Source organism: Perca flavescens, chromosome 5 (genome assembly GCF_004354835.1).
Source record: "Perca flavescens isolate YP-PL-M2 chromosome 5, PFLA_1.0, whole genome shotgun sequence".
Classification (NCBI taxonomy): Eukaryota; Metazoa; Chordata; class Actinopteri; order Perciformes; family Percidae; genus Perca; species Perca flavescens.
The window spans coordinates 22,065,661-22,209,839 of NC_041335.1; the positions used below are offsets into that span (position 1 = coordinate 22,065,661).

The 144,179-nt window shown below is 42.0% G+C and overlaps 2 protein-coding genes and 1 long non-coding RNA gene across 7 annotated transcripts; 2 read left to right on the plus strand and 1 right to left on the minus strand.

Annotated features, from left to right (window-relative positions):
* Positions 1-3,307: 3,307 nt before the first annotated feature.
* ptch1 (patched 1) lies at positions 3,308-71,132 on the minus strand. 3 transcript variants are annotated; one of them, XR_003692612.1, is made up of 25 exons: positions 68,824-69,346; positions 67,108-67,300; positions 51,853-52,042; positions 51,362-51,431; positions 51,099-51,190; positions 49,254-49,452; positions 48,985-49,106; positions 46,839-46,986; positions 45,185-45,316; positions 44,820-44,975; positions 44,612-44,710; positions 43,508-43,633; positions 39,160-39,278; positions 37,829-38,510; positions 36,781-37,090; positions 35,288-35,430; positions 30,295-30,478; positions 28,217-28,497; positions 25,830-25,967; positions 25,481-25,623; positions 21,270-21,369; positions 20,814-21,167; positions 20,171-20,714; positions 19,731-20,066; positions 3,308-3,330 (listed from the first exon to the last, which is right to left on the minus strand). XR_003692612.1 is itself a non-coding variant. In XM_028578731.1 (24 exons), the coding sequence occupies exons 1-23, from the start codon at positions 70,959-70,961 to the stop codon at positions 20,172-20,174; spliced, it is 4,527 nt and encodes a 1,508-aa protein (XP_028434532.1). In that variant the 5' UTR covers positions 70,962-71,132; the 3' UTR covers positions 17,449-20,066; position 20,171. The 3 variants fall into 3 exon arrangements, 2 of the variants coding, with proteins under 2 accessions (XP_028434532.1, XP_028434531.1); XM_028578731.1 differs by lacking the exons at positions 3,308-3,330; positions 68,824-69,346 and adding an exon at positions 70,959-71,132 and having other exon boundaries at positions 17,449-20,066; XM_028578730.1 differs by lacking the exon at positions 3,308-3,330 and having other exon boundaries at positions 17,449-20,066.
* A 666-nt stretch (positions 71,133-71,798) lies between these two features.
* Positions 71,799-73,542, plus strand: LOC114555962 (uncharacterized). Its single transcript, XR_003692614.1, has 3 exons — positions 71,799-71,879; positions 72,716-72,810; positions 73,361-73,542. It is a non-coding gene; the product is annotated as an uncharacterized LOC114555962 (long non-coding RNA).
* A 33,246-nt stretch (positions 73,543-106,788) lies between these two features.
* ercc6l2 (excision repair cross-complementation group 6-like 2) lies at positions 106,789-122,981 on the plus strand. 3 transcript variants are annotated; one of them, XM_028578581.1, is made up of 20 exons: positions 106,789-107,034; positions 107,448-107,866; positions 107,981-108,097; positions 108,249-108,442; positions 108,598-108,691; positions 108,899-108,966; positions 109,131-109,338; positions 109,494-109,634; positions 110,445-110,561; positions 110,694-110,813; positions 110,896-110,967; positions 112,668-112,813; positions 112,970-113,065; positions 113,217-113,316; positions 113,489-113,641; positions 114,053-114,136; positions 117,025-118,099; positions 118,186-118,340; positions 118,897-119,054; positions 120,815-122,981. In XM_028578581.1, the coding sequence occupies exons 1-20, from the start codon at positions 107,004-107,006 to the stop codon at positions 122,103-122,105; spliced, it is 4,839 nt and encodes a 1,612-aa protein (XP_028434382.1). In that variant the 5' UTR covers positions 106,789-107,003; the 3' UTR covers positions 122,106-122,981. The 3 variants fall into 3 exon arrangements, with proteins under 3 accessions (XP_028434382.1, XP_028434383.1, XP_028434384.1); XM_028578582.1 differs by lacking the exons at positions 106,789-107,034; positions 107,981-108,097; positions 108,249-108,442 and having other exon boundaries at positions 107,750-107,866; XM_028578583.1 differs by lacking the exons at positions 106,789-107,034; positions 107,448-107,866; positions 107,981-108,097; positions 108,249-108,442 and having other exon boundaries at positions 108,677-108,686.
* The last annotated feature ends 21,198 nt before the right edge of the window (positions 122,982-144,179 follow it).

Consider the following 144,179-nt stretch of genomic DNA (forward strand, 5'->3'; position numbering starts at 1 on the left):
ACCTACTGCATCTTGAACTGTTCTGTGCACCATCTGCTCATACCTGTTACACGTTGTGAAACTTGTTTTGTATGTTTGAAGGTGCCAATAAAAAAGTTGTTCAAAGTTCTTCAAATAAAGAAATTTGTTTCAGCGAAAGTCATAGGTATTACATTACCCCCAAACAGCACAGGACTTCAGTCTGTAATTTAGTGCATTACGATAAAAAATACTAACCACAAAATTGGAAACAGACTTAGCAAGTTTAGTGTTAAAGTGCCTGGTGGCTTCAGTACATGTACTGTCTGCTTCTTGTACCTCCTGCCTGATCAGAGATGATGAAACAGTAAACTGGAGCTACAGTAATGCCACCATCTTAAAGGGAGTGTGATTGGATTGGTAGTTCCCTTTTACGAACAAAGCAGCTGACACACTCCTATTTGCCTGAGCAAGAAAGGTTGGGTTTGTCACATCTAACTTGGCCTGTGATCCCCCTGTTTTTCAAAATTGTTCTGATGCCAAACAATTGTTCAAGTATAAAAAAACAAGGGACTTGTTGAGTATCATAAATGCTTAGATAACAAGTGTTCTGAATTCTGACACAGGCTCCTAAATGCTGCCTTTTGAAACTTCTTTTGTAGTTGAATGTGTCTTTCTGTCTGAAACATTTCATCATCACAGTGTTCTCTTTGCTCAAACAAAATGCTTGACTCTCCATTTTGCTACCTGTCATCTGTCATCCCTTTACCAGTGTTGTTTCTCTTTTCTCCTTTTTCTAATGAAAGTTGTTCTTCCCTACCTCTCCACAAAAGCTATCAAACACTTCTCCAGCCTATAGAAACAGTATCACCTTTTAAAACATTTGTGCATTTGTTTGTCTGAGTGTACATGTCAATTCTGGTCTTTTTAGAGATGGAATAGCTGTACCTCGGTATGAGGACAGTTGAAGCAATTTGGAGGCGTTTTGGAGAAAGCAGACATTCAAATTAAAGTAGAGGAATGTGCCGTTAAAAATCTTCAGATCCGTTTAGGCTTAACTCTAGATGTCTGGCTGTCAGGAGAGAGAGAGAGACGTGAACAGTGTGTGTGTGTGTGTGTGTGTGTGTGTGTGTGTGTGTGTGTGTGTGTGTGTGTGTGTGTGTGTGTGTGTGTCTGCTTGTATTATTATATCAGATGTATTTACTCCTTGTTGTTTATATGTATGTTTGTTCTTATGCTTTGGCAACACAGATGTATTTTTTTGTCATGCCAATAAAGCAACATGAAATTGAGAGAGAGAGCGAGAGAGAGAGAGCGAGAGGGAGAGAAGGGCACAGAGATGGAGAGGACAAAGGTCTTTCAGAAGATAAAGAAGAGCTGTCAGAGGTGCTTCCAGACAGGGGCCATCTCGCCCTCTTAAATGGATTGTGGAAGTTTAAAAGCCTAATAATGTGGCAGGTCCACCAGCTCCTTGAAGCTCCTGCTTCAGTGTGCTTTTGTGTACTTAGGTGTGTAGTAGAGCTCTTATTTACTTTCTATTATCTTTTCTTTTTCAAATTTCATCAATTGATTTGAATTAATTTTTAATCAGCATAAAGTAGAGAAGAAGGCAGGGTTGTACATTGTGGGCAAAGTTGTGGGAGTGAAAATCTTTTTTTCTCGCAAATAATGTCATCTAACTGGCTCATCCAACTAAATTACATCACAACAGCTTCCTTTGAAAAATAAATAAAAACATGTTTTTTTATTCTTTTATATATTTATCTTCTCTTTCTGTAGTTGTCTTTTTTTGTGGAGTGTTCTGACACATTTTAGTTGTCTCACTTTTGCTTTACTTGTATGTCACAACCTTTTCCCCTAGGGTTTCACTGGGGCTATCACGCCCAAAGAAAATGACACAAAAAAACACTTTCAAGTAGAAAATAAAAATGCAACACAGAGGAGCCTTAAAAGGAAATCAAGAGACCTACCCAGTCTCTACAGCCTTATTTATTATTTTATAACGTCTGATGTGAGCAGTCACAGAAGATGTGCGTAAAATCCTGCCTAGAGGAACAGATTTTACCTTACATAACCCCTTTTTACATCTTTCACATTTAAGGGAATCACTTATAGGTCTGGTAAGGTAAAATACATCGGACCAAACAACTTTACAATACAAAACACATATTTACTGCATCCTACTTTCTCTTTCATGCACAAACATGTATAGTCACAAGGACACACACTTTATGGCAATTCCAGGCATTTTTAAAGCATGCTTCTTTATTGCTTTGAGAGGAAGCTGAGGATTGGCTGAGAAAGGGAGAGAGGTTCTGTGACCAATGTGAAACAGCACTGCATGCATAAGCCTGTTCACACCGACACACACACACACACACACACACACACACACACACACACACACACACACACACACACACACACACACACACTGTTCACATCTTTACTTGGATTTAGGATATGTTTATTCTACATATGAAATAAATTACAGATGTACTGTATACTGTCCTTTCTAACTGCAAGTGTGTGTGTGTGTGTGTGTGTGTGTGTGTGTGTGTGTGTGTGTGTGTATGTGTGCATGTTTGTGTGTGTGTCTTCCACAGGTTAATGTGTTACTCCGTCTGGTTATAGATGGTTACATATAACACAGCTGCCTTCTACAGTCTGGTAATTAACCAGTAAGAAGGGAAGCAGCTGAGACTCTACATTTACAATCAGTCAGTAAGAAAATCATTGGCAATAAAACGCCAGCTGTTATAGATACCCTCTAACTTGTCATGTCCCTTACACTAGCGAATTAAACAAACTTCCTGGTAAAATTCGTAAACAAAAATTCATCTTTTACGGTAAGCCTAAACGTAAGTAAGCTTAAATCACACGTCAACCCTCTGTGATTTGGTTAACAATCAGTCTCAAGTATGACACCATCACAGGTGTCTGGAAAAATACACGAGTAATCAAACGCAAAATTGTACTGTACAAAATGTAACTTTTTACTTGCAGTGAACAAACTCATTGTTATCATTCTTATTATTATTAAAGACTACTACTTTAATAAAGATAAGACCAAAAAAGGGACACACTTTATTGTGTTTCAAATGCGAGAATCACTTCTGGCTATATTGGGCCCCGAGGAGTCCACTTGACCTGAAAATGGCAGTGAGTCGGCCTCCAGCACAACTTTATCCCTGTCCCTCATTCATCGTCCAAGTTCAACAACCCGCTACAAGAGCTGTGTGTCCGTTTTCACTGTGACATACTGTGTCACACACTCACATTTGGGTGTACTGTACACACACACACACACACGCACGTACGCACACACACACACACACACACACACACACACACACACACACACACACACACCTGTTTTCTATTAGTCCAGTAGATTGCAGGGAAATTGAGTGGGAGTGTTAAACACACACACATCCATCTATCTGCCCCTCTGTCCACGATAATTACACACTTCCTGCTCTAAAATCCTTCTCCAACAGCTTCCACTCCAATCATGTCTCTGTTTAAGTTTGACTTTTGCATGTGTGTGTGTGTGTGTGTGTGTGTGTGTGTGTGTGTGTGTGTGTGTGTGTAGGATCTAGTTTTGGCACTGCTCTGTCAAGAAATCAGGAATAATTAATTTCAAGAGTTTTTCTTACTTTACTGTTATCATTTTTCTCTACTCCTCTGTCTCAATAGCCCTCCATTACAGACCCATAAATGGAGTCTTGGGTAAAATACATCTAATTATGTTATTATTGCTGCATTTATATAGCACTTTTATCCAAAGAGCTTTACAATTTGCATCATTGACCCCTTCATGCAGACACTCACACACTGATGGAAGCGAGCTATCATGCAAGGTTTTGGGGTTCTTGTTCAAGGACACATCAATATCAAACTGCTAACCCTGTGATCAGCTGTGCTCCACCTGCTGAGCCACAGGAGCGTTTTTTTCTTTTATGGTTATCTTGTGTGCTGTATTTCACTCAATTTTCTTCTATTATACTCATGTCGATTTGTTTAGTCTTTTTGTCTGAGTGAACTCAACAAGACTTAGGTTCCCATTAACCAAGTTGATATAGCAATAAAGTATTGAATCTTGAATCCTCATTAAAGTCTCAAAAACGAACTTTGAGGAGCTCCAGGCAAACAGTGGAGGTCAGTGTTCTCAGGGACTGTGAATACTATAAAAGCTTGTGCATTAACAGCGGGCATGAATGTGTGTTCTCATATCTGTGTATTATTTCTGTGCATGTGTGCGCTGATTCAGACTAAGGCTCCCTCTGGGGTCCTCAGAGTTCTCCTCCAGCCCTGTTTCTCATTAGGCATCTGTCTTGGTGCCAGAATCAATAAGCACAGATGGAAGAAAAAAAAATGTCTCCTCTCCTCTTTATGAATGGGCAGATCATTAGAAAATACCAAAGTGTTTACCATCATCACCAAGGAAGACCCTCCTCAACTTTACTGTACTTTTAGTAATTTGTACCACTATTATTTCCTTTATGACCTACAGTCTAAAACCTTCCTCCTTAGTACAAAGTGTTAAAGGCATGTGAAATCATGTGCTCCACACTCCCAGACACAGATGAAAATATTTAGTTCGCCGGTTTCTTTCTGTCTTTCTCTTTCCCTCTTCTGACCCTCTGCATCTGTTTCCATACATTGTTGCATGTTTTCTGGCAAAGAGAAACAGCAGAGTTTAAACAAAGAGGTGGGTGGTGTGTGTTAATCTGGTGTGTGTGCGTGCGTGCGTGCGTGCGTGCGTGCGTGCGTGCGTGCGTGCGTGCGTGCATGCGTGCATGCGTGCATGCGTGCATAACATGCAAAAGGGAGAAAGGATGACAGCATCCAACCTCAGTTTGTCATCTTCAGTGTAAACGGCCGTACATCATGCTAACATCTTACATGTGCTCGACCCAATCACAGCAGTCACACACAGCCGTGTCAACACAGCACTAATGAAAACAAAGGAACGAAAAAGAGGGAGCTGGGAGTAAGACGTATAGGGACAAAGGCAGATGGAATGTAAAGAAACAGAAAAAGAGAGAAGTCCGATGGAAGCAGAATATAAGTGAAGGCGGGTGGAAAGAGGGAAGCCGAGGGCAGGATAAATGCTTCCAGTATTAGCGGAATAGAAGAGATTATGACATGGCTTGGCACCAGTCCGTAGCACTAGTTTGTAATGTAAAGAAAGAGTGGGTGAGTTTTCCACCTCCACAGAATAAATGATGCGAGGGGAAATGGGAGTAAACAACATCAGTCATTATAATTACTCTCATACGGCTACTCCCATCCACCATCAACCATCCTAACTTCCCCCCCTTCACTCTCTTCCTCCCGCCATTTTCCATCTGTCTTTACTTTTTTTTTCTGCCTCTTTTCTATGACTTAATTTCACTTTTTACTTTATTGTCTCTCACTCACTTTCTCTCTCTATCTGTCCTTGGCAAAGTACATTTCCAGTTTTCTGTCTATATCAAAATGAACCCACTTGTTTCAGGCCTTAGACCTCAAGCTTGAGTAGGGTGGTCTGAATCTGCACCACACAGAAGAAATATGAGGCTGTGAAAGTTGGAGAAAAACACTACAAATGACAGAACATCAGCATTTCATTAAGAATGTTGTCTGACTGCAGCGACAACAGCCAACAGTAATAACAATCTTGGCAAATTTCTTGAGCCTTTTACTGCAGACTTTGAGAGAGATACAATCTTTGGCTCTTGGAGCATAAGCCTTTGAACGCTGCTGAATGCATAGTGAATCATGTCATCTGTTTCTAAGAATTGGATGTGGTTCCTTTGCTGTCTTGGACCTCTACGCTGCTCTGTCTCACTCGCCTTATTTTCTCTCCCTCTTTATCTCGTAGGATTCCTGGAGAGCTGTAGTAGTGTGTAAGAAAATGTGTTTAACAAAAGCTTAATTAGAGAGATATGTCATGTATGAATACAGGAAAACTTGGCTATGAAAAAATACAATACAAGAGTAAGTCTGAGTCTACAACCATAGCGGCTCTATGGGACTGAAAGGAGAATTCCGGCCAATTTTTATGTTAATCTTGATCGCTATAAATATGCGTGCACTTTCAATTGAAAAAAAAAAAAAAAACGAATCGGTGCAGGCAACACAGAATAGCTGCTGCTATGTGTAATGAGCGTCCACTGAGCTAAAACGGCAGTTGTCGGAGCAAGTTTTAGAGTGCCTTTGTGCCTTTATGAGGTTTTTTAACATTAATATAAGTTCCCCCAGCCTGCCTATGGTCACCAATTGGCTTGAAATGGTCCATCCATCCATCTTCGTCCGCTTATCCGGTGTCGGGTCGCGGGGGGAGCAGCTCCAGCAGGGGACCCCAAACTTCCCTTTCCCGAGCAACATTAACCAGCTCCGACTGGGGGGATCGGCGTTCCCAGGCCAGGTTGGAGATATAATCCCTCCACCTAGTCCTGGGTCTTCCCCGAGGCCTCCTCCCAGCTGGATGTGCCTGGAACACCTCCCTAGGGAGGCGCCCAGGGGGCATCCTTACCAGATGCCCGAACCACCTCAACTGGCTCCTTTCGACGCAAAGGAGCAGCGGCTCTACTCCGAGCTCCTCACGGATGACTGAGCTTCTCACCCTATCTCTAAGGGAGACGCCAGCCACCCTCCTGAGGAAACCCATTTTGGCCGCTTGTACCCTGGATCTCGTTCTTTCGGTCATGACCCAGCCTTCATGACCATAGGTGAGGGTAGGAAGGAAAACTGACCGGTAGATCGAGAGCTTTGCCTTCTGGCTCAGCTCTCTTTTCGTCACAACGGTGCGATAGATTGAATGCAATACCGCACCCGCTGCGCCCGATTCTCCGACCAATCTCCCGCTCCATTGTCCCTCACTCGCGAACACAACCCCAAGGTACTTGAACTCCTTCACTTGGGGTAAGGACTCATTCCCTACCTGGAGAAGGCATTCCATCGGTTTCCTGCTGAGAACCATGGCCTCAGATTTAGAGGTGCTGATCCTCATCCCAACCGCTTCACACTCGGGTTGCGAACCGATCCAGTGAGTGCTGAAGGTCGCAGGCCGATGATGCCATCAGGACCACATCATCTGCAAAGAGCAGCGATGAGATCCCCAGCCCACCAAACTGCAACCCCTCCCCACCCCGACTACGCCTCGATATCCTGTCCATAAATATTACAAACAGGATTGATGACAAAGCGCAGCCCTGGCGGAGGCCAACCCTCACCTGAAACGAGTCCGACTTACTACCGAGAACCCGGACACAGCTCTCACTTTGGTCATACAGAGATTGGATGGCTCTGAGTAGAGACCCCCTCACCCCATACTCCCGCAGCACCTCCCACAGTATCTCCCGGGGGACCCGGTCATATGCCTTCTCCAAATCTACAAAACACATGTAGACCGGTTGGGCATACTCCCAGGCTCCCTCCAGGATCCTTGCGAGTGAAGAGCTGGTCCGTTGTTCCACGACCAGGACGGAACCGCATTGTTCCTCCTCAACCCGAGGTTCGACTATCGGCCGAACCCTCCTTTCCAGCACCTTGGAGTAGACTTTACCAGGGAGGCTGAGAAGTGTGATACCCCTATAATTGGCACACACCCTCTGGTCCCCCTTTTTAAAAAGGGGAACCACCACCCCAGTCTGCCACTCCTTTGGCACCGTCCCAGACTTCCACGCAATGTTGAAAAGGCGTGTCAACCAGGACAGCCCCTCCACACCCAGAGCCTTGAGCATTTCTGGACGGATCTCATCAATCCCGGGGCTTTGCCACTGTGTAGTTGTTTGACTACATCAGTGACTTCCGCCTGGGAAATCGGCGACAATCCCCCATTATCCTCCAGCTCTGCCTCTAAGATAGAGGGCGTATTAGTCGGATTGAGGAGTTCCTCAAAGTGCTCCTTCCACCGCCCTATTACCTCCTCAGTTGAGGTCAACAGTGTCCCATCCTTACTGTACACAGCTTGGATGGTCCCCCCCCCCTCCTGAGGTGGCGAACAGTTTTCCAGAAGCACTTTGGTGCTGACCGAAAGTCCTTCTCCATGTCTTCTCCAAACTTCTCCCACAACCGCTGCTTTGCCTCTTTCATGGCAGAGGCTGCAGCCCTTCGGGCCCTTCGGTACCCTGCAACTGCCTCCGAGTCCTCCGGGATAACATATCCCGGAAAGACTCCTTCTTCAGTCGGACGGCTTCCCTGACCACCGGTGTCCACCACGGTGTTCGTGGGTTACCGCCCCTTGAGGCACCTAAGACCCTAAGACCACAGCTCCTCGCCGCAGCTTCAGCAATGGAAACTTTGAACATTGTCCCTCGGGTTCAATGCCCCCAGCCTCCACAGGGATGCACGAAAAGCTCCGCCCGGAGGTGTGAGTTGAAAGTCTGTTGGACAGGGGCCTCCTCCAGACGTTCCCAATTTACCCGCACTACACGTTTGGGCTTACCAGGTCTGTCCAGAGTCTTCCCCACCCTCTGACCCAACTCACCACCAGATGGTGATCAGTTGACAGCTCTGCCCCTCTCTTCACCCAGTGTCCAAAACATACGGCCTCAGATCAGATGAAACAATTATGAAATCAATCATTGACCTTCGGCCTAGGGTGCTCTGGTACCAGGTACACTTATGAGCATCCCTATGTTTGAACATGGTGTTTGTTATAGACAATCCATGACTAGCACAGAAGTCCAACAACAAACAACCACTCTGGTTTAGATCAGGGAGGCCGTTCCTCCCAATCACGCCTCCAGGTGTCTCCATCATTGCCCACGTGTGCGTTGAAGTCCCCCAGCAGAACAATGGAGTCCCCCACTGGAGCCCCATGCAGGACTCCAGTCAAGGTCTCCAAGAAGGCCGAATACTCCGAACTCCTGTTTGGTGCATATGCACAAACAACAGTCAGAGTTTTCCCCCACAACCCGCAGGCGTAGGGAGGCGACCCTCTCGTCCACCGGGGTAAACTCCAACACAGCGGCGCTCAGCCGGGGGCTTGTGAGTATCCCCACACCCGCCCGGCGCCTCACACCCTGGAGAAGAAAAGAGTCCAACCCCTATCCAGGAGTATGGTTCCAGAACCAAGACTGTGCGTAGAGGTAAGCCCCACCAGATCTAACCGGTAGCGCTCCACCTCCCGCACCAGTTCCGGCTCCTTCCCCCACAGAGAGGTGACGTTCCACGTCCCCAGAGCCAGCATCTGCCGCCCGGGTCTGTTCCGTCGAGGCCCCTGACCTTCACTGCCACCCATGTGGCATTGCACCCGACCCCAACGGTTCCTCCCACAGGTGGTGGGCCCATGGGATGGAGAGGGAGTTGCCACGTAGCTTGTTCGGGCTGTGCCCGGCCAGGCTCCGTGGCAAACCCGGCCACCAGGCGCTCACCGACGAGCCCGCCGTCTGGGCCTGGCTCCAGACGGGGGCCCCGGGCTTCCTCCGGGCAGGGTCACTCCATCTCTGCTTAGCTTTTTCATTGGGTTATTTGAACCATTCTTTGTCTGGCCCCTCACCTGAGACCACTTTGCCTTGGGAGACCCTACCAGGAGCACAAAGCTCCAGACAACACAGCCCTCAGGTTCACAGAGACACACAAACCTCTCCACCACAATAAGGTGATGGTTCACGGAGAGGCCATAAGGAGCAAGGTTACCTCCCCTTTCTCTGCTTTGCCCACCCAGAGAATTTGGCCAACCTATGAGAGAGAGACATCATGGCTTTCAAATGAGCAAAGTGGCAGTTGGTCAAGGCCACACCCCCACTCTCCACCTTGCCCCTCCCTCTCTCCTTCTCAATAGCTACAAAGAAATGGCACATACTAAGGAAAGGCACGATCTGATATCACCAAGTAATTAACAGTCCAGGATCAATGACAAAGTTGTTTGCCCTGGATTAACATTTTAACCAACCAATCAGTGGCACGTTTTGCTTGTGATGTCATTAATAGTGCGACGTGATGGCAAATTCAAAAAAGAAAAAAAACGTCTGCCAGTTTCACTATCGTAACGGCCGCCCGTTCCAGAGCTGCCGCCGATGCTTCACTATCGTGCTTAAAAGGTAAGATTTAGCCTACTTCCAAGAGTTTGATCGTCTACAAAACATTATAGAGTTGATGTGTAGCTAGGCTAAACAAGTTAATAAGATAACTAGCATGACCAGCTAGTGTGCTAGCAGTAATTCAATTGGAAAGGGTTGAGCTACCAAATGTGATATTGATAAGAAATAAAATATCACGGTCCAGTTCTATCTCTTAACAAGATGGAATGTCAGTCATTAGGCTAACCACTTTAATCCTATGAAAAACAGGCTACCTAGCATGACCAGCTAGTGTGCTAGCAGACTTGTGGTGGTATTATCTAGCTCGCCTAAAGAGCTAACGTGTAGACTAAACAAGCTAATACAGATAACTAGCATGACCAGCTAGTGTGCTAGCAGTAATTCAATTGGAAAGGGTTGAGCTACCAAATGTGATATTAATAAGAAATAAAATATCACGGTCCAGTTCTATCTCTTAACAAGATGGAATGTCAGTCATTAGGCTAACCACTTTAATGCTATGAAAAACACGCTACCTAGCATGACCAGCTAGTGTGCTAGCAGTTATTAAATTGGAAAGGGCTGAGCTACCAAGTGTGATATTAATAAGAAATAAAATATCACTGTCCAGTTCTATCTCTTAACAAGATGGAATGTCCGTCATTAGCCTAACCACTTTAATCCTATGAAAACACGCTACCTAGCATGACCAGCTAGTGTGCTAGCAGACTTATGGTGGTATGAACTAGCCTAAAGGTAGCTTACTACTAAAATGTTCATGCTAAGCCTGTGTGAGTCTGTAGACGTTTTTTGCATAACTAACATTACAGACAAAACACCTTAGCAATGTGTGTTTTAATCAAAGTTGATAGCATTAGCAACTTATATGTGCTATGCTACAATTAGCGGCAAGTGATTAAGTGTTGATCCTGGACCACTACAACATCACATACATCCTGGACTGTTGTTTATTGTTTGTCCTGGACATCAGTTATTCTGTGCTGCCATTAAGTGTTGATCCAGGACCACCACAGAGTGACATTTATCCTGGACTGTTGTTAAGTGGTAGTCCAGGACAATCGCAGCATTACAGCCCCAGAGTAATTGTTATTAAATCATAACTCCGGCATTATGCGATCTATAGCCCTGTTATTCAAGGTCACCTAAGGCTAATCTATCAGGGCACTTGGCTTACATTTTGGTTTGGTTTCAAATGCCCAGTTAGGTTAACTTTAGCTGCTGAGTTATTTATTAACTCTATAATGGAAAGTATTGTAAGTAAAGTCTGTGGAGGTAAAACCATGTGCTCTTTTCTTTCAGAAATGGAGGATATTTAAAAAGCGGTCATCAATGAAGAAAAAAGAATGTGGATCCAAGAAAGCCAAACTTGATGTTTTTGTGATGCCACATCAGTAAGGTTCACAGTATTCAAATGGAAAAACTGCAAAACCTGGACTCTTATTTTAACCTGCTGCTGCATTTTACCTTGACCTCAATTGCTGTCTTCCAGGAACACCACCCTTTGGAGTACATGACAATAAAGTACTTGAACTTTATTAGACAGTCTTCTTGTGTGTATTAATTTGCACATACATAAAAATGGATACAATGATAAAAAAAAAACTCAGAATGTTTATTAAATGTTTATTTATAAACTAAAACTGTAATTGGTCCAATTTCCCGATTAGGCACTAAGTGTCCACAATCCACATCATAAACTGTTGTTCTCCAACATCTTCAACGGCGGTTGTGTGTGGAAAAAAACACAGCAAAATTAGTTGGAACCTCATCTGAAATTTACAAGTCCTCAAATAGAGTCTTGAGAGAGGAAAATTGTGTGAGGTCTGCACGTTCCCACAAGGTAATCTAATAATAAAAAAAAGTAAAAGGATATCTTTAAGGATATACTTTAAAATGCACTAATGGTTAATTACACTTTATTACGTAACCTTTCACACTTACCAGACAATCTGTTTTCTGAAACATAGATTTGAGTGATTACAATAAGGTGTGGTCAAGATTAGAAAGAATGTCAGTCCAGGATGAATGTGATGCTGTAGTGGTCCTGGATCAACACTTAATGACAGCACAGAATAACTGACTGATTGTCCAGGACAAACAATAAACAACAGTCCAGGATGTATGTGATGTTGTAGTGGTCCAGGATCAACACTTAATCACTTGCAGCTAATTGTAGCATAGCACATATAAGTTGCTAATGCTATCAACTTTGATTAAAACACACATTGCTAAGGTGTTTTGTCTGTAATGTTAGTTATGCAAAAAACGTCTACAGACTCACACAGGCTTAGCATGAACATTTTAGTAGTAAGCTACCTTTAGGCTAGTTCATACCACCATAAGTCTGCTAGCACACTAGCTGGTCATGCTAGGTAGCGTGTTTTCATAGGATTAAAGTGGTTAGCCTAATGACGGACATTCCATCTTGTTAAGAGATAGAACTGGACAGTGATATTTTATTTCTTATTAATATCACACTTGGTAGCTCAGCCCTTTCCAATTTAATAACTGCTAGCACACTAGCTGGTCATGCTAGGTAGCGTGTTTTTCATAGGATTAAAGTGGTTAGCCTAATGACTGACATTCCATCTTGTTAAGAGATAGAACTGGACCGTGATATTTTATTTCTTATTAATATCACATTTGGTAGCTCAACCCTTTCCAATTGAATTACTGCTAGCACACTAGCTGGTCATGCTAGTTATCTTATTAACTTGTTTAGCCTAGCTACACATCAACCTTATAATGTTTTGAAGACGTTCAAACTCTTGGAAGTAGGCTAAATCTTACCTTTTAAGCACGATAGTGAAGCATCGGCGGCAGCTCTGGAACGGGCGGCCGTTACGATAGTGAAACTGGCAGACGTTTTTTTTTCTTTTTTGAATTTGCCATCACGTCGCACTATTAATGACATCACAAGCAAAACGTGCCACTGATTGGTTGGTTAAAATGTTAATCCAGGGCAAACAACTTTGTCATTGATCCTGAACTGTTAATTACTTGGTGATATCAGATCGTGCCTAAGGAAAGCTCATTGTGGGACTGGCTCTAGTGGCTGTAATTCTGCACCAAGGCTGAATTTCGGGAAAGAGACTTCAGATACAGTATTAGGGGACCACTAAGGTCTATATAAAAGCATCCAAAGAGCACCATGTCATGGGACCTTTAAATTCTCCTACCCTGGCTCCTGTCTTGATTCTGCTGGTAGCTAGTAGCTAGTAGCTGGTATGCTGGTAGCTGCTAGCTGCTAGCTGCTAGCTGCTAGCTGCCGTCCGGTGAGTGTGTTCAGCCAGGCTTCTGTGATAATCATCCAGACAACAATCCACGGAGAGGCAGTGGTGTGGCTATGTCCTCCAGAGGACAGGTCATGCCTTCGCGACAAAAACTTGAAGTTTATTCCCCTCAAAATAGGTAATTGAGCACTGTAGTGGTTATGACCATATCAGTGACTATGTAACTACATTCCTTAAAACGTGCCCCGACAACTGCCGTTTTAGCTCAGTGGAAGCTCATACACGTAGCTGCAGCTACTCTGTGTAGCCTGCACCAATTTGAGTCGTTTTTTTTTCAATCGAAAATACACGCATATTTATAGCGATCAAGATTAACGTTAAAATTGGCCGGAATTCTCCTTTAATGCTAAGGCAGTATGCTAACCTGCTGAAGCTAAACATTATGTTTACCGTGTTCATCATCTTGGTGTACTTAGTGTTAGCATACAACACAAGTACAGCTGAGGCTGATGGTATTGTCATTAGTGTTGCAGGGTATTTGGCAGGGGCGTAGCACAAAATTCAGGGCCCTGTAGAAAGGCATTCTCTATGGGCTCCTCCCTGCATCCAGCTATTCATTCTAGCATGTTTTTGGGCACTCCTCACTTAACCATGTGTGTACAACATTTCATGGCAATCCATACAGTCAAAAGTTGTGGAGACATCCAACACCCACTTGTGAACCTCATGGTGGCACTAGAGTCAGAGGATCACCGTCACTAAAATCTCTAGGAACAATGAATGTCATGGCAATCCCTGTAACACATGCTGAGATATTTCAGTCTGGACCAAGTGACAGACCAACCAAGTGACCAACAGATTGATGTTGCCATCCATAGAGCCTAAAAATGTAGCTAAAATGTGGAGGATTCATTAAGTGTAACTGTTGTTTTGTCATGTAAATAGTTAAAAGATAAATTTATAAAAAGTGTACAAATGCACACTTACTGTATGTCAAAAACCACTTCCAGTCACACATTTGAAAACTTTAAATTAAACACCTCCTTGCCAATGATCATTTCTTTTACAATCCATCCACTAAATGCTCTAATCTTCTCTGATCACTAGAAATGACTTTAGAAAGCTGAATTCCAACTTGAATCACTCTCATACATACAAACTAAGAGAGACTAAGAGAAAGAGAAAAAACCAAAGACAGATGCTGAAGTCCCTCTTGCAACACTGAATTCCAGCACAGATATACTGTACGCTCAGAATTTGTATCCTGACAACCGTTCATCACTTCTCTTTAATGTTTGAAATGCCAAGCATATTTCTCACATGTCATTCTTATAAGGGCTATTTTCTTGGTATTTAACACTTCAGCCTGCAGAACTGCGCTTTCACTGAGTTTATATGGGTCTGGCCACTGGGGAACTGGACCTCACATTCTTCTGGATTGGTCTTGTAGGAAAAACGCACTCCCTCTGTGGGAGTTAAAGAAGCCAGCCAAGTCAAACTGGTCCCAGGGTGGGACTGAACGCCAGCACTAAAACCCGCCCAAAACCACCCACCTTGAGACTGCTGACAGAATAGAACAGAATAGAAAAGAAATGTTCTTTGTTACGATGTTAGAGCCTATGTAGAAACGTGCCAAATGCCATCATAGATGTTGTGCTTCAAATGACATTTTCTTTAAGGAATAGTTAAACAGTTTGGGGAATAAGATCACTTTGCTATAGATTAATTAAAAAAATCCAAACCACTCTTATTAAAACCGCCATAAATAAATGTGAAGCTAAAGCCAGCAGCAGATTAGCTTAGTTTAGCATGTCTCCTGTCAATTAATCAATACACAAACAAAGATTTAAAAAGGACAAGTTGTAGTTTTATGTGGAGTTGAAACAAAGTGCTGTAGGGCTTCCAGTCTTTATGCCAATGAACCACATACACACACACACACACACACACACACACACACACACACACACACACACACACACACACACACACACACACACACACACACACACACACACACAGATTGAGATTGAGTGTGAACATCTTTCAATTCTTGAGAAGCTTTTGTGTTTCAGCGTCTTACTGAAGCACACTTCCAAATATGAACAGATGGAGATCAAACCACCAACCTTGTGATTGTGACAATAAAACAGTAAACCCTCAATAAGAATCATGTATCAACACACCATGTGATGCTTCCTGCAGATTTATTCTTAAACTAAATGTGTAAATCTGGCCCTGGATCTGGCAGGAGTGCATGGGTGTGTTTGCGTGTGTCCTGTGCAGTCATGTCAACAGTCCAATCATTCATGTGTAGGAGAGTATACACTCAGAGGGTTTAGCTCTGCCGGCAGGTGATGATGGAGAAGCCTTTCAAGGAAGGAGTGAGGGATGGAAATAAGCAGAGGGAGGGACAGATGGACGGAAAAGAAGGACTGGAACAGCGGAATCAATAATTCCCTTTTGTAAATTTCCCTTTACACATGAAAAAAGCTTTGTTGTACAGTATGTATCCGCTCTATTGTCAACCAGTCTAGGCAGAGAGCCACGGCGGAACAGTCCATTAGTCCAGGAGAGAAGGAACTTCTTAATTACCTCCTCTCTCTTCCTCTTTTGTCCTCCTTCCATCTTTCTCCCCCTCCAACCCCCTTTCTGTTGGCTGAGAGGACAGGTACAGGAAACACTCATTCATTAACAACCTGGAGCTTGCACTCTTCACAAAATGTGCAGTTCCACCTCTGAGGGCAACTCTGAGTGTGTTTGTGAGAAGGGGTGAAGAGGTGAGGGGGGGTGACTCCAAGGTCCGCAAAAGAGAGTGCTGGTGAAGGCGTCTTAACTATATTAGAACTCAATTAACCACATCACCTTCAAACAACCATTGGGTGGTCACAGATATTTCATCTTTCAGCAATTTTTAACATCCATTAATGCATTAGATGAATGTCTTGACATTAATACACAAAGGTTGCATTTTCACTTTTGTCAGGATATAAGTGCTTGAAACACTAAAAACAGCATTTTTAAAAGTGTTTCTGCACCCAGAGATTGTTGAATAAAACTATAATGACACATTCTTCAAAATACTAAAACCTGAGTTTTGTTTTTGACTGCCACATTACGATACCACATTACATGGGCAGCACCTGCATGAGTCCCTTTGCTCTGCATTCTAATCGTGCAAAAGACTAAAAATGTCAAGCCCAGATAGAAAAGTTCAAAACATGACCGACAACATCCTGCCACCCAGCTTTCCAAACACACCCTGTCATTTGTTAAGATGTCAGCCTGTTTCTTTACACTGGTTGGACAGCACTCAGCAGACTAGTGTGCCTTTATTGGCTTTAAAAGATAATGACATGCCTACTGCTGAACCAGGGTCAATGAGTTCCTCAGCCTTCTTGAAGTTCAGGTTGAGTGTGGCTTGGGAAAACTGGTCATCTTTTTGTAGTTAGGGACAACAGAAAGACAACTGCTTGATATTTATATTTTGATCATAGCGATTTAGTTGCATGTTTCTTGCACAGTGGCAAGTCAAAAACCTTCTCTTACAACCCTTGACTTGAGAATAAATAGCTGCCACCCATGCAGTTGACAAGGCGCTTTCTCTCTCTCACCATCAGTGCAGCAAGCTCAAGGCTACATGCCCTTTTTCATTACTCCAAACAGGCCAGCTGTATTGTAACTACAACCAATTTCCTTGCAGTCTATAAAGCTGTCACTCAAAATCATACAGAACAGGGAGTGGAGGTGGTGGTGGGGGGGGGGGGAGGGGCGGAGCTGGGTGGGCTGTTTGGGAGGGCTGCAGGGCTTCAGACCAGATGTCAGTTTTATACTGCAGAACACGATGGAGGAAGGGAGAGAAGGTCATGTTTACCTGTAGTTATGCTTAATAGGAAATACCAAAAATATTTTGACTTGTGTGGAGGTGATATTTGAAGTGCCTGGCTGTCATTAAACAGCATAAAACTATTTCTTTAAATCAGAAATGAAACAAATGGTTTCATATTTTTGGGAAATACAGTACGTGTATTACCATTTTTGCAGTTAGATAAGAAGATAGTATGGTAAATATGAATACACTGCTAGCAGAGGGATGAAAAGTGCATTTCCCAAAATGTTGAAGTATAAGTACAAAACCCTTTTGAAACAATCAATTCACAGTCAGACCAAAGCAATCGTTTTAAGTTTCCATTTATTAAAGTTATGAACAAAGAGACAAATAAGTTATAATATTTTTATTTGTTAGAATTCTATCAGTGTTTGAACATTAATATTTAGAGAGCTAGTACAGTTTTCTACTTTCATGGCTAGCCTTTGACAAACCCATAGAAACAGCTGTCTCTCTCCAAGGATCGGAACATAATACTGAAGGGGAGGTGTCAATGTTGTCTCACAAGACAGTTAGCAGTGAAAGTGTGCACCTTAAGGTTTTTTTCTGTTATGGTATGATATTACATATAAACTCTTTAAAAATATACTTCTGTCAAATACCTTGACAACTACTATGTACACTACAAAAATAAATTTTCATATAAATAAATTATATGGCATACATTTATCTTTGTAACTGAAAACAGCATACATCCACGTCAACCGAGACCAAAATGGCAGTCTGGAAGAACCACTGATTTTTTTTTTTCCTTTTAAAATCCTCTAAGAGCTATGATGAGACCTGTAGTGTAAAATGTTATATACTCTTTTTTTTCTATTTAACATTAGTAAGCACTTTATACAGATCAAACTCAAATTAATGTAAAAACATTAAACTGTAATAGTGTTTTTTTCAATAGACATAAAAATCCCTGCATTTGTTATCAACTGGCATCATGACAATAATGAAAGAAAAAAAAATATTTTTGTATTACAAAAATATAAATATCGCAATTGAACATTAAAAAACAAACAAACAAACAAACAAACATTTAAAAATGAATAAAATAGTTGCCAGCTATGATTCTCTCCGCTACTGCCAATGTGACATTTGGGAGAAAACTAAACGAAAAACACACAGAACAACCTATTTCATGCAAGCAGCTGACATGGTGGACAGAAGGAAAACTGCAAAGACTTCTGGGAAGAGCTACAGGTGTTCAACAGGAAGTGAGAGTGTGAAAGTGGAGGCAAACTGAGGTGTGGATGCAGTAAGTGATGGTGTCAAAGGGGCCTGGGTCTGGAACTGAGTGTGTGTGTGTGGGGATGGGGGGGTGGCTTACGTATGCATGCATTGACACACATGTAGATATAAACTGGCCATTGCTGGTGGAGAGAGGGGCTGGCAGTGTACACTCTGACCCCTGGGGGCTCTGGGATGTGCCATTTGGCAGTTGAGGGGGGATGTCCAATTAGTGTCGTGGCCTTATGTTGTGGATTTGTATTAGCTGAGGTCAGTGGGGATGGCTGAGGCCAAATTGGGACCAGTTGTCTTTTTACTGTCACAAGGAGAGCTGAGACAGAGTGAGAAGATGGACCAACACACACATACAGTAAATGTTTATACATACATATACATTGAGACACGCATAGAGCACATTGTCAGGCCATATAAGGGTTATCCCTTAGCAGGATGTGTGGGCTAGCTTATTGGTTGGCCAGAAATAAAGAGCTACTTGAGGCAAGATATTCTTGTGAATTAAGTTTAAATGCAGTCAAGTGCCATGTTGAATCGGGTCGTACAGTATACAGTCTGAGTTTTAGCTTATCCACTAGACACAGAGTTAGTGCCCCGTGTTTGACCCTGTTCCAGAATCAGTAATGTGAATGTCCCTGTAATGGCAGAGTGAGTTTCTGAGGTGGGTTTACTGCTCGTATGTCAGTATACAAGACAGAACCTGTTTTGAGCCTGCTAGGGTTAAACAATACATAACCTCTTACAGTAAAATACAACCAGAGAACAGCCTAACAGACAGTGATACAAAGCTGAGAGCAGAAACAGGTTCCAATGCAGAGGCGATAACTAAAAGAGCACAACAACAAAAAAAACAGCTTTTAAAATTTCTTCATATCTGCTCTCTTAAATAGCACGCATAGCGTGTCAAGTTAAACAGTACTTGTTTCATAACTACCACAGGTTTGTGATAAAAAAAATTAATAGTTTAACATGCGTACCTTTATACAATAACAAACACACACACATAAACACGCACACACACATACCATAGCCCTGTTTGATAATTCTAACAATTCCCTCATGTTTTAAATGAGTGTAAATGTCATTCTGTTTTGAATATGTATCTGCTGAATAAGCCATGGGGGTGTTTTACATCATACAGCCCTACACACAACTACTAGTACACGTGCACACACACATACACACACACATAGACAGATCACTTCTTTTGTTTAAAGAGACATTTGCATAGAGTTATAAATGTATATTATTTAAAAAAAATATTTTGAGCAGCCACAGTGAATGCTGACAGGTATTTTTTGTCTAGATGAAGCTTCCTAATGGCACAGATCCACAGATGAGTGAACAGTAATCAGAGATCTATCTCTCTCTCACACACACACACACACACACACACACACACACACACACACCATATAAAATGGCAGCCCCAGTCTGTTAACATGAGGAGTTGTACAGCTCCTAAAATTATAGCTACTTTTTGTTCATATTTACATATGTATACATCTTTTAAATATAGATAAAAATATCTAAGACAATAGTCCACTGGGTTACAGTAAGAATGAGCACCATGATGGCAACACTGATGAGTTTTATTGCTGCTGGGCGAATCGGGCTGAGCCATGCTGGGCTGGACTGTGCCAGGCCAGGTCAGCTGCTTAGTAATACAGAGGAGTCCATCTTTGGCTGTTGTACTTCCGTTCACCACAACTGGAAACAAAAAAGGAGATTATACGGTCAGTACTTTACGATCAAACAGACTTAAAAGGACAGTTGTACTACATATGGATCTACTGAAGTAGGTAAAAGCTCACCTCAGCTTGCCCGTCTGCCACTGTTACTCTCAGCTGCCTCAAACTCCAAATCTTGAAGCTCCATAGCCTCTATGTTGACTCCTCTGGCCCCTGTGTCGGTATCCAGTGGCACATGTGGGTCCTGAAAGGCAGGCTCTGGCCCCTCCGCCCCTGATGGGCAGAAACTGTCTGTTGCAGTGTATCCTGGGTAAGAGGAAGCAGGGGGGCCCTGGTTGGACAAGGGGGCCGGGTGCACGGCGACAGTGACGGAGGCTGACGCTGTTACCGTGGTGATGGGTTGGCAATACGGGGTGGGGTTGGGGTGATGGCGCGGGACGTGGTGATTGGGTTGTGGGTTGTGGGAAGAGCGGGCTCTGTGGCCTGCTGAGTGTTCTCTATGGCCGTGTGAGCCATAACGGCCCCCAGCCTCAGTAGCAGTTTCAAAAGCGTCCATGCGCGGGCGGGCTGGGGGCAGGGCCTGCCAGTGCAGCTGGTTCTTGGGGTCCCTGCTGCTGTTACGCTGAGTAGCCCTGGGCTGGGGCCCAGAATCACAACCCTGAGAGGACTGTAGAGCAAGACAATGAGATATTTATTTCTATAATGTGACAAACGAGACAATCTACTACTAGAACTACATGCAAAACAATGGGGGATATTTTCTTACCGAAGACACAGAATAGGCCGGAGGGTCAGGCTGCCTAGCTGAGCGCCTATGCCCTGATCCTGCTCTCCTTTCCTCATCTGTCCTGGCTGCTCTGCCCCTGTTGGACTGGAGGTGGTACTGCTGCTCCTCGGCTCGAGTTTGTCCTCTTTGTGAGGGCAGGTTGTAGTTGTGCAGCTCCTGGCTAATACCGGACGCTGTGGTGTTAGAGCTGTACTCCGTGTCTGACGAGTCAGAAGCTGCACCAGAGGTGGTGGTGGCCACGGTGGTGTGGTGAGGACGAACTGAGAAGTGGACCACGTGAGGGGCTTCTGGGGACGGGGTGGGTAACCTGCTACGACCATCGACTGGAGACACCTGAGAGGTGAGAGGAGAGAAGGTAAAGAGGCAACAGTGAGTATTCCACACAAAATGCTACTTTTTCTAGTTTCTAGTTAATTAAGATTTCATTTTTTTTACCTCTGGATAGGGCCCAAAGTATGACAGTAATACTGGAAGAAGGACCAGTCCATTCAGTACTCCAAGAACTGTTAGGATGGCCAACACGGCAAAGAAATACCTGCAACACACAAAAGTAGTTGAGCATAGGGCATAAACTTTAATCCCAGGAATAATTAAACTAAACACAGCATGTAAGGATGAAACACCAAGCTCCGTAGCCACTTAAAAATGTCATTACTGGAACATAAAAAAATAGTTGCCCACGCTAACACAGAAAAAACCAGAACAAAAAGCGAAGAAAAAAAGAAAATACCTGTGCAAACCACAGAGTTTTAGACGTTGGGAGACGTGCAAAATCAACCATTACACACGTCCGAAATAATAATTCCACAAAGAGACACACACACACACACACACACACACACACACACACACACACACACACACACACACATATATATAAACCCCCCACAGACGGGCAGGCATGCACTGTGGTTTTGAGGAGCAAAACAGAAATGTACCTTGTGTGTTTCTAAGTCCTGCCAAACAGGGTTAGTCTTAAAGAAGCAACAGAGAGAAAAGAAAGGGGAAGCATAATTAGCCAGAGCTGGTTAATTCAAAGGCACGGGAGGAAGAAAAAAAGGGGGGGGAGTCGGGGGAGTGGGGGTTATTGGGGGCGAGGGTACTCGCTCTTGGGTGTGTGGTGTATAAGCAAACATGCAGAAAACAAAGCATTGAGGAATGTGAAGGGAGGCGGGAAGGGGTAAGGAAGGGTAAAGGGGGGTGGGGAGGGATGTTAGGGTGGGGGGCACTCTCTCTCTTCTTCGGCTCTAAAAAAAAGAGTGAGGGAGAAGCAAACAAATGAAGTGAAGGGTATAGAATTTAAACAATTTAGTCTAGGAAGAAGAGAAGGGGACCCTCAGCGCGCCACCCCTACCTGGACTCGCTCCCTCTCTTTTATTTCTTTCTCTCTCTTTTCTGCCTTGCTTCTCTCTCCCTTCTTTCCAGCTAAGCCCCTGTGAAATTCCCGGCCACTCCACAATCCCCTCCGTCTAATTAAATCTCCAATGTATCAGGTAAGACCCCCCGAACTCCACTCTAACCCCACCCCCCCGCTTTCTCTCTCTCGCCAATCCAGCTCCCTTCATTAGGGAAGGCTTTCCTCCTCCCTTGATTCTCCAGTGAGAGCTCTCAGGTTATCAGGGACACACTGATGAACCATGAACCCCTTCGCCTGACTCTTGACTATGACTTTGTGTGTGCGTGTGCATGCGTGTGCGGTTTAAGTGAGCTAACTGCGGTGTAGATGCGCCGGTATGCTATGCAGCTGGGCCTCAAACTAAACGCACATTCATAACTAATCCGTGTGTGTGTGTGTGTGTGTGTGTGTGTGTGTGTGTGTGTGTGTGTGCGTGTGTGTGTGCAGGAAGACAGACATTGTACAATTGTACAGAGGAGCCACAAGTGAGGAGAGCTGGTTCTTGTCTACCCAGCATGGGTGGCCTCAACTTCACATTACTGGTACACTGTGTCTGACTATGAAACAGGATGGAAGCTTACTAAATACGCAAAAATGCCTTCATGATAATTTGGGAGCGCTTATATGGACACACACTTCTGCTGATCCACACTAAACTATGCCATGTGAGTTATATTCCATAACATAATACAGCCAGTTTATAGAAATAATTTACCCTAAATGCAGCATTATATACAATTGATAAGATCTAGCCTGTGTTTTATATGAGCCTTGATATACTGTAAGTTGCCTCCCATTCTCGCATGCAGTTTCATACCACAGGCATCTGAATTCCCTCTCTCAGTACTTTCTCACTTCACTTTACTCTCAGAGGGTAACAGAGAAGCTGAGAGAGAGTCAAAAAATTAGAGCAGAGCCAGATCTATCCTGCAGACAGACCGATGAAGTAACTTGGTGAAACTTCCCATGAAGAACGATAAGACCAGCTAGAGTACTTTTACATTTCCTGCTGACCCACTAAAGCCACAGAAAGCACCTGATCTGTAGGTGTACTTAGCACTTTTCAGTATTGGTTGGTTTAAGGAGGAGGTATTGGTAATCAATAGAAACCTTTAATAATCAAGTTTGACCCAAATCAAGGCTGATATTTAAAATACTGAAAACAATAAAAAAGAAATTTGAAACGAAGGTCAGCACATGAGCCGACGCTGATGGGTGTCCTCTTAACATTAAACAAATGATTACATGAAGTACTCTTTTTTATGAAAAGTAGTTACTTGTTAAGGAAGGTCCAATTTCACCACTGGGGTTTATTTCCTGGATCATCTAATTCAAACTCTACCTTCTGGCATTCACAGAAAGTCATTCAATGTTTGCAGTGAACTTGTGCCCAAAGTTCATGTTCAAAAACATTTGAGAACATGCCAAATTCAATTTCAAACTTGGAGTCCTTCGTAGTATATTGGCACTGGAAGCAAGTTCCTATGATTTGACCTTTGACTTGGTCTCTGGTAAAGCTCTACCCACAAACATGATATGTATATATATATATATATATATATATATATATATATATATATATATACACATATACACACACACACACACACACACACACACACACACCCCATCCTTCATCTACTTTATTAGATTATCTGAACTGTTTCTGTAAGTGGAACTGAAATAACTGTGTCATCACTACAGTTAGCATATCCATAGGCACCATGAGGGGTAAATGCCACGTCACCTTCGGATACACACATTTGCACACACATCTACACATGCACGCGTGCAGCCCACATACCAGGCTGAGTGCCCTGCCGGGGTGTTTAGAGTGAAAACATTCACAGGGCTGACGGGGAAAGCCAGGGAAACATTTCTTTCAGCGCGAGCAAAAAAATACGAGCTGGGCCTGTTGTTATTGCACCGTCTTGGGGCGCTGCTTTGTTTGCTCAGACAACAGCAGAAACTTTAAATGGAGGCCCGGGACGGGGCCAGAAACCAGAGCACACCACTGGAGGTGAGGAGAGACGGTCTATAGGCCTCCCTGTGTTTGTGTGTCTCTCTGAGTGTGTATCTGTGTGTGCTCTCACTGGCAGGCACGCCATCATTGACCCCCATGATTACAAGGTCAGGGAGCAGGTGTGTGTGTGTGTGTGTGTGTGTGTGTGTGTGTGTGTGTGTGTGTGTGTGTGTGTGTGTGTGTGTGTGTGTGTGTGTGTGTGTGTGAGGGACCATGTGTGATTGTGTGGGTGTGCATGCATGAGTGCAGTGCTGTGAACATGACTGACTTTGCGTGCTGACAGATCACATGGACTTCTTTCTGCGCTCCCTTTTCTTAAAGGAGCAGGTCAACCAAATTATACAGCTACCTCAGCTACTTTAAATTATTCAGTGAGCTCACTGGAAACTTCTCATAATACTCCAGGCTCAAGAATGTACAGAATCATTAATTTTCCTCTCTTGTATGGCGGCTGGTCGATACCTTGCTGTCTGATGCTTACAAGAGCGCGCACACACAAGGAGCCACCGATGCAGAGCCCCCACAGTGTGTCGGTTTTAATTTCCACTTCTCCTGTCTTTCCACAAATGCCTTCTAGCCCCTCACCCCGTAACTCCTTCCCATGCTTATAAATGTCTAGCGAGGGCAGTTAAACTAGCTGAAGGAGATTACAAAAGCCAGAGGACTTTCCTGCTTTCTCGCTCCCCCTCACTCTCTTTTACTTTGTTTCCCTCTGCTTCTCCATCTACTCCCTCCGAGCCCCCGTCCTCCTCCTTCTGCTGACCTTCAACTCTCCATCCTTCCCCTGGTTTCCCCTAAAATGTCAGGCATGAGAGACACTAACGGGGAGAAGAGAAGGATTAAAGAAAAGACACAGGGGAGAGGAGGGTGAAGAAAGATAAAGGCCTTGTTTATGAAGTTTCTTGGAGAGCAAGCTCCCAGAAATTGACCAAAAAAGGTATGTCACTGATAGCTGGAAAAGGGATGAGGCTTACAGCAAGGGAATATGAAAGGGAGATGTGAGTGGAAGACAAGAAAGAGATTGAGGGAGGGAACAGAGGAAGAAAGCGAAGAGCCTTCATGCATGATTGGTGGCTCAGGTAGATTACTGTGTGACATACAGGTTGAGGCATGGTCTCAACGGTCTACTGATGCCACAGAGACACCATACGATAACCTTTGTACGTGCTTATATATTCCTCTCAATGAATGTAGCATTTTATCATAAGGTTTGGTTTTTGTACTCACCTGACGATAAAGTCAAACTCAGAGCCAGCGAGCATTAGGACACCTAATAAGGTGGAAAAGGCTCCATCGAGTACGGGAGCAAACATGTGCTCCAATGCCAGCACTGCCCGCTTATGACGATCCCCTATGGCTGTCAGGAACGCCTACAACACACACACACACACACACACACACACACACACACACACACACACACACACACATACACACACACACACAAACACATAAGCATAATTTATGTCTCGTTATCAAGGGTATCACTGAATCCAAAACCATTAAACAAAAAAAAAATCAATGTAGTTATTATTGACATAGTGACGACTGTTTGTTGCATTATATGTATGCCTACCAGGGCTACGTGGACGGTGAACTCCACTCCAATGCCTACAGAGGCGATGAGAATGACCACAGGGACAGCACTCAGCTTGATTTCCATCAGCCCCATGAAGCCAAACAGCTCCACAGTCATGAGAGAAAGAACCAACACCTGAAGGGGAGAAGAGGAGCTTCTGTTAAAAAGGAAGGTGCTTGATAAATATTTATGAAAAGTGACCAATGACTTTCTATACAGTATATTTAATTAAACACAGGACAGAAATTGGTTAGATTCAGGCTGAAAAAAAAAATAAAAATAAAAATAAAAATAATATATATATTTAAGGACAAATACCAACATTTCTTAAAAGACGTTGATCTGCATAAACCAATCTTTGCAAGGAGATACAATTCAAATAGTTGCTGCAGGGTTTTATGTCACAAATGTCTTTTTCTCTTCTGTGTGAGTCCATAAGATAATATAGAGATAATAATACCGTATATCCAAAATGGTAAAAGAATGCTAATCAATATATTATTATAATGCACATTTCCCAAGTGACAGAGCTAAAAAATATATGCAGGCATAGTGGATCAAATGATCAAAAAAACATAAACATTCTTCTACTTTATTGTTCTATAATAAACAAACTATTATTCACTGCATGTGATGTGTGAATTTACAGGCGACCTGGACTTTGAATGTAACCAAGACAGACAGGGGGCAACAATACACAAGGATGACATGTGAGTATCTATCTTATAGGTGTTAAGTAGTAAGCATACATGTGGGCAGAATATATGCGTGTGGGTGTGTATGCAGGCTTCAGTGCAAAGCGGGACAGGAGTTGGGAATAAATGCTATTATAAACTGACAGGTGTCAGGTTACATGGGGCCCGCATCCTTTGAAGAGGGCTGAGGAGGGCAGGGGAGGGAGCTGTGTGTATGTGCGCATACACTTAGCACAGAGTATGTGAATGTGTGTCCAGGAGGTGGTATTTGTGTGTGGTGTATGTGTGTGTCTGGCTCGGTTTTCAATTTAGACTGATCGTAAGTGGAAAGCTATATTGACTAAATATTGGTCATGATCACATTGAAAGACTTTCAGGGATTTAACTTGCAACTACTAGACTTAGTTAGACTTAGGCAAAATTATAAATTATCTACCTGTGTTTTTTTCTTTTAAGTCACAGTTTTCTCACAGATAAAATGTCAATTGAGAACAAAATCAGATCACAAGTGATCGCTTTAGATGCGGTTGAGACCTATTCTTTTTTTAAAGATAATTTTTCCGCCTTAAATTTTTGACCGGACAGCTAGGTGAGAAAGGGGGAAGACACGCAGGAAATTGTCACAGGTCGGATTCAAACCCTGAACCTCTGCGTCGAGGCATAAACATTTCAGTATATGTGCGCCTGCTCTACCACTGAACCAACCTGGCCACGAAACCTATTCTGATGCAAAGTATGAACAGCAATCAAAATCAAGCGCAAGGCAAATAGCTAAGAGGGGTTGAAAGGGCTTAAGGTTGAGTGTTTGATGTAGTAGGGCTGGCGGTGGTCTGGTCCTGGACAGAGCAAATGGTTAAGCTTGACGCCTCTCCATAACTTGTCTTTTGATCTTGCTAGTAAAGCCTGAAGGATGAGCATGAGGTCCCCTCCTCCCGTTTAAGGGCTCGGGTGGCCTCGCCACTGCCCGTCGTAAAATACAACCCACCAGAGAGAAAAACCAGGGCACTCTGTGTATGTGTTTCTTGCGTGAATTATGTACCTGTGTGTTTACACGGTTATACTGTATGTGCGCAAGTATATACATGTCTGCATGTGTGCTCAAAGTGTGTGTCTGTGTGCCTGTGTATGTGAATGTGTTTACGTGTATCATTGGAAACTCCTTTTGTGAGAGGAGGGGAAGAATAGGATGGAAATAAAATCTAACTTTTTATAGGTTTGGAGTGGGAGCAAGTTGTCTGAGCAACTTTGTGCTCCTCTACACATTTATTTCAGCGTTGGTGTCTGGGAGTGTTCGACTAGACTAAACAGACGGGCCATAACAAAACAGCACAAGATAAACAGTAGTGACTGGGCTACAATAACACACAGCACCCCTTCTCCTTTTTGACTCTGTTCTCTCTGAGATGCCTTCTGGACCACACATAAAAACCAGGAAATAAAGGGTGGAGAACAGGAAAAAAAGATTTTTTGGGGATTGGGGGGTTATGCCTCTTTATGTTAAGAAGTGGGCCTGTTTGTAACATTATCCTAACCAGTGACATATTATGCTTTTGAAAAGTAGGTAACATGAGTACATGGGTATTTTTTCTTAACAATTATCTGACATCTGCTGTAGTGTATCCGGCCATTATCAACCATGTATTACCATGTTATTGTGTCTATTGTCTATTTGTTTTCTCTAATACTTACTATGATGCCGGCGGTCCACGGGTTGAGCAGGAAGAGGGCACAGACCAGAAAGGTGCAGGCGAGCACGACACTGATGGACAGCAGGAGCCAGTGGCGCAGACTAACATACTGTTCCCAGAACAGGAAAGGGTAGCCGTTGGGGTAGGAGGGTAGGCCTTGTCGGCTATAGTTGCTGCAGATAGCCCGCACGCTCTCGATGGCCTCCACAAACTGTGGTGTCTCCCGGAGCCCGTTGAGGTAGAAGGGGAACTGTGCGTATTCGATGGGCTCAGCAGCTGGGACTGGATGGAGAGACAATGAGAGGAAGGTCAACTTGTTGGAAGTAAAAAAGGAGCAGAACTATATTTAGCTGTAATCACCACATCATTTTTGTAAGAACCCATACAGCAATTGATGATGCACTTTGGGGCCTTGGAAGCAGAGGCCACACAGCCTTGCAAGATGATGAAATTTTAATTCAGAGAAACAGATTACTGAGGAACATCAAGAAAGTGATCATATAAATCAACGATGGCAACGATGACATCTGCAGATGATATTTGTCTATTCTGATTAACTAGCATTAGCACTGATAATTTAGTGTAGATCTGCAGAAATAATTTAAGACTCTTCAGCCAAACCACCAATATCAAGACTTTCCCTCCCTAATCCAACCTTGTTCCAAGAGCAGCTACATCTGTGGGCAAGTGTGTGTGTGTGTGTGTGTGTGTGTGTGTGTGTGTGTGTGTGTGTGTGTGTGTGTTATGTGGTGGGGGTGGGTGGAGCAGCGTGAAACAGAGCTCCATTGACTCAAACCCAGCCAGTCTGTGGTCCAGCCTGGCTAATGAGGGCCTATCAGTTCCAGACACAGCAGAGTGTCAGAGCTAACGTTGATTCACGGTAATTACAATGTCAGAATCATGGCCATTACCACACCCTAAACTTAGCACCGCCACATAAAGTGTAATATAGATGCATAAACACGCATACCTGTCTGTCACCCTGCTATGAAGTCATATTTAGTGCTGTCAAAACAGTGTGTTCATTCAGATTTTTGCTTGCAGTGTAATTAACAACACATTGCTGCATTCGGCAGATCGAAAGATTTACTCTGCAACTATCAACCTTTTTTCTTATAAAAATACATGTTTTTGGACTGTCTTGTGTTGGTGTGAGTGGGTATATATTCCACAGTGCCTGCAGCGTCCGACAGGAGCACTTGCTAACATGATTTGGCCCGTTATAATCTCAACTATAAATTTCCATCTGGACACCAGTTGGCTTTTAGCCAACACAGATCTGCTCTGGGGGCTCCCGCATAGCCAAGCACTTCACGCTGCTTATCCAATCATATCCCCACCCTCCTAAAGGAGTTCCTGCTTGTTATCCAATTGTGCATCCCACTCAAACCAAGTCTCTCCTTGTTATCCAATCACTTTCCTCTCCCGTGGAGCACTTCCTGACTTGTACCAAATCACAGGCTAAAATCAAACAACAACATGACTATACTTTTTTTATGTGAGTTACAGTCTGTGTGTGTGGCAGGGAAATGAGAACAGGGTGTGTGTAGTGTTTGGGGTCACTGAGTTTTAATAATAGTTGTGTGTGTGTGTGTGTGTGTGTGTGTGTGTGTGTGTGTGTGTGTGTGTGTGTGTGTGTGTGTGTGTGTGTATAATGCTCAGGCCCCATGGTAGCCAGGATTATAGCATTTACCATAGGCACCATTCGAAGAACCACAGTTAGCTGTGTCTTGGTCCTGAGCCTTGCAACCTGAGCTCACACATACACAAACGTACACACACCGCATTGGTACAGTAAAGTCTACAACCTCACTTAATGCTAAGAGGCAGACAAGGAGCAATAACTCAAACCACAAGAGGTAAACACTGGTCACATGCAGCCGTGTCCAAAGAGCCCCACAAAAAAATGGCTTACATTTTCAGTAAATGCAATTTGTTCAACTGTACCATGTAGAAGGTATAAACTTTTTTATTTTAAATTAGCTTCATTTGTTGGAGCAAACATTATTATTGACATTTCTGTCCTTGTGTTGAAGCATGCTTTTACTTTTAGCATATTTTGTGGGCATGCTGACTTACTGCTGAGGCGTGTCTCAGGCATGGAGTCAGTACGGTCGTGGAGCCACTCAGGAGGGTGTGGGCGAATGTTGGCCTGCGAGGCGGCGTACGCCACAGGATCATTGCTGACCCAGGCGGTTAGGTAGATGTAGAAAGCCCCGGGGTTGATGATCCCATCTGCATCGACAAGCCTCTGACGAGTCAGCTACAAAACCCACAAAGGAGATAAATTAGTGATGGTATCAAGATTATTAATTAGGACAAATAAGTTGTGTTCTATTTTATTCTCTTAAAACATTCAGACACATACTCGCACGCATCTAAATGAAATTAGGTCCTTCACATTTACATTGGGCTAAGCCAAATTTTAAATATTAAATATGTAATAATTAGAAAATGGATAATATGCAATTAAGGTTTTAAAAAAATAGGTGGAGCTTGCATAGGAAATCATATTTGTGGCTGTTAAGTCTACAGTGGACACAAAAAGGTATTGTGGAAATAGGACATGTTTAACCAAAACATTCTACAGGTGAACTGACCACAGAAATGCTTACTTATACACATGCATGAGTGCAAGAGAACGGAGCAGCTTTCAAAATAGGAGTCAAATAGTAGTCCCGCTCTCTTTCCAACCAAAGAAAAATCAACAAGTCAAACACTGGTCGTCTTTCTGAAAATTCCCGTACTTCTCATCACAGCTTCCCAGAATTATCATGCCACATTAAAACATGGAAAATGTTGAATCAGCTTCTCCCTTTACAGTAGATATTGGCTGGCCAACCTCAGGCCCAATGTCCTGACCACTCTGAATACATTTCTGAAGGAAGCCTGAAGCGCTTTTCTGTCAAGAAGCAGCTGTCGGAGATAAGTGTACAACCAAGTCTTAATTCTAATAGTGAAAAATGTACCAGTATATTGATATGTGTTGTATGAGACAAGCTCTAATCTGGCAATATTATAGTATTATGATTTTGACTTTCGAACAGCTGAGTGAAATGGTATGTCAGTAGGTCGGTCCACCATTTTGGTCCAGACTGAATATTATACAACAACTATTGGATGGATTGCCCTGAAATTGGTACAGACATTAATGGTGGTCAGAGGAAGAATCCTAATGACTTTGGTGATCACCTGACTTTTCCTCTAGTGCCACCATGAGGTTGACTTTTTTTTTTTGTTTTGAGTGACTGACATGACATTGGTACAGAAATTCATGTCCCCCTAAGAATTAATTGTAATAACTTCAGTGATCCTTCAAGTTTCCTTCTACCACCAGCATCAGGTAAAAATATGTGCCCTATACTTTGGTTTGTAACCAAATGCCTGCAAAAAAAATATAATTTCTAACATATTGCTAATTAGCAACATATAAAATGATGAACATGGCACACATAATTGCTGCTTACTGTAACATCAGCATGTAAGCCTTGTCAATGTTAACATGTTGATGTTAGCTTAAAGCACTGCTGTGCCTAAGTACATCCTCACAGAACTACTAACATGGCTATAGATTTTGTTTATGCATGCCCAACATATCATAACATTAATACCAAGGTACTTTGTCAAAACTATATTAACTCCAGTAACATTGCTTAGCTCAGGTTACTTTACATTGTAGTTACTCTCAGTCTTAGAAACCAGAGCTAGATGATAAAAGATAAACAAAGTAACCATTAGCCTGTAGCTAACCTTCTGACATCCAGAATCAGACCAAACCCACACAGTGTTTCTGTCTGGTTGCAGACTGTTCCCAAGCTGTTTCAGTCGGTGTCATTTTCTGTGGCAGCTGTGGGCAGTAGGAAGACAAGAATGGCTGGTTTACTCAGAGCCATTACTTTCGCCCTCCCATGTGGTACCAGAGGAGTGTAGCCTAGCATTGCTACCTCCTCCTGAGAGGTTAAACCAATACTGCACTCCACTCTCCCTTCAAGGAACTATAAATCTCTGCTTCTGAGGCAGGGAGAGTTTTGGGGGTGAAGCTAGACTCATGGGGTTAGGTGGATGAGGAAAGAGTAGGGTTTTTTTGTGTTGGGGGGTGAGGAGAGAACAATTGCTTGAGTTAGCGTAACAATAAAAAAATTGGCTTGAGTCCCTGAGCACGTCTGTGTGCAGTTAACCTGGTTGTTAACACTAAAGGAAATGCCACCCAGCAAATGGAGTTGAGCTATAAAAATAACACAACATCTGTACAAATGTTGCTCGCACTTGCTTCTTCTGACCCCTACGGGTACCCAGAATGCCTGGCGCCACAGACCAACCCAGCCCTGAGAAGAAAAGAACTCTTGATAACATTAGCATGGCCTCCCTGAACACTTGTAAACTTTCCACCTCCTCCTTCTCTTCATACCCACCTCCTTATGTATCACTCTCCAAAGCTTTATCTTTCTATTGCCTTATTTTCAACACACACACACACACACACACACACACACACACACACACACACACACACACACACACACACACACACACACACACACACACACACACACACACACACACACACACACACACAGCTACCATATGACTCCCAGACAATGTTTGCAGCAGCAGATCAAAGCCAGAACACCTCTGCACAGATCCATGGAGTGGCATATCAAAATAAAACATCTAGCTTTGCAATTTGCCAGGGTTGGAAAAGATCTGGTCCTCATTTTGAGACACAAAAACAGCTACTGCCGTACATGCACACACAACAGACAAAAGCAGAACTCACACTCAAAATATACAAATGCGCACACACAGAGCTGCCTCAAAGAAACCACGTGTTTCAGCTCACCTCATTGAAAGAAGACACAGCAGTGGAGCACTGAGAGAGGGAAAGGGAGGGAGGAAGGGACGGAGAGAGAGAGAGAAAGAGCAAGAGTGGTAGTGTGAGCAGGAGTTGGTGGAGGAGCGTTGCAGAGAGAAAGGGGGCAAGAAAGAGAGCCGGATTCCAGAGGATCTGGATTGAATTTAAAAGCAGGATACACAACAACTGTATGTCTTTAAGCTGTCACGGGAAGCCCAGGCAAATACATTTCCCTCACAGGCACAGGAAGTGATGTCACAGGGCCGCACACCAGGCCTGCCTGTGCTTCCTGCAGGCTAGTGAAAGGGATGGGAAGAGTAGTATGCTGTTGCAATAAAGCTCAAGTAAGATAAAAAGACAAAAACAAACAGCTAAGAGTAGAGGGGGGAAAATGCTTTTTTTGGACATGCACAATATGAGCACAGACTCACTCACACACAAATCGTAAATATATAAATAAACACCAGACACAGCAGAGCTATATGTTAGTTAATTATCTCTAAGGGAAATTATCTCAGTGTTGAAAAGGACCTGGCTTTCAGAAGTTTTCAGAAATCCTGGCCAAGAATTTTCTCTTTATATTTCTCCAGTGCCTTATCTTCTGTTTTGCTGCCAAAGAATGTTGTTTTATGGAGGTGGCACTGAACTCAAAAACAGCGTGCGATGCCTAGTTGAAGCTGAGCAAGTTTCCTCTGGACATCCTTCTGAGACCTTAGCTGCTCATTAGCTTGACTTGTGTCATTGTTGGATGTCAAACACTTCTCCAGTTCCACACTGGAGACAGGGCTTCAGACACTTCAACCGCTGAACTGGAGCTTGTCAGAAGATTAAGTTGTATACTGGCATTTACAGCATTGTGTAGTGATGAGATCTGGGTGCTTTTTTACCCAAAAAGTCACGTGCTGCACTGAAAACACTGGACAGCAAAACAATGGTGTACAGTAGCCTCTCTACCAAACCAGGGTACACAGACTTACGATATGATACAACTTTATTGTCAGCCAGGGCTGAAATTCTTTTTGCAAGTCATAGTGAGCAAATGACACAAGCAAATACATTTTCAGGCAATTTCCGTGTATTTAATATAACAGTTTGTTGTAATATATCACATAATACACACATTTTGTATGATGTGTGGACTCCTGAATTGAGCAGAGGGACACAAGGAGCTTTTCCTCTGCATTTGGTGGATTATTTATTTGAAATTAAACCCCTTTTAAACTTTCTCATTGCCTTTTTCGTCTGTCATATTACTTTCATATTACTTTCAGCGGGCCCTGGTGTTTAAATGCAGCAAATAAGCATTTTCCGACACACTATTAAACCTAAAAAGTTTAACTAATTTAGCTGCATAGTGAGGTCAATTAGCTCAATTTATCATTTGTCAAAATATGCAACAAATATCCAAATATGTTGTTCTTTCTCTGTCAATTTCGTTCAGCCTTCCAACTTTTCATGCTATTTACTGTGGAATCACTAACAAAGTGTCAGGGCCTCACTCACTCACACACACACACACACACACACACACACACACACACACACACACACACACACACAACCAAGTGTGACAAATGGTTTAAATAAAGAGTTAATAGGTTTTTCAGAGGCAGGCTGCAGCCCCAGTGAGAGCTTTAAAAAAAAAAAGTCATCACAGAGAGAAGATGTTCCAAGCCTAATCACACATAGGGTTGGGTATCGTTTTGATTTTTTTTTACCAGTTACATACGGAGCCCCCCCCAAAAAAAAATCTAAAGTTTAGTTTCATGCGCTCACACAAAACTTTCATGTGCTCACACGAAACCTTCATGTGCAGAATTTTTTTCACGTGAGCACATGAAAGTTCCGCGTGAGCACATGAAACCAAACTTTAGATTTTTTTTGCTCATGTCCCCTTAAGGGCTCCGTAGTTACACTATTAACAAGTAACAACAAAATAAATGTTGAGTTGGTATGCTAACATGCTATCAGCAGTGATTGTAGAGTGCATGTCGGAGAATAGCGTGGACACACGCTTCACACCGCGAGCGGGCACCCGCGCCACTCGGCGGAAAAGGGAGAAAGAGCAAAAAATAGCTTTGACACTGGTGTCAGAATCTCTGTCGAGTCTATCCTCAGGTCCATGTAATATAGTCGTGTGTGTACACTTCCTCAGATCTTAACTTTGAATCACTTTTAATTGTGGGCTTTAACTAAAATGTTCTTAAATCCTGAACATACCAGGTTGAAGTTGATGGGTTTGTCCCTGCGTCCCGTTTGCACCAAAAGCTTGTATGCCAGGACGCCATCATCAGAGCCATTCCTGTAGCTGTTGAGGGTGATGCGGCCGGCCTCCCAATCCTTGTCAAAAGCCTGCTGGAGACCTGCAGGTAACCACAACAAGACACGTTGGTTAGATGTGGATGTTTGAAAAGGTTACATGCCCTGTTATCTTCATTCTTCCTCTGCAACACAATCACAAAGCAGAGTTCAAAAGAAAACACAACACATAACCCAGCACGGTACAAGACAATATAACACAACACTGCAACCTAACCCTAACTATATAATAAGCCTGATTGATTTAATATGATAACTCGGTTCCATTCTCAACCACCAAAGAAGACTTCAAAAGCCTATAATCTGCTGCTTTTGATTCAAAGCCATCATTAGGGAATATATCAGTAACATATGTCTCCTTTTCTGTATTACTCTCCAATCCATATGTGTATCACTCCCCTCCTCTCGGCTCTCCCCCCAAGACCCATGCTGTGGTCCGTCTGTGAGACATGTTGTTTTGGGTCTCGTTTTGGCCTGTCTGGCTCCAATTTGTCCCACCATTGCAGAGAGCAATATCAGACACAGTTCTCTCTCTCTCACCCACACACGCTCTGTGTGGTTTCTTGCCGGCTCACACACAGTCTCACAATGTGTTTTATCGTTACGGGCAAGTCAGTGAGTGTGCTTCCTCACTGAAAATGACCCATTTCCAGATTTGGGTTGATATATGAAAGATAATATTCTGGTTCAGTAGCACTTTACAATTCTTGAGAGCTATCAGTGCTGGGTATACAACCAGCAACCCATTCAAAAGTGAATCCTGCCATCATACAAAATTAATTCAAGGCCCCATAAAACTAAAGGTGTGGTTTTAGGTGCTTGTTAAATATGCCAAATATTTCAGGTAATCGAGTAATAGATTTTAATGAAAAATTACAAAACTAGCAGGAGCAGCAGTAATATGAGTTGGATGAGTGTATTTGTCAGTTTGCACTGGCATCATCATTTGCAACTTTCCTTACTGCCAAAGTATAAAAATATGGCCTACCACTTCGTACTCCTCCATCAACCCCACTTATGGTTGACACAAGTGATTTTAATCAGGCTACTGTCAGTGTCCATTTTGCAATCCCACCTACATCTGAACTCTTGCCCAACATCTTGTTTCTTGTAGATTCATGTCAAAACACAGAAGAAATATTATGATCTCAAAACGGTTTCATGAGAAAGTAAATTATTCCCATGCCTGAAGTATCTTGAATAGTGATGTTAAATGAAGCATTAATAAATAAAATCTGGAACATCAGTATTAGGGTAAAATTTAAGTGATCTAACACAGAGTATGAATCATACTGCTACATCGGACCTAAAGAAAGTTTTTTACTTGGTGTGACCCAATCCACTTTTGGTCTGGTTGAGATGGTAATTACTGTATATATCAAGCTTAAATTTACCTTGCAGCCAGTCCCTGAAGTAGTTAAGCCACATGCGGGGCAGCTGTCCATTGTCCTCCTTCAGCACGTAGCGAACAGTGTGGAACCTCTGGTGGAGCTGGTGCAGCAGAGGCTGTTTCTGGGCGTAATCAGCCCGCTGCGTCACTACATACATGTTGTAGAAGGAGAAGAACTTGAACTGGGCACCGATGAAGTCGTACTCGCTGGTGTCTCTGGGCACGATGTCTGTCAACTCCAGGCCATCCCTCACCTGGGTGGTCCCATACAGACTGACTCCCAGCAGGCAGAGGAACAGCACAATCACAACCACCTGGAAACAGAAGGACAAAGATGGAAGCTTTATCAATCAATTCACTGCACAGAGCAATGGCAAGACAGCTTCCGCTTGACCTAATTGCTGCCTAAACCATGTTGCATATTCTGAATGAGTGAGGAGCAAAAATGTGGATAAAAATACACAATCTAAGATGTATGTTAGCAACATATTCCAAAAGTTCACAGGAGGAATTGCTCGCAAAACTCGCCAGGACAAATGAAGTCTACATTTAAAATAGCACAAAGCACTGACTTTAAATGAACTACAACAGTAACATTGCTAAAAAAAAAAAAAAAAAAAAAAAAAGCTTGGACAAGAAACAGAAGCAGTCAGACTATTGTACAGATTTTGCCATACAGGTTAGCCATACTTATTTTGAAGAGAAAATAAGACGCAGGTTGTGATCAACCAGGTTTTTTCTTCAGGTCATTCAGCAATAAGGGGACTGTTGGATTAAGGCATCAGAGGAGTGCAATTTGGCAATATGGAAAAAAACATCTGACAGTGTGATGAAAAGACCAAGGGTACTGGATGATTTCAGTTCTGGAAGGCTTTTAGGACATGACCACAACCTCCACCCCAGATTTCCTCCTGCTATTCGCTCTAGTGACTAACCCTCTCTTTCAAATTATCACCACTATGAGTCAGCACAATCACAGTCTTACCTCACACAGAAGCCTCCCTTTCTCTACATCTCTTTTTTACAGAAACGCACAGAGAAACTAAACTCACCTTGGTGGTGGGCTGCAGAAGGAACGGAGCATAGTGCCTCTCAGCAAAAGAGGACAGGGTCCAGCGGGAGCAGGGAGGCTCGAGGCAGCGAAGGCCCAGTGAGCCTTCTCCGTACTGGGACAACAGGTCCCGTGTGGAGCTGTTGTTCTCCTGGCCCTGGCCAGTCGATGAGGCTGCATCACACTGAGGAACTGAGCTAGCACTTGAAGTCGGGGCAGCAGGAGGAGGTGCAGGATGATGATGGGAGAAGGTGGCAGAACCTCGAGATCCCCCATTGCTTCGGCTCCCACTGTTGTTGTTGTTGAGATTGCCATGACTGCTGCTGCTGCTCCTGCTACCGCTTGCGTTGCTGCTGTAATAGTCGTTGTTAGGGTTGCTCCTAGTTGGAGCTGGGTTCATGGGCTGCACAGAGATCTGAGATCTGGGCTCGGCAGTGGTGTAGAAGGCCTGAGTACGGGGGTCGTACTCTGTCCTGAGCTGCACCGTGGACTGCATGGTGATTTGGGTCTGTTGGGCAAAGCCATGGCTGCTGTAGGAAGGAGGGGGACTGCTGTAGTTCGGGGGAGGCGTGTGATATGAGGGTGGAGGGGTACGATAGGATGGTGGAGGGCTGTAACGACTTCCGTCCGCCCCATCCAGGTACGCATGAGGCTCGATCTGGATCACACGATTGGCACACGGACTGAAGAGATAAAAACAATGAAGACATGTCAGACTATGGACTGCTGGGAAAGAAAATATATGGAGGGACTAAACAGGGGAGATTCTGACATCATATTTTTTGTATTAGATCAGATTTTGTGAAAAGGTTTCTATCATTGAAACGTTCAAGGTTATGGTATTCTAGAAAAGTCTGCAGAAAAAAAAGTATTAATTTTATAAGATTAACTGCATTAAATCTGTTAAAAATCTTTTATCAGCCCATGTTATTATTGTTATTATGAATTATATTTCTCTTTGCCAACAGCATGAAATATAAAGCTGAGACCCAATGAGGGAATTTAATAGTGTGTGTGTGCACATCTGTATGATCGCTGGGCCAACAAGCATGTCCATACTGGCAGGCAGACTGGTTAAGTTTAATAAAGACTGTGACAGATAAACAGACAGTCAATCAGCACCCAGACAGAAACAGACAACTTAAGCAGTAATTAGGTTGTGACTAAGGGGGATTAAGGTGAAGAGATCTCAGAGATAACTGTGTGTTAAGGTTATTCATCGTCAGATCAGAGATCAGAGGAAAACATAAAAGGAAGAATGAATGAAAAAGAGAGCAATAACCTTCATCAGAAATGAAATAACTGTAGGTCTGTATGTGTGTGCACACACACCTGTAGAAGCAGCAGAAAATGTCGAAACGTCGGTCTTCTCGTCGGTAGAGGTCCATGCTGAGGATGGCGGGGAAGATGAGCAACACCATGGCAAAGTTAAACACCACCACCACTGCAGCCTGCAAGAAACACAGAAAACGTATCTATTTTATTTATTTATTTTGAGTTGAGAAGTGATGGAGGAGACAGAGTTGCCGACACAAAGTCTAAAACAACTGGGATTTCAAAAACGTGGATAAATAAGATTAAAATTCAATGGAAATAAAAAATAAACGGAAGGCTTTTTTTTCCAGACAAAGCCCTAAGGTAAAAATTTAATTGAGTGTAATAAAACTTATTTCATATTAAATATTCCTGCATCTCCATTCATGCACAAGTTCCAAATTGCAAAATGATTATGAAGATGTTGTCTCCGGCCTCAAAGGACTGCCTCTTAACACAAACACTGGGAAGCTTTAAATATCCCTTGAAATAACACAGTCTGAAGAAGCTGCCGTCAAGGCAAAAAATTGTCTTTCAACACATTTTCAATTCCTTTCAAGACAAAAACACTGACTTTGCAGAGAAAAAGCTAGGCTTGTGTATATGTGTGTGTGCATGTGTAATAGAAGCCAGTGCAGTGTTGTGGTTAAGTATTTGAAGGTGGTGCACTGCAGCAGAGGGTGGGGGTTGGGGTTAGGTTGGGGCCCTGCCCAGAGTACAATCTGGATCTTGCGTAGTTGCCAGATCACCACACACACACACACACACACACACACACACACACACACACACAAAATCCTGTGTGTGTGCCAGACCACCCAAGGAGCCAGAGTCCCGCGGGGCCTGAGGTGATGAGCAGGCGCTGCGGCTGTACAGACAACACACACCCCTTACACACTCACACAAAAAATGCACATACACACACACGTATCTACTGCCAGCTTAAAAAACTGCACAGCCTCCTACTTAAACCACACCTTAACACCAACCACACACACACACACACACACACACACACACACACACCCTCCCTCCCTCATTCCTCAGCTCACAATTCAGTCAACAAGAGAGAGAAATAATTTGAGAGAACGAGAGAGACGAAGCATCTGTAAGTAGAGTAGAACCCGGACTTCTCAGTTGGTCAACTAACATCCAGACAGATACAGTGTGACTCCACTCACAATCACACAAACACATAGTGACTGCTAGCTGACCCCAGAGTGGGGAGAATAATCATCACATCTGTCATCGGCGCAGGATTGTGTGTGTTCCTATGTGTGTTTTTGTGTTGTTATCTGGACAAGATTCCTGTTTTTTTTTGTTCATATTGATGAATGGAAGCAAGTGAGAGACACAAAGGAGGAGGAAAGAGAGAAAAAGATAAATGGAGGTTTTGACCACAGGAAGTGCTTAATGGTGATAAAGAGACACACATGCACATACTAACACACATCTTTACGAGGCTGAGAGATGAGTACCACTGATTGCGGTTGTGATTTGTGTGTGTGTTTGTGTTCCATAATAAAGATGGGTATCAGTATGATTGTCTGCCTCACTGCAAGTCTGCCCTCCACCAGTCACAAAACCACAAGTGTAAAGTATGCATGCTATGTACGTGTGTTATGCGTGTGTGTGTGTGTGTGTGTGTGTGTGTGTGTGTGTGTGTGCCTGTTTCCAAGTGTGGTTATTTGTGTGCATAAGACGAGGCTGCATGGATTAGACCCATGGGGTAAATGGATCATGTTTGACAGACTCGCTGTACTAAAGCCATCTATCCGCACATGTTAATATTGTACTCACTGTGGTGACATCTTGCAGCCCTCTGTGTGTGTGTGTGTGTGTGTGTGTGTGTGTGTGTGTGTGTGTGTGTGTGTGAGTGAGAGTGCGAGTAAGAAGAACAGGGGGTAGTGTATACAATTTTATATAACTGCAAATAATTGCATACATGTTATTGTGTTTGTTTAACTAATATGTTTCATAAAGTTCGATTTTGCATTTGCTGGAATCTGACAAACTTTGCAAGCTTTTAATGTTTTCCCCAGAAGGTAATTAACAAATCGCAAAAGAAAGCCTCTAAACTAGGACTAGTTTACATGATATGTTTAGGTGTTGCTTCATACTTCTCTGCGGTCTGGTAATTAGCAAGGGACAAATCCTATTTAACTTTCCCCAGTGTAATATATCGTGCCGGTCACACTGGCGCCGATTCTTTTTCGTAAGGCTACAGCTGCCCCCAAACAAGTGTACCTACTTTACACCTACTTTCCATACATAACAATTGATAGGACTGTGTTTCACCACACGCTGTGCATAGGCTGAGGAGGCAGAAAAAATCGAATGTGAAAAAAAGGCATAACACGGTTTAAGAAAAGTCTTTAGCATTTCACAAAAGCTATGACAAATTTAGTGAGAAACCCTGTTGGTGATGGCCCAATACTATAAGTCCAACGTTGACCCAATCACCAAGCTAATATGTCTGTCAAATCTCTTCTGTGCAACCCTTACTTGTTTATATTTTATAGTTTATATAGTTTTTTTCTTGTGCTATCCTTCTATTTCATTTGCTGCTGTAAAGACTCTTCACACAGGCTCAATCAAAAGTTTAATCTGATATTGTCTTATCCTTACAGTGTGTATCGCTGGAAAACAACAAAATAAGTTACCATAGTTATGCGGATGACACACAAATTTACATAACCTTATCGCCAGGGAACTATAGCCCAATACAACAATTAAATATGTGCATTGAACAGATTAATGATTGGATGTGCCAGAACTTTCTTAAATTAAATGAAGAAAAAACGGAGGTGGTTGTTTTTGGAGAAAAAGAGGAACGATTGAAAGTCAGCGCTCAGCTTCAAACGACAATGTTAAAAACAACAGACAAAGCAAGAAATCTTGGTGTAGTCATGGACTCAGACCTAAATTTTAAAAGCCACATTAACATAATTAAAAAATCAGCCTATTATCACCTTAAAAATATATCAAGGGTCAAAGGACTTATGTCTCAGCAGGATCTGGAAAAACTTGTCCATGTTTTTATCTTCAGTAGACTTGACTACTGCAACGGTGTCTTTACAGGTCTCCCTAAAAAATCAATCAGACAGCTGCAGCTGATTCAAAACGCTGCTGCTCGAGTACTCACTAAAACCAAGAAAGTGGATCACATCACTCCAGTACTGAAGTCTCTACACTGGCTTCCAATGCCTCAAAGAATTGATTTCAAAATACTTTTACTGGTTTATAAATCACTAAACGGTTTAGGGCCAAAATACATTTCTGATCTGTTACTACATTATGACTCACCCAGACCTCTCAGGTCGTCTGGGACAGGTCTACTTGTTGTCCCCAGAGTCAGAACTAAACAGGGGGAAGCAGCATTCAGTTTTTATGCTCCACATATCTGGAACAAACTCCCAGAAACCTGTAGGTCCGCTGCAACTCTCAGTTCTTTTAAATCTAAGCTAAAGACCTATCTTTTTGATGTTGCTTTTCTTTAAATAATCTATTTTATTAACTTTAATTTCTTATACTGCACTGTAACTTTTATTCTTATACTGCACTATCAATTTTATTCTTGTCTTTTAATGTTTTTAATTTGTTTATTATTGTTTTTTAATTGTTTTCTAACTGCTCTTTAATGTTTTATGTAAAGCACTTTGAATTGCCCTGTTGCTGAAATGTGATATATAAAAAAGCTGCCTTGCCTTGCCTTGCTGTGATTGAGTGAGCGTTTGTATAAATTAACAATTCAGTGATTATTAGAGGGATTTTGTCAGACGTCTCTTTCTGTCCCAGTTTTTACTGTTCTGGTGACGTCTATAATTACTGACAGATGTTAGAAAAGTCAGCTCCCCTCTGGATCCCCCCCACCTTTAAAACACACACACACACAGACACACACACGCACATAGCTAGACTATTGCTTTTCAAACCTCCCACACAGATACTACAACTACTACACTCACACATGTACATGAGCGTGAGGATATGGACGCACACACACACACACACACACACACACACACACACACACACACACACGCAGAAGGATTCAGTTACATGGACCTCAGCCACAATCTGGACAGACACAGGGCCCACCACTAAACAGCCTCAAAGATGGAGGGAGAGGGTTGGATGGATTTAACAAAACACATTCTCCTCCTCCTCCTCCTCCTCCTCCTCCTCCTCCTCCTCCTCCTCCTCCTCCTCCTCCACACACACACACACTTTCAGTTTGATGATAGAAATCAATAAAACAACTGTCTGGAGAAATGAGGACTGGAACAGGACTATTAGTAAGAGAGGGGCCCCACACGACTGAACTTACACACACACACACACACACACACACACACACACACACCTGTAGAGAAAAGGCTCTGAGTGCTGGGATGGGGATGAGGGCTGCCATGAAGAATGCTGTGACGTTACTGATGGAGGTGAGAGCCACGCTGGCCCCTGTCCTCTTCAGACACTCCCCCGTACGGTCCTGACAGAGACAGAGAGAGAGGTAGATGAAAGAAAAACCAATGCAACTCAACTCTTTTGATCAGAATGTAGCCAAAGGCAAATGTATAATACTTGAGATTACAATTATCGTATTACTGATATGACTGACAGTGATTGCAACGTTTCAGCCCCGAAGCACTCTTAAATAATCCACCTGGGCCTGTCTACTTCTGTTTGAACAATAAAGGTAAAAGTAGAAATACAGAACATGCTGCTCCTCTAAACAAATACATTCTTATTGTAATCATGACTGCTGCTTTTTTTTTTACCATTTAATGATAAACATGCCAGACCCTCGGAAGGTTTGGCGGTAATTGTGTGAAGATTTGAGGACGTGCAGGACCACACAGGGAGTGTTTGCAGGTGTGTGCATCTTTGTGTGTATCTGTGTGTGTGTTTTTCAGACAGGAGAGATCAGGTTCAGCTCTGTTTAGTTTTCAACTCAGCCACAAAAGGAAGTTGGGGGATGAGGGAGGCATAGCGACAAGGGCTAGAAGGGGAGGGAAAGAGGGGAAAACAAAAACAAGCAAATACATGCCTATGTTCCCCCCCCCTCTGGAGATGAAAAGTTATCCCGCTCCACAAAATGCACACACACACACACACACACACACACACACACACACACACACACACGGTTGCCGAAATACTTTATTTACACGTTTGGAAACTTTGGTTTCTGCCAGTTCTTTTCTTTTGGTAAGTTTTATTCTATACATGCCTTAATCAGCTCATAATGAATATTTTGGGTCATGATCTAATATAGACCGCAATGGTCGGCGTTCTGTTTTTAAAAAGGAACAGATTTAATATGGAGCATTGCTTAGATAAGCGGGCTGAGTGTGTGGCACATAGTTGTTAGATGCCACATCACAGGCACAGACAGGCTTTCATACATTCCTCTATGGATGAGATAAGTCAACAGAGGAGTAAGGAACATTGTGGATGTTTGCCTCACCTCGAATGGGATCCTCTTGTTCTGTCCGGTCTCACTGAAGGCATGAGCAAGGAGGAAGACGTCATCCACTCCAACACCCAGAGCTAAGAAGGGTAGCACCTGTGTGGAGCAGCCAAGTAGTCAAAGAATGACAATGATAAACATTTTATCTCATTGTTTTAATCATTTCAACATATCAATACGCGCCAGTGGCATGTGTGTGCGTTACCTGTGTGGTGGCAGCATTAAAGGAGATGCCCAGGAGAGAGCAGAGGCCCAGGCCAGCTGCCACAGACAGTGTCACCAGCAGGACACCCGCCAGCCCTACAGCCCCCTGAGACTTGGCACAGTCCCACCGTAGCATTGTCAGACACGCATAGGCCAGCTGGGCACAAACAGCAAACAATCCATTCATCAATTAACCTGTTGTGTGTGTAAGTCAAACATTAAATCTTTCCCCCCCTCTATTTACTTCCGTCTCCTTCAATCCAAGCCTAGACTTTGGTAGCATAAAGCAGTTTACAAAATGCATTTCCCAAATAAAAAAAATACTCAAAAAAATGTATTCAGTCTTTTTTCTGGCTCTGCTCTCACCATCAGCAGGTATCCACTGGCCACACGGATGACACTGATGTCTGAGAAAGACTTGAGAATATCTTCTAGAGTGGTGGTGGTAAAAGACAAGACCTTCTGAGACGAATTTGCTGCCACACTCTGCAGCACCGCCTACAGAGACAGAGAGGCAAACAAAAGCAGATAGATAGAGAGAAAAGGCAACATGAAAGAATTTCCCATAAAAATTGTAATTTCCGCAGGAGCATTTACTCTCCCACAGTGCAGCAGCTGCCCAGTCAGTCATTGCTACCTATTTTAAATGTTCAAATATTGTGTTAATTTATAATGAGCTACTGCTCTCTTGTACCTTCTAAAAGTTGTGTTTTTTTTGTGCAAGTCTCTCCAGAATAAAGGCCAATTAAATTTTCTTTTTTTCCACCACATTCCTACCTTAATATACCAGCATACATTTGCACCAATTTTCCACGCAATACTGACCCTTGCAAACTGCCTGAGTTCCAGTAGCAATTAACCCATTCTTAATATAACTTAAACGCGTATTGCTGAAGCAAAGAAGTGCATTTGACTGATTCAATAAAAGCTGCCCCTCTGATGACAGCCAAACTGTGTCTTTGAAAAACAAAAACAAATACAATTGCAGCCCTGAATAATGAGCTCTGCCTCTGTAGTAGGAGGTATTTGGAAGAATCTGCAGACAGTACCATGACCCATCCTCTCACTATCTCAGGGCAGACAGATGGCTTCAACATTGAACTGCAGTTACTGCTCAGTGGGGAGCAATGCTGGCTGACACACATTAGGAAACACGCACTAGATCACACACACACTCACAACCACGTGTGAACTCGCACATGTGTCAGGCAAATACCGACATGCATGCACATACTATTCTTGTAGACACGCCAAATCGTACATAATACACACCACGAAACACACACACACACACACACACACACACACACACACACACAGTAAGACTATTTGGCAACTTTTTTTCATGATTGCCATTGATAAAAACACTGTATTCGAATAAACAATCACAACTCTTTTTTATATATTAGTGATCTCTGGACCTGAAGATGAATGGCACACACACACACACACACACACACACACACACACACACACCAAGGTCACACCATGTCGAACAGAGGTTGGGGCCCCCAAAACAAAGAACAGATGATGTCACACATGAGCCACCAATGGGGCCACAGCTGGGAAAGCAATTGTGTGTGAACGTTTGAGTGTGTTTGTACGTGAGTTAAAAAAGAGAGAGAGAGAGAGAGAGAGAGAGAGGAGGGAGCAAGAGCGCGAGAGAGAAAGAGAGAGAGAGAGATATCCAGCACTCCCTTAATGTATTCCAGACATGCTCACCCTGTTGCTCTATTGCTCCTCTATACTGAGCAGTGAAAGGAAAGCTTTAGCCCTTTACCACACACCAACAGTGGTTCTAGTATCTATCAGGGGCACAGGCTTTGGATGGGGCCTTTCCATGTTCACCTGTATCCGGTCTGTGATTTACAATGTGGTTGTAGAGGATTTAGGGTCTCTCTCTCTCTCTCTCTCTCTCTCTCTCTCTCTCTCTCTCTCTCTCTCTCTCTCTCTCTCTCTCTCTCTCTCTCTCTCTCTCTCTGTCTCTCTCTCACACATTTCTGAGTGCTTTGGCCCTTACCTCAGAATATCTCCTCTGCCAGGCTTCCAGTATAGCTGCAGCCTTTTCTTCATTCCAGTTGATGTGGGAAACCTCGTCGTAGCCTCGAAAGTGCTCAAACATCTGCTTGGGAGTCATCAGCTGGAACATGGTCTGTAAGGCCTGGGCACTGGAAAGGAGGGAAGAAGGGAGGGTGGCAGAGTGAGAGGGAGGAAGAGATGGAAAGGACAAAAAGAGGGCGAACAAAAAGACGGAGGTCAATGAGGTGCAAGCATTCACTGACAACATCATGTTTATAAAAGAAGATCAACAAGGTGAGGAGCTGGCTTTCTGGATTGTGCAAATAATATCAAGGGTTAAAACTTGGATTTTGAAATGTACAAGACACACCAATCAGTATTTTGTTTGATTCCCACCAATGACTAGCATTAAAAGCTTTGGGGTTTTAGTCCATAGACAAGAAGAGCAAATACTGTATCTTAGGCAAGCTTTGAACCCAAGATACAGTATTTGCAGATTGGGTGACCACTTGCCAGCATATAGTTCACCTAGTATGTGGAGTTTGCATTTACCTATTTACTAATCTGATACTGAACAATCATCATTATCATCATCATAACAACAACAATCACATTTCTCATTATTCTACAACCGATTAAAAAAGACACTAACAATGACAAAATAAATGTGTTCTAACATATTTATTTGTCCAAAACAAACTATCCTACTCCAACCTGCTCTCCCTAAGATTCAAAGCTCTACTCCTGCAGCCAGCATCACTGCTAATATTCGTTGCGGTGATATGACATGGCAACGGAAGCCTTCTAAAGAAATATACAGTGACTTTTTTTTCTTTATGGACGACTGCAGTGCTGAACCAAGATGCCTCATAAATACTAGATAATAGGTCCATGTCTTTATTCCAAACCAAACAAAGAAGTTGGATGGCACAAAAGATTAGTATTTCAGAAAAGGTATAGACTGGATTTGATAGTGACAAAGGATGTGCCAGATCCCATAAAATGGGTATCTTATCCGAATCTGCAAGATTCCTGATCATGTTCTGACAAATTGTAAGAGGGCCCTGGTGCACATAGTAGAAGGGTTATAAAGAAATAAAATATATTAGTAATTAAAAAGTGACTTTGGGATAAATTTCAACTTCAGTCTATGTAATTTCAAATCGTCAAATTTTACGAACAATAGAAGCAGACATTAATTAGTCGTTCTGTTTATGAATGTTATCTTTGTAATATGGTGCTAACCAGGGTACTGGTGGCAGTTAGTAAACAAGGTGTAGAAATTGAGTGCCAGCAGTAACAGCCCATTGGAAAGAGCAACTAAAGCACGCGCACGCACACACACACACACACACACACACACACACACACACACACACACACACACACACACACACAAACCCTAATGACCCAATCTTGCCAGGAAAAAACATAACCACAAAACAAACAACGCACCCCACTGTACTCTGGGGCAGTATGCGTGTGAATGTGTGTAGGGGGGGGTTTGCCTTTGTGTCTACATGCATGTGCATGAACCATCCAAACTGCAATTTCACATTAAAATAAGTGGTCCATTAACAAAATGTGGATAATTTGTGTAGCTTTCCCCTGTTAAAAGGAAGCTATTGATAAAATGTGCATGTTTTTAATTCCTGTGTATGTTTTATATTTACATAAACATCATGTAAAACAGTAATTGACTATTATGGAGAGCATACAGCTTATTGCACTATAAAATGTGTGTATTATATATCCATATATACTACATAATCTTTAAGCTTTGTCATGGTCCTTGTGCTGGAATTAAGTCTGTGTACCCCAAATCACTGTATATTTGGATAAACTAGCCAGGTAATAGATCACTCTATGTGTGTGTGTGTGTGTGTGTGTGTGTGTGCGCGTGTGTATGAGTGGGAAGTGTCCAAGCAGAGCGGCCCGAGCTGAGCAGGAACAGCTGGAGCTCTAAGATTTCACTGGAATCTGCTAATGACTGCAAGATTTACAGCACACCGCGCACACGCATGCATGCATGCGCCATTTCGGAGAGCATAAAAGAACAAAAAAAACACACACTCACTCAGAATAAGCCCTGCAGTGATCACAGCAGTGTTTATGAGGGTGTGTATGTGTAAGTGTGGGTATGTTACCTGAGCAGGGGTCCGCTGCCGTTCTTGGTGGTCCCTCCTACGATCAGTTCCTCCTGCCAGTGCATGTACTTCCTGGACAGACCATGGCAGCCGCCACTCAGGGCCCGCGCCACGTCGATTTGCTGGTGCAATAAAATCAACAGGCGAGAAAATAACTGTCAGCAACTAGTCTCAAACCAAAGACTTTATGTTTTACCAACATACAAAAAAATGTTGCATGTGTACACATATTACAAGCTCAAAGCTTGATCCTAGGTGTGTGTGCCTACCTTAGTTGAGTTCTTATTAGGCGCAGTAAGGGGGCAGTCAGGGTCAGCGGGGTTCAGACAAGGTCTATCCATGTATCCGTGTCCAACATCTGCCTTTTCCAACATGTCCTCAAAGACTTCCACGGGAAAGTTTGCCCGTCGCAAGTCCTCAATGAACTCCTTAGGGTCAAAGTTGATCCACTGCAGTGGGTCTTTACCTCTGCAAAGTTAAAAATGTAAAGAAGAATACTGTTTAACCATGTTTTAAGTTGTTGTGTTTCTGGCCACTAACTAAATCTATTTATTATTATTATTTTACTGAAGCGTTTATTTGTATTTATTTGGCCATCCTTTCTATTGGCAATGAGACTTATTTGAAAGAGAAAACCAAAGCAAACTGAAAACCAACATCCTAGTTCCACTTTGACCTACCAAACTAACCACAGATTATTACCATTTTAGTTGCTCACTTTCAGTTTTTCCTCCAAATAAAGTGGTTAAGGTAATCTGGCTTAATTATGATTTGTTTACAACCTGTCTAATTGAACATTAGTGTTTCTAGTTAGTTAGTTAGTTAGTTAGTTATAAATAGATATTATAACTAATGGAAATGATGGCCAACATTTTCAAAATATGCTGGAGCAAACATGCAAGAACATCTACATCAAAGCTAATTAAATGTTCAATAGTTTTATATACAGTATATGTGGTGTACAATTCCTTGGCTGATTAGATTTTAGACACTTGACACCTTGATATAAGAATTGTAAAGGGAGACAGTGACAGTGAGAGGACAGTGTGAGGACATAACGTGTCCAAGGCTGGATTGCATTTGTCAGATGTTTGGGTGTAATTACCTCCAACTTTTACCTCACAAAACACATGTCACATGTCTGAGAGCAGAAAATAATCTCTTTCTTGCTAGGTGAGAAAAAACAATAAATGTAGTCTAATTTCCCATCATGCAATGGCACATTGCTGAATTCCTACTCTAAACCAGTCCTTGTCTCTCTATGCCTCACACATTCCTATCTCCCTTTCTCTGAATCTCTCTCGGTCATTCAGACTACATTGTATGTGCTTAACCAGGCTTGGGTAATTATTCCCAGCCTTCCAACCAGAACATAGTAAAAACCTTATTGACCATCTGAGACCAACAGGCAACACACATATTCCCATACTCTGATGACACAGACTTAAGCTGATACACTTTCACACGTCCACAAAACACACATATGCACTGATGGCAATGGCACACATTATGTGCATGCACAAACACATGCAGAAGGTCTGCTGAGTATTACTGTAGCAGCAGGCCATTAGCAACAGAAGGGGCAGACAATGGTGTGAGGCCCAGGGCTTGAGAGAAACTATCGGCAGCGATACGCATGCCAGCAACCACTACAATAGAGCCTTCAGAGGGAACGACAAACACACACAACACACACACACACAGACACACATACATTTGTTCCTCTGTTCTACTAAAGGGGTAAAAACAAGATCTAGAGATCCAGATCTCTCTCTCTCTCTCTCTCTCTCTCTCTCTCTGACTTGAAAACAATCTGAAAATACTGTTACCACATACATTATACATTAATTCCATAACCAGCACTCATGAGTTCAGCATTCAAGGCCTTTTTGTCCCCACACATCATTTTAATCAGTTTGCCAACTGGCCTCACAGCAAGGAAAGCCCTATGTGTGCCCAATTAGAATTCTTTAAAAATAGCTTTTGATCATTTGACCGTATGCTTGAAAGGGATCAGTCAATCTAATGATATGCTGTGTTGGCATGTTTCGATTGTGCTGACACATCATAAAATACAGATTCTGTCTAGTAAAAAAGGAGTTTTGCGTACTTACGGGAGATAGACCATTCCAGACTGAAGCTTGGCTCCCTCCCAGAAACAGTCCAAAGGGGTGATAATGAGGCAGGGATGTAGCTTTTCTATGATCTAATTGAACAAAGACATGCCCACACACAGTAGGTTTGACAGACATTGACAACAGGAAGTGTTTATAGGAAAAAGCATCAGAGATAATAATATATAGATTGTACTGGGCATGTTTCAATATGATCCAGAGAATAAAACTAATTGAACCATACTAAAGCATTTGCATCTTACCTGATCCATAAAATGAGTTTCTGTGACTAGTTCTCCTGATTTGTAGCATAGGTTTTCTAATTTCCATTGTCTGAAAAGGAGAATAAAAGAGTTTATGTTCAGTTTTTGTTATGGCCATATAACACCATGAGCCCTTAGGCTAGACTGATAAAAATAATGATAATAGATGATAATAAATCTTTCATCATTATGAGGTACTGCTAGCCAAATATGCTTAATATGCAGGTATGCTGCATACATGGACAACATATCAGAAAATATTATATAGAGCAATTTAATGCACCAGAAACTACTAATGTAACTTAAAGCGGCACATATTTGTTTCAGAGCTATTTTTATTTTATGGCATTAAATTGCCCTTCGAGACAACGTTTTGATTTATTATTTTGGGCAAATAAACTTTAATTGTCCAGAACTGGAAAATATGATGCTTAAAGCTGTACAGACAAGAGGCAAACTGGAACACAGGTAGACATGAAATAATTAGTTACCTGTTATAAAGGTAAACATGAACTCTGCTAGCACGGATAGCTGAGTCCAGGTGCTGCAGGAGCGCATCCACCGTTAAAACATTGGCTCCGTCCTCCCGTGGCGTCTGGATCATAAGCTGAGGGTTAAACATGGCCTCCTCACCTATATTCTGCCGCGTGTACTTCAGTTCCTGGTTGACACGCCCACCAACTGGACAAAGGAGAGATAAAACACGCATATTTAACACACTATATATATATATATATATATATATATATATATATATATATATATATATATATATATATAAATATGATTTGATTTGCAAAGACATCTCAGGCTGGCCAGGGCTTTATCACACTTAAAGTAAGCTTGTATCACTACAAAGCCAAACATCCTAACTCCTTTGAATCCAGAGGAGTAACATCACTCAAATCCACATTTTACAAAAAAAGCTCAATGTTTCTACTCAATTTGCTAACAAGTCAGCGGCGCCAGGCCACGTTGACTACAGTGTGTGACAGTACGTGTGTGTATGTGTTTGATAAAGAGAGAGAGAGAGGCTCTCTTCCAGGCTTTGCTCCCAGTATCGTGGTGGGACTAAGCCCTGTGCGTGCGCTCTGAGCTCTTAGCTAGATTGAGCTACAAAAGCAGCCTTTCAAGCCCTTTAGCTGCCCTGCTACACCCCAGTACAGCCAAGGCAAATCTGGCAAAGTCTCTCTCACAAACACACACACGAACAAATGCAGGCAATTGCAGTCATGAAAGATGGGCAGAGTCCCAGATTTTCAGTCAAATGCAAGATTAAACAAATGTATTTCACAAATTCATAAGCTATATAAAAAATGTTTATGTGCATTTTTCATACTCTATTCAGCCTGAGATTTGTGTGTGTGCCTGCGTGTGCATCCTTAAGTTCCGTGTATCTGTGTCTGATTTACGAGCAGAGGATTTCAGTGACCAAATGTTTAGTGAAAGCTCATGCAATTTGTAGTCATCTTTTTTCACTTGCACACACACACACACACACACACACACACACACACACACACACACACACACACACACACACACACACACACACAAACAAATGCTTAGTGAGAGAGCTGACTGTGTGAAAACTCTGTAACATTTTATTATGCCTTAATCCAATTTAACAATTCCGCTAGATTCGTGCAACAGCAGGCATAGATTGAATATTTTCAGCCCATTGTAATGGCATTAAAGTTGAACATAAGCACGCCTGTTCTGCTGAGCTGGACCACCCAGTCAGACCAATGGAACAGGCAGGGAGGGGGGCCATGTCTTGGGGCATTAGGAAAACACATTTGATTTCTTTTTTTCTGGACCCAAACAGCATTCCCATCTGATCCTGTCTGAAGGCATGTTTATAATACTCATCATTAATAGCAGGCCTAGGCTAACCGGAGCGACATGCTTTCCACTGCTAGGCCAGCTACACGGCTATGTTACACCAGCCTTCAGAAGAGCACGCATGGAACTCATTTAGACCCTACGCACACTGACAGTGCACTAACAAGTCGACTTGTCTGGTACACTCAACGCTTAAAGGCAAAGCTAGCCCGAGGCTTGGTTAAGGTGCACTGCCAAGTTGGAACATTGGAACACAGGTATGGAGAAAAGAGGTCCATCTGCATTCAGTTTCTACATATGCAAGGAGATGAGGAAATGTCTGATTTAAAAAGATTTGAGGGACGAGCTTAGAAAGAATTCACTGTCTGTTTTGAAGACATTTCATGTTGTGGACTGCCACCCAAAGACCTTGAGTTTACAGCAAGCAGCGAGGGACTGGACAAGTCAAAGGAATGTACTCTCTCTCTACAGGAAGCAGCACATCATGGCCTCGGGCTTAGAGAATTCCACACTTCATGAGGTTACAGCGTTTTGGGGTTAACACTCACACAGCCTTGGGGTGAAATTAACACCCCAGCTGGACCAAGAAAATGTATGAGTGTGTGAGTGTTCACTGACGTTCTGGCGAGCATGTGCGTGTGTGAGTGCGTGTACACACAGCTGTGTTTCTTCAATGACACATATTCCCATATTCATTCTCCTAAGAAAACTGGTTGACCCCGACGTGTTGATATCTTGAAGGTGTCCTGCTCCAGGCTCAGCTGCTGTGACCTAAAACAAAGTGTCACTGACTTTCAAATGCTTTCCAAACCAGCGCCGTTTCTCACTCACTTCCTTTCTCTTCCTTGTTCTATCCATCATTCGCTTTTCTTTCAACCAAATTTGCTTTAATTGTTGATTATTCTTTTGGTTATTCATTGAGATAATACCCATCTGATGTTACCACAGCCCAAAGTGAGGCCTTAAACATGCTCAACATAATAAATGATTTGAATGATATCAATCGATTATTCATTAATTACATTTTCAAACTTCAAACGTCATCAATTGACAAACTGATTTACAGCTAGAACATATGGTCTATTAACCGATAAGTCGATCAACAGCAAAGCACTCAGCATCAATTGAAGATAATTGGGAATTGTTGGAGTTGTTCTTTAACCGTAAATTAGAAAATGTCACTGGTTTCTCAAATGTTAACTTTTGCGGGTCTTCTTAAAGGTCCCATGGCATGAAAATGTCACTTTATGAGATTTTTTAACATTAATATGCGTTCCCTCAGCCTGCCTATGGTCCCCCAGTGGCTAGAAATGGCGATAGGTGTAAACCGAGCCCTGGGTATCCTTCTCTGCCTTTGAGAAAATGAAAGCTCAAATGGGCCAATCTGGAATCTTCTCCTTATGATGTCATAAGGAGCAAGGTTACCTCCCTTTCTCTGCTTTGCCCGCCCAGAGAATTTGGCCCAAACATCAGAGAGAGACATCATGGCTTTCAAACAAGCAAAGTTGACCAAGTTGGTCAAGGCCACACCTCCACCTTGCCCCCCCCCCCCCCCCCCCCCCCCCCCCCCCTCTCCTCCTCAATAGCTACAGACACAGAAATGGCACATACTAAGGAAAGCTCATTGTGGGACTGGCTATAGTGGCTGTAATTCTGCACCAAGGCTGAATTTTGGGAAAGAGACTTCAGATACAGTATTAGGGGACCACTAAGCTCTATATAAAAGCATCCAAAGAGCACCATGTCATGGGACCTTTAATCTTCTGTGATAATTAACTAGGTACCTTGGATTTTGGACAACAAGCAATTTCAATATGTCAAGTTGGACATTTTATAGACCAATGAATCTGCAGGTTAATCAATGATAAAACGTAAAAAAAAATGTAGTAGTTGCAGGCCTAAATAAATTATTTGACCAATCATGTCAGCACTACTCTCCACCTAATTCACACACCTGTGTTAGTGTGTACTGCCATCTGTTATATCTGCATATGTGCGTTGCCTGGTGAATGATCAAAAACACTCCTAAACTAAGCACTTCTCAACACAGAATCAAAGTGAGAAGAGAACAGAAGAGAACAGGAGAGGAGGGAAGAAGTAAAGGAGAGAAGAAGAAGAAGAAGAAGAAGAAGAAGAAGAAGAAGAAGAAGAAGAAGAAGAAGAAGAAGAGAAGCAGGCCTATGTGGGTCACTGTATTGGAGTACTCAGTGTGGGTATTCAGTGTGTTGCATAACATTAACCCCTGGTCCCCCCTATTCTCAAAGTAGGGGAACGGGGGGGCGGTGGGGACGAAGGGAGGGAAAGTAGGTTTCTAAAGAACTGACATCACCCCCTCCCTCCTTTCAGTTCTGAACTCCCCCTCATCTGTATACTCTCATTTTTTCTCTCTTTGCTCTATTCAGCTCTACTCCGTGATTGGCCAGATCATGGTGGCAATCAGCCCTGCCCCTCTGTCAAAGCCAGCCCACCCCCCTTTCCCCTTGCCAACTTTCTCTCTTTTCCATGCAACACACAACAGCATAGCCTCACTCCTTGCACACACTCTTACTCCTGACAACGGAAGCATCCCTCACTTTCAGGGAAAACATGCACCAGCGGCAAACAACTCCTACAACTGTGATGCTTGTATGAAAACACACACATACACACCTTGCTCATACTGTATATCCAAACATTTCACCTCCCACCAACAGAAACAGGAATGACCTTTCAGCAGATCTAGAACCTTTAGTTTGAAGCCCCTGTGACTCTTACCAGCACTTAACGGAGGTTATAATATCTGTCCGGGACCGCATACATGCATACATGTATATATACTGTATGTATGTGCTTGTGGCTAAACACATCTTTGTGTGTGTGCGTGTGTGTGCATAGAAAGGATTAGCTGGATTAGGCCCCCTCTCAGCAGGGACCCCCTGTGGTGAGGAGGAAGCCCACCAAAACCAGGTCATCTCTCTGACACCAAGTCTATAGCGACCTCCCATACCCTGAGCCCCCTATACCGCCAGAGGAAATGAAGAGGACTACACAGCTCTCTGCAGAACACCTACATGAGGGTGTGATCTGAAACCCATTCCCAAACACTGCAAAATAGCCAAAAGCTACTTGAAAAGATAGTTTAACAATGCTAATATGAAAATACATGTTCCTTTTATGCATATGTTTTTATACATTTATTATATGTTATAGACAAGAAAATTATACAAGAATGGATAAAAAAAACAAAAAAAAACTTTATTAATGTCTGTTTTCATGTGACCATTTTCAGATAAGGTAATTGTTTAGATAGAAATGTCATCATACAGGAAAAACTCAAACACAGGGCTTTCATTTGGAAAATCTGACACAATCGCTTATGCTAAGGCTGTTACTTAAGACATTTATCAATGAAAGACAAATGTACAGAATGGATAACATAAGTGCGTTTCCATCAACTGGTTTGGGAGTGAATAAACTTCGCTACAGCATAGTTCTGTCAGAAATTGGCGCTATATGCTACGCGTGGCTGTAATTTGCCAGTAAACAGAGCAGAAGAAGTATAGGTTGCTAACCAGAAACAAAACAAGTCACCTTGGCCATCTAATCCATCTATGAGAGAAAAATGGAGAGAGGTCTTCAGGAATTTGGTCAGTTGGGCAAGTTTTAATTGTTCATGTCAGCTAGTATTGGCCATGTTTAACGATGTCCGGAGATGAAGACGGCATTATGGGAATATCCGGAAAGACGCAGACAGCGGAAACAGCTGATCAATAATGTGAGTTAAATGTTCGCTAGGTCAGAACTTATTCGGCAAAGGCGTTTCCATATACCATTTAGTGCATCTACTCTTTTTCAACAAAAGCAAAAACCAACTCAAGCAAGTGTAAAAACCTATATGATGCAATTTAGAATGTTTTATCAAATTTTGTCGTTTCCATTCAGCTTTTCTATACGATACTTCAAAATATGCATTAAAATACGTGAATGTAGACACAGCTATAGATGCATTTGTTACAAACCGTTCCATAATTTTCTCAAATATCTCTCATTTGACCTTGCTTAGTCCCTGCTACAGGTCAGTCTGTTCAGGGAGAGTTTCTCACACCAACTCACGTCCCCACCTCCTCTTTTCTCCTCCTTCCTGTTTGTCTCCTTCTCAGCTGCTAATGCCAATCCCCTGACAGCGCTTTGATCACTGAGAGGAACCCACCTGTTGGCTTCCTCCACCATTCGTCTGCTTCTATCTTCTACCATCTGCTGTCACTCCTTCTGTCTCTCACTCAGTCTTTGTTTCTTGGATTTTTTGAGCAAGTAACTGCTGCTTCATATTATTGCTGCAACTGTACATCTTGATAGACCTGCTCAAAACTATTCTCTGCGGCCATGAGGCATGGCTGAAGATATCCTTATTATATTATGAAGATGAGATGTGCGAATTACTTCTAACAATGAAAATATGTAACAATAGCTAGTTAACAAAATTCAATGTGCCACAGTTATGTTTGCGGTATATTCTTGGGTTTTCTCTGGCCAAATCTTTACCGATATTGTAGTGTTGACTATTGGTGCTTTCACAAAATATTTACACAATGAGATTTTTGATAAATAATCATCAGTAATGTGGATATAATGACTAAGTGGGTAAAGGCAAATGATAGAACAGTTACAACAGTCTGATAAGTTCAGAAAATGACATCACTTTACTGTAATGCAGCCTTTAAAACCAGGAAAAGACAACACTTATGTCATATCAGGATATTACGATATCCAAAATTTAAGACGATATATAGTCTCATATCACAATATCGATATAATATCAATATATTGCCCAGCTCTAGACACAACCAAACGTTAGCGATTGGTTATGGCAGATCCAGAATGGCTCTGGGCAGATCCAATAGTTTTAAACTTCAACAGAGTACCCGTCTTCAAGGAAGTTAACACTTGTCAATGGAGAGTGGCCAGACTCTCTGTACAAATGAAAAGGTGCGAGAGTCTGGTAGGACCAGGCTAATGCTGGTGTGCACACAACTACAAATATGTGATGAAAGGCCTCACTGAGAGCAGAGACCCTATCTGACCCATGTTGAGCCCCCCTCTCTCCTGCTCACCCTCTCTCTCTTTCCCTCTCTCCTTTTAGCTTTCAAATAGGAGGGGGCACACAGAAGAGCGGTAAAACAAGCAAGGTAGAGGGACCACAAAAGAAGAGGAAAAAAGTGAGAGGATGACAGAGAACAGAGAGGAAGAGATGATGAGAAACAGAGAGTGCTCTGACATGCAGCTGTAGCCGAGTCTCCCCTCATGCAGCTACACACCCCTAAGCACCCCGACCCCTGACATAAATGTGACACCCCAGCTGCCAACCCCTGCTCTCTGTCCGGACCCCCAGCCATACCACCAACACTCACCCCCCAACTCCAGCATTACCATATGTATGGCTCCCCTCGCCCCTGATTATGCTAATCACCTGTCCAGCCCCTGCAGCCCCTTAAATGGGTGTATTTAGCAGTCGGCTGGCTCCCAATGCAGCTTCCCCTGGGCCCGAGGTGTACATTCACACACTCCTCAATGGGCAGATTCTTCCACATTGCTGCCTTCATTCAGGTTCCACTCTCCCCTCCCAACCCCCCACCTCCACCCCAAAAAAAACCTTTTCCGTGCCAATGGATTCACAGAGCAATGGGAAGAGTAGTAGCACAAGAAAACGCTGACTGAAATACTGTGTTTGTAGCATGTGCATGCACGTGTGTAGTGGTTCAAGTAGAAATACCCAACACATCGGACAAATTATGTATTAATACGTGTATTCGACCAAGAGGACATGCTATTGCCACTGTAAATGATGTAAAAGTTATCAAAACTCTCCACATAAAGTTCACTCTTTTAGTACACTTATTTAAGTAAAATAAGAGACATTAAAACAATAATTGTAAAAAGAAAACAACTATTCCATCAACTCCAGCTCATCCTGTATCTCCTGTCAGTGCCTGTCCAATGCAAGCCAAGTGAGCGATCTCCCCCTGCTGCATTTACTCTCCTGTGATTGGCCCACAGCCCAGCCATAACAGTCCGTGACATGAGCCTGAACAGCCAATCTCAACCAGCCATCTCTCAGTCATTTCCTGGAAAGATGGCCCATGATTCCAGGTATCCCAAAATCACACATTCCAAAGTGTGGGATAGAAGACACAGAGAGAGAGTTAATGGAAGAAAGGGTTAGGGTTAGAGTGTTAGGGTTAGGGGGTTAAACAATATTTCTTTTCCAGTTACTTAATTCTTCACATCTTTTTATGGTTTCCTTTACACTTATATAATGTTATGGTCACTACGGCAGCCTATCATTTGAAATTTGACAATTGCTCCAGTCTGAAAAAGACCTGTTTTGTCTGTCTCTTTTGCTGCTAAATGCTCCACCATTTTCATCAGTTAGTCACAAACTTAGTGTAGTGTACAGTGGGTTTATGAGAGATTGTTTGCTGAGAGTAAACCAAAACAATGAGCTGAAAGACGCTAAAACGCTCCATAGAGCTGATGTGAACTACAGAGTTGGGTGATTATTCTCTGTGGTTTTAATCACTTAAATTATTCTTTTCACATTACACAGACATTTGATCCACTGTTAATAAAAAAAAAAATATGGACAAGAGCAGCTTAACATAAAAATACTGCTGTAACTAGCTTAACGATCTGACAAAGCGATACCAAAGCTCAATCTACATTTGCACAGCAAGAATATTTTAAACTTACACCGAAAGGCAAAGTTTTAGGATTTGCCTTTTTCTATCCAGTGTGCATGTTAATTAAAAATTTTTCCTCCACAAATGTGTTATCCTGCATCTGGCCTAAATACAGCATGGGATGTTGTTCACACAACTACCGGAAACCGAAAAACAGAAACAGAAAACCGGGGAGACAATGACAGAAAAACAATAATACCTATCAGGCGTTGCCACCCTTAATAACACAACAGTCGAGTCACAAGTTACCAATGTCGTCATGCTTCAGTCAGACTTGCAGGGCGGTCTTAGTAAAGGAGACTATTTCACTCTGATGCATACTGACTCAATCTGGAGCTCCAAACCTCTCAATCATCTGAGAGAGGAAATGTTTTATATCACTTTATCTTTATGCCTTGCATGTGCATGTGTGGTACTTGTGTAATTGCTGTTGTTGCCAGATTCTATGACTGAATGCTGTAGGAATTGCAATGAACTATACTGCTACGTACGTAACCCATGTGTGCCAGAGGGGCTCAAAAACTCTAACGACACACAGAATTTGGAGAGGTTTATAGAATGTGCATGAAAAATGATCTGCGCTGCAGTCTGAAAAGTATCAATCCACACTCCAACCTCTCTCCTGGTGTACGGTAGGCACTGCAGCCAAAACACAAACACACTACCGCTACTATACTCCTGCTTCTTCCCTCACTCGGTCTCCCCCCTCACGCACACACACACACACACACTCTCACACTCACACTCACACTCTGCTGTTTTGTACTTTCTCCACCCCTCTGGCAGTCAGCGCTGTGAGGGAGGGAAGAGAGGAAAGGGGAAGAGGGAGGGAGGGAGGGATAGGAGAGTAGGGGAGGAGAGGGAAGGAGGGAGGCCAGACCACCCTGCTCTCATGGCAGGGCTGAGTGTTTACATTGCCGTGGCTCACTCTGTAATACATCTGGCATTCTGAGGCCACTCTCTCCAGCCAGGGATGGGGGAGTGGTGGTGGTGGAGGGGGGGTAGGAGGGGGAAGGAGGCTTGGGTAAAGAGAGAGACCTTTCTGGCAGAGAGGAAAAGAAGAGAGAGAGAGAGAGACAGAGAGAGAGAAAAAGAGAGAGAAAGAGGGAGAGAAAGAAAGAGAGAAGGAGGTAGAGGGGGAGGGTAATTCTCTCTGCAGTCTCCTGTGGTCGGTCATTTGCAGGGCTCTGGTTTTTGAATAAGAGCGCCTAAAAGAATGCAAAATGTAAACAGAGAGCTTGGAGGCATCTCAGGATGTCGTTTGTGAATGGAAGTGCATTTGCCTTGAGAGCAGTGCACACACACACGCGCACACACACACACGCACACAAACACACAGTTAACGAGCAAATTTATAAGTTATTTCAAATTTACTTTTGCCAGGTAGGGGTAATATACACAAAACTGCTTTCAAATGAGGGAGAGCTAGCTTGAGAAAACAGCGTTGTAAGTCTGTGTACAGTACCAGAGGCGCAATGTTTCCCCACACTAAATCCCTCACCAGCAAGCCTGCACTTTTCATCAACTCGTAAAGTTTAACACAACAAGCTGGAATGTTATTCCTTCTATAGAGGTTTAATCCTGTTTGTAGTGAACTGATAAACACAAACTTAATTGAGTCCAGTTTGGAAAATGTCAAAAGTGTGCATGTGTGCACTGAAAGATGACTCTATGTGGTGTATTCTGTGCAAACCAGCAAAAGATATTGGGTGTGGGCGCATTTGTGTGTTTGATTGCCTGTGGCCTCTGAATGAAAGCAGTTGGAGATGGAGTGTGAGGGACAGGGTGAAAGAATGAGAGAAAAAAGGAGAAAAACAGATAAATAAAGAAGAGAAAATAGCAAAGAGAGGCCCATCGAAATAGCCTGCCATGCCAGTACTGGTCAACCACCTAGTGACTCACAGAACCAAATTGTGTGTGTGTGTGTGTGTGTGTGTGTGTGTGTGTGTGTGTGTGTGTGTGTGTGTGTGCATGTGCATGTGTGTGTATAAGTGTGCGTGCATCCATGCATGTATCATGCTACCATACACATCAAAAGCTGGATAATTCAATCATGCAAACCACAATCCGCTCAAAGGAGACGCCACATTCAGGGCACTCTTCTTCCTCCTCCTCCTCATCTTCATCCACAAGAAAGGATGTCAAGGCTTCTTCCGCATGCACTTAACATTATACCGCTCCCTTCTCCGCTGCCATTACCAGCAAAACAACAAAACAACCACCAACTCTGTCAACTAAGCTCTTAATCACACTAGATACAAAACAGACATGGGAGGGAGTTGCTTTAAAAAAAAAATTAGGTTGGTCCTATTAGAGTGAATTCTGAAACCTTAAATCAGGCTGAGGATGCACACAAACATGGATTGGCACCATTTTAACCATTTGATATCAGGAACAAGCTAATGAACATTCAGGGAGTATGACTTTGAAATGCCTCCTCTTTGTCGTGTCATTCCTCAACATATATTCTGTCGTTACAGCAGGAGTGATGGTTTGCATTAATGTGGAAGTTGGATATTTGTTTGAGTTCAAATTATTATACTGTACAGTAATTCAGAGATCCGATTCACTGCCCTCTGCTGGAGGACAGATGTCAAAAGGTTAAAACACAAATTCATAAAATGAAATACCGATAAAGGAGAACAATGCATAGTCTCCAAACAACATCTGGCTCAGGAGATGCACTCCTACAGGCATACATAGGAAAGTACACGCATGAACATATACAGGACACAAACAATGCCTTGTGACAGCTGCGACTTCTGCTGAATTTCTCCCCCCCCCACCAACGCACACACACACACTCTGCTGTGAGTCTTCACTCTGCACCCAGGCCACAGGGTGAGTATCAAGTGATGTTTTAAATAGCGGGGCCTCTACAAGATGACCTCAGGGTCCCAGGGGCCCCGTGGCCCCTGCCCTCTACACTTATGTCCCCTAAGAAAGCGCTCTGGGACCTGGGGCCTCCCCTCAGTCTGTAGCCTTACAATCCATAGCCCTATGCTCCAGTCCAGGCCATAAATCTGGGGACTAAAAACTCATTTCAACTTGAATCACTCACACATATCTCTGTGTCCATGATGAAAACAGAAGACATCCTCGAAATGCTGCAAACCCCATCCTCTCTTTAGTTGATGCTAAAGCTACAGGCTAACCACAACTCAGCCCAGATTACAGTACAGCTCCATCTCATCTGCTTAAACCCCAGTTTCAACTTCAACCCTTGCCCGGAGCTTTAGCTTCAAAAGCCCTACTTCCAAATGTTCTCCTGCCGGCACCCTCTCTCACCCATCAGCACATCCACGTAACCACAGCCTCATATCCAGCTCCAGCTCCTCTCTCAGCACAGAAACAGAGTTAAAGAGTGAGGGGCCGTCCAACAGGAAGGCCACTGTTTACGCGATACTGTTTTAATTAGAGGCAAGCGGCGCTGCTATTTTCTTTACAATTTGGCCTATGTTTGCCTTAACCCAGAATGCCAAGGGATGGCTCCATTTTCCATGTGTGGCCAGGAGAAACTCTAAAGGGGTCTTACTCCTCTCTTCTATGCCTCTGCTCCCTAAACGTGGCTTATAGCCTATAAGTAAGTTATAGGTAATCATCGCAAGATCATCCGGAATCATCTGCCATTTAAAACTGAGGCTGTATCTGAAGTCGAACAGAGGCCAATAGGCATGTGTTCTGACATTGATGAAAGCACACAGAGGGTGGCGAGCCACATTTGTGTGTGGGGAGAGCAAGATAGGAGACCACAATACTACAACTTCCTGTTTGAGCCAATCATTTCCTGTGAGCGCCACAGTGGATATAAACACAGCATTTATCTTCAGTGTGGATGCAGTCTACCCTGAATACATGCCACTATCATTTCAATGTGGTCCTCGTAGGAGAAAAATAATAATAAAAAAAAAAGAAAACTAATTACTCACTAAAACTATCATTCCCTAAATGTTTAGCAAAACACTAACCCCCGTACATCCTCACTGGTTTTACACAATCAGCTCTTTGTGCAGGCATGCGTCTTACTCACAATTGGTCTCTGTCGCTTTGTCTAATAAACAGAACTTCCTGTGTCTGAGTGTTTATAAACAGTGCTGAGTGAGCACTGTGTGAGAAGAGACAATCACTGCGAAAGCTGCAGCACGTGACAGCGTGTAGGATAAACACACTAGCCAGCTCCGGTACGCAGCTAATGGTGTTCCGCTGTAGAACTCGGCACTAGCAGAAAGCAGGTGACGACGGACACGGCATGAGATCACAAATGTAAAAAATGGGGCTGCATTCAATTGTAGAGGAATTGAGAGCTCTAATATGAGCTGGGTGTAGTGTATGTGTGTGAATGCGTGCGTCCACAGGCCACACAGCTTCCAGGCGGGGTCGTCCATGGGTCGCCTGCGGAGGGGCAGTTCCAAATGAAACATAAACAGCCGCTCTGTCCTCTCTCCTCTTTTTCCTCTCAGACGATGGGCCAGTCCCCCAGCACGGCCCAGCACAGCGTTCCACTGGCCAGGCAGAACTAATCTATCCCTCAGCTGTGCAGTCTAATCTAAACAAACAGATCTCTCCCCATCAACATCTGGAACCCCTCACATACCGGGACCTAGGAAACCACCACAGCCCAGTCTCTTTCTCAGTGTGAGTATGAGCCAGTGTGAGACCATGTTGTCGATTGTCTACCAAAGGTCACTAGACTTGGTTCAACTGTCAAAGCTAGCCTGTTCTGACAATACCAAAACTCTTTTGTGTAACTTTAGTGAAAGACAAAATAGGAGATGAGGCCCAAAAGAAAAGCTTACAATTTAATCATCAGTCATGTCATGTGCCAGTGAATTTGATGTAATGCCAATTGTGTCAGCTAACTTTACAATCGGGCCGGTGGATCATTTTTTTAATACCAGATTTATTTTTTTTGTCTACAAACAAGAATAATGGCAAACACTAGTCACACGTTACCAGGGCCTGAACTGATATATTTTGTCTGACATACACAAAAAGGGTATTTGTAATGATAGGAAACTCAGAGAAAAGCAACAAATCTTCACATTTGAGAAGGTACAAGAAGGCTTCTCAATAAATAACTTCCTAAAGATCCATCCACCAAACTACATATTCTTGAGCAAGAGACATTTCATCCCTTGTAGACTTTAAACGTGGCTGTTCGCAGTTTGCTGCTTCATGAAGCAAAGCAGCTGCAATAAGCTTGAATTCATAACCGTTAGAATGTATTTCAAGTTTCCAAAAGTGTCAAAAAGTATCAAAACATCCATAGAAACTCAAAGAACTGCAGTATAATGTACTTCTCCGCTGTCCTGTATGCTTAAATGCTCCAAATAATATTTTCCAAAATATGGCTAAATACACTATACTTCCAAAAGAGTTCTCAGAAGGCTAATAGTGTGACATCAAAGAGTAAATAAAGACAAATATGAATCACAAGTTGCCAGAGCTCAAAAGAGATGTCCTTGAATTTCTTATTTTGTGGTAAAAAAGATATTTACAATGATATGAAACAGGAAACATTGACAACTATCACAAGGAAGCGTTTCCTAGGGCTGGGCAATATATCAATATTATATCAATATATCTTGATACGAGACTAGATATCGTCTTAGATTTTGGATATCATAATATTGCGATATGACGTACAGTAAGTGTTGTCTTTTCCTGGTTTTAAAGGCTGCATTACAGTAAAGTGATGTACTTTTCTGAACTTACCAGACTGTTCAAGCTGTTCTATTATTTGCCTTTTCCCCACTTAGACATTATGTCCACATTACTGATGATTATTTATCTAAAATCTAAGTTCGAACATATTTTGTTAAAAGCACCAATTGTCATCCCTGGAATATCGCCGCAATATCGATATCAAGGTATTTGGTCAAGAATATCGTGATATCTGTATTTCTCCATATCGCACAGCCCTAGCGTTTCCCAGTAAATGGTTGATTTATTGACAATTTCAGCACTTAAGGCCAGTCTGTAGCAACTTAGTAGTAAAGCATGCTTTATCAGGTCCCTGTAATAACATTCAGGTTCATATGCTGCCCCTCACCGTAGTACACATGACTATGATCTGACATGTGAATAGGGTGTCAAAACAAAGTGTTCCTCTGGCTACAATCAGGAGTCCTGTACTGAGGAGCCACCCCTCTGCCTAAACTGCTGCCAACTGCGCCTGCGCCACAGATTAGAGGAACACGTTGTCTGTCAGACCTCTGCAACAGCACGCAAGGAGAGAACAGCCAACCCGGGGAGGAGGTGGGGTGTTTGATCTGTGTAGGAATCAAGTCTGCTTTAATGACTGATCTCATGAGCTATACATTTTTTTTTTTTTATGTGTGGGAGGTTAGTTAAAATGGGATGAAACCAGAAAAGGTACAATTTTGTTTCTTTTTTCATGAGCAAAAAAATACAGTTTCTCAGCAGCAAAATCTGCTCCTCCATTCATGACTCCTACAGCCAACTCTAGCCCTAAGTGCAGGAATGCGGATCAAAGGAAAGGGGAAAAAAAAAGCGCCCCTTCCTCTTACCCCCCAAAGCACCATCCATACGCACAGTCCGTTTTTTCCTTAAAAATGTTCAGTCTTCATAAAGTTGTTTCTGAAAAACGACAACAAGTGAGTGGCCTATCCACTCCACAAACACAAGTTCCTGTCCTCACTCCGCTTTTTCCCTGCAGCCGGAGACAAATCTTTTTGGAAAGTTGAGAGCTGTCCAAAACGGGACCACACACAGTCTCTGAGCAATCAACTGCTGGGGGCAGGCAGACACACACTCACACACACACACACACACACACACACACACTCTCACAAAATGGCGGCTTTGACAAAAATGTTCTCGACCCCAAAAGCTGCTTATGAACTTAATTACAACCTTACTTCTTAGTGCAGTTACAGTCACCTCTTACGCAGCTTGTGGGTGCATCTAACATAGTTTGAGAAGCTGCAAATATGTGAGGATTTATTTTTTTCAAGTTTCACTTGGCCACTTGCCAGGGCCTAAACAATAAACAATCCCCCTGGCTTGGTTAGTAGCACCCACCAACCCTATCTTCTTCCAATCTAAACCACCCCATGCCGTTCCAAACATGCAATATCAAAATGTATAGCTTAAAAAGCATTGCAATAATGAATAATCCCAGCATCTTACATTAAGATTGAATAATAAATCAGAATGTCTTACCTTCTACCCAGAGTTTCTCCACGTCCGTCTCCAAATTAGCTGCCCTTAAGCCCACAGCAAAAGCTCCGAAAATCATGAGGCCCACAACCAAAAACTTTCCGCAGTTCTTTTGTATGTAACAGCCCAGCCTAAATAAAAGTCTCTGGAACTTCGCTCTCAGCCATAGAGGTGCTTTCCTCCCAGTTGCCTTCCCCTACAATGAGACAAGAGTCTTAATGTTACTGTCAATTCAAACACAAAACACTGTAATTACATGGCTATATCTGCAGGGTTTAAGAGAAAAGGTTTGACGTTAAACAGGCAAAGAAATGACTACCACAGGGGGTCCCAAATGTGTTTGAGTCTAATACGGCCCCCAATTTGACCCAAGGAACCTCATCTGAGAAGACTAGTTGTTATGATTCACTTTAAGACTGCAAATATGAAGACTCTGGGGGAAATGGGAGCTGTGATCAAAATGCTAAAACCCATTCACTGTCTCGCTCAGATAACCTGTGCTGATTGAAATACACACATCTGCCGAGGACAGTCTAGAAACCATGAAGCACTCCCCAGAGCGAGAGCCACAAGTTCTGTCATATCAGTAACACATAAACTGTAACCTTAGCAGGAGACATGCAAAAATAAGCTATCTTCATCTCATACAGGTCACCAACACACACAGGCTGATCCATTTCTGTCATTTTGCTACTACAGCGATGATTTATGGAGATGCTAATACAGACAGACTGACATAAGGTGTCACAGGTTTGTGTTGTTAGGTTTCAAAATAGGTTTGCAGCTGGACATCCAGAGCGGATGGAAGTAAATAAAAAAGAGATAGCTGTCAAGACACAATTATACAGTAGGTAACCTTTTGATAATAAGCCTCCCCTGTGTCTTTATTTCACACAGAGATGCAAAATATAGCATACAGGGTCTTACAAATCCTGCATTGGATGCATAATACTCCTGTAAAATATCAGACTGAAAGAATACCTTAAAGTGTAATAAAGGATATACAATATGCTCCCTACCAACAGAAGGTAATCGCTTTTGGGAGTAGTGCAATTTGTCATTTAAGTAGCGCACTGTAACACACACACACACACACACACACACACATACACACACAACTCCACTCCCCGTCCGACAGCCCGTGTGTTCCGGCCTGCACGGGGAGTGGAGGAGCCATCACAGGGGGACTCACAATATTTGTGAACGGAAGAGGGCAGCCACATGGATTTTTTTTTCTTTCTCCTCTCTCTTTACGCTAGTCTCACAAGTTGAGATGTAGACTACTGTCATACAAACCTTCAAATTAGCCACCAACACTTTTTACGCAGCTCATTAGCAGAGAAACGTCAAACTGGCTGTGATGAAACGGTCAATGGTAGTGTTGACTGGCAGTGAAAGCTGCATGTTTTGCCTTGTCCGAGACCGTTATAGGTTGGGATGTTGTATTAGGAACAATCGAGCGGGTGCATTTGCAAATGCAACTTTGTTTCACATCCTAACATCCCAACAGCCGGCTGCATAAGAGTTGAAATGTTGCATGAAATAAAAACAAAAACAACCCTCTGCTCACTCCAACCTTGCCTTACCCCTGTGCCCCCCTGCCCAGCCCGTCCCGTTACCTAGCAGCGACTGGATATAGTTTGGCCACTTTTTTTCGGAGAATACAATAAAACTAAAAGACCATAAAGCTCTCTCCCGGTTAAGATGAGAAATAAGCACCTCTGTTATTTGCTCCAAAGCAAAGCCCGCATCGCAGTAACTCGGCCGCTGCAAATACTCCAAATCCAGCGGTGTGTTGCGGGTATAGTCCCCCCTGTTCCTCCGCGTTATCCTCGGCCGATCGGGGTCTCGGTTTTCCTGCTCGGAGGGCGCATTAGCAGCCGAGGCCATGTTGCCTGGACTGCGAGACCGTTTCCCACTTTATACTATTTCCCCGAAAGCGTGTAACGATATCCCAAGGCAACACAGTTTCACTCTCGGAGATCTCACACCCGTGAAGTAGGACTTCATACTCCTGTTGGAGACGGCGAGTCAAAGTCTGCGCCTTCCATCCCAACATTTCGCGATCCGGAGGTCTCCACCGCTTTCACCGCATTCACCGTGTCTCTTAAAAAAGTAAGTTTCTCTCAAAAAGCGAGGTCCGCAAAGTGATTCCCATACACAAGCATTCTGGTGAGATCTATGTGGTCTTCCCATGGGCCGCGCGTCACGGCCAGCTCTGAGATTCAATAGAAGAGGGGAAAAAGACCTCTCTCCATTTGGAGGCAGAGGAGGAGGAGGGGTGTAAAGAAGAAAAAAAAGACTCGAGATCCCGCCTCTGGGGCTGTCAGATTGCAGGACTTTCTTGCATCTGATTGGTTCCAGAAGGGCAAAAATTACTCAGCAAACACGACTATTATTAGCTGCTTAGCAACAGCTCACTAAAGTAGAGAGACCACCCAGGCAGGGAGACCTCATGTGTGTGCATCTCCGACTTCAGGGGAGGCTCGCTGAGAGCCAAACCCGCTTGGTGCGTTCAGTGTTGTGGGTTTCCACACAGCGCCCTGTCGCTAAAAAAGAAGCATTTCCAAGAGAGGACCTGAAGTCTGAGGCAAGCTACACGGTCTGCGCGATGGAAGTGGGCCGAGGAATATCAGAACTGCAGTTTTTTAACTTTAATTCTGTTTTGTCTTTTTCTTTTTTCCCACCACCATGATGGTGGTAGTTCAGCCTCAAATTACAGCGGTTCAAGGGGAGGTCCTTCACTATGTTGTCGCTATAATGTCAGCCCCACTATAACATGTAGGCTCGTCTTTATAGTGTGCAATTTAAACTTTTGAGTCGTGCTATTCATGTATTAAGCTGTATTCATGTATTAAGCTGTTTGTGCAAATAACAGGAATGAATCCAAAACTTTAATATTTTTGGATTTTATTGAATAATGTTTTGTCCATCTCCAACTACATCTCAATATGTAGACAACATAGGCTACAGTATAAGATAAAACAGAATAATCTTTAGACACACTTATTGAAGGCAAATAACTGGGTGAAATGTTTCTGTTTGTTTTTTAAATCACAGTGTGCTGTATTAAAGAATTGTGATTTACGCGGTTTTTCTCATGGGAATGCTTATTTATCCTCTTTATCAACTGTAGTATCCACTTTATTGATAAAGCTTGTTGTTATTCACTGTTACAGTATCAGAATAATGCGTTGATGTAGCCTAGATCTAGTTAAAAAAAAAAAAAAAAACACTTCGCATAGACCAGCTGCAGCGAAAAATGCCCAATTTTTTGTTGCCAATAATGCATGCAATGTTAAACGATCTGACATCTGAAACGAAGCCACACGGGCCAAATGGCTACTTTGTGGATTTCATCAATATCTTCACCATTAATCGTCTATATCGGACTATAGGCTATATTGTCTGATAATGTCTCCTTATGCACCTATTATCAGATAACCATACTTAGCGAGTGTCGTGCTGCAGACTTGGCTATGCGTAACATTTGGCAAATTGTAGACAGAATAAGCGCATGACCAAAAATTTAAAGGCTTGTCGGGTTAAAGAAATATACATCAGCATTGTTCAAAACAACACGTTTCCCTAAATGTCACCTCAAATTAAAAACCGTCGTGAAGTAGAACCAATGGGAGAAAAACTTCAACTTTTCTTTGAAAAATAATGCAAATATTACTTCACTTAACTCCACTAAACTGTCTTGATGAATGTGAAGAATAAAACAGGATTAACCAAACAAAAGTAGCCGTGTAGCCACTTTACGGACCATAGTATCAGTCTACCAGCAGCCCACACCTCACACCTGAGCCATCCGAGCTCAGCAGCGGCTCGTCTACCAGCCACGCACTTACCATCTTCAGTGTAGGTGGGGAGAGCTTTCAGAAGAAATCCTTGATATGGAGTGGAGTCCGAAACGTGTCAGTTATGATGATGATAAAAATAACTGCTTTATCGTTTTGAGAAGAGGAAAAAAAGGCGCATCGTAATCCGTCTTGGTCGCAGGCATCCTGCTCTGCGTCGGAGAAGGTTCACTCACAATTACATGGCAGTTCCTTTTTGGCCACGTGGGTGGTCCCGTTCGCTCCATAGGCAGGACTCTGACTGTCACGTCATTAGCCCAAAATTGTAAACAGTACCAACCCATGCACAACAGCATCCCGTGTCTCAGTCACTCAATTAGACAACCACACAACCACACAACCACACAACCACACAACACACACACACACACACACACACACACACACTCAGAGAGAAAGAGCACAGATTTACATGCTGTCCAACAATATTTCACACACCTGTACATGCACAGGTGCACACACAATTGTACACAAATGAGTGTATGCAAACATTTAGACACACGCATGGAAATATTAACACATTTGCATACTTTTAAAGGCATGCACACATGGCTCAGACATACAACATTTGTGTTAATACTGGAAGTATGTGCACACAAAAGTACATTAAAAACATGATGAAGCTTGCAGACATACACTGTAAAACGGATTTTGGAGGGTAGTAAATACAACACATGCAAATTGTTTAAATTTTACTGCAAATATATTAGTCAGTAAGCAAATATACAATAATGGGTAAATTCTACCTACATTACATATTTTATAACAGTAACATTTGCAGCCTAAGCAAATATAATAAAATCTACCCCAAAATGATAAGTTCAAAGTGCACATGCGTCAGTGCTGGTTCTTGGCCAAGATCTATCGTTTCACTGGCGGGACACTGGAGTCAAGCTGTTCGGTTTAGCTAAGGTAAGATTCCTTTTTAACAGGTTTCTGTGTATAATAAACTTATTTAATGGTTGGTTTAGATTGTATATTCGGCTTGCTTCTCTAGGGTTTTAACAAGTTACTCAATGGCAGTCTGTCATTAAAAGTTAGCAAGCTACCGAGTGCCAGCTAGCTAGCTAATGCCAAAGTTGAAAGGCTAACGTTAGTGTCTAATGTTACTAAAACGTAGCAATGTGGAGATTGTTGGAAGAGATGTTAGTTACGTTTCTTCAAACTAGCTAACGTTACCTGTCGTGGCATTTGACAGTGTCACAATGTAGCGATAACGTTATTGCTTTCACGGCTGAATCATGTAGGCTCCAAATGTAAGCTAACTGTTAGGTGACATTACCTGTAATGTTAGCTAACGTTAGCTAGGTAAGTTAGCTATGTAGCTGGATAGATAAAGTAAGGTTACCTAGTATTGATAAGCCCCGACATTACCTGCTTTTGAGAAAATATATTTTAGGCCAACCTTAGCTACACAAAGTTAGGCTTACTCAGCTTTTATCTGACCAAATCCGTTTGTTATTTAATATACAATATAATTGAGATAGGGGTGGATAAAAAAGGGTGAACTCAACCGTGAGGGCAGTGCAACAACCGGTCAATCTCTGTTACACGCATACGCTAACTACAATAAACAAATACACTGTAAATGAGGTGTGTGTGTGTGTGTGTGTGTGTGTGTGTGTGTGTGTGTGTGTGTGTGTGTGTGTGTGTGTGTGTGTGTGCGCGCGTGTGTATATATATATATACACTAATAAGTGTAAAGAATTTGTAGAAATAAGTTAATCACTAAATGCATCTATTCACAGTCCCGATGTGTCGAGAGAGAAAAAGGGATGCAGTTGTTTGTCGCCTCATTGAGTACCTTGGGGAACATCAAGAAGATCTCATCCAAGATTGCTAGGTATGTTATTAAATGATCAATCAATTCAAGGTATCACATGGTTACACATAGGGTTGCCCTGATACAATGGTTTAATTTCCAATACCAATCACACATACATATATACAGAGATAGATAGATAGATAGATAGTACATAGAAACTGTGGATACTTGGCACAGCAACCATTATGGCACAGACATGCCACCCCTTCTAATGTCAATTTAGTTTGTAATGAGGCAGGAGGTCTATCCACAATTAAAATCATAATGTAACTTGGTTATATTAATAATGCAGGTTTTTAAACCAACTTACTTTATGCAAACTCTCATATTACTGCTAATCAGTTACTAAAATAGGGTTTTAAAAACATTTGAGGTGAGAAATAGGCAATAAAGTCACAGTTTTAATTTGTCACTGAATTGTATTGAAGTGCTGATTATTAAAAACAGACTCTACTTGGATTGATTTGGCTTAACCAAGAAAACATGATCAATAAATGTATTGGGATAGTATCTTGTTATTGTCCTTAACTTAAAAGTGCATATTTTTGTTTCTTTTTTTAACCTGGAGGATGAAAATGAGGACAACATGGACTAAACCATGAAGGTGCTTGTGATCCATAATCCTGCAGCCAAGGAGCATACAGCAGATGTGTTGATTGCAATGGAGGGAAACCGAACCAAGGCATGTGTGCTGTTGATGGGATTGATCTACGCTCTCAAACTTGAGTATTCCAAGAAGCTTGAGTATACTTAAAGGAGAATTCCGGCCAATTTTTACGTTAATCTTGATCGCTATAGCTACGCAAGTACTTTCGATAGAAAAAACCCCGACCCGAATCAGTACAGGTAACACGGAGAAGCTGCAGCTACGTACTACAAGCGTCCCCTGAGCTAAAACGGCAGTGCTCGGGGCAAGTTTTAGAGTGCCTTTGTGCCTCTTAACAGACACAAAATGCAATTAATATGTCTGTGCCACAAGAACAGGGCCCTTACGTGTCAACAAGATGCGTTTTCAACTCAGACATTGTTTAAATTCACCTACCCTGGTCCCTGTCTCGATCCTGCCAGTAGCTAGCTTGCCCTGCTAGCTGATAGCCGTTAGCTGCTAGCTGCCATTTGGTGAGTGTATTCAGACAGGCTTCTGTGCTAATCATCCCAATAACAATCCACGGAGCGCCCGGTGGGTTGGTGGATATCCTGCATAGGACAGATCATGCCTTTGCAGTAAAAGGTTTAGATTATTTCCCCCTCAAAATAGGTAATTGAGCACTGTAGTGGTTATGACCATATCAGTGACTATGTAACTACATGGAAACGGGATAAACGATGTCTGTGGCTTGCACAGTAATAGCGTTACTGAAGCCTAGCTGTTGCATTGCGCGGTCTCCTGGGAATTCAGTTGTAGCAGAAAAAGGTAAACAGTAATTTGCAGATTGGAGCGTAGTGTGTGTGAAGAGTGAAAAGCGGAGTTGTTTATAACGGAAGAAGCTTGGAGTATGAAGAATATAGCAGATATGCAACACACGGAAGAGCCTTTTTATGTTTGATGGTCATCCTTATTTATTCGAACCAGAGTATACAGACGAAGAACTAGCCTCAAGAGTTGGAAAGAACGAGACTGACAGACAGAGGGGAAACAGGCAGATGAACTTGCTGCTCCAAGCACAAGCTAAAGGTAGCCTTCAGTAACTGGGGGACATAGCCACACCACCGGGCGCTCCGTGGATTTTTATTGGGATGATTATCACAGATGCCTGGCTGAATACACTCACCGGACGGCAGCTAGCAGCTAACGGCTAACAGCTATCTGGCTGTACACACTCACCGGAGGGCAGCTAGCAGCTAACAGCTACTACAGCACTATTGTTTTTTTAGGGGGGAATACACTTCAAGACGTGACATGACCTGTCCTCTGGAGGACATAGCCACACCACCACCGCTCCGTGGATTGTTTTTGGGATGATTATCACAGAAGCCTGTCTGAATACACTCACCAAACGGCAGCTAACGGCTATCAGCTAGCAGAGCAAGCTAGCTACTGGCAGGATCGAGACAGGGACCAGGGTAGGTGAATTTAAACAATGTCTGAGTTGAAAACGCATCTTGTTGACACGTAAGGGCCCTGTTCATGTGGCACAGACATATTAATTGCATATTGTGTCTGTTAAGAGGCACAAAGGCACTCTAAAACTTGCCCCGAGTACTGCCGTTTTAGCTCAGGGGACGCTTGTAGTACGTAGCTGCAGCTTCTCCGTGTTACCTGCACTGATTTGGGTCGGGGTTTTTTCTATCGAAAGTACTCGCGTAGCTATAGCGATCAAGATTAACGTAAAAATTGGCCGGAATTCTCCTTTAAAGTATTTCAGAAACTCTTTTGGTGCTTGACAGAGCAAAGCTGCTCAAGAAGGTCCAGAGCCTCAAAAGTAAGCTAATGATGAACTGTTTGTCACCGTGTTCAGGCACAGACTGACTGTTTCCTGGGAACTTACTGTTGGTGCTGAAGAATGCTCACTGTACAATGCAATCAGACAATTTCATCTCCCAAAGAGCAGTGTCACATTGAAATTCACTACATTCAAATAATGCATATCATCTCATGGATCAATGTTATTCAAAAGACACAAATTGGTTAAGCAAGGACTGAACTCAGTGTGTTTCTGACTGGTACTAGACTGTCAGTTCATATAACCAAAGGGACACGGTGTTGAGATGTGGAAAATGCTGTTGTTTTGTTCAGGCACAGACTGACTGGTTATCTTCAACAATCCCATAAGGCTTTGCAAATATCTGTATATGTTCCTCAAACATATAAAAAAAGTAAGATGTTTAGGTTTGGTATAACAAACAAACTGGAATCCACATATGAAGGGTTTAAGAAACTTGTTTCAGTTGAATATTCAGAGTGGAGAGGGTTCTTTTGTACCTCCTCCTGTCCTTTTTTTTTTTTTTTTTTTTGAACATTTTATTGATTAAAAAAAATTTACATGATCAATTATCTCCGATAATTAAAGTTTACCTTCCCTGAATAAGTAATAATTAATTACTCATATTGTTCAATTATTAATAACAATTATTAAGTATTAAGTGCTTACAATCAAGAGGTAATGTTACTTACTTTTTATAAGTAATCAGTTGTGTAATTTTATATTAGGTAGACTTTACCTAATTTCTTTTAGTGAATCATAGCTATTAAATGTATATATGCTTCACTCAAAACGTGGTGAAGTCTACCCAAACAGACTGAGTGCAAATTGTTACCTCACATATATTGAGTAGATTCTATAGGTTGCTTTTTACAGTGTAGGCACACACATGCACACTCAATCGCATATCCAATTCACATATTTAACATCAATTAAATAAATTTTTTTCTGTCCTCTGTATTCCTTCTTTGGATGGACTCCACCCTGTTTTCTTTTAGAAAAGCTTAGATGATAAAAGCAAAGGTGTTTATCTAAACAAGGATATCCATTCAGTCCCATCAACATTTAGATTTTTCTTTGGAATCCGAAGGTAGGTTGGCTGCATCAATAATCATTTCACTGGCATCATATATCCCTGGTGTGGTGTCTGAGTGGGAAACAGTATCTAAAGGGGGACAAAGTTAGGCTGTGATGCCCCCTAATGCCCCTGAATAGAACCAGGCAGACATTCCATTACAGCAAGCACAAGTCATAACTGCTGCACCATATCTGTGCTAGACATGTTCAAGTTGTTGTCATGATAGTAACGCTGCAGGACTCCATCAAAGTGCCGAAGGGCAGTGTGGAAAATGGTCCTCCCCTTCCAATACTGTAGCGTAGAGGCTGTAAAGATATGCCAGTAAAAATGCTCTGGGAGATTATATTGCAAGCATCTGTGTGAACTAATGAAATACATATGCACATAAGATGTCAAAACACCTTTGACCAAACATGAGCATATTTACTTTTTATCATGTACCATCATGTGCTAATATGGATCAGATGGATTCATTGTTCAATTTAGGAATTATAGAGAAATGTATTCTAAATCAGCTTCTTTTATTTTTGTGATTGCAGGCAATGGTTTGGATTTCAGACTATTGTGAGCAAGAAGGGCAATGAGTCTATTTAGGCCTGTAAGTTATTGTCCTTTAAATAAAAGCAGTAATATATACAGATTCAGTAGCTGCCCTTGCATTAGCTTTTTGGGATAGAAATATGTACACAACATACAATAGTCATACAATCACTGATCTAAAAAAATATTGTGGCAGAGCAACTAGTCAGTCATTTCAACGGCTGTGTTATATCTTTTAAACCTCTAACTGTACAAATATGCCACCGTGCACTGTAGAACTGAAAGCATTAGTTTCAGGATTAGAAGGATTAGAATGATTTTGTAGGCAATAATGCCAAACATTTCCCAGTTCCAGCCTCTCCATGGTGAGTATTTACTGTTTTTCTTCATCTGATATGATACTACACGTTTTACAATGCATATAGCTATCAACTCGATTAGTCCGTCTTGTCCAACACTTTGATTAAAAGCAAAGATATCCTGACAGCAGTTGATTGCTATGACAATGGGTGTAGCTTTATCCATAACTTCCAGAAGATGAACCATTTGATTTAATAACCCTATGACCTTTCCTCTAGCGCCTCCTTCAGGGAAATCCTAATATTTAAACTCAACTATTCTTAAAGTGCTCATATTATGCTTTTCGGCTTTTCCCCTTTCCTTTATTCTGTTATATATCTTTTTTGTGCACGTTATAGGTTTACAAAGTAAAAAAGCCCAAAGTCCACCCCAAAGGGACTTACCATGTTCCAGAGAAAACACTGTTCACAAACTGCCCCAAACAGCTCTATTGTAGTCCAGCCTTTACTTCCGTGATGAACGTGCGTCACTTTGTAACACACGTTATAATGCTCGCCTAGCTGCTAGCATGGCACTCCCTCATGCTTTGCAATTGACTAGCTAGCAGTACTTACTGCACATGTATGACTCCCAACAAAAATGGTACAGAAGTGAGATGTCTCACTCTGTAGCTAAAACAGACAGCTCAACACACAGGGTAAAAAGAGGAGCTGCAGCAATGTGCTGTACAACAAATATATGGTGTTTTTTGAAAATTAAACCACATAAACTTATTCTGGTACAACCTCTAAATACAATTATGAACCTGAAAATGAGCATAATATGAGCACTTTAAAGCTCTAAAAATTGCAAAATCTTCAGTATGTTGTTTGATCCTTTGACCTGAGTGATAAACTTAAAGGACTTTTGTTGCTGCTAGCAAGGTTATAAGAAAATCTTAATTTGATGATTTTCACTATTGTGTGGTTACAGGTGCAAAACCACATAGTGACAGAGGTAAAACAGCCTCGAAACTTTCAACCAGATAGGGCAACAAAACAATGCTTTTCAGCCTAGTGTTGAGCTACTCTTTAAAAGTTAAAACATGGGAGAAGCACGTGACCAGCAAAAACCTCCGTATTTCACTAAATAACCAGGTCTATTACCTTTTCTTCGACGCCAAATCGTTTTGTCTGTTATCATGGTGACTCGGTGAAACGCCTGCAGGCACGAAAAAGCAGGTCCCGTTGTCGCCTAAGCTATCTACTCGTTCAGAGAAATTTGCTAGCATGTCAGCAGCTAATGGAGTGGTGGCTAATGGAGTAACTGATGTGAACACATTTTCTAATATGAAGGAATTAATCAACCAGGTCTTGGAGACGCAGCTAATTGTGCTTAAATCAGTGATTAGCAGCGCAGTGAAGGGAGTGCTGGCCGAAATGAATGCCTCGCAGCAACACATCCGGGCAGAACCTGAGATGCAGGAAATCATGGTATGTGAACCAGACTAATCTGACTGTGTCACATTTACGACCCAGCGGCTTCGGATGCCTGAAGGGATACAACACAAGCTGCACACTGAACGCAACTCGGACGTGTTCATCTGCCGCACTGCGCTGGGAGCGACCCACGGAGGGAGAGAGTTGGCCTTCGCTGCAGCTGCGGAGCCGGGTGTTTTCTGGCTGGAATTAGAAGAGGAGGAGGACGTGCTATATGCACGGATCACCCCGCGCCGCGAGGAACCGGCGGGCGGCAGTGGGACTTTGCGTTCGATGCCGGGGCCGCGACTGGAGGACTCAGCACCTGTGGACTAACGGTATTTGGGCCACTGTACCGAGTTTGACTGGAGGACGCTGTGTGTAAGTTTAGGAACCAACCGTTGAACGGACATTAAACCAGACTGTAAGAAATGATTAATGCTGGCTACTCAGTCTAAAATCTATACTATCTAGGACACTTAATCGGGCTGAAAAAAAGGGAACACAATGAATCCTAAGGATTTGCTATGTAAGTTTTGTAACTAAGCTTTAAAGGGACACTTAACCAGACTGAAGGTGCATGATAAATGCTGGCTGATCAGTTTACAGTTTATGTTTGTTAACATTTAAGCTAGACTGAAAGAACATGAGGGATACGGTCTGTTCAGCTCATAGTCTGCTTATTGTTCCAACTAGATTGGTCTGTTTTTCACATAGCTTAGTCCAGAAATTGTTCAAAGGTGTTTATAATATTGTTCATGTTTAACATAAGAATTCACTAGACCTATTTCAATTAACCTATGATTTAAGACAGGAGGTGTAGTTTTGAGCTGGAGTTTTGCGCAAACTGCGTATATGTGGTCACGCAACTTACAAATAGGGGAGGGGGTCTGCAGTCTCAGAGGGTTAGGGGAATTATTTTACTTATTATGTTTTTGTCACACCTTGCTCAGAGCTAACAGTTCACCCTTTGCTACAGATTTGTCAGCAAAATCCTGTAGGGTACTCGAGACACGTACGTGTGTACATTTTGAAGATGGCTGAGCTTTCAATCCTTTCAGTTAACATCAGGGGGCTAAACGGACTGATCAAATGAGCTAAATTCCTGGACTATTTAAGAAGGAAAAACAGACGTGGCGCTTATACAGGAGTCACATTTACGTAAAAGAGATATAAATCATCTACAAAATAAATACTTTAAGTTTGCTGCCTCATCTAGTGACGACACCAAAACCAAGGGCTCCATGGTGTTGCTATCGCGGAAATGCGCACTCACTGTAGACAAAAGCAGTAAAGACTTATCAGGCAAATAGCCTTTGTTTCGGTATATGCACTGGCTATATATGATGAAAGTTTTTTCCCACGCCTAACCAATGAATTGCTCTCTCTCAACGAATATTCACTAATCATAAGGGGAGACATGAATGCAGTACTTGATTTAAATCAGGATAGATCAGGGGCCAATTACACAAAAGCCCCAAAATGCATATCGGACATGTTTAAAGCAGTTGTGGAATCCCACCATCTTACAGATATATGGAGGATACACAATCCTAATAGCAAGGATTACACCTTCTTTTCCACACGCCACCACACCCACTCCAACATTGATTACATATTGTTCTCCAGTGAGCTTAAGACAATGACCCACACAATAGCAATAGAACCAGCAATTCTATCCTATCACAATGCACTGATAGCCACATTCCGTTGTGATATGTTAGGAGAAAGATCTAGGAGATGGCAATTTAATAATTCCCTTCTCCAGAACACAGCTTTTGATACAGAATTTAGCTGAATTTCTATCAATTGAAGGTGCTCTAAGCGATGTTGAGTGACATTACTTCTTGTTGACGTTCAAAGTATTTTCAAACAAAACCAAGACTAGCTCGCTCCTCCCTCCTCCTTATCCTGTTCCCTCCCTTCTGTGCTTCAGCAAATCCTCAAATCCTTCTTGTCCGTTATTGGCTGAAGGCTGGAACACGGTTTGTGTATGTTTGCATGGTTCAGGTTGGACCGCTTAGTTTTTGTTGGCGTGTGTGGACCCTAGGCTGTCTACAGAGACTGCGTGTTCAGGGGACCAATGTTGTAGCCTAAAAAACGTGTGACATCGCTTAGAGTACCTTTAATACCGACTCAGTTTCTGACCCTGCATATACATGGCGAGCAACTAAAGGATTTATTAGAGATTTTACATCCACCTTCGCGGTCAATTTGAAGAGGAAAAGAGAGGCAAGGATACTGGAGTTGGAAGAACGCTGTAAAACGTTAGAGCAATCTCTTAAAGCCGGTTACACACTGCACGTGACGCGCTAGCGTGGCGTTTCTGTTGCGTCTCAGCTGCGTGGATTTTTCTGTGTCCTACACACCAGAAACATGTCTGACGCGGCGCTGCTCCTGCTGCTAGATACAGGGAGGGCTGATCTCGGGACATAGTGCCGACAGATTCAAACTCTGAAAAATGGGTAAGTGGGTTGTCTGTTCAGTGCATCCATTACAAAGTTCTACTCATCACCTACAAAGCTCTCAATAATCTGGCCCCTCCATACCTCACAGACCTATTACAGCACCATTGCCCCTCCAGATGCCTTCGCTCAGCTGACTTAAACCTCCTCAAACCCATCACCAAATCAACCCACCGAACTTTGGGGGACCGAGCCTTTGCGATAGCTGCCCCCACCCTCTGGAACTCACTCCCCAGCCACATCAGAAACTCAGACTCACTGAACACCTATAAAAAACTGCTCAAAATTCATTTGTTTCAATTGGCCTATCCATAATTTACAATAATCACTCATCTTGTTTGTTTGTTTCTTTCTTTCTTTCTTTTGTTTGTAAAGCGTCTTTGAGTTCCATGTAAAGCGCTATATAAAACTTATGTATTCTTATTATTATAATAATAATAATTATTATTATTATTATTATTATAACAACTTTGTGTAGCTGTAAAGAGCCTATATAGCCTATCTGATGTTGGACCGTCACTCAGAACACACACTACATTGTTATTGTAGCCTATCCTACCATTTATATATAGCCTACTGATTTGATTAAAGCAAGACAACGTCGGCAGTATTGACTGCAAAATATGTTACAGAATATTTCGTTCTGTATGTCAGGTGCAATATTTGAAAATATTTTCTCTGAAATTTTGTATTACATTTATATCTACATTGATGTCAAAACCTAGACTTTCAAACATTAAGATGTAATTTATTAATGTGCATTCGTGTCTAAATGACATATACACATATTTTCCTATTCTATTTTGCCTGGAAACGCTTCCAACACGCTCGCGTCTCGCGTGAAAAATAGGCGTTGGTTCTATTTCTAGCAGGCCCGCGTCTCACACCGGCAATGTGTAAGCTCTAACCTGTTAACATGGGAGCCAAAATATAAACGGACACGCCACGCAGCTGACACGCTGGCGTGACGCGTGCATTGTGTAACCGGCCTAAGACTTGTTTTTCTAAACCTACACAAACTCTTCTAGTCACAAGTCGAACAGAGCTGAATGATCTGCTAAAAAGGAGAGCTGAGTTCATAATGCACAGAGTGAGGCAAAATTACTATTTTAACGGCTGTAAACCAAGCAAATTGCTTGCTCTGAAATTAAAACAAAGCGAATCCAGAGCTATCCATAGCATCCGCATATACCGAGGTATCTCAACAAATCCTAAGCCACTTTTCAATCCTTTTACTCAAAGTTGTATGATTCCTCCTGCAACTCCGATCCGACACAGTGCCAGGCATTCCTAAAAGAGCTAAACCAGCCTCTTTTTAACCCAGAAGAGGCAGAAGAACTGGGTCAACCGATAACCTCAGAGGAACTTAAATCAGCATTCTAAACAGTTAAAAAAGGGAAAACACCAGGGTTGGATGGAATTCCATCGGAACTTCTTCTACAGTATTTTGACATATTAGGACCTACCATTTTACAAGCTTTAACTTCAGCCATAGAGAACTTTCCACCAACAAACCAACACTGTGCTGATCTCAGTTAACCAAAGAAGGGCAAAGATCCTACGGATTGCTCAAATTACAGGCCCATCAGCCTCATCGGGACTGATATTAAGCTTTATTCCAAAGTCCTGGCTCTCCGCTTAGAGCGCTTTATCGAGAAGCTAGTCCACCCCGACCAATCAGGTTTTATACCCAAGCGTCATGCTGCAGACAATATACGTAGACTATTTCATGTAATAGAAGAAGCCAAAAACCTTCCAACAACGGTTTATCAGTGGACGCGGAAAAGGCTTTTGACCGTCTAGAGTGGAACTACCTGTGGCAAGTAATGGAGAGGCTTGGTTTGGGGGCGAAATTCATTGACATGGTGCGTACTTTATATGCGAATCCCACGACCATAGTCTCAACCAATGGATCGCACTCTCAGCCGTTTCCCATTAAGCAGGGCTTGCGACAGGGATGTCCGCTATCCCCCATGCTATTTGCAATCTCTCTTGAACCGTTAGCCCAAGCCATAAGGCAAAATAAAATCTGTAATATCCAGATTAAATCCAGTAGCAGCTCAATATCATTATTTTCAGACGATATTTTGTTGTACATTGCTGATCTTGAGTAGCCTTGTGAGACGGTCCTGATGTTGCGAGCTCCAGTTTTCCACTCGCATATCAGTCTGGCATCTTGAGATAGAGAAAATTTGGAGCGGTTTACCAAACGACCGACCAATCAGCGTTGGCTTTGAGGCGGGTTTAGGTGTGACGCAACGAGAAGCGACTGTTCAGTCTAAACAACATGGCAGCTTCCACGGATGAGATGAGCGTAGCTATCGCGCAAATTTTATCCAAATTAGAAAGTATTCCTTCATTGAAAGAAGAGCAAAAAACGGCACTGGAGAAAAGAGTTTGATCTGATTGGTTGATTTGTCCCGTCAATCACCAACATGGGTGGTGATAGACAGATGGTTGTGTGTGTCCAATCAGCTGACCAGTATTTTTGCCCCTTCCCAAAAGTTCTCCCAGATGGATATGCCAAGCAAATGCGAAGCAATCCATCTGGCGGAGTCAGGTTAGATCTTGAGGACTCTATTCCAAAAATTCTTAAGATTTTCAACGAATTTGGCTCAATCTCCGGCTATAAAATTAACTGGAATAAATCTAATCTTCTTTTATTGAACAACAGGCATGTGGCATCAACCACTAGTGTTAAAATACCAACCCAAAGCAAAATTACATATTTGGGCATCAACATACACGCATCCCTACAGCAAGTTGTCCAGGACAACTATGAAACTATATTAAGTAGTGTTCAAAGGGATCTGGCCAATTGGTCTGCGCTGCCGGCATCACTACGGTCCAGGATTGCTGTTGTTAAAATGAACATAGTCCCTTGTCTGAATTTCTTAAGTACAATGATCCCCTTACCCCCACTGATAAATTTCTGGAAGAAACTTGATACGTTAATTCGGCAATATATTTGGAATAATAAACTGTCAGGGTACAATGGCAGACTCAAATGCATGACTCAGGATGCAGAGGTAAAAGGTAAGTGGTTCAACAAACAATGCAGGCAAAGGTACAGAATCGACAAGCAGAAGACGTGGTCAGGAATGCAAGCAGTTGGTCTGGTAACACTGGAAACATACACTAGGAAAACACTGGAAAGAGAGACACGTGAGAAGCTACAACAATCTGGCATAGGGTAAGTGAAACAAGGTGAGTATATATACACGGGGAAGACAACTACACACAGGTGAATCACATTAGGGCGGGGACAGGTAATCACAAACGGTGGGAAACAAACAAAGACAGGATGACAAGTGAACATGAATGCAGACAGACAGTAAATTTCAAAATAAAACAGGAAGTCCATGAAACAAACAGAAAACAAAATAAGAGCGGGGACTGGATGTGACATGAACAACCTAGGTTAAAATACCCTACAACGTATCTCAGGCCCTCCCCAACCTTAAAGTGTACCATAGAACCTTTCAGCTACGGGCTCTCAGATTGTGGATGGACCCCTCATCTACAGTCCCATGGAGAGAAATAGAGCAAAACCTCACTGGAAATCTAAGACTGCAAGACCTCGCCTTTGCAGGTGTGTGTCCAAAGAAGTGTATGCTAGCCTATGGCCCTATTATCACCAACACATTGACTAACTTTAAACAGGTGGAGGAGCAACTATGCTACATCAACAAGTGGCATTTGAACACCCAGATTTTGGCACAATACACACTTTTGCTTGTAAGCAGTGGATGACAGAAGCATTTATACTGTAAACCAGTTATTCAATGAGAAAGGTATGTTGAGTTTTGAAGACCTAAGAGCTAGTTTTGAGGTCCCCAGGACATCCTTCTTCTTGTATCTGCGCTTAAGATCAGCCCTAAAATGTTATGGAGTCATTAAATGGTTTGTTGATTTTCCTGTGAGAGAATTAGCATCCAAGATCTATGCTAAACTGTTGCAAGTATCTATAGGATTTATAGCAAGGAAATGGGAGTGAGAGCTGAGCCCTGAGGGGAATACAATTAATTGGGAGACAGTTTGTGACAACATTTCCCATTGCTCCAAGAACCCAAATGACCAGCAGATCCACTTCAACATATGTCATAGGACATATTGGACTCCTCAGAAGAGATATGTCTCTAAAGCCATTCCTACTCCCTATTGCACGTTCTGTCAACCTGAACAAAATGGAACTTTCTTGCATATGGTCTGGGAGTGTGAACAGGTGCATGAGTTCTGGAATAAAACAACATCAATAATATCTGATGTGATAGGATGTCGAATTCCTACTGACCCGATTGTTTTGTTACTTAATGACGACTCTAAATTACACCTGCTTGGGAGACAGGAAAAAAAACAAAAAAAAAACAACCAAAAACATTGGAAGGAGCGATGCAGGGTGATCAGACAGCCACTCGCATTTAAAGCCAGTTTCAGAGAATAGCGTGGAAAAAATAGACAACAGAAAAAGGGGTTGAGATAACGCAAACAAAGCGCTACTCTTTATTGAAAACAAATGCACTCAAGATCCTGATTAATTAAGTAAGAATGTCCTCTCTCTATCGCTCTCTCTCTCTCTCTCTCTCTCTCTCTCTCTCTCTCTCTCTCTCTCTCTCATCCCTAAGGTTCTTGGTGCTTAAAGGATCATGTAATTTTTCCCATTCATTGAGAGGTAGGCAACAGACTGCTTAGCACACATGGCTTTAGCTGCACAGTACTGATATTAAGAAATATGCATTGCACTACCTTGTTTTCCCACGCGTGTGACTACACTGTTCCCTAGTGTATGTGTACTTGGTTAGATGAGTGTTTGTAAGCATGTGTGTCTTGTGCAGATAGAGACCGTGTGTGTAAATGTACCACACCATTTGAACATTGAAGAATAATCTTGATTTATCACAACTTGTATTGTCAGTTTTGACTAGCATTTCTAATAACAACATTGTACTGACCTAGTGGTTGGATCTGGAAACATGGCAACATTGCTGAAAAATTTCCGATGGGGCAAGAAACACAAACATTCAGACATGGAGGATATATACAAGAATGAAGGTTAGCCAAACCTATTTGAAAGTGAAAACAAAGGAAAAAAGGTAAATTATTACCCAAACTGCCCTTTGTAAACATGTTTCAGCTTTGACCTACTGTGTGATTACTGATGTAATGAAGCTTAGCAAAAGTTAAATCTTTACGCTTACTTTATTTAATTAGATTTTACCTTACCACTTCCACCTCAGCCAGCTGACGGAGAACTTTCACATTTTCACACTTTAACAAATGAGATTTTTCCACAACCTCTGTGAGACAATCATTGCTTTTAAAGAACTTAAAAAATAAAAAAATAAAATGTCTTTCTCTGCAGCTTTCAGCTGTCATTTCAGTGTCCGATGAATGCAACCCACCTACATTCACCTCCAGTGAGCTCGTGAGCTCATCAGAAGTTCCGCTTCACACAACATCCATCCAGATCTTCATCTAGGCTGCTCTTTATTCCCACACCACCACAAGTGTCTCGACTGCTTATTCCTGCACCGCTTACAGCGTGACTTCCCTTTTAAAAATGATTAAGTCCTGATGAGGTATTTTGCCAAAGGCTCCTCACATACCGCTTCAATTTTTCCTGTTGTGCACATATGTCAAATAAATTAATGTATTACTCTTTACACCCTTCTTTCATTTAGTCTGTCCTGACATAAATGTAGTTGTGCTCTAATTTACTGTTTTCTGTGGATTTTGGCTTGTTTACCATGTGTCTCACGTTTCTTGCCCTGATGGACTACGTTGTCGCAATGTTGCCGTGTTCCCAGATGTCCGCAATTACTTTGATTTATCATAAGCAACAGAAATGATTGCCAAAACTATGAAAATAAGTTCTTCTAACCCAAGTTCTATTAAACTGGAATAATCCTTTGAAATGTGTGAATATTCACCAGAACATCTCCTTGTCAGTGCACTTCCACAAAATTTCTCTTTGGAAGCCCCATACAGGTACCATTTCCAATATTTCTGACAAGTCATAAAACCATCTCCTCCTCCTCCTCCTCCTCCTCCTCTTCCTCCTCCTCCTCCTCCTCCTCCATCTTGACCCAGCTGCTGGCTCCCCCTTGTCCATCATGGCCGCCTGTGAAGCAGTGGGGGCTGAGTGCACGTCGAGAGCATGCAAGGATGTTTATTTTCCAGCTTTAAGTTGTCTTCAATCATACACAGAGCTGTTTGACAGCTTGCAGCACCGCCTGGCCTCTGTTTACCTCTCCCAATTTCTGACTGGCTTTGTATGCACAATCAGAACAGCTCATTGAGGATCTGAGACGGCAATTGCACCATTCTCCATCTAAGCAACAACACAGAGAAGTGGCCCGAAGGCATCATAATGTGATACAGAAAATGCTTGACTGGCTTAATCTGAATAAGTAAACTATCCGGTGGGTGAAATAAAAGCAATACATGTTTGAAATAACTAAAGTTGGTTTTGTGTTTCTTGTGGTCCTCAAGATAGTGAAGATTGTTCACTTGAATACATGACTCCATGCAATCATATGGCAAAGGAATTAGTATTTACTGAAAGTAAGTGTGCCCATTATTCCAAGCTTTAAAGAATTTGATTTGTCAGGTCCTCAGATGGTGTGATGTGTGTGTTTCATACTATATAATGTAACATATGTTGATACCCACACCTTATTGTCATGTTTCAGAAATTAGAAGAAATTAGAAGAAAAGTGTGCCTGACAAAAAGTGAGTGAATCTCAGATGAATATTGATTTCGATTTGAGGGCATTTAAGCAATTTTAAGTCCTATTAGTCTCATTTGGACTCCGTGAAGCAGTCCACTTTGCCTTTTGGCCAACATTTACTTTGAGATCTGGGATAGACAATGTTGGAGCGGGCTGATATTTAGACAAGGCAGTGGTCTGTTCTGCAGAACTGGCCTGAGAAGCTGTAATTTTTGGAAGTGAGTTTAGCCTCCAATGTTAACAGGAAACGTGTGCTACTCTGAATGTATACACACGGCCTTAACAAATAAGCAGTATAATACAATATCAACGCTGTGGCTCCACAGAAAGAAGGGGTTTTAAAGAAAGAAGCAAAGTGAGACAACCTGAAATAGGCAGAGAGAGCAGTCAAGCAGATGAAGCTGGTGTCTCAACAAATTCATTTTTCATAAATTGTGTAAAAGAAAAGAAAAATGTTGACTCAGACACACACTCCCAAACAAATATATTTGTTATATGCTAACATCTGCAGTCTTGCACATTTTGACTGCACACATTCACCTTGGTAGAAGGTTTGCTTACTTCCACTTGAGCTGAGGTGGGTCTCTGTGGGAGGCCCTCTGGAAAAAGTGACACATTTAAAGGTAAGAACTTCATAAGGTGTCCAGACCTCTGTTTACTCACCCAGACCTCCTGTTCAGTTAAGAACAGCGGGAACTGTTACCTTCCTCAATGGAATTCAGGCTCATAAACAAGCGGCATCAACCTTCATTAAGAGAAATTATTCCAACAGCACAGAGCATGAATGCATTTATTTGTGTTCCTTAATGAATCTACTAAATAACAGGTACACATCATATTAATGTTCCAAATTAAAATATAATTTATCACAACTTTTTTTAGGTATTCAAACAAAGCCACAGTCTGTGGTGTGTTGGTGACTGCTTCTTTTCATGGGCAAATGTTTTGGAATAAGACCTGTATTAATGAGGATAAAATGGTGTTAAGCAATGTTTGGAATACCAGAGCTGGTCTGAGGTGTGCCTAATAAACCTGTAATTACAGGATTTTGTGTCTGTTAAATAATTTGAAATTCCACCCATGTGGTACTTTGAATCACTCAATAGAGACGACATGTCATTATATTGTTGTGATATTATATAAAAGCCTGCTATCTAAGGAGCAAAAACAATAAAGATATAATTACCATGTCTTTCTGTATTTACCAATGCTTTTGTTTTACAATACAAAAGTAGCATTATTGTTATTAAATTAGATATAAAGCATATCTAAAGAGTAAAAACAACAAGATTATATTTCATTAATCACTTAAAAACAAGGCAATTCACAATGGACTAAATTAGACAGCATGTAGTGTAGAGCTCTGCTGACATAAACACTCATTACAGAGATTGGGATGTTCTTAAAACTTTATTTTTAATGATGCTATTTGCATCAGTTGTGTTGAAATTTGGGCATCCTGACAGAATTACAATATTTCATCTGAAAAATAAACTTGTTGTTCAGCCGCAGTGGACAATTTCAAGGACATGTAAGCCTTGAAATGTTAGAACTCAGATCAGTTTTTATAAATTGTTGCTCCCTCGTTAAAATATGTAGATGCAACAGGGGAATGTTAATTTTCACAGTGAGTCACAGCTCTTTTCAAAGTCATGTTAGAGGCTCATTTTTACAAATCCATTGTCCCCTATTGGAGGGGAGAAGAAAAGGGAATGAATAAATAGAAGAGAGACAGATAGAGAAAGTGGGTGGAAAAGGTTTCATTCATTTCAATATCTTTGCTCAAGATGTAGTGCTGACCACCTGCTGCCACGATTATGAGTGTCTGTGTAGTGTTTCCTGTTTTATTTATACTGTGGCTTGTCTTCCGTGTCTTGCTCCAGTTGTCTTGCTTCCTGGTTTTCTTGCCGTGTGGATAATTTACTGAGTAAGATTTTGCCTACCTTTAATAAATTACGTCTATCTGCATTTGACTCCAAGCCTCGCTGTGAGAGATCCCTGACACCTGCAGCCAAATCACTGTGTCTGCATTAACTCTCTTCTGGCTCATCAATGCACCATCACAGTCATAATCTGCTTGTTTTCCCCACAGTGCCATGAGGTCATAGCTTAAGTGGCCAATTAGCCCAAACACCGTTCAATCTGTGGCATCTCCAAAGATAGCAAGAGCAGGATGAGAAAGGGAATTTATGATGGCTGAATTAATGCATATTGGTCAAGAGGTGGACCCTCTCTCCTCTAACTCTCTCACAGACCAGCCACAATTGTTAGTGGTGAATATTCAACTGTAATCACTTCTGAAAGAAGCTAAACATAAGGCCACAAGTGGATGTGCAACAGTGTTTTTGTGTTCTTCAGTCTCCAAGCCAGGTGCGCATGAATGTGTCAGTAGGAGATCAAATGAGATTAAAAGTTTGAAGTGATGAAAGAAAATAAAGTCAGTATATGGAGAAAGAGAGAGACTGACTTGACATACAAACGGAATGGTTGAATGTAAACACAGCTGGATGTAATAGAAAAGCATTTTTTTGGCTGCATTTTATTTCTTTGACTTTCTGTAGACCGCCAAGGACTGTTGTGTATACACAGAATGTGCCGGTGACAGCTTATCTGAATCTAGCCTCGCTTTTCGCAGAGAAGGTGCTAGTTCAGAAGTCTTGGCAATGCTGAAAAATGCATCTGCTCAATTCAAAAGCAGCATTGTGTGGGATTACTGTAGTGATGTAAGGTGCGATGCAACCATCTCTTGATAGGCAGGAAAAAATTATGAGAGGAGACTGAATATGAGTGGAGGGAGGAAAGGTTGGATTTCAAGGAACAAAGTAGTTGAAAATTATATGAAGTATGGAATATGAAGGGATGCAGTTCAAATCTGTTTCAGAGTTGATATAACACAGGCCAGTGTTTGCAGGTTTGGGTCGGCAGGCATCAGATAAACACACATCCATCTTTCTTCTCACCACCATGCTGGTGTGTAGCACAGAAATGTCAAACAATCTGAAAGAAAGTTAACGTGTTTGTATACAGATGGACTCTTTTCAATAAAATCACCTTGCTTTGGGGAAAATGGAAACCTCACTTTTATAGTGAGGGACATGATGGAGAGCACAGACCCGAAACATTACAGAAATCAATTTTAGGAACTTTAGTTACTTATCCAAATTACAGGTTCATATCTGTCTTCACATGATAACATTTAATGGAAAACTCAGCACAATGTGGAGCTGCCCTGATCCTGACATACACATACACTGTGTGTGTAAACCCAGTAATATTTTTTGAAGACCTTTATTAGTCAAATCCAAACCAAGACAATTGGTAAGCATCTAGACATAAAACACAATTGTCAACATTGATGAGTTAAACTCATCTGCAATTCTGGTCATTTTTAAAAAAATACTAAAATCTGCTGATATGCTAGTTCACCAAAACAAGTGAAAGATGGAGATGTATAGCATGGTTGTTAAAATGGTCTAGACTGAGCTGTAAACAGAAATATGTTTTGCATGTTAGTGTGGCACTGTAACTGTATAGGTTTATTAAATATCACAAAAATGCCTTCAGAGACTTTCCTCCCCTGAAAAACGCAGTTTGTTCAAGGAATAATTACAACCCATATTTACGTTTATAGTGGCAACGCCTTCTAGTGGCCATAGTAATTATGATAGGTAGTTTTAAATACAGAAAAAAAAAATTCTCTGGGGTACCACAAGGATCAGTCCATTACTCTTCAATCTGTACATGCTCCCGCTTGGTATTATCATTAAGAAACACAATATATCCTACCAGTTATATGCTGATGACACACAGTTGTACATTTCACTTTCCTCCGATGATCTCAGTTCTGTTAGCAAACTAGTAAACTCTATTAACGATACTAATTGCTGGATGTCCAAAAAGGTTCTACAGCTAAATACAGACAAGACTGAGATTCATTCTTGTGGTTGATCCTAAAAATCATAGACAAAAGATGTATTCACACCTGGAATAAATCTTTGAAATACAGTGAGCAAGTTAGAAACCTTGGTATTATTTTTGATACTGATCTCAATTTTGAAAATCACATCACCAATATCACCAAAACAGCATTTTATCACTTAAAAAAAATATATCAAAACATTCATTTCTTAAACTGATTCTGAGAAACTGGTGCATGCATTCATATCAAGCAGGTTAGATTACTGTAATGCTTTATTTGCAGGATAATCCAAAAGATACCTCCAACTCATACACAATTCAGCTGTGCCCTGAATTAGATTCAAGTCTGGTGAGGGAGCCTTCAGTTACTGTGCATGTAATATATGATTTACCAGCAAGATACTAGGTTAATTATAATGAAAGGAAACATTACCCTAATTTCCAAAGCTCAACAATTCTTTACTAGCAGTCAGTTACACAAATGTACAAAGACACACATGAGAGAGGGGAAAAAAGGGCACATCCGCCCTGAAGAAGGGGTCTTCCAGTAACTATCGTGACATCTGAATGAAGAAAGTGGCCTCACTGTCATTGTTTTGAGTGGTCATTCCAAAAGAGGTCATGCATCACTTTAAAGGAAACCCCAGAAGGCCCAATCACACACAAAACCCATACGCCTCTAGAGACAGATGATCAAAAGTGTACTTATGTCTCCACCTGCCCAAGTGGACACACACACACACACACACACACACACACACACACACACACACACACACACACACACACACACACACACACACACATTCAGACATTCCTGACATACCACAGAATCGTTTACACAAACATGAGTCACTCAAACTGTCCACCACTGACAATTGATCTGAGACTGCCCACACCATTTATTTCAAGCACACACACTCTGACTCCCCTTTAACTCCACTGACCTTTGATGTTAGGCAAAGGAGGTTGTTGTCTGATGATGTGGGTTCATTCTCTGTGTGTGAGGTCATATCCTGCTGGAGCGACTGTGAGGGGCAAAAGGGGCAATATTACTTGACCTCAAAGGGGGGCAAAGTGTGGGGGGGAGGGCTGTTTTATATTTTGCAAGAAATATGTATGACATGTATTTTATTGTATTCTTCTCAAGCTATTCATGTATTTGAGCCTCCTGCCCATATAACTTTCAGGATATCACTATATTTTACATCAAACAGTAGATATCTATATGGATGTTCTCGGAAAGTTCAGTGATCAAGTCGTCTCTTTCTGTCTTCTTGGGAGAAGATGACATTATAGGAAATAGTGTCATCTTTTAACTGTCATTCAGATATTTCTGCTGTACCTTTTCTCCAGAGTTAACCAGCAATATGAGCAGACTCACACAAGCATCACTACTGCTGCACTGATGCCATAAACCGTGGCCCTGGGTGACGTTTTCTAACAAACAGAGCCCTTCATATGACAGAACCAAAATGTTCTTTGTTTGCAGTTTATGTCAGAATGAGAGTCTGTGTACATAGATCTGAGGAAGAGGAGAGAAAAAAAGACCAGAAAATGAGGAATCTGTTCTAAGCTGCGTTTGTAAACAAGACAAACATAATCAGCATCTCGAGAGCCACATCTGGCTCTGGTCTAGTCGAGCCTAGACTCTGATTGAGGGGCCCGGTAGGCTCCATTGTTTCCTCAAAGTTGTTTTGTAGAATGTCACCGGAAAAAAACAAAATCGATGATATGTAAAACATTGTTATTGTGTGGAACAAATGCTTAATACACGCATTAATTAAACGCATACTCTGTAGTTTGTACCGTTACGACAGTAGTAACTTTTGAGGTTTTATTGTCTTGTTATTTTTAAAGGTACAGTATGGTTGCAAAACAATCTGCCCCAACGCCATTTAAAGAGAAATGAAACAGAACCAAACTTCCATTTAAACGTCTCACAATTAAAACCCAGTGAATGTCGAAAAAGGGTTTCTGGCTTGTATTAAGCAGACAGCGTGAAGTCACAGCATATATACAGAGCGCAGTTATTGCTCTCCAGAACTGTGTGTAAAAACTATTGTGCTGCCAGGAGAGAGCCCTAAACATGCCCCAGGGGAACCCTCCTTTTCTTTCTTTTTTTATAGGAAAGGCCTTAATTCATGGAGACAAACAGAACCATGATTATATTTAACAGTATCATAAACATTCCTGCATGCTGGATGTAAATGGTAAAAGCGTCTGGTTAGATGGACGGGTGGGTAAACACAGGGATGTGACCTTGCACACACACACACGCACGCACGCACGCATGCACGCACGCCACGCACACACACACACACACACACACACACACACACACACACTATACACAGGTCTGCCATGCAGGCACACCTGTGATGTATGAATCATAGGCATAGGTGGGAATGCACCTTGGGCTACAACCCAGCCTTGTAAAATACACTCTCCCTCTCCTATGTTATGATAATTTGTTCAAAACACAACCACAGTGGCGTTAAGCACAACATGATCTCATATTCTATTTTGCCGTATCTTGCCATATCTTGCAGTATCTGATGCTTTTCTTTTTATTAATATTATTTATTCGTATATACTTGAACTGAAACCTCTCTGACACAATAAAAAAAATAATTGGGGATTACTCAGTGCTATTGTACGGGATTATAATAGTTTGTACCTCATAAACTGCTGTTAGCACTGAACCGTCACCTTAATGTGAGATGATCTTGGTAATGTTTATAAGCTAGTTGAGTGAACAACAACACGCATGCAAATAAGTCACTGACCCGTCACTGGCCCGTACTTCTCCATGGGTTACTGCAATAAAGATGAGGCCCTGAAGACAACATGCCTCTGTGTGTGTATGACTGTAATTGTGTTTTAAACAAGTGTATGTGAGTGTGTATATGTGTGTGTCACAGAATAAGCATCAATGGAACTTTTCACATTAAAGCTTTTAGATTTAGATTTAGTACTCTCTATGCCCTTCTGTGTCCTTTAACCAACTGCTCTCTTCTTCTTTTAGCTAACACTGGCTTAACAAAATAAAGCAATACAAATCTTCTTTGTCTAAAAGACATTTTGTACACAGCTCCTCATCGTCATGTCTGTATGCTTGCAGGAATGGGAGGAAAGGAGGGCTAAAGGTATGGTTCTGGATAGAAAAATAAATAGCGCATGTGTGGCATAGAAAGTAGGATTGTCTGAAAGGAAGGGGAAATGAAACGGTGTTGGCCCAGACCAGCTATGCTTGGGTCTGGTGTCTTTGCCTTTGGTGTGTGTATGCGTGTCTGTGTGTTTGCAGATATGTGTGTAACCAAGGCAAAGTAACTAATGAAGCTGATTATTTCTAGCTGTCAGACAGGACATCCTGCTTGCACTGAGGGCTATGTGGGGCTGCACTGATGACCTCAACACATGCTGTAATTCTGAGAAAGTATCCTGTCTTGATAAACACTCCATGCATACATCAATGTTTGGCCGCGGATGCCCTCAACCTAACGGATTCTGCATGCATGTCAGATTAATGTGTTTCAATCCACCCAGTGTTAAAAGAGGTTTACGTGTGCCATATGGCATTCTTTGTATTTGGTTTAATGCTCAAGCCTGTTTAAAGTGTTGCAAGTGCATTGCTCTGATCATGAAGCTGACCCATGAGAAATATGCTTATTTGTTCAAGAGCTACAGAAACTGTCCAAAACAGAAGGTGAAACCTTAGATGCGACACTAGCACCAAATGAACTCTGTAAAGCCCTTAACCAGATGCTGAATAAGAAATTACCCAGCTTTGATGCTTTCCATCCCAAATTCTGCAAACCGTTATGACACATTATTTCCACTTTTTTACAGACTGACATCAGAAATAAAAAAAGAAATCTCAAATCACTTCAACATGGATACAGGCATTATATCAGTTCTACTGAACCCCAATTAGACCCAACACAATCGTTGACCACCCTTTGTTGTGAATGAACATTACTGTAACTAAAGCTGTAGTCTCTAGATTATAAACATGTCACGTCTATCAGTCCCTCCAGGATTTCGCGATGTCGCGATCGCGCCAATTCACGCAAATTCAACCAATCACCGACTTTGGTGCGACTCGCAATTTTGACCAATCACCGCAACTTTTCTGCAACTTTGACCAATCATCGCGGTCTCCTGCAAAGCGTCGTCATACATCAGCAAACTCACTTCCTTGTTTTGTTCAGAAGATGCAGCAGCATGCGCAGCAGACATGTGTGCTGCCAACGTCTCACATTTACCTACAAAAATAACAGCAAAGGACCGTGAAAAACAGTATCCAGATGTTCTTTACGAAAGCGGGGGTAAACTGTTTTGCAAGACGTGCAACGATTTAGACTTTAACGATTTAAAAGTCGCTGAAGTTGCTGCCGTTTCAATCCTGGCTGTCGGCTCTCTGCAGCGGGTGGGGCTACTGCTCCGTTCCCTCTGCAACTGATGCTTGCACACACACAAACACACACACGGACACACACAAACAACACACACGGTGGATGCAGGAGAAAAAGGAGATGAGACGACACGATGACCTAAATTGAGGACAGCTACGCTCGTTATTGTAAGTGCAATGATAAGTCAAAGACAGTACTTTATCAAACTGTATGAATGTGAGTCCCAGGCCAGGTTAGGAAATTAACTAACAATGTAAAGATCAACAAGCCACTGATAGATATTTTCAAATTTGATTCATTCAATAAATTATAATTTTTTTTTCTTAAATCCACCAGCCATTTTCATATAATACCAACATTTGCAGCATCCTGAGCCTTTTTGGTAAGGTTACTAGGAAAACTCAGCCCAGGATAGATTTATTCTCCCCAAAACATGTTTCCTTTTTATTTTTAAAGAACTACAAAAAAAAAAAAATCAACTTTTTTGCAACTTTCACTGTCTCCCGCAACTTCATTGCAATAAACATACAAAATACATCGCAACTTTTATCGCAATTTTTTACAAAAGCTCCCACGAAATCAGGCATTTTGGACCGCAACAATCTCAAAAAAAGGCCGCGAAATCCTGGAGGGACTGGTCTATCTTAAAGTGCTCCTATTATGCTTTTTGGCTTTTTCCCTTTCCTTTATTGTGTTATATATCTTTTTTCGTGCACGTTATAGGTTTACAAAGTGAAAAAGCCCAGCCTTTACTTCCGTGATGAACGTGCATCACTTTGTAACACACGTTATAATGCTCGCCTAGCTGCTAGCATGGCACTCCCTCATGCTTTGCAATTGACTAGCTAGCAGTAGGCCTACCTACTGCACATGTGTGACTCCCAACAAAGATGGAACAGAAGTGTGATGCCTCACTCTGTAGCTAAAACAGAGAGCTCAACACACAGGGTGAAAAAAGGAGCTGCAGCAATGTGCAGTACAACAAATATATGGTGTTTTCTGAAAATTAAACCACATTAAACTATTCTGGTACAACCTCTAAATACAATTATGAACCTGAAAATGAGCATAATATCAGCACTTTAAATCATCCCAATGGGACTAGCTTTATTTGAAAAAACAAACAAACAATAAAACATGCTTCTAATAATGTGTGTTACTGTTACTGTGTAATCTTTAAAAACTCAAACTACAACAGTAACACCACTGGATACAAAAAAAGTATTTGATGAAGTTAGTTTAATTACATGAACTCTATTAAGCGTCACCACAAAGATTATTTTACAGAACTTCCCACTTTGTTGAGGGACCATGGATGCCCGTACTCTCCTTCTTTACTGGCTATCTATATAGAAACACTTAGCAGCAAATTCACAACACACAATTAACCTTTCCATCTTTCTGCACTTAAGCTCCCTTCATCTTGTTTCAGAAACAATTCTTAATATAAAATGTACTTTTTTTTTTTACAAAATCAGTAATTCACTTATTTAATTTTTTTTTATATATTCTTTTGGGCATTTTTAGGCCTTTATTTTCACAGGAGAGACACGAAAGGGGAGAGAGAGGGGGAATGACATGCAGCAAAGGGCCGCAGGTCGGAGTCGAACCTGTGGCCGCTGCGTCAAAGCGTAAATCTCTGTATATGTGCACCTGCTCTAACAACCGAGCCAAACCAGACACCGTAACTCACTTTTAAATACTGTGTGCTGCTGCGCTTCTTCTAAATGCTCAGTTATATAGCAGTTAGATGTAAAATTCCCAAATGTGACATCTGTTCGCCTCCAGGTCAAAGGTGGAAAAACCTCTGGTTCAACCCTAACAGATGACTGATGGAGTCCAATCAGTCTTTATTTGAAGAAGTGTGTACGGGTCTCTGTATTTGGGGCACACAGCGGTAGACTTCAATGCAACCCTGTCTGTTCAGCACCAGATCTTCTCATTCCAAGTCTTTGGAGTCCCCTAGATTCAGGCACAGCACACATTTCACTGGAGGGGCACAACATGTCTCTGGAAACGGTTTCAGGGTCTGAGGCCTCACTGAGTGTTGATTTTAATTGAGCACAAGTATGTGTGTGTTTGGTGTATGTGGGTGCGTGCACTCGGTTTGGGTTTGTGAGCTAGTACATTCATGTGTGTTGCGTGTGCGTATACTTGCAGATCATTAGGTTGTCCAAGGGAACATGTGTTATATTTTGTGTTTCTGTGACTCATATACAACACACATACAAATAAACATCAACTGTAATGCATTTGCGCACATGTATTTGTGTTTGTTCATACACACGATGAAAGCAGCTAAATGTTTTTGTTTATATGCATCTATATGTGTGTGTGTGTGTGTGTGTGTGTGTGTGTGTGTGTGTGTGTGTGTGTGTGTGTGCATTGTGGAGTTGAAAGAGAAAGAGAAAGATCATCCACACAGATGATCTTACTTCTATATACATAGTTCAAATAGAAACAGTTATAAACAGTATGAATCTGTCACAGAAAAATCAAACTGATGTGATGATTCTTGCAGAGTAATACGTTACATTGGTGAAAAGGTTCACTTGGTTGGTAATGACAAAACTTTCACAAAGTTAAACCATTATTTGAGAGCTTTAAAAAAAGATTACATTTCATAAGCACAACACTATATCCATAACAGTATATTGTAGGCAATTTAATTCAGTTTATTGAAAACAATGCAACATTCATTTCATAATATACAAAATGTATCATACAATTTTGCTTTTCAGAAAGAAAATCATTTACGACTATGCCAAGCACACACACCAGCATGCACACAGGTGCACAAGTGTTTTAAATAAATGTGTCAGAGAGAAAATGCTTCTTTTTCACTGGGCAATGGCCCGGTGAAAAGCACACTGTTTGGCTGACTAGCTGATATATTTGCAAATAACACACTAATCTCCCCATGGCAGGCCAAACATGCCAGTGTTTGCTTGCTCATTCCTTATTAAAGAACAGCTTACTCATTCGCTCTCATACACAAGCAAAGGCAAACATTCCCTTTACTTTGCAGACTTCTCTCTTTCTCCTTCTTTTATTTTCCCCCTTCCTCTCTGAGCCCCGGAAGGGAGCACTCATACACTCACCCCGGAACAAGCCTGGAGGTCTTCAGACCACACACAGAGCAGTGCAAGGATCTCTCTCTGGCTCTATTTCTTTTTCGCCTGCATTTCCTCTATTTTTCACACTGTTTTATATAGTCACTCCTTCTTTACCATTCCCTCTTCTTCATATTCCTCTCTCTCTCTTTCCACATTTCACCTCCACTCAGCCCGGCCTGACCGAGGCAGAGTAAAGGTTGTGTGTCCGCTGTTTCATGTCTCTATCTCCACTCTAGCAGTGTGTTCTGCTCCTCTGTTTGTTTGAATGTGCTGATGTGAACTGTAGAGAGGATGGTCACTTAGTATGATATTTATGCCTGTGAGACCACCCAGCCAGCTAGCCCGAGACATGAGGAGTTTAGGCTTTATTTTTCAACGCCTCCGCTGTTCTCAGGGCCTCAGAGCTGAATGAGATTAATCCCTCTCTGTCACCAGTATGTGTGATTATCACACAGCTTGCATAGCAGTCACTTGTGTAACATCCAGGTGAAAGACAGGATGTGCAAACAGAGTGTGTGTTTTGTATTGATTAAGCAGAGAGAAAGAAAGAAAAGTGTGAGTCATATGAGACGGGATTTGTTAAACGCAATTCCCTCTAGTGGCTGTGGATGAAAAGTCAAAATAAACAAAACAACACTTAAGACCCTTTAGAATTTCAAAGGTATAGGGTGTGATTATGGCAGTAAAAGTGATTAATAAATAGTTGAAACAGGTAGCCGAATGAACAGTTTATAGATGAACAGTTTAAACAGTTTACTAAAAACAAACAGTTGAAACGTCCAACCTCTGCCACAACACAAGTGGTAGTATGCAGACTTGACCAAAGCAATTCATTTACCATTCAAATGTGTCTATTTTTACAATAAGTAAAATCTGAAATCCATTCAAAAGAACAAAATCCAGCCATCATATAACATGATGGCTGGTTTTGATGAAGAATACTCATCTGACAGGACTGTAAGGGTACGTCAGACAATAAAAGTTGGGAACCACTGTTGTGAGGAATTCCATAATTTCAACAGTGTCTCTGTGCCTACTGCAATCTGTGCCTACTGCAATCCACAGTCAATTCTCACGCAGCCACAAACCACTTGAAGATAGAGAACCAGTTTCACAGTGGGTGGGAATACATAAGTTAACAGTTATCACATATCAAAGTGGTTACATACTGTCTTTTTATACAAGTGGAAAGAGTTAATTTATGCTTCTATGAGGAAGTATAAAGGCACAAATGGCCTTGACCCGGTTGGTCTGACATGGTAGCTGATACTGAGGATAAGGAGGCCTGAGTGTCGTGTTGGGTGGCACCATGTGTGAGCTGGGGATTTACAGTGTCTCCAGACCACACACAGACAGACAGAGAGAGAGGGAGGGAGGGATGACTAAATGGAGGGAGGATATGGAGAGGAAGAGGGAGATAGATGGAAGGAGCGGGGGCGGGGGAGTTCTGGGTAACTCCTGATATTAAGTCAGTTGGCAATTTAACTATCAGTCAGCGTTATAACTTTGATGATTACATGTGTATGTTTGGGAGCTCATAACCAGCCTAGTTATATTAAATGTTCTCTAGAAAAGCCTACATTTTCTGAACTAGTGCTAATGACTTTTTGAGTGGTTGCTCACATTTTCAACTCAACATGTTGATAAAAAAGAAGTGTACTACTCAAATTACATAAATGATACAAGTTTAAATAGTCCTCTTTAAGAAGAAGCCTATAAAAGAACTATAAGAAGTAAAGCATATTATTAGTGTATGTTATACAGTAAGAAAGCTGAATAAAGAGGCTCTGCTACATTACTACTACTATTTAGAAGCCATATTTTTCTTAAATGGGGTGTATGGTTGTATTTCACACTAGTCTACTTTTAACAGGCCACATTACGCGCTGCAATTTCACTGACAGACTTAAATAGATGATGTCCTTCAGTGTCAAAGAAATACCATAACGGAAAATGGAAAGATTGACAAATATCATGCCAATAAATACAGATTTGTATATCCTTTGAGTTAGATCTCTTTGACTCTGTGCCTTGTGGGGCCCTCCTCTGTGATTCACTATAAAGTTTTCCAGCTCTGACTTGTGTATTAGGGGGAGTGCAGTGCGGCCATGAAGGAGAAAGCAATGTGTGCTAAATGGTCCATAAGCATGGCTTGGCCTGGCTCTGTTAGCCCCTCTGGTCCCCATATGGTGAAAGTGTGTGCGCTACATGCATGGACGCATGGCCTAACCCTTAGCAGGACTGTTTCCCACCGGATAACATCCCATAAAACACTGACACATATGCAAACACACACACACACACACACACACACACACACACACACACACACACACACACATAAGGGCATTACACATACCAGTGGTAAAAAAAATATATATACATTATACATATACATTTCAGTATCATGTGGCATCTATGAGACTGTTATCGGGCTTATGCTGTTTTCTGGGTTTTTTGCTAAAGCAACACCTACAGTATATGAAATTGTAGGGTCACATACAATATAATCTCCCCACCACACAAACACATAGCTGTCTAACACACACACACACACACACACACACACACACACACACACTTTTTTATCTCTTCACACAGAACTCCTGCAAACAAAATCCTTCCAATCAAGACAGCAATGTACCCTTGTTTCCACATCTCCCCTGTAGGAGTTGAACTACTACAGACACCACGTTGTACTCCCCCAATCCTGATTGTGAAGTGTGGAGTGGAGGGGAACATAATTGCATGCTTAAACGCCTGAGAAACGGACGTCCAGTTCTGCTGAGTTGGTGCTTTTTGTGTGGCCTCATTGTTGGGACGTGCAGTCATGCAGCTCTTTGAGTCCCTATCGTTGTGTTCATGTTGGGTTAGGAGTGGTTCAGAAGAGTGAAAGAGGGGGAAATATTGTCTAGCAGCCAGATATTTCATTCCAAGACCAAGCACGTTGTGCCAGTCCACCATGCCTGGCAGGAGGAGAGTGGCTGTGACCAGAATGGAGTAAAACAGAGACAGCAATCAAAGGCAATTCCCTTTTTCTGTTCCATTTCTGGTCTAAAACTCTCTTGTCAGCCATAAATTCAGCTGTTTTAAAAGGCATGTGGCACATTTGATAACAAACAAACACACAAACACAAGGATGCACACATCATATACACATGCATACACATGCACAGAGCTGGTTGATGTACTTAGTGTGGCCGAAGTAGACAAACAAAAGGCTCCTCTACAGGGTTGCAGTGTAATGAGGGGCGGTGTGATCGTAAATATGTTGCTCGACAGAGTTTTCCATCTCACTGCAGGACAAAAGGGATAAGCCATCAAATTCGGGTCACGACAGGCCTCTACGTTGTAGATCAACTCACTGAGCAGAATCAGTTGTGTCATCATGGTTGTCTGTGGCCCCAAAGTGGTCAACAGAGGTACAGTAGCAGGATTCCCCAAGCACAGGTGACAGTTACAGTAACAAGTGACAGAAAAAAAATAAAATCAAAGCAATAATCAAGTGGTTTCATTCTGATCGCCCTTTTCATTATGTGTAGTTCAGAGATCTGTGACATTTAGAGAGAACTCAAGCACCAGTGCTCGGAGCTTTTAATTTAACTATGCCTTGTGTGTAACTGAATGCCTCAGAAATAGAGAAAAATAAAGAATGTATGATAGCAAGAGGCGTGGGGGATGAGACACAATCGATGATGTTCCAAGCTGTTTGGGGTAGATTTACAGTTTGCTCAACTTAATTATAAAGAATTGCAGCACCTTTATTATTACCAGCCTTGCTGAATAGACACTATTATAGTGACAGCCCTTACTTTTAGAATCCGTCTGGGCTGAGGATGATAAATAAGATAAAGACAAGATGATAGCTGCATTTGAAAAATGGGATTTGGGCTGGTTTGATCTCTAGATATGTCATCATGTTATCAAGTCAGGCACACAATGCTATTAAGTCAAATGACCATTTAATTGTTTAAAAAAAGGGAGGGCAATGCCAAAAACATTAGCACAAAATGAACTAAAAACAACATTTAAAACTAATTGCAGTTACTAGTGCAAAAAACAAATATTTGTCATAGAGTAAAATATAAAATAATGTAAAAAACAATTAATAATTTCCTTTGTACAGTAACTCACTTCAGAATCCACATTTAATCAAACACAACCATATTTAGTATAATGATGTCCCAACTACTTGCTGGCAGGAGATGAGAGGAGGGAAAAGTAGCCAAAGCATCATATCCAATATATGTCATACATAATACATCCTTTTTGAAGTTAAAAACCAAGTGTAATATGTTGATTTTAGACATTTTACATCATATTAATCCAGCCATTTTCAGTATTTTTAAGTGAAGACACACTCACACAATGAATTAATTATTAAAAAACTAAATAAGTGGACAGGAAAGCCAGTGAAGACAAATGAAAACAAGAAAGCAAAAGCATGATTTATCAACCTAATTTTCCATTTCTGCAATCAATGAAGCTGAAACTGACATTTTTTGGCATGGTGGTAATTGCTTTTGGCTCGTAGCAGACCCTCTGACTCATGAGAGAGAGAGGTGGTGGGACACAGATGGAGTGTTTCCGAAGCTCCTGAGAGCAGGACAAGACCTCCATTCAGGTCTTCCTCTCCAACCACTGACAACAACAGAAGTTCAGCAACCGTCTGGTCCAACACTATGTTTTATTCAAATCAAACCTCCATTCAGCCAAATTAAACTTAAGTCAATCCAGGTGGGTCTCAGGAAAGCCAGTGGGGAAATTTCATGGCAGATGCAAGAAAAGCAACCCTCTTGACCTGATTAGAATAAATTATGAAACAGTTTCCTTTCAGTCTTTAAAGATTATGTATAAAATGTGAATGAGTGATATGTATACAACCATTACTAAATAGCCGAGCAGTGGTGGAAAGTACATTTAAGCACTTGTACTTTACTTGAGTTTTTCTATTTCATGTTTCTTTACACTCATAATCAGGGCATGAAGTTTTGACCACCAGCACAGTGTGAAAGTAAAAGTCAAGTGAAACTATTATCAGCTAAATGTACTGAAAGTATAAAAAGTAAAAATACTCATAATACAGAAGTGGTACATTATTTTATAGGCTTATCTGGGCTATAAAATCTATAAAGATGCATCATATTTTATTTGTAGATTTGTTTTCTAAAGAATGAAGTGGGGGGAAAAGTAAAATATTTTCCTCTGAAATGTGATGGATTACTGTTACTACTTCTACTTAGGGTAAAGGATCTGAGTACATCTTCCAGAAAAGCTAAATGTTTTAATATAATTTTATTTGTTGAGTAATTACAACTTCTTCTGTGTAAAAAGTTGCTCCTTTCGTCAAGAATTCAAGATTCAAGATTAAAAACATGAAAACGGCAGAAGTGACCTCAAACCTTTGTGTTTTGTATTTTACATTTGGACCACAACAGGGAAAAATACATACAGTTTTGGTTAAATACTGGGCCTGTAGCATTTTTTTTAACGTTTTTAGCTGGAGTGCTAACAACCATTGTGTCACATGATTCAAACGTCTTTCATTTTACAAAATAAAACCAACGCCCAACAGCCCACTTGACAGAGTCACTAGTAATCTGTGAAAATGGCTGTTGATGAGAACTTCTTATCGGCAGCCAATGATCTATTTATCCCAACTCTATCTGCTTGAGTGGTAATGTTTTATTGTAAATGAGGCCAGAGAAGGCCCTTGTGGTTCAGTGAGAGAACAAGTGTGTGTGTGTGAGATCCAGTGCAATATGTAAACCGTTTGACTTCAGTGTTTGGATTTTCTTTATGAGAACATCTGCGGCAGCTGCCCTATAAATTCCCAGTGTTGAGAAAACAGGAACAAAAAGTACAATTTTTGTATGGCAGTGTACCATAGCGAGAAGCGGACCCAGTTGTGCCTCATCTGCAGCGCCACAGCGAACATTTAGGGAAAGTCAAATTGGGGATGGAGAACTGACACAGTGTTGTGTGTTTACAAGTCTGTTCTGCATAGCAACAGACAACCTTAAAGTGAGCTTATTTATGGCCATCATGTCGACCCCAAAGGACAGACAAATACATTTACCTTGATTTTGCTGTAGGCTATTTCTACAGACCACCAAAAGTCATTGTTTACAAAATTACTTCCCCACTTTCACCTTCTGTCAAGACTTATTCTCTGTGTTATTCTCTTTGGTTGTTTTAATGATGCTGTTGTGTTTCCTTTCTAAGAAGGTAATCAGGGTCAGTGCTCTTGCAGCCTCTGCACTCACAGTTTAACCCCAGCCTTATAGGCAGATCTTTTTTTCTTTTTTTAAATTACTAAAGGTTTGTAGTTAAATACAGTGACCAAGTATTTATAATGTTAAAATCATCTTAGCAGATGTGTAATTGCGTTTAGTGAAGTAATGCTAAATACTGTCCAAACAATCAGTATAGGAATTGTGCACACATAACTGACATTTTATACACGTAAGTTAGGTTATATACACTCAAAGTTCAGTCCTCTGCACAGATAACCTGGGCAATGAAACGTTTGTGACAGGACAACCCTGATAGCCACTAGGTAATAAACACAACTAGAGATGGTCCGATACCATTTTTTGCTTCCCGATACCGATTCCGATACCTGAACTTGCGTATCGGCCAATACCGAGTACCGATCCGATACCAGTGGGTCATATATTTTGTTATGTTTTAACAACTTTATACTACTATCCCTATATGGAAGTGATATTATTTCTATCTTTGTTGTCGGTCTGGCTCAGGTTAAACTCTTTGTAAAACATGAACAAACTCAAACAATGAATGCCGTAGAACTTTCTTTTATTCTCCAGTTTGACAGTCAGTTATAACAGAAAAAGAACATAAATAAACTACTTGAACGTATTTTCTTTAGGGCTTGATTACGTGGTATTGGATCGGTGCATAAACTCCAGTACTATATAAATTAGATAAATATGTTCAAAATAATATAAATAATTTAAGGTATAAAAAGTATAAAAATAGAAACATACAAACATGTGAGTACCAGTATTGTTCCAAACAGTAACTGCACACGGCATTACAGTAGTGCAGGCCTGAAATGTTACAATTTACTTGCGTTAATGGCACATTGTTCATATTTGCACAAATTATTTTATTTCATTTATTTTTTTTGTGTCTGTCTATATTATCAGTCTGTAAACTGATAAAAGCACTGAAGAGAACATTGTTTTCTTTCACACATTGGCGTAACCACTGCTCAGATTTTATTGCAACAATTTTGTAATAATAAATGAATCAACTTTCGTTGTACGTTATATCATAGAAAGGTAATTTAGATTCTACGCAGCACTTTCAACACAATGTCCAACAGTGAAATTGTGTTTCCCCCTTGGAACAAAACGGCTGAATCAGAAAAGCATTAATTATTTAAAAATATATATTTAAAACATATTTACACAGTCTATGGTTTTAACGGAATTTGTAATTTGTAGAGTAACGTTAGACGTTTAAATTGTATTTGTGAAATACGTCGAAAGTGCGTTACTCGTTGTTAAAATAGATAAATATTCAGCGAGCTGGAGTGGAGCTGCGGTTGGTCCTGCTGTGTGTCTGTGTAACTTTTGTGAAGATACATGAACTTAACCGGAGGACAAGTAAAAGCGACTCTCTAAGTTTTTCATTACATATTTGTCGTCCTTTCTTTTGCTGAATCATGTTAGCTACGTTAAGCTAATCAAGCTAGCTAGCATTCTACAGTGAATAGGAAGAAGGACACTAATGGATCATGATGGCTTCTAATTCTGCAGTTGAAAAAGGTTTGAAATGCATGTTTTTACCTGTTGCTACATTTTAGCTGGACACTGATTTACACAACTCTACGGCTACGCAAAGCTTCTGCAGCTAGCTAATATTAGCCATATTTTACATATTTCCTTTCCAGGGGACATTAAGTTAACTTAGCTAGTTAACGTAACGTTACTCTTCAGTCATTAGCTAGCTATATTGATTCGATCAATGGGACACATTGGTGTTTAGATCGGTCAAACCCAAATACTATTAGTTTAATAATATATTATAGAGAGTAACGTAATAATAGTAGGAATGTGAAAAAATAAATTACAAAATTGACTAATATCCAAACTACTGTATGTGTGTTTCTTTGGTAAAGTAGTTTTTTGATATGTTGCAAAAAACCGTCAACTAATGACATGTTTGTATTAATTAATAGCAACATGGCGTGAAGGTGACAGTTGTCTGGCTCCTGACCCAAGAGATGGCACCCTGCGAGAAACCACCATTAAGAGACTGACCTCCACCTCTCATAATGATACCACAGCATGGGTGGTATTCACTGACCATAATAAAGATGAAGAAGAAGAAGTGGAAGCTGTACCTGTCTCCAAACTCATGAGACTGGGCTTGAATCACTTCACCCAGGAGAAACCTGTGTTTCCCAGCAGCATCACAGACACCAGGCTATGTGTCCCCTTAGAGTTGAGTGATGTTGATGGGGACAGAGTCCCCTACACTATCAACAGATACCTGAGGGATTACCAGAGAGAAGGTATTAGGTTCATATACAACAACTACATCTGTTCCAGAGGTTGTATCCTGGGGGATGACATGGGCCTGGGAAAAACTGTACAGGTACAAAGTACATTAGCTGCACATCTGTTTTCAGAATTGTTTAAATGTCTGCATGCTTTATTTACATGGCCGTCTCTTGCTTTCATTCTTTCCGCCTCTTTGATCTTATCTTAGGTCATTGGTTTCCTTGCTGCTGTGTTGCACAAAACAGGCACATGGGGGGACATCGAGAACAACAGGCCTCAGTTTCTGCAGAGTCAGATACCCTCCAAGCAAAGTAAACCCAACAAAGTGGGTATTGAAATATGCTAGTAACATAAAGACTTTTTAAAATCATAAAATACCAGTTGCATTAAATCCAGTGCAGCAACAGTGTAAATCTACAGATATGAATATTGATTTGTCATCCTCACAATTTTGGTGTTTCCATGATGTGGTCTAGTTGTTCCTCATTGTGGCCCCACTGTCAGTGCTTTACAACTGGAAAGATGAACTGGACACATGGGGTCACTTCCAGTGTGTGGTTGTCCACGGGCTGAAGAAAGAGGAGGAGCTGGCTCGCATCAAAAAGGGACGCATTGAGATTGCACTCACTACCTATGAGACTCTGCGCCTTTGTCTGGATCAGTTTAATAAGTAAAAACCGTACTCAACATTCACAAGCAACAAACAAGCAGCATGTTTTCTGTATACGTATATTTAGTTTTTTTCTTAAATATGTTATAAATTTGTTACTGTACTGTGTATTTTTTTCTGTAACTAAAATATACCCCCCATCCCACCTCCTGCAGCATAGACTGGTCTGCTGTGATTGTGGATGAAGCCCACAAGATAAAGAATCCAAACTCTCAGATCACTCAGGCCATGAAGGATCTGAAATGTAAGGTCAGAGTGCTTTATGTTTGTGTTATTGTTTCATAATACTATTATTAGTGTGTAACTAGACTCTGCACTCTAGCGGTCCTCATCTCTGCTTTAGAAAATAGATTGAATTGTACCACCATCACGATAAGCTGCTAAACATTAGTAGGCTTAGCTTTGCATTTGGACCATGGATTTGATGCTAGCTTTGCACTTACATATTTTCATCAGATCAGAGTTGGCCTCACTGGCACCATCTTACAGAACAACCTTGAGGAGCTGTGGTGTGTCATGGACTGGTAGGTTAAGAGACTTTTATATTACAACACATTTGTCATATGCATATTTGAAAGTACATTTCACAAACGTCATCCCCCATAGTGGAAGTGATGTGATTGCAATTTGTCACTTTTTGCTGAAAAAAGTTCCTATTTACGTTCATATACCTTTTTATTTTATTTAGGGCCATACCTGGTTGTCTTGGCAGCTTAGGACATTTCAAGAACAGTATTTCATATCCGATTGAGCAAGCCCAGAGGCACAGTGCAACCAAACGTGCCCTAGCTACAGGGAGGAAGACCATCAGAGCCCTGGTGAGGAAGATTTCCAAGTGGTTCCTCAGAAGGACTAAAGCTCTCATTAAGGAACAACTGCCTAAGAAGGATGACCGGGTAAGATTGGTGAAGTCAAACTAAGCTTCCTCTTCTCTGGAAACTTACTATTCACCATGTACATGACAATATCCCATCATCACAATATTCAGATGAAGGTCCATGCTGTCTAAAAGCAACCCTCAAATAAAGTGTGTGTTGTGTTTTCTGCAAAGGTAGTGTATTGCTGTCTGACAGACTTTCAGCAGACTGTGTATCAGACAGTGCTGGACACTGAAGATGTGATGTTAATGCTGAGGTCTTCGGAGAAATGTGACTGTCAAAGTGGACGCACCCGGGGAAGATGCTGCTATGATGTAAGTTCACCCCTTTAACCATTGTGTGCCTTTTGTATGCTGTGCATTGTTATGCGTTAAACTTAAAGGAGAACTCCGGGCAAGTTTTCCGTTAATCTTGATTGCTATATGTATATGAGTACGAAATTTTGAAGTTTATTCCCCCCTCAAAGTAAGAGCCTGGCTGAACACACTCACTCATCCCAGACGGCAGCTAGCAGCTAAGAGGGTAGGTGAATTTAAACAATAGCTAAGTTGCTAAATGCATCTTGTTGTCACGTAAGGGCCCTGTTCATGTTGCACAGACATTTTAATTGCATTTTGTGTCTGTTAAGAGGCACAAAGGCACTCTTTATCTTATGCCCCCATAACTGCCGTTTTAGCTGAGTGGGAGCTCTCGGCATTAGCTGCAGCAGCTCCGTGTTGCTAGCACCGATTCGGCTGTTTGTTTTTTTTTGCTATCAGCAGTACTCTTATACATATAGCAATCAAGATTAACGGAAAACTTGCCCGGAGTTCTCCTTTTAATTTTAAGGGTTGAGCTGTATGTGCTTTTATGTGAAAGTTCTTTTTAGGGGTCACTCACATCACTTGAATCAGAAAAACATGATGTAAAAATATGCTCTGTGTGATTTTAGGTGTACAGTTTTCATTCTACTTTTTAAATGTAGTGTACTGCAATGAAATTCGAAACACTACATTGGAGCCTGTTACCATCGTCCAATGGAACCTCTTCATTTTTGCATTTGAGTTACATTCATGCAAAACGTTGATATGGTTGAAAACGTAAACATTGAGCCCTCAAATAATATCCGTTTCTCTTATTTCCAGACAAACTCAGAAGGGGCACAAATGAAGGTGCTGTACTTTAGTTACCTGGCCATATTGAGGAAGGTTGCCAACCATGCGGCACTGCTTCAGTGCACTGCAGGCACCAGCAAGAAACAGGTAGAAACATGTTGTCCTACTGACTTACTTCTGTATACTTGTTCATTAGAGCTATATCCTGGACCGGTTTTGCAGACTAAGTTCATACCTTCTGCTGTATTTGGTTCACAATGTCACATTGGTTTCTTCCAGGAGAAGTATGTGGGTGGCATCTGTGCAAAGGTATTCCAAAAGTTTCCAGACTTTGTGCAGAGATGCAAAGATGAAGCATTTGAGGCCTTGTCGGACCCGATGTACAGCGGAAAGATGAAGGTATGATTTGGGAGCAGAGACTCAGTCACCTGCTCATTATAGCTTATTTCAGTGTGGGTGAACATATCTGTGTTCCTTTCAGGTTTTGCAGAAGCTGCTGAAACATTACTTGCAAAGGAGAGATAAAATACTTATTTTTTCTCTCTCAACCAAGGTGAGAGCTGTGTTTGTGTGGGTACTTTGTGTTTATTGAAATCAAAATCTTTTGTGTCCGTGTGTTTGCTCATGTGAGTGCAGATATATATTGTGTGAGAGTTGGATGAGCAGTGTGGTGAGATTCTTTTCTAGGGATGCACAGAATCCAGATTTTTGGGGTTCGGCCAAATACTGAATCCACTGGTTAAGATTCTGCCGAATCCGAAACCGAATACTGAATCCTACTCCCATCCTCAGTCCATTAACACAGTAGACACTTTAATGAACTTCATTAACAACGTTAACAGCCTCTAAAATAGGTAAATGTTAGAGGCTTAAGGTTGAATTCACACGCTCTTTTCACATCGTAGGAAAGCTATCACCAGATGAGTGACAATTTTGTTTGGCAAATTTTTGCTAACCAGTGTATGATGAAGGCATGTTGGGTGGGTGAAATTAGAAAGCCGGCCGTTCGGTCGCTCCGCTCCCACTGTAGGGAGACTCATTTGCCGAGAGAACGTCTGACAGCCCGGGAAAGGCACTGTCTGGTTAACACAAGTTTTTAGCTGTGACTGTCCTTCCTTTGCCGTACCTGAAGCTGCTGCATTTTGGCTGCTGTCTGTAGATTCCTTCATGCACAACTCATATTCTTTCGGCTGTTTCATACGCAAATGTTTTAACAGTGGCGATGTTTTATATTGTTTAGGGTCCTTGCCACCACGAGACAAATCGGCATTGCAAATTGAACATGTAGCTCGACTTGAATGGCCTTCTTTTGACTGAAAGTACTGCCAAACAACACTTTTGTTCCATTTTCACTTTCTCCCATCTACTGCATTGAGCGGTCCACCTACGTAAACACCTTCCCATAATCAACGGCGGCGTCATTACGTCGACCAGCGTAGCGCGCGTAGTACAAGCGTAGGGTTCAGTTTGGTGGGAAAAAACTCTAAGGTTCGGCAGAAACCGAACCCCGGCCAAATCCTGGATTCGGTGCATCCCTAATTTTTTCCCGTAGAAAAACTATTTGAAGCTCACAGTGATGTAGTTTAAAAGGGAAGTATGCGTTTTGGTTTTAGAGCTTTATACCCGGTCTTATCCATTCAGCCTTTCAACACAACAACAGGCTTGAATGAACACTCTTAATTGCCACTGCTGTTGGAGCATATGACTTGTTTACAGGAATAATAGTAGCAGAAACATTTTTTCTCATGAAATAGATTAATAGGTAAGCCTTGGAATTTTATAAGTGGGGGCAATTAGAGTTTTATGTTCAAAAAGTTTTATTCGCACAACGATATACAGTTGTACAACTAAGTGTATGTGTATTATACATATTTTTCACATCATCATCCCGAACCCACATTCCCTTAAGCCAGGGCTGCTGTGAGCCCACTAGATAATTCCCACCCCGCATTCCTGTTTGATGAAATTGGGAAGTAATGACAAAAACAGAAACATAATGGTAGTTAACAAATAAATTAAATAATTAATAATAGAGTACAAATAATTTAATAAATAATTAATAATAAAGTAAAAATGGGTTTTAAAGATAATATTTTTTTTTTCTATTAAATTTGTTGTTGCATTTTATCTCTCATACAAATCTCTTCAACCTTGACCATGAGTGAATTTACACCGTAAATGTAGAGATGTCAGTTTTTTCACCGTTGATTCATCCGTTTTGAACAATTGTTTGTTGTTTTTTGAACCCGTCAGCTGTTAGACGTGCTGGAGAGCTACTGCATGGCAGAGGGGCTGGACTACAGCAGGTTGGACGGAACCACCAAATCCAAAGACAGAATGCAGATTGTCAAAGAGTTCAACAGCTCCACTCGCTTCAACCTCTGCCTGGTTTCCACCATGTTAGTCGAACAATAACAATTAGTTAGAGAAGTAGTGTTTTCTTAGATTTCACATTTACATTTTAACCCTGTAGTGGTGCTTTCTTTTCAGTGAGTGCTTATTTTAAACATATTCAAAACCTTGAATCTGCTGAAAAATTGACTCTGTTGCATCAGGGCGGGTGGTCTTGGTCTTAACTTCACTGGGGCCAATGTGGTAGTGCTCTTTGACCCCACATGGAACCCAGCCAATGACCTCCAAGCTATTGACAGGTAGGTTGTGGGCCATATCTTGACTTTACACAGTATTTTTATTATGTTGCTGCTTCTCTCGACCAGCTTAAAAAAGCACTGTAACTGCCAGTATAGTGTACCTAGTCATGTTCTGGGCTGATTGTGTTGATATGTTTGTATCTCTCTTCAGGGCATATCGTATTGGCCAGTGCAGGGATGTCACTGTTCTTAGGCTGATCTCATTGGGGACTGTAGAAGAGGTTATCTACCTTAGACAAGTTTACAAACAGGTACCAGATAATTATAACCACACACACAAATAAAAGAATAACCGAGTAACACTGAAATGCTACAATAACTGTACGGAGTTCATTTTTTTGACAGTGCTTTCAAATGTGAGCTCAATGCTCTATGTCCGTATCTCTATAAGCCCCTATCTGTACCTTGATTCCCATCTTCCAGCAATTGCAGTGCTCAGTTGTGGGCAAGGAGAGTGCGCGGCGGTACTTCGAAGCAGTGCAGGGCCATGGTGTCCATAAGGGGGAGCTGTTTGGGATCAAAAACCTCTTCAGGCTGCAGACCCAAGGGACATGCCTCACCCGCAAGATACTGGAGGTTAGATAGCCTACACACCTTTTACTGTTTGATTGATGATGTTTTCTACTGTAGTGTACTGCCTCAACTCACCTCATCCCACTGATTCATATGCCCAGTTAAAATACAAGGTCTTTGGAATTTTCTCTTAAAGTATGTGTATACAGTAACCACATGGACTATTAATGGAAGCCCTTAACTAGTTTAATGTTAAAATAAAGGAGGCATGTTGCACTTACTGTAATTTCCTCTGAATATTAGAACATCAGTTACACACCTAAAACACTTAAACGTCTGTCATATACTGCCTAGGACAAATAAAAAGATAAGATTTGTTGATGATTGTAACATCATTAAATTGATGTACAATGAAATGGCGTTCCATGATAAATTTGATGTTTTGATAAATGCGTGTCACACTTTTCCTGTCAGCGTGAAGGACGAGTGGAGGCCGGTGTAATGACCAGCAGCACACACACAGGCGAAGAAAAGGAGGAGGAGACAAAGGGACTTAGCGTGAGTAACTCTGCCGTTCTCAGAGACCCAGAACACTAGGGCCACTATCTTCCCATCCCTCACTCCGTCTTCTCTCCCAAGCGGCCCACTCATCCTCCTTTTCCCACGTGAAAGAGGGGATACCTCAAACCGGGACCTTCCTGTCTGTCAGTCAACCTACTCTTGCATTCTCATTTAAGCTCAAACTGTTCTTTATTGCTTCCTCGATTCTTCTTTGTCTTGTGATCTTTCTGTTCTTCTAAAATGCCCCATGTCAAAATCTAAAATGCCCCATGTCAAAATGAGACAAATTATGTTACTTTTAAAGAAAGAACAAGGAGAAAGTAATAATCTGGCCAATATCTTTGTTGTCAGTATCGCATACGCATCCTGCTGTTGGCTTTAAAGGTGGCTGTGAAAAGTTTGGAGCACTTATAGCAGTTGTGGTTAGCTTAAGTTCAGGCAGTTACAATAGATTCCAATAGGGTTTTTTTTTTAATAGTGGGGAAAAAGTAACAAAACAGTTCATGGAAATCTCTCAAACGACTCCTGTTTTAGTCGTCATATTTTCAGCAAAATATAGCTCATTACACTGCTTTTATGTCACCCTATCGTCGTCCTCTGACTGAAACTTGATGTAGTGCATTTGCCAAACTGTGGTTGTTTGCAACATACTGAGCATTGGCCAAGTATTTTCAGAAGTTCCTAGTGAGGTTTTGATAATTGTTTTGCCGTGCAAACCTGTAACAATTTGAATCCATTTTAACTGGCTGAATTGAAGCTTACCGCTGCTCCTGTTCTCTGTCAGTGTGAGAACTACAAACTTTTTTGCAGAAACCCTTTCAAGCACACATGGCATAAGTATTTAACACTTTTAAAAATGCAATAGATTTCGGCGGAGGATCACTTTAAGGCCATGGCTTACAAAAACATTGCATTTTTACACTCAATTCTTTGCAATTCAGCAAAGGAAGAGGTTCTTTGTCTGCCTCTGACTTTCTCTCTGATGCTGTGTGAAACAGCTGGATGTAATTACTTGCGTGTACTAATGGAAGGAGCAGACCACACCGAAGCCTATCTTCTGCTTTTCAGCTATTTATTTACACAGTGATACCCCTTATCATCCTGTTCCCAGCCAGGTCCTTTTTACAGGGATGCTGCTCCACTGAGGCTCTTTAAGATTCTTTCAGAAATACAGAATACACTGGGGTGCCTTAACACGCACAGAGAGAGGCTCATGGCGTGTAAGCACGCACATGCAGAACTGGGGAAGAGTCATCTAGTTGGCATATTTGTGAAATTAGAATCACAGTTGGTGGTCGCTCCCATAAAGGCTCATTCATATAACTCCAGGAAATGTTATGACCCCAACATATTACATCATGCTAAGGGCATATATCACATATCAAATTGTATTATGATTTATTGTAACAAACATCTGTTCTGTATTACACAATGGCATCTCACATGGGCAGGTCCACTGAAAGATGGCATGAATAAGGGTTAGTTAGTTAGAAAATTTGTAGGCCATTTGTGCTATTTTGCAGCTAAATTCTTTTTCATTTTGAATGTTTTGGGGACCAACAAGCAAAGCTGCGAGGCACCATTAGTGATTCTACCTTTTCTTATTATTACACATCTTTCCTCTGCCATGGGAGTCTATGGCAGACCATAGAACCGTACAGTAAAAAGTTGTGAAATTTGGCACATTGATTCGGGACAGTCCCATAATTCATTTCACCAAGTTTTAGGTCTGCACCACAGGCAGTCTAGCGCCACCAATGGGTCAAAGTTGGCGTTGCATCCATGTGATTAACTTTTGAACCGATTGAATCGAGAGAGAGAGATAGATAGATAGATAGATAGATAGATAGATAGATAGATAGATATCCCATGATGTCAATATCTGCCATGTTGGACCTTTCGCCATATTGGATTTGATCAAAAACACTAAAAAGTTTTCACAGGTCACAAAATTGGTCAGATTTCGTAACAACACGCTGTTGGATGCTGTCCTCCTCTCCTACTTCAATGCCTAACGAATCTATCTCTCGCTCTCCCTGACTGTCTTTCACTGGTTGAAGCCTGAAAATATTGTAAACAAATTAATAACATAACTATAATTGCACTGGTCGGACTGTTCAGCTCTGTTTCAGACTGATACCTCCGGTTCAGGCTGGTCCTCATCCTCAACACGTGCCTTTTTCAGTCGCGGAAAATACTTTTCAATACTCATCTGGATTGAAGCAGCAAACATTCTGTGTAAGAGTAAAAAAATGACATAACATTATTTATAAAACATTTATTTGATTCGCAGCAGCTACATATAGTGTTTTGACCTCGACAACCCAACTGCATTTTACCGCAAACTTGCGACTAGTTAACTTTCTAAAGCAGGCACAATCGCTTGTTTGTTAAGTCGGGTCGGGACTCCAACATTAACACAGTAACAACATTGTATTCAGAATATAACATATTTTTATAGCACTTTTTAATGTGTGATTGTGTAAAGGTGTTTACGAGATAGATACCAACCTTTCGTCAACTTGTGAATTTCGCCAGCCATCTTCTCTGCTTTATGGAGACAGATGCTGTGTGCATGGTGGGAGGAGCTGTGTGTGTGTATGTGAGCAAGACGCAAGTGACAGAGAGACTGAGGAGAGCAGGGAAAGGAAATGCAACTGAACGTGTTTTAAATGGCGTTCATAAAAAAATTAATAACAAAACGCAATGTGCGGCGGCCGGTGTCGATAGTGTGGCGTACCGCCACACATTAGTCTATGTGTGGGAAACCCTGTTAGACCTATTGGGGGTGCTGCAATTAGCAAAGTTAATTACGTGTTGGCCTATAACGTTTGATGTGTTTGGAATTAAAACGTACTAGCTAATTTCTACTGTTTTTATTTAAGGAACCTAGAGATTCTCCCGCTATAAATGGCCCTGTGCGGAATGATGAACCAGCCAAGGATAACAGAAATGCATCAAAGGTCCCCAGAGGGGTGTTGGACTTCAGCAGTGGGAGTGAAGAGGATGAGGAGGAGCAGGGTCTTAAGAGGAAAGTGTCAAAGCCCAGTGTAGTGGATGGCAACATGGGTGCGAATGCTGCCACTGGTCCTTGTCGAATGAGTCTTCTCCAGCACGGTTTCTCCAGGCTCCTCGAAAGGGTCAAAGAAAAACCAGAGTTAGCAGAAGGGGACAGTAGTCCGGGGTTCGAAAGCCCCCCTGAGGAAGATGCTGAGGATCAAAAGATTGAAAGTACCTCCTCTGGCATCTGCAAGCACTCCAATATAGGAAATGGTGCAGTATGTCTCCCTAAATTGAAAACAACAACCTGGGACATCTCCAGCAGAGAAGATGGGGAGAATAGAGATGCGGGGAGACAAGAAAGGGTGTCTCTGTTGAAACAGCGTAATGATGCTTTAAGAAAGAGAAAGGGCCTGGAAGGGTGGACGGATAAGAAAATTACAGTAGATGAGGAGAGTGATGAAAATTCCTCACCAGATACGAAGAAACCCAACAAGCTCAAAACTCCACTACCGAAAGTGCGCGGCTTTGAGAGTTACTCCGATGAATCTGAGGATTTGGACATAGAGGTAAAGACGTGGCCCAAGAGGGACGCTTTCAAATCAGAAAGTAGAGGACGTGACCGTGGGAGACAGAGGTTGGACCACAACAGAAAGAGGGAAAGCGCAAGTGTTAGGGACAAGGCCAGATCCAAATACACAGAAGACATAGACACATTCACATCATCCTCAGAAGATGAACACACTCCTATTAAGAAAGGGAGATCTACAGGATGTCACTTTACATCTCCGCAGAACGAAAGATCCCGAGTTAAGTTGCCAAAAGATGGTCAAAGAGCTGCAACAACCGACAGGACAGAGACACAAGCAGGGATGTGCAAAGCTGTGTCATTTACAAGTCTGAAAAGTCAGACATCCCCGGCCTCCAAAGAAAAGGATGGAACTGTCGACAGTGTGCTAGGTCAGATACAGTACCTATTTTCATATGCCAAATGATTTTTTATGAACTCAATTTCACCCTTTTATGATGTATATTTCTGTCTAAAGGGGGTGTACACGAGGTGGCGTACACCCACTCTAACCAGCGAGTGGTGGGCGGGAGCAAAGCAGAGGAGCGGATCAGCAGAGCTGCTGTACGAGACGTGTTTGAGCGCAAGATGTACTCTCAGCTCCCGGCCAATCACCTTCTAGGAACCCAGGAGGTACATACTGCCCTAACATTGGTCTGGTTCAGTGATTCTTCAAACATAATGTTGTGGTTGTATCTTGCTATCCCAAATTAGATTAGATAAATTGAGTTACATTTGACAAAACTTAACAGGAATGTATTTTTCCAGAAACAGTGACAGGATTACTCAATAATCCACACGCCTCCCTGGAAACTGTGTCACTTAGACCTGTTTTCACCCAAAGCGTGTCTGGCAGTTGCACATTGGCATGCAGAATAAGGCTTGCCAGCACTGTATCAGACACACATGCTCACTATGACACGAGAGTGACTGTAAACAAATACTGTCGTGCTCGATGAGTAGCAGCAGTGTGGGTTAACTATATTCAAATCTGTGGTTCATAATGCTACATGTTTACAGCCACTGTCCTGTCAACATACACCTGCACATTTCAGCAAACAGTTGGTGAGCAAACTTGGCAAAATATCTTTAAATAAATGGTTCATAATGAGGTTTGTGGACTACTGTGGGTTTGATTTTAAAGTGTCATTATTTGGCATCTTACAAATCTTTTGTTTGATTGTATCAGAGTCTGTCAGCGAGCCCACCAGACAGTCAGCCTTGCCCTTCTACTGTCAGACTTGAGGAGCCCAGTGTGGACCATCCAGTCACCTACACCAACAAAAGTGTGCATCACACCAAACACACCACTTTCATCATCGGAGAGACTCCCCAGGCCATATGCAGGTACTGAAAGAGTGAGGAGGTGAGGTGAATAAAAAGACCAGCGGTGATAGCAGTTAAGATGATGCAAAAACATCTGTGAGGAAGAGATAAAAAAAAAATAGCAGGTTGCAGAACATGAGATGATGCATTTACCATGAGCAGGTTAAAAGATGGTATGGTAGAAGAGGGAAAAAAGACATGGGTAGACATAGTGAATGTAAATGTACTGTTCTTAGTCTCAACGACTACTCAAAGCGCTTTAATATTGTACAGGAACCATTCACACACATTCATACACTGTGGCCGAGGCTGCCGTACAAGGTGGCACCTGCTCAGCAGATGATCATTCACACACATTTACACTCCGATGCACAGCATCAGGGGTAACTCGGGGTTCAGTGTCTTGCCCAAGGACACTTCGACATGGGACTGAAGGGCCAAGGATCGAACCACCAACCTTCCGATTGGCAGGCAACCGCTTTTACACTGAGCCACAGCCGCCCCTAGTGAAGGAGAATTAATGAGTTAAGATAAAGGGGCCTGCATGGTTTGAATGAGAATAATCAGGCCAGCGGAGGAAAGTGGGTGTAAAGAGTGAAGTCGAAAGAGAGGAATTCCTGGCAGTGTAGGGATGTAGGCCAAAAGTGTGTGTGTGTGTGTGTGTGTGTGTGTGTGTGTGTGTGTGTGTGTGTGTGTGTGTGTGTGTGTGTGTGTGTGTGTGTGTGTGTGTGTGTGTGTGTGTGTGTGTGTGTGTGTGTGTGTGTGTGTGTGTGTGTGTGTGTGTGTGTGTGTGTGTGTGTGTGTGTGTGTGTGTGTGTGTGTGTGTGTGTGTGTGTGTGTGTGTGTGTGTGTGTGTGTGTGTGTGTGTGACCACCGCTGAGCTTTCCCTTCCACCTATTTCCCAGCATTATGCCAAAGATTACCCAGTTATGTTCAGGCTTAACAGTGCAGGAGTTTTCCCCTTCACAACCACAGCCCTTCTGAGACGTACCAAAATTGGTCGCCCAAGGACTTTAAAACCCACACTGATATACAGTACACACACGTCCTAACAAGCATTTACGCACATATACAGACACACAGCACTCAACTACACACCTCTGTCCTGCTGCATCCCCTCCGCCCCCATCCTTCCCAAACCCTTTTATACAGACCCCTTTATGGCTAAGGGGAAGACTGTATCTCTGCCCAGAGGCTCACCAGGGAGTGAAAATACAGACTAGTTACATTGATATCCTCTCAATTAATCTTGCTGTTCAATGTTTTAAATCCACATGCACGTTGTGTTTTACTGCAGTTACTTTTATTTATTGTTTTTCCAGTGAAAGCCACAAATGGTAATAATACCACCATATTGCTGCTGGACCACCGGTGACTTTGAAGTGTTTCTGTCCCCGAGTCTGGTTATACCAACGTTTTAATGACTGCCTTGGAGCTCAGGAAAAACACCTCATACTGCAAATGGGGTCTGGATATGAGGCTGAATATGTGGGGAACTATTCATCTTAGGCTAGGCCTGAAAGACCCACAGAATATATGATTATAGAGTAGACTGTGTGGGTTCTTTAAAGACAATGTTATTTGTGTGATTTTAAACCTTACTGTATCCTCACATTTGCCAAATTCTGGCCATGTACTAACTTTACGTGTGTAAATATGGTGATGAATTCACACGATATTAGCAGGTGATATTAGTTATGAAAACATACATGTTTTTCTGTGCATAAATGCTTCTTCACAATCATTTCTGTCTTTGTGTCCTTTTGTGTGCTCGTGTGTAGGCAGCAGCTGGAGGAAATGGCAGAAACATTCAAATTTCCCTCAATCCATCAGTTTGCGGTGGAGATACTAAGAGGAAACTCAACCCAGAGACTGGCCTGGCTACGACAGTATTACACTTCACTGAACCACCCTGACCTGGCCAATACAGTCACAAACAACTTCCCTCAACCTGATTCAGCACAGACCTCCTCCTCTTTAACGACTACCTCCTTAACATCCACCGTAACAGCCGCAAAATCTCACACACAAAAGCATGTTCCAAAAGCTAAGTGGAAGCCTGAAGACACTCCTAAGAATACTGAACCTAAAACTAAGCCTGAAACCCCACAAATCAGCGTTTCCGTGTCACAGAAACCGTCTAGACACCCAGAAGATGATGAACCCCAGACAAAGCATAGAAACCCACAAAAAAATGTTCTATCAACCCAGAAAAAGCAAAAGATCCCACAAAAGAATGTCCTAGAACCTCTTAATGATGTTCCAAGCCTTGAGTCCGAGGAGCAGGAGGAGCCGGTCTGCAGTGCCAGAGGACATAAGAGGACAAAGAGGGGTAGTGTTTCTAGTTCTGGAGCCTTCAGAGCTGGTGGTGGTCTTGGCTTGGATCAGGCCAGCAGCAGCAGTGGTCTGGGGTCTGGGGAGGCTGCTGCTTTGCTGAACTGCACAGACAGAGATATCCCTTCTTCTCCGGACCTCAGCCATGGCAGGTCCACCACATTATCCAAACCCACAGCACAGGGAAGGGAGCAAAAGCAAAAATTGCCTTCAAGAACCAGCGCAACTATCCAAGGCCAGAGAGAAAATCGTCAGACCTCTTCTCCTCCTGAGCAGGCCGCATCCACCTCCAGTCATCGTTCCCTCCTCACAGATCTGATAGGAGACACCTCAATCCTCGATGATCTGTTAAAACCCAAACCCAGGGGTGCACAACAGAGAGGCGCCCCAAAAACACCCCCTGCTCGCCCCTCCGTGTCAGTAAGCACAGGTTTCACCACACCATCTCCATCCAAAATCACTCTAAAAACTGATTCTGGTTTAGCAGGCCTCATAGACTCCTTGTGCTCTCCAAACTCAAACAAATCACGCGCACACCAGGTGGTATCAAAGGGCACTCGCAAAGATTTCTGGGACATCTTGAATGAGGGTAATGAGGAGAGCATCAACAGGTTAACAGATCCAGCAGAAGTGCAGAGGGTTTGCATCAACACTAACTTTGCAGCAAGAGGTAGGTCTGGAGAAGAGGATAGCAAGAGTCTCTGGAAGACTAATGAGAAGTTCCTGTGGAAAAAGTAAAACAGGAGAGATGATTTAACTAGTGTTAAAAGTTTATTTTTCCCTTCTATACTTTCTACTTCTGCAGTTCTAAATGGATATTTAAAGCAGGTTTTCCTGCCTCAGATCTTATGTTATTATTTTTAAATCTCATTTGTACCGTTCTTCTCTTTTATTCACTCTAATTATTTGAAAATATTTGTGTTTATTGAATTAGTAAGTTACTAATGCTGACTGTACTTGAATAAACAGAGTGTTAATCACTCTGGTAATTTAAACATTTGTATATTTTATAGAAGTTATTGCTTTATTTCTACATTTTCTTATCTAACCCATACAACCCCTGGAGCAGCATAATGTGTCATGACTGAGGCATTTACCTGTGTATAAAAAAGTGGGAAAATTCAAGTCCAAACTAATCACAATGGAAACGGAAAGTCCAGGCACCCAAGGTTGGTTACAAAAAGTGATAAAAGGCCTTTAATTAACAGGGCAAGACATTGAAAATACACCAACGCGTATCGGCTTGGGCCTTCCTCAGGGTGTGACTAATAATTATTATTATTTTCAATGCCTTGCCCTGTTAATTAAAGACCTTTTATCACTTTTTGTAACCAACCTTGAGTGCCTGGACATGTTTTTTTTTATGACTTTTTAAGTCTGATTTCTTCCTCCTTTCCGTGAACTTTATTCCCTTCTATAAGCACCGGTGGTTAAAAGGATACTAGAAGCGCGCCTGCCAGTTTTTTCTTTTACAAATCATAATGGTAAATTGTAGATATGTAATATAGGGCTGTCACTAACAAAAAAAAAAAAACTGAATTATTCTCACATTTGAGAAGCTAAACCATCAAATGCACGTTTGCTTAAGAAATAAAAGTCAAATGATTATCAAAATCATTGCAAATGAATTATCTGCTGATCAACTAATTGTTTCAGCCCCAATGTTTCTCCAATGTTCTATAAAAATTTGTAAAATAAACATAATATATGAATGTGTTTATACCCCTTGTGTGCATATGTAGTTAAAGGTCAGTGTCAGTGCTCAAACTGTTGCAGCACCTGATATGATGTTAAGTGGATGACCGAGAAAACCCAACCCGCTGTAGGCATTGGCCATTATCGTTATTGGATACCATGACTGCCACCCAGGGACTGTTAGTGGCCCTGCAGAGATATCACTTAAAACTCCCTAATGGCTGTTATGTCTCTGTCACTCTAAACACCTCACTGCTTCCCACTCGCATGTGAGTGTGCACATTGTGTAGATGGTGTGTTTTCCTTCACACTGTTCTGCACAGTAATCTGATAGTCTTAGGCTCGGCTCAGTCGTGCTACAAACGGCCCTCAGAGTGGAAGCTGCCGCGCTATTAGTGAAATAATAAGCAGTTGAAGACTTAGTGGAGCTGGGAGAAGAGGGATGGGGAGTCATTTTCACACCCATCCATCTATCCGTCCTCTCACACTCTTAAAGTGTGTTTCAAACTGGCGACAGAATAATTTTCACTACTCCAAATGAGCAAAACAACTTCTGTGACATATCAAACTCATAGCTGAGCTGTACTGTGAATACAAGGTAAGCCCTTACTGTGTGTGTGTGTGTGTGTGTGTGTGCATGAGTGCACAGCTGGGTCTGACCTCTTTCAGCTGTTGCACTGAAGTAAATAGAACCCCAAAGAGAGCTGCACTGTGTAAGTGTTGTGTTATGTTTAGCAGAAATGAGAAAGTGCTGATAGTTATCAATAAACAAGAGAAAGGACTATGTGCCTCAACAGAACATGCAGCTCGGTAAATAGTATGTGTGTGCGCGCGTGCATGTATACCTTCTGGGTGGTAGATCATGACGATCTTCACACATAATGAGGCCACACATCTGTCACACCTGTTCAAATCAGACGGAGGAGAATAAAAAGCCCTTTCTCTTACCCCAACCCCCCAAACCCTTCCCTCTCTGCTTTTCCCTTTCTGTTTCACCCACAACTGAGATCCCTATCTGTCTCTTTGTGGTCAGTCTGGTTCAAGTGAGATAGCAGAGAGGCTTAGCATTTTACTGTCAATAGAAAGGCTTACCAACTGATTGACAGTGGTTGTAGGCTATCATAGGCCAGCTAGCACGGCTCAGTGGCAAACAAAGCTGTGTTATCCTTAATGCTAAGTGCAGGATTCTGTCAAGGATCTTGAGTGAGACAATCACCATGAGTGATCATTGATTCCTCAAGTCAGCCTGATTGTATTTTATTTTATTACATGCCATGGTGCAATTTGCCATAACTCGAAGAAGTCACGAGGAATACCACCAAATGGAGACTGTGTTTTTTCAGTTCTCCCATTAGTGTCTCCTCTCTTTGTGTGTGAGACGTCTGTTTATAGTTCCTGCCACCATAACCTGGGTGTATGTGAGTCTGTTATAAACTGGACAGTCAGACGGGGCGGCCCTGGCAATGTAGGTTTATTTGCAGAAGTCAGATTGTGACACGTAGTTTGATTTGATTTGTAAAAAGCTGTGAATGAGTTGCTGACCTGGGCCTCCAGTCATCTTTGGCTCAGGTTTCCATACATTCACTCTGCAATGTGTTAAGAAGGTCTGCAGATGGTCTCCGATTAAGAACTAGCTATAACATTAAATATCCATGACTAAATAAGAAAAGTAAAAAAACAAACATTTATAGTAGACATATCTTAAAGACACAGTGAAATAAAAATCTCAACTTGATCCTTCATCCTTTGTCTCTGTGTTAATTGTTCTGTTATCTCTTGCAATATTACAAATATATACATTTGTGAGTATTTTCTTATACAGCAAAATCCCTCTTTTGGGACTAATCGTCCCTGTCAAACCGCACTTGACTTTTAGCTCAGGGGTTGTAGTAGCTGGAAGAGCGACATAGTGGGTCAGAGGTGTGCGTTTCTTAGGATCTCAGTCGCAAAAACGTTGAAAACTGTCACGTTACAGAGGACAATTTAACTTCAGTTTTACTAGTGCTTCATTCAGGACTGTGTGGATCAATCCGATTTGATCGAAAGTAAGCAAACCACCCAGCAACAACTACTGTCTTTAAATTTGAATTGAAATGTTGTTAAATGCTGATTGGTGCAAAGAAATTTGCACCATCAGCTTTGTCACTGAGCCCCGGTTAGAGGAGCCAAGACAAAAACACACTTATACAGAAATCTCTCATGTGAAATAAACAAAACTGTTCCAAATTAGGCAGGAACTGTGTTCACGTGGGATCCCATCACTCATAGTAAGAAGCTGATTGAGAAAATTAGTTTTAAGGGCCTTTAAGGCTTAAGAAGCATGTATCATCAGTGTGTGATTCTCCTCAGGGCAACTGTAATAACGTAAGTATCAATAAAAACTTGTATTTAGGTGACCATCATAGGTGTTTATGAGGGAACAGGATAAACAGTTTGTATCCAAGGCCTATGAAAAAAACGTTTAGGTGACTCAGCAAGCAAACAACCATATTGAGGGGGGGGTACAGAGTCCTGTTGTTACGGTAACAGGCCGAGGAGGTCTCTAAATGTGAAAAAGAAAGAACCCCCCCCCCCTTCATTAGGAAATTACACACAATTTGCCCCTCATTCCTATCCAGTTACCCTGGCAACTGTTAGCCGTAATTTGGGTTAATTCACTGGCTCCTGGGCCCTTCCGTTCCCCGTTGTGCCTGTACATAAAAGAGATATAACACAGATGCACAGACACACACTAAGTTTCTAATGCGGTAACGCACACAGTAAGAGAAACTAATCCTCATTTTGTTTGCTGGAAATAGACCGTGTGCGAGAATATCAATGAAGGAAACACTGGAGGAAAGCTTGAATTTATTCATTCCCAACACCTGTACATAGCTGTAGAAGTGAGTAAGTGGTGGAATTATAGACAGAGCTGCATAATTGTTGAAAATAGTGTCCTATCTCCAAATTTTGCACAAAGAGACACTTGTCCTCGCTGAACCTGTCCTGTCTTGAGGGTGGGAGGGACGGTACAGAGGGCGGTCTACTCTTTTGCTCCTTTCAGAACAAAAGGAATGGAAAATTGTGTGTTTTCCCGTGGAGTAAATATTGAGAGAGCAGAGATATAAACGTACGGAAGAAAGGCTTTTCTGAGCCGCCTGGGTCTCTGTTGCACTGCCAAAGGCCTGTGCGTCACTTGATCCGTTGTTTAGTGTAGAGAGGTCTCGGTAAGCAAGTGGCTGCCTCCCTGCTCCAGCTGCAGCCTCTCTACTGTTTATGTTTGCAGGGCCCTTCACCTTGAAGTGAGGCTATACAAGCAAAGCCTAGCCATATGTGAGCACTGGGCCATCAGAGAAGTCACTGGCCTTTTCTTTTCCCTTTTTCGATCTGTCTCAATCTCTGAAACCCTTCCATTTTTTTTTAACCTTTCTCTTCCCTACCTTTCATTCTCTTTTATCGTCTCTACTTCTGTTCCTCTACCTTCGGTGTTATTTGCTTTCCCTTGCTGACAGTGCAGCCCGTCCCTGACAGCCTGCTCTTTTGGAGAAGATGAAGGGTCGGAATTATCTTCTTGAGTTTCAAAGAACCTCCGTCCTGGATGGGAGAGAAGTGGTAGGTATTATTACTCCTGTGAGAAATAATTGCCCCTCAAAAGTTTGTGGGAATGAATCTCCACGTGCTCGGCAGCAAAGTTTGAGAGACAAGGTGGTAATTATGTCACAGAAATATTTCAGCTAGTATAAATATTCAAATATTTATATTGGTGTGTCATACTGACAAGCACAGCACATTCAGGAGATGGAAAACGTTCATAGAGAAAGCCACAAAAGGAAATATGGAGTTCGAAAATGCAGTGTATGTAATTAGCTATTGGAGTTTTATAGCTTTTTTTTTTCTTCGATAATTCACTCAAATATTTTTATTAGGAGTTCAGCATTATAAGTGAAATGGCTTTCCTGATTCAACAATTACCATGATAGATTGGATTTCTTTTTGTCAAGCATTTAGGTGAATGAGTTTCAGTCTTAAAATTAAACTCCTGGGTCAACCTGGAAAATGATTCATTAGGCGGGTTTAGTGTGTGAGGGTGCGTATGTGTCTGAAGGTTAGTGGTCCTGACCTTGGCTCCTGGGTGGGCTGCGGTGGCTGTGTGCTTGTCTTGGATCATCTCTGGACCCTTCTGTTTACTGAAACAACAAGCAAGCAGTGTCCAGGGAGGAGAGAGGAGTCACACAGGGAGCATCCTCAAAGGCACCACCTCTCTCCTTTTCTTTCACACACACACACACACACGCGAGCGCGCACACACACACACACACACACACACTCGGAGGTCTGACCACCCACATAAGGTATGGTCACCCACTGAAATAAAAACGCTGACTTTTCTTTGACCCATTTCTTAATGAATCTCTCATCTGCTAGAGGCGTTAGACATGTTGAAGCCAGTTTGACTTTAATATTTGTGCTAAAATATGATCCCATTGATGGTAAAACCATTATTCTAAGTGCAGGAGTCAAGAAGCTCTCCCACATTGATGCTCAATAATGGAAGCTTTGTTGATAATGGAAAAGAGAACTATCTTGGCTACTCATAACCTGCTATTATGAAATATTCATTTATCAACTCTGAGAGCATCATTTGATGTTAGAAAGGCTTTGAAAATGGTAAATTAAAAAGGTGTCATAAATATGTTTGCAGCATTAAATTGCAGATCACCTTAGGGGAGGAAAGTCCCTGCTCTTGAGTAACCAGGTTAAACATTTTTTGATTTCAGGTGCAGGACACACTGCACACACTGCTCAGGCTATGGCTTTGAAGGAGGTGCAACTAAAGGAACGTTACAGAACACACACCTCCTGGAAATTCCCAGCAGGGGAGAGTAGTGTTTTTACATTACAGTTAATTAAACTGGCAGTTCAAAATACATTTTTGACAAAAAGACATTTGTTTTTGTTGCAAATTACTATTACTTCTTTAAGCAACTTTAGTTACTAGGAAAATAATGATAATGAGAGTAACTTTGCTACTTCTACTATGTTTAGTGTGACATAATTGGTAACAACAGATGCCCCATCTGCTCTACGGCAATATTTTCAATGCGTGAGGCTTGATATCTTCACTTACCAAAGTGCTAGGACTGTTTTTGATAAGATACAGGCTTAGATCATCAATCACAAATAATATGTCCCTTCATCAGTTTAAATAATATGTGTGTGTGTGTGTGTGTGTGTGTGTGTGTGTGTGTGTGTGTGTGTGTGTGTGTGTGTGTGTGTGTGTGTGTGTGTGTGTGTGTGTGTGTGTGTGTGTGTGTGTGTGTGTGTGTTCTGCCTGTTGGAGGCATCAAGAAATATTTATATTTGGTGCCCTCTAGTGACTATATTGAATGTTACATGATCACAGGAATTTCTCATAAGACAGTGAACAGACACACCAAAACACACAATGACTCTGTTAGTGTGTTTTAAATGAATGAATACATTTTACCATATCACATAAACCTTGTTTTTAGAATATGTCATATAGAAATGATGAAGGCTTAAGGATAAAGGTTTTCGTGTGTTGTGCACGCTCAAACATTATGTTTCAGTGACACAAATAGTTTAGTCCACCTTTAAAAACATAGTAAGTGGAAGAGAGTCAGGTCTTTACTGTCAGTTTGTTTATTTGTAAACTGCTTCCCTAGATCATTTCATAACCACAGTAATAAGATGTTGATGTTTCCAAAGATAATTCAAAAGTCATACTCTGGCTGCAGGCTGCCCCTCTAGGTTTAATTCTGGTTCACAGATGCAATGCCTTAAGTTATTACAGCTAATAGCAATATATATAAATAAAAAAACAACAACTGTTGTATCACTTAACTTAAGTAAGTAGGAATAATTTATTTATAAAGTGCTTTTCACGGACAAAAGTCACAAAGTGCTTTACAAGGGTATAACACAAAAAACACAATACATAATGAGACACTAAACACAATCTGTTTCACACAATAATACCTGAAAGACCAGGTGCATACTGTTCAACCAAACGCCTGCATGTCTAAACAGGTATGTCTTAATCTGATTTTTTTAAAGAATCCACAGAAACAACAGACTGTAAGAGAAGAGGCAGAGCATTCCATAGTTTAGGTGCTATGGCCTCAACAGCTTAATCAACTCGGGTCTTAAGCTGTGTGCATGGGACAGACAATGATTTTAACATATTTGGTTGGCCTAAAAGAGCGAGCTGGCAAATATGGGTGAAGTAGCACAGCCACTGCAGGAGCCTGACCAGGCAATGCTTTGTAAGTATACAAGTAAGATTTTTGACCTAGTGAGCAGTGATGGAATGTAACACAATGTAAGTACATTTACTAAGTACTGTACAAATTTGAGGTACTTTACTTGAGTCTTTTCTTTTCATGCCACTTTCTAGTTCTAATCCACTATATTTCAGAGAGAAATATTGTACTTTTTTCTCCACTACATTAATATGACAGCTTTAGTTACTAGTTATTTTACAAATTAGGATTTTTGCACACAAAACACATGTAGTTTATAAACTATGATGTTTTATTATAAATTAAACTACCCAACAATATATAGGCCTACAAGTACAACTTAAATAATTAGACAATTAAGTACTTAGTTGATTGACAGAACAAAAATAATTTGATTGTTTCCAGTTTCTAAAATGTGAGGATTTTTCTGCATTGAGTACTTTTACTTTTAACAAACTTTTCTGAAACCACAACCAGAACCTCCATCTTATCAGCATTGAGCTGTAAAAAATGTTCTGCTAACCAGTCCCTAATAGCCTTTTAACAATCAAGAAGACCAGATAACCTAAATGCCTTACTGGGTTTAAATTAAAAATGGAGCTGATATCATCCACATATAGCTGGTATGCAATGTTATGTCTGTTTATGATCCCAAGGACAGCAGAGATAAAGAGAATAACTGGGGCCCCACAACTGAACCCTGCTGAACACCACAGGACAGTGGAGAGGTATCAGACACAAAGTCTCCAATAGAGACACTAAAACTTCAGTGAGATACATTGAGAGCCAGTCTAAAGCTATGCCTGATATGCCCACCCAATCACGTAACCTCTCAATAAGAATGTAACTTGCCCATATGAAGACTTAGTTTATTTGGGTTTATTTGGGTATCCACTTTGAAAAAGACATTAAATCACACAATTTCACCCCAAAACATGAATGGTTAATGTGTTATAGATGAGTATACTTCCTCTTTTGTTGTTAACATGTTAGTGCTGATGCCAGGTAGGGCAAAGGCACACTGTGGGCATGTCAGTGAAGATGAGGTTAACAGACACTCTGCAATATTAATTGTTTAAGTACTAAAGTTTTGGTCAGACTTTGCCTTTCCCGATGTATGTTTGTTTCAAACATAAACTTGCTGTAAATCTACAGACTACTCAAGTCAAGAATGATTATATATAACATTTTGAAAGTGAAGGTCACATTAACCTTTTTCATTGGCAGGGCAGTCAGTATAAAGTCATGCTGTGCAGTCAAATATTGAACAAATCCACAGAAATATTTAACTTGGGTGCCTGGGTAGCTCACCTGGTAGAACAGGTGCCCATATGCAGAGGCTCAGTCCTCGACGCAGTGGCTCAGGTTTCAAGTCCGACCTGCGGTCATTTGCTGCATGTCTTCCCCCTTTCCTGTCTACAGCTGTCCTATATATATATATATATAATATAGCCTTAATTACTGTGGACCTTTGAATCTAGTAAAATCAAAAACACTTAAAATAACCTGTTAAACCTACAATATTACTATAGATTTCTTTTTAAATGATGATCTTTTAACTTACTTTGGCCATTTTGAAGTAGTTTGTTATTCAATTTCTTGTCTGTAGTTCTTATCTTTTGTTTTTTTAAAGACTATTCTTATATGAAGATTAGTAATTCTTTGCCTTTTTCAAGCAGACAGGCCAGGAATGGATCATCTCAACCCAGGGTCACGCTGACCTCCTCTCTCCCCTGCGCTATCTCTCACGGGGAGAATCATTCATCAGGACTGTCTAAACAGCCCGGTCACCATATGATTAGTGACTCTTTTAGACATCTTAGTAGCACATACTAATTCATGGTTGTGTGAGTCTGCTTCTGTATATGTACGCGCACAGATGTTTGTGCATGCTTTAAACACTGTACATCATCCTGTAAGCAGCAGGCTATCAAACTCAAGTCTCCAGTGTATTCTCATTTCTCAGGAACCAGATTCCTTCCGCCTCCAACTGGTTTTGTGGATATAAGAATGGTGACTGACACCACAGTGAAGTCGTCTGGTGGTGTACTCATCTGACCAAATGTTTCCTCCAGGTCAGAGGGGAAGGGAGGATGCTAATGACAGTCACATGTGTGTGTGTGTGTGTGTGTGTGTGTGTGTGTGTGTGTGTGTGTGTATGGGAGGGTGAATAACATAACCTGACAGTTCCTTTAGTTTAGTAGATTAGCGCTAGACTCATTATCACTCGTATTCTTTTACAAGATTATGAGGAACTGTAGAGCGCACACACACACACACACACACACACACACACACACACCTGTAGTATCAATGTTAAGTCACATGGATCCCAAACTTCCCTTTCCCGAGCCACGTTAACCAGCTCCGACTGGGGGATCCCGAGGCGTTCCCAGGAGATATAATCCCTCCACCTAGTCCTGGGTCTTCCCCGAGGCCTCCTCCCAGCTGGACGTGCCTGGAACACCTCCCTAGGGAGGCACCCAGAGGACATCCTTACCAGATGCACGAACCACCTCAACTGGCTCCTTTTGACGCAAAAGAGTAGCGGCTCTACTCCGAGCTCCTCACGGATGACTGAACTTCTCACCCTATCTTTAAGGGAGACGGCAGCCACTCTCCTGAGGAAACCCATTTCGGCCGTTTGTACCCTGGATCTCGTTCTTTTGGTCATGACCCAGCCTTCATGACCATAGGTGAGGGTAGGAATGAAAACTGACCAGTAGATTGAGAGCTTTGCCTTCTGGCTCAGCTCTCTTTTTGTCACAATGGTGCGATAAATTGAATGTAATACCGCCCCCGCTGCGCCGATTCTCTGACCAATCTCCCGCTCCATTGTCCCCTCACTCGCGAACAAGACCCCAAGGTACTTGAACTCCTTCACTTGGGGTAAGGACTCATTCCCTACCTGGAGTAGGCCCTCCATCGGTTTCCTGCTGAGAACCATGGCCTCAGATTTAGAGGTGCTGATCCTCATCCCAGCCGCTTCACACTCGACTGCGAACCGATTCAGTGAGTGCTAAAGGTCACAGACCGATGAGGCCATCAGGACTACATCATCTGCAAAGAGCAGCAATGAGATCCCCAGCCCACCAAACAACCCCCGACTACGCCTTGATATCCTGTCCATAAATATTACAAACAGGATTGGTGACAAAGCGCAGCCCTGGCGGAGGCCAACCCTCACCTGGAATGAGTCTGACTTACTGCCGAGAACCCGGACACAGCTCTCGCTTTGGTCATATAAAGATTGGATGGCCATGAGAAGAGACCCCCTCACCCCTTACTCCCACAGCACCTCCCACAGTTTCTCCCGGGGGACCCGGTCATACGCCTTCTCCAAATCCACGAAACACACGTAGCCAGATGGGCATACTCCCAGGCTCCCTCCAGGATCCTTGCAAGAGTAAAGATCTGGTCCATTGTTCCACGACCAGGACGGAATCCACATAGTTCCTCTTCAATCTGAGGATCGACTATTGGCCGAACCCTACTTTCCAGCACCTTGGAGTAGGCTTTACCAGGGAGGCTGAGAAGTGTGATACCCCTGTAATTGGCACACAGTCCCTGGTACCCCTTTTTGAAAAGGGGAACCACCACCCCGGTCTGCCACTCTTTTGGCACTGTCCCAGACTTCCACGCAATGTTGAAGAGGCGTGTCAACCAAGATGGCCCCTCCACACCCAGAGCCTTGAGCATTTCTGGACGGATCTCATCAATCCCAGGGGCTTTCCCAATGTATGTTTGTTTCAAACATGCACTTGCTGTAAATCTACAGACTACTCAAGTCAAGAATGATTATATATAACATTTTGAAAGTGAAGGTTACATTTGCCCCGCCTGGGAAATTGACAACAATCCCCCATCATTCTCCAGCTCTGCCTCTAACATAGAGGGCATATTAGTCGGATACAGGAGTTCCTCAAAGTGCTCCTTCCACTGCCCTATTACCTCCTCATTTGAGGTCAACAGCGTCCCATCCTTACTATTCACAGCTTGGATGGTTCCCCGCTTCCCCCTCCAGAGGTGGCAAACGGTTTTCCAGAAGCACCTTGGTGCCGACCGAAAGTCCTTCTCCATGTCTTCTCCAAACTTCTCCCACACCCGCTGCTTTGCCTCTTTCACGGCAGAGGCTGCAGCCCTTCAGGCCCTTCGGTACCCTGCAACTGCCTCCGGAGTCCTCTGGGATAACATATCCCGGAAAGACTCCTTCAGTTGGACGGCTTCCCTGACCACCGGTGTCCACCATGGTGTTCGTGGGTTACCGCCCCTTGAGGCACCTAAGACCCTAAGACCACAGCTCCTCGCCGCAGCTTCAGCAATGGAAACTTTGAACATTGTCCACTCGGGTTCAATGCCCCCAGCCTCCACAGGGATGCACAAAAAGCTACGCCGGAGGTGTGAGTTGAAAGTCTGTCGGACAGGGGCCTCCTCCAGACGTTCCCAATTTACCCGCACTACCCGTTTGGGCTTACCAGGTCTGTCCAGAGTCTTCCCCCACCCCCTGACCCAACTCACCACCAGATGGTGATCGGTTGACAGCTCCGCCCCTCTCTTTACCCAAAACAAAACATACGGCCTCAGATCAGATGAAACGATTATAAAATCGATCATTGACCTTTGGCCTAGGGTGTTCTGGTACCAAGTACACTTATGAGCATCCCTATGTTTGAACATGGTGTTCTTTATAGACAATCCATGACTAGCACAGAAGTCCAACAACAAACAACCACTCTGGTTTAGATCAGGGAGGCCGTTCCTCCCAATCACGCCTCTCCATGTGTCTCCATTATTGCACACGTGTGCGTTGAAGTCCCCCAGCAGAACAATGGAGTCCCCCACTGGAGCCCCATACAGGACTCAACTCAAGGTCTCCAAGAAGGCTGAATACTCCAAACTTTTGCTTGGTGCATATGTACAAACAACAGAATTTCCCCCCCCACATTCCCGCAGGCGTAGGAAGGCAACCCTCTTGTCCACCGGGGTAAACTCCACTGGGGTAAACTCCAACATAGCGGCGCTCAGCCAGGGGCTTGTGAGTATCCCCACACCTGCCCGGCGCCTCAGTCCAACCCCTATCCAGGAGTATGGTTCCAGAACCGAGGCTGTGCGTAGAGGTAAGCCCCACCAGATCTAACCGGTAGCGCTCCACTTCCCGCACCAGTTCCTGCTCCTTCCCCCACAGAGAGGTGACATTCCACGTCCACAGGTGGTGGGCCCATGGGATGGAGAGATAGGTGCCACGTAGCTTTTTTCGGGCTGTGCCCGACCAGGCTCCGTGGCAAACCCGGCCACCAGATGCTCGCTGACGAGCCCTGCATCTGGGCCTGGCTCCAAACGGGGGCCCCGGGGCTTCCTCCGGGCAGGGTCACTCTATCTCTTCCTCAGTCACTCATAGGGTTTTTGAAACATTCTTTGTCTGGTTCCTCACCAGAGACCACTTTGCCTTGGGAGACCCTACCAGGAGCACAAAGCTCCAGACAACACAACCCTCAGGTTCATAGGGACACACAAACCTCTCCACCACGATAAGGTGATGGTTCCTCGGAGAGGACAAACGATAACTTCTCAAATAAAGTTAAAATACAATTATGCCTATATAAATAAATCTCCTGCTACATTTTACCCGGCTGGATACTCAAACACAGGCTTACAACGAAATATGTGACCCATCAGAATGTCATTTTGTGACTTTGTGGGAAAAATCAGACCGGGGCAAAGGCATTAATAAAATCTATGTAAAAATAGCGTTCTTTTCACTGTTAGTCTTGTATGCTGTTACAGATCATTTATGATCATCAGATAGAAAAGTATTTTCAGTTTCAGAAACACAACTTGTAGCTACTTTAACATTTACATAGAAATGTAGCCTATTTAAGGAAATATACACAAATGGGGCAAATTGCCAACAAATTATTTCAACCTCAGAGTCTATTAATGGCAACTCTTACAATAAAATTGAGCAGATGGATCGACAACAATTACAAGTAAATGAGATAAAATCAAATTTGAGAGGAAATTGCACATCACTCCCACAGAGTTGCGAAACTGTGCCCCCTAGGGGGCATGATGCTCCTGAATAGCAATAAATTTACACTTAGTGGCCACTTTATTAGGTAAATTTGGACATTCTATTCCAATTCAACACGACAGCTCTGTCATAAATTTTACCATTATGAAGCTTATTTTGTTGACATTGTAGGAAACGTTATATGTTTATTGCTGAGGACATATAAAGGTGGTGTTGCACTGGACTGCATTATATCCTCCATATTTCTATACATGAGGGAGGCAGAATATTAGAAACACATTTTAGTGTAATATAGTCCAGTACAACACCACCACTAACTATGATATCAATGTTAAAACATTGAATTTAGTTAACTCCTCTATGACAGTGTAAATAAAAAACCTGAACATTATAGGCATCATGAAAGTAGACTTTATAGCAGCACAGTTCAGTTCCATTGGATCGTATTAGATTGTACAAGTGGTCCTTAAATAGTGGAGTGTATGTTTCTCTTCTTTTATTTATAGTCTCAATTCATAACAAGAGTTATCTCAAGACACTTTACAGATAGAGTAGGTCTAGACCACACTCTATAATTTACAAAGACCCAACAATTCCAGTAATTCCCCAAGAGCAAGCATTTAGTGCGACAGTGGCGAGGAAAAACTCCGTCTCAGGAAGAAACCTCGGACAGACCCAGGCTCTTGGTAGGCGGTGTCTGACGGTGCCGGTTGGGGGTGTGATGAACACTGGCAATGATAGTCACAATAAAGATAATGGATCAGTGACTATAAATAGTAGTTGTAGTAGTTCATGGCATAGCAGGCCACTGCAGGGTGTCACAGAATGTAGCAGGGTATAGCAGGGCGTCACAGGATGTAGCAGAGCACTGCAGGGCGTAGCAGGGTGTAGTAGGATGCAGCAGGATGTAGCAGGGCACTGCAGAGCGTAGCAGATGTAACAGGGCATAGCAGGGCGCGCAGCAGGACCACGGTGACAGGCTGCAACCATGATTTTGGGGCCACCCTAATCCAAGGAAACATGCTGGGCGAAAAGAATATATATGGACTCCGGAGAATAAGCTCCCCAGAGCTAGGTTAGTAACAAGCATTTCTGGAATATGGAAGCACACAGATGGAAAGAGAGAGAAGAAAGAAGCTCAGTGTGTCAAAGGAAGTCCCCCGGCAGTCTAAAACTATAACAGCATAATTAAGAGAGACAGGTTAAGGAGAGGAGCCTGGTTGGGCTAGAACTCTTCCCAACCGGATCAGGCTGTACTGGCCTGTCTCCCTTTGATTATATCATTGATTATATGGTAGATGAGTCTAACGACTATGAAGAGAAGCAGAGAAGAGAAGGGGTGCCGTGTCTGTAGCTATACACCCTCCCCCTCCGGTGTAGGCAAATGCTGCAACTCCTCACTCCCTAACTATAAGCTTTATCAAAGAGGAGAGTTTTAAGTTTACTCTTAAATGTGGTGAAGGTGTCTGCTTCCCGGACCCAGACTGGGAGCTGGTTCCACAGGAGAGGAGCTTGATAGCTAAAGGCTCTGGCTCCCATTATACTTTTAGAGACTTTAGGAACCACAAGTAACTGTGCATTCTGGGAGCGCAGTGCTGTAGTGGGACAATAAGGTACTAAGAGCTCTTCTAGATATGATGGTGCTTGACCATTTAGAGCTTTGTAGGTCAGGAGAAGGATTTTAAATTCAATCCTGGATTTTACAGGAAGCCAATGCAGAGAAGCTAATACAGGAGAAATATGATCTCTTTTCTTTGTACATGTCAGAACACGCGCTGCAGCATTCTGGATCAGCTGGAGAGGCTTAAGGGTTTTATTTGAGCATCTTGATAGTAAGGAATTACAATAGTCCAGCCTAGAAGTAATGAATGCATAGACTGGTTTTTCAGCATCGTTTTGAGATAGGATGTTCCTAATTTTGGCAATGTAGGCAATGAAAAAAGGCTGTTCTTGAGGTTTGTTTTAAGTGGGCATTAAAGGATATATCTTGATCAAAAATAACTCCTAGATTTCTGACAGTGGTGCTGGAGGTCAGGGCAATACCATCCAGAGTAATTATATATTTGGATAATGAGTGTTTAGGGCCCAGCACAATCACTTTAGTTTTGTCTGAGTTTAACATCAGAAAATTGTAGGTCATCCATGCTTTTATATATCTGATGCATGCTTGGAGTTTAGTTAACTGACTGGTTTTGTCTGGCTTTATTGATAGGTATAATTGGGTTGCCTTGCCTATATATAAATGTGTATTTGGAATAAGGCAGAGATAGGCCTACATAAATTCCTTCCAAACATAAGACTTAAAAGCACGGGGGGGTCACGTGACCGGCTGGACAAGATGGCAGCTTAGGATATTCGCTCCTGCCCGACTCTCCCTTCTTGACTAATTTATCCCATTAAGTTTGACTTCCTCAGACGTCTCAACAGTGTACAGCTTCTAGGAGTAGGAATGGCCGACTCTGTGAGGAGAAACAATACAAGTGGAGCCTCTGCGAAGACAAATAAAGGGCAACGCGGTGCCGAGCTCGGCGCCATTACAGATGCACTGATGGAGAAACAAATGGAATTTTTTGAATCTCGCTTCTCGCAGCTGAATGAGTTGGCCAAGGGCACAGACAGTAAGCTGGATGCCATACGAACTGAATTGGCAGTGCTCTCAGGGAGTATTGGCTTAATTAAAGCTGAAATGTTGACCATAAAAGTTGCCGTTGAAGACAACTCAAAGGCCGTAGTGGAACACGCGGCAGCCTTAAGTAGTCTTGAACTTAAAAAGGCGGACATGGAAGACAGGAGCCGGTGTTGCAACTTACGCATTATCGGTTTGAAAGAGGGGACCGAGGGCTCGAACGCTGTACAGTTCCTGACACGAGCTCTGCCTGATTGGTTCCCGTCCCTACAGACCAAGCAGCTGGAAATCATGCGGGCTCATCGGATTTACAGTGGCCGTTCAGCCGGGGACAGACCTCGCACTCTTATTTTCAACACCCTTCGTTACTCGTCCCGCCAGGCTGTTCTCCGAGCCGCAAAGAAGGACCCGGTCATTATTGACGGCAAAACTGTGAGGTTTGCTGCAGACTACAGTAACCATACGATCAAACGCCGACAAGCTTTTGGCCCAGCGATGGACACTGCAAGGAAGAGAGGCATCAAATTTTTTCTACTGTACCCGGCGACCCTGAAGATTAAAAAACGGATTGGACTACCGTGTGTTCAACCATTCCTGCGAAGCTGAGGACTTCCTTAACTCCCGGCCGATGTCGACGCGGGAGAACAACCGACGGGCTCCAGAGGCAGGCACAGCCGAAGCCCGTAGCCGCAGCTCCTCAGAAGCGGAGGGTTGACCTCTACCAAGTGCTGGTTTAATGTGGAGCTCTGTCTACGATTTCTCTAGCTAGACTTAAAGGTTTTTCTGCACTGTACGAGCGGTCCGTTATCGGACTAATATAGCAGATTTTGGACCTTTTTTCGGCTATCTCAGCTTTACCGAGGTTTATACGCCTATCTTCGCCTTTTGATTTGGGCCACAGTCTACGCGGACTGAGTTCTTTTTCACGGCTGGTCATACTGGATGATTTTTTTTTTCCTCTGCCGCCTGAATTTTAATTTTTTATATTTTCCTGATGGTGATGTTCTCTGGTACAAGGTAACATACAAGACTTTCATTCATTGTATTTGGGTTAATTTGTCCTATTCGCCCATATGTTCAGTCTTTAATTTGTATGATGTAGCTAGCTGACTTGGTAATTTTTCTTTTAACGGTTTTACCTCATACAAAGATTAAAGCGCATTCCCTGTATACCGCTACATCACCTAGCTGCAACAGCTGGACTTTACTGCACTAGAATGATTTGTTAATTTTTCTTTCTTTATAATGCGCCCTTAAATGCGCTGTATGTTGGGCTTTTGCCATGGCGATATTAAAATAATGGCTTTTATTTTTGCGTTTGTAATAGCCTAAATTCTAAGTCGGCATACTTAGCATTATCATTTCTCAGCTGACTTGTACAACGCTACCATAGTTTATTTATTTTTGGCATTATTATTACTAATAATTCATTTTTTTTTTTGCTATTCTGAATGTGGCTCCTTGCAGCCTTTCATAGTTTGATATAGCCTACGTCCCTGTTGTTATTGTTATGAGTAATGGGATTATATGTTACTGATTCTATTTGTTAGAAACTGGGGCAGGGGCGGGCGGTATACTCCAACTATAGCTGCCCGTTCTCCACCCATGGTCATGGAACTTAGTATATATGGAGGGTTCATTGTTGGAGCTTGTTCTAGCTCCTTGGGGTTAGGAATGTGTGTTTTTTATTATTGTTATTATTATTATTATTATTATTATTATTATTAGCCTTTAGGTTTCATCCTTTTTTTTTTTTTCTTCCTTTTTGGGCGGGGTGGGGGGACCCTGGTGGGCTGGAATGGTTACCCTTTATTGGTTATGTCTGTTGGTCGCAGGGCTGTTCTCAATATTACTCAATGCTCTGGTTGGGACAAAGGTCTAAATTATGTCAGAACTTAACATTCTAAGTTGGAATGCTGGTGGTCTGAATGCCCCCCACAAAAGGGTTAGCCCATTAGGGTTGTTACGGAAGAAGAAAGTTGACATCGCATTATTACAAGAAACACATCTCTTGAGTGGGGATGTCAGGCGCCTGGCCAATAAGTTTTATCACGTTATAGCATCTTCCTCATCTCTTACAAAGACCAAGGGTGTAGCTATAGTAGCCAGAAGAAATCTTAAATTCAGACTGCAGGATACATGGTCTGATACAACAGGTAGGCTGACTTTGGCCAAAGCTGAACATAATGGCAAGAAAATCGCTTTCTTATCTGCATACGCACCAAATTGTTATGATAGGAGTTTTTATAGTGATATGACTAATATTATGCTTGAGTTAATTGAAGTTAGTTGAATATCTATTCATAGTTCGAGGTGATTTGGAGTGTCACCTTTTTCAGCCCTTCTGAGTTTGCAGGTATGATTTTAACATTACATTATTATAGTCATATGATTTTGTCCTAACGTTTTGGGGTTAAGCTGTTGTCCTTAATGGCATTGTTTCCCCCTTACATCAGGGGTCTTCAACGTTTTTTAAACCAAGGACCCCTTAACTTAAAGTGAGATGTAGCAGGGACCCCCTACTACATATTGTATGAAATGAAGTTGCCTATTAAACTGGGCCTACAATAAAAGTTAGGACAACCTAAAACGTTCTTACATACCCTTTTTTCATAAGCTATTAAAATATTAATTGTTGGCATGATTTTATAATATTTTAATGTTACATACTGTATGTGGCACAGTAAATCTAGGATTAACTGTATCTGTGGGCTGATATCTTAGGGACTCCCTTACCTATAGGCCAGTAAGCCTATCATCAGTGGGAATTTATATTTGCTAATAATATGTTGGAATTATGTTAAGGCATTTTAATTTTAAAAGACTCAAAAATAATAAAAAGACTCAAAAATTTACAATAATTTGGAGGCCCCCCTGCAATGACTTTGAGGACCCCTGGTTGAAGATCTCTGCCTTACATTACTTTTACTTTTATACTTTAAGTAGTTTTGAAACCAGTACTTTTACACTTTTACTTAAAGGAACACGCCGACTTATTGGGAATTTAGCTTATTCACCGTAACCCCCAGAGTAAGACAAGTCCATACATACCCTTCTCATCTCTGTGCGTGCTGTAATGCTGTCTGACGGTTCCAGCATTAGCTTAGCCTAGCACAGATCCTGCAGGTAACTGGTTCCAACTAGCCTACTGCTCCAAATTGTGACAAAAGTGACAAAATAACGGCAACATGTTCCTATTTACATGTTGTGATTTGTAGAGTCACAGCGTGTGCAAAAAACAACGTAACATGAGACACAGCCGTCTTCTAACTGTAAACAAACTGGGAACTATATTCTCAGACAGGCTTGCTGCGAGCATATCACTCTGCCCAAGTACTATATTCTTCCGCCTGAGAATATAGTTCCCGGTTTGTTTACAGTTAGAAGACGGCTGTGTCTCATGTTACGTTGTTTTTTGTACACGCCAGACTTATAAATCACAACATGTAAATAGGGAACATGTTGGCGTTATTTTGTCACTTATTCGGAGCAGTAGGATTGTTGGAACCATTCACCTGCATGTTCTGTGCTGGCCTGATGCCGCTGGAGCCGTCAGACAGCATTACAGCACACACGGAGATGAGAAGGGTATGTATCGACTTGTCTAACTCTGGGGGTTACGGTGAATAAGCTAAATTCCCAATAAGTCGGCGTGTTCCTTTAAGTAAAAAGCTTGAGTTGATACTTCAACTTCTACAAAAGTCTTTTCAAACCCTAGTATCTATACTTCTACTTGAGTAATGAATGTGAATACTTTTGACACCTCTGCTCTCCCGTCGCCTGCAGTTTTATATTCCATCACTGGTGCACTGTGACCAGACTGGCTTCATTAGGTCACGCCTGGCCTCTGATAATGTCCGACGGCTGCTACATGTGATTGACGCTTTGGTGGACGTTAAGGCTCCGTTAGCTGTATTATCACTTGATGCAATGAAGGCGTTCGACCGCCTTGAATGGTCTTTTTTGTGGTCAGTTTTGGAGGTGATGGGCTTTGGAGAGGGCTTCATAAAATTAATTAAGGTGCTATACGCAAACCCCGCAGCGATGGTGCTTACAGGTAATTTCTGCTTTATTCCCGATAGAGATCCTCTCGCCAGGGTTGTCCTTTAAGCCCAAGCCTCTTTGCGCTCTCACTCGAACCCTTGGCACAGATGAGATTCGACTTTCATCAGTTATAAAACCTATCACTGTTAAAAGCACACAACATCATCTGGCACTTTATGCTGATGATGTCTTGGTCTTCCTTGAAGACCCTCTACATTCTACCCCTCACCTTTTAACAATATTGGACGAGTTTGGAGCACTTTCAGGTTTTAAAGTTAATTGGTCAAAATCGGCTTTACTGCCTCTGAATGAGGCAGCTAAGACAACTGCTTTACCTGCGATTATTCCATCTGTTAAACAGTTTAGGTACCTAGGTATTGATATATTCCCCTCTCTGAATCGCATTGTTAAACACAATTATACTGACGTGCTGAATGCGGCTCTGGCTGACTTGGAAAGATGGGCAAGTTTGCCTAATTCGCTACAAGCTCAAATTTCCCTCGTTAAAATGAATATATTGCCCAGGATAAATTTTGTAGGTTCCATGGTCCCGCTCTCTCCCCCTTCTGGTTACTGGGAGAAGCTGCAAGCTGCGGTTTCCAAATTTATTTGGAAAGGAAAATGTCCACGTGTGAAAACTTCCACTGCTCAGCGTGACAGATTGAGCGGGGGCTTAGCAGTTCACCCTTGGTCTTTGGCAGATGATTTGCGAACGTGTCTGTTAGGCAGTGTCAGCTACGATTTGGTCCGATCATTTCTCATCTTGTTGAGGTTTGGCGCTCGGTGGAAAGGTATTGTAACTCTTCCTGCAGATGGCATCTTTATTCACCCATTTTTAATAACAACGGTTTGTTGATGGGGAGTAGAGCAATCACCTTCCCCCAATGGGAAGAGGTGGACATTCACCTTTTAGGGGACGTTTTTGATTTAAACGGGCTGTGCTCCTTTCTAGCCCTAAAGGAAGATTTTAACCTACCAGGCACATCCTTCTTTTTTTACCTACAACTTAGAGCAGCTCTTAAGGCACATGGCGTACCGTGGCAGCACCCCCTGCCTGTTCACCCGCTTCACAAGCTGTTCATTGCTAAAAGTGACTCACGGGGCATGGTATCCACTCTATATCAATACATAAGGGAAGCCTCACACCGGACACTTCCACTAGACAGAGTATGGAGGAGGGATTTCCCAGGGCTAGAGCCAGATTTCGACTGGAGCAGGGTATGGAATAATGTCAAATTGGCTTCTAGAAATCCAGACCACCAGCAGATCCACTATAATTTTGTTCATAGGACTTATTTGACCCCTCGTAAGCTGTGCCTGAGGAAAATGATTGGTGGCGCTTCATGCACATTGTGTTCACTGAAGACCACGGGCACGTTTCTTCACGTTTTGGGAGTGCCCCCATGTTGCACGGTTCTGGCAAAATGTTGCCTCAGAACTGTCAACATTTGTCTCGGGGACAGTATTAGCGACAATACCAGTTCTGTTACTGAATGACACTTCTTCACAACAGATTTCTAAATGTCAGAAAAGGATAGTCCTTGCCGGGCTCACGGCTGCAAAGAAAATGGTGGCGGTGCGCTGGAAGCCCCCACGCACTTTGACCATTAAGCAATGGCTTCTGACCTTTCTAGACATAGTTTATATGGAACTTTCAACCGCTCGTATCAATGGTGCTAGACAGGTGAATATAGATATGTTGTTTTTAATAGCAGAGACTTGTTTTAAGTGTACAGCTTTTATTTCATTTTAACTCATTAATGTAATTTTTGTTTTTATTTAATTAATATGCATGTGTATGTATATGTGTGTGTGTATATATATATATGTATATATGTGTATGTGTGTGTATGTATATTATATATATATATATATATATATATATATATATATATATATATATATATATATTTTTTTTTTTTTTTTTTTTTTTATTATGTGTGGGAAGGAGGGGGGGTGTTACATGTATGTTCTGTTACTTGTAACATACTGTTGGTTGTGTATGTGTGTTGAATAGGATGGCTTGCCCACAATGGAACAAAATAATAAAACAAAAAGTACTACAGTACAGTAACTAATAATAATAATAATATTTACTTTAATGACTTACAACAGTCACCACTATGTTTAAATGAAAAATAGAAGACATAGGTTTATCAACACTAGTTGCATAA

Excerpts from the sequence above, each read along its gene's own strand:
- ercc6l2 (XM_028578581.1), top strand. The coding sequence starts at position 107,004 with ATGATGGCTTCTAATTCTGCAGTTGAAAAAG. Across the intron at positions 113,642-114,052 it reads TCACCCGCAAGATACTGGAG|CGTGAAGGACGAGTGGAGGC; the intron begins GTTAGATAGCCT and ends TTTTCCTGTCAG. Across the intron at positions 119,055-120,814 it reads ACTCCCCAGGCCATATGCAG|GCAGCAGCTGGAGGAAATGG; the intron begins GTACTGAAAGAG and ends GCTCGTGTGTAG.
- ptch1 (XM_028578730.1), bottom strand. The coding sequence starts at position 68,994 with ATGGCCTCGGCTGCTAATGCGCCCTCCGAGCAGGAAAACCGAGACCCC. Across the intron at positions 39,279-43,507 it reads TCAGAGCCTTTTCTCTACAG|GCTGCAGTGGTGGTGGTGTT; the intron begins GTGTGTGTGTGT and ends TGTTTCTTGCAG. Across the intron at positions 37,091-37,828 it reads TTCTGCAGCCCACCACCAAG|GTGGTTGTGATTGTGCTGTT; the intron begins GTGAGTTTAGTT and ends TTCTGTTTCCAG.